Genomic DNA, 122,423 nt, shown 5'->3' with positions numbered 1-122,423 from the left:
GGAGAATAGACCACCGTACGCATATTTCATACGACGTGTCTTGAAAAAATGACGTCTTCCGCCTCGAAAAAAGAACATCATACTGTTTTTACCGCCGGAGCTTGATTTAAAAAGAGACTCGTGTACAAACTCACGAAATTGACCAAAACCGGCGTTAGACTTGAAGAAGGAGAAGGAGGAGGAGAAGGAGAAAAATTACCGTTTTAACAAATATTTCCTTCTGGAAAGGAAATATTTAAAAACTCCGATAAGGTCTATTAGTACTAGAATACCATGTTATTCCGCGTTATATATGGTCAAAAAAAGAATTGAAGAACAATCAATCGTTTTTTTTTTGTTTTTTTTTCGAAACTTATAAAAACATTCGAAACTATAAAAAACATTTGATTGACACTCTTATCTAGATTTGCTTAAAACTTTTGTGCGATATGTTGTTAACCAATCAAAATGCTCTGAAGATATCGTACGATACTTTTCAACCAATAGAAATTCTTGTTTACATCAGGGCGATTACAAAAAAGCGGGGTTATTACGGATTTATGGCCACGCTCGTCCCTTACAAATCTAACCTAAATGTAATCAACCATATAATTATGCAAGGAAGCAAAATCTCTCTCTCGTGTCTCCTCCTTTGCTTGAAAATTCTTGTTTTCTCCAAAAAATCATGTGAATTTTTTTATAGATGTTTATATAAAAACGTGTTTTGATATGAATAGCCTTTCCAATGAGACATCAGATTTGACTGTTTCATTCGATACATATGATACAATATACAATCTATTCACGCTGACAGTTTCAAACAAATTTATCCGGCTAAAGTAACGGAATAAGACATCCGAAACCTTCTACGCAGCATGTATTTGATGAGTTACCGATGAAAACTGTTTTGCTCTTTCGTTTACACGTTTACAAACCTTTATTTAACCCTTTAAGTGCCACGGTCATTTTTTTTAAGTTTAAAAAAAATCGCTTGTTCAAACTTTACCTACATAGCCCATGTCTGATATATACGACATTAGCACTTAAAGGGTTAAAACGATCGTACATACTAAGCTCGCATAAAATGTCTTTGAAATGATGAGAAACTACCCTGAAGAGATTTCTGCCTAACCCCTAGACAAGCTCTCAAGTTTAAATTAAAGTTTTCGATGTTTTTCATCCTTGTGTTAGACTTGAAAGAATCAACACTAATCCCCCGTTCCGTCCTCGTGTTCACTTTTTAAACTCAAGGATTTTTGAGATGCCAAAAAGACGCACACGTATACTGATTTGAGCTGGGTTTGATACACACAGAGTGAGGATGCCGAGGCCGCGTGACTGGCGTTTTTCGTGTTCGATATATGATGCAAAAAAAAGTGCGTAGAGTAGCCAGTTTCGCGGTAAAACCCGGAAAAGAGGCCTACCCGCGGAACTTTGAAGTCCGGAATATCGTCGAACAGGGATAAGATAATTTACAGACCTTGATTTTGTATATCTTTTTAAGTTTTTTCTTAATGAAGAGGCTAAGTATATCGATTCCTTATTTACTTTAGATCATAATGAAATGATACATAAACATATTTCAATCAAGGAATCGTTTTGAGAAATGTGTTGAAAGTAAACATAAGCCATATTCAAATTTAGCAAGTACGGTCAGTAAATTCTACAATTATTTGTTATTGCAAAGATGGCGGACGTTTCACTCTGGGGAAATATAATTATCAAATGTGAATTCGGTAAGAATAATTTCACTTCTAGATCATGTTTTGAGTATATATACCTCGATGCAATAGTTATGGTTAAGGTGAATGATTTGGATCATATATAGTGGTAAAAATGTTTCCAATCAGGTAAATTATGGTATAATGTATAATCTCTTCCACATAAGAGAAAGAGAGGAGAAATTGTTTTTCTCTCTTCTTATATGTGTAGCATTGCCAGTCAAGAACAAGTGTCCTTCGGTCAATCCCTCCTAACTAGGAGAGTTGTATCCTAATTTGGAGATTTAGGTATCCTAGATAGGAGAGCAGACACCTTGACCTGAATTTTTGAGGTTATATACTGCTTCGATATATATCCGCGTTTGGAAAACTATATACGCAAACCTTTTCTTCTACAAGATTTGCACCACCGACCAAAATTTCAAGTAATTTCTCTGGCGGGTTCCTCAAAAATTAACATCCTTAATAAACTGTTGTCCAGAGCCTAAAACTTTGCGAACATGAACTACCGTAGAGTCGTTTAATCTCGACATACGTCTTGCAATCTCGACATAGCTGTAGGCTGGTCTTCGAAATAAAAAATCAAACATAAACAAATACATACCAAAGTTATCAATCAATCACTAAAATGTACTCTCTCTCTATCACGTCACAGATTGTTAATATAATATGAGAAATGTGAAGTGTTATTACTTATACTTATATTTGAAAAGAAAACTTTAACGATGTAGTAATCGCTAAAAACTAATTAGCATGCTTTCAACGAAGATGTCTAAATCACAACAACACAGAACACAACATTTTGCACGCGAGGAATTTTTTAGTAGACATTTTTACCGTGAACCGAAAATAATAAAAAGAACCCGGTTTCCTTTTGAATTTAATGTGACCGCCATACTGGCCATCACGGCGTGCGGCCTGTTAGCGCCTAGAGCGTGTTTTTTATATAAGGAAGGGGAAACCAGGCTAAGCGCGCGAATTATTTTTATCACGTGACTTGAAGCGTAATAAAGTTGTAAAATTTTAATGATGGACACGAGAAAGTTACGAGGAAGTTTGCATGCGTTTCGTGTGTTGTGTAAAACTGCTTATAATTTGGCTTTCTTTTTAATTGAAAGGATTGCAATGTTTACTGAACTTCTAGTTTGATGGATGAACTTGTTCGATAAGAATGATACCAAGAATTTCATTCAAGGTTTGTTTTGATTATTTTACAGATCCGGTGTCGAGATTGCAAGACGTATGTCGAGATTAAACGACTCTACGGTACACTACAGTTTAAAGATTTGTTTTTCTTTCTTACGGAACAGCCCGGCTACGCCAGTCTGGAAAGAAGAGAATATTTACGCCAGAGATTTCTTGATGAAGCCTTTGTGTAAGCCTATGAAATCCAAAGTCTGCGCCGGAGATATCCGGCGTACATGCCTTACTTTCCAGATTGGCGGCTACGGTCCGATTTTTTCAGGACGAAAAAAGTATTCGGGTATGCTAGTTAGCACAATTGTTTGAGTGGTGTTATGGGCTATAGTTTTGCATTCGGGAGGTCGTCAGTAGTCCGACACTTTCTAGTCCGACAGTATAAATGTCCGACGTTGGGTTTGACGAATGCGTCAGTATTCCGACAACAATTTTGTTCGACAACGAGTAAAAAAAAAAACATATAGAAAACGTAATATGAATCGCGGAAGAGGAGGCACATTTTTTTCTAAAAATCCAAAGTTCCGATTTTGAGGTTAGGCCCCTAAACCCGACTTTTCTTAAATTCTGGTAAGCTTGTTAGGATTAGGCTTTCAAGAGTCAAGAAATTGGATTTATAGTCAACTCAGGTAATCATTACGCACTTTTCAGAGAAAGGTTGATTTCGTGGCTAATTCTTGCGATTAAGGGCTAGTTGAGCTCTTTTTAGATAGCTAAAGCATTTTCCAACCTTTTTCATTCATATAACCTATCTTCGATAAGCAAAAATTCATTAAACAACATTTTTCAACTGCGTAATAATTAGGTGCAAAATCTGCAATTATTCCGCATTTTTCCCTATCAATTCCGCGCATGCTAATTCTTGCGATTAAAGGCTAGTTGCCCGCTAGTTGAGCTCTTTTTAGATAGCTAAAGCATTTTCCAACCTTTTTCATTCATATAAGCTATCTCGGCTATCTTCGATATGCCAAAATTCATTATTAAGCAACATTTTTCAACTGCGTAATGATTAGGTGCCTAATCTGCAATTATTCCGCATTTTTCCCTCTATCGATTCTGTGGATCGGAAAACTGTTAAGAAAACCAATTGGCTATTAAACTGGGTTGAAAAGATATTACTTGAAACAATGTATTGGCGACTTTAAAGCTTGAATGGTAACTTGAAAAGGTGCGTAATGATTGGGCTACCCTGGTAAATTTTACGCACCTAATTGATCCGCGGCTCTTGTTATTTATCACGGAATATTCAAGAAAAAACATTTGGTGGGATAAAACGTACTTGAATAGGCTGCTTCTTAGCAACAACCATTTGCGCGCTACCTTGTACCCAGATCTCCTCAGTTCAAAAGTTACTTTGATCCTTCTAAAATATAAAAATGGTATCGCTACAGCGCATTTTCTTTGAAGCAAATTTTGGCGAGCGGGAAGTCAAAACAGAAACAAATTATTGGTACAAAAGGTAGGGAAATGTTTTGGCTTTCATAATAATTTTACTTCAAGGTTAGAAACCAAGTATATCATGAAATATTGGTGATTCAAAAAGTGCGTAAGAATTAGGAGTGCGTAACGATTACCCGAGTTGACTATAGCTGTTTTTACGACTCTTCTTTAGTGATTTGCAACCCTGATTGTTCCTTTATTTCTAATTATGTCAAAATTCCGCCAAAATCAACTTTTATTAATATTATCTCAGTGAAAAACCCTTATTCAACATTTGACACTCAAAAATCTTTCGTTTTCGGACAAAAGTGACGTCGGAAAAAAAGACTTCCAAATTTTAAATTTATTTTATAGATTCGGACTATTTTACTGTCGGACTAGAAAGTGTCGGACTAGTGACATGCACCCTTGCATTCCGCCAGCCTAACTCGATGAAATTCAGTACACAATCTCATATGCTTATTATTTACATTATGGAAGTGGTAAGATGGCGCGGATGTCTCTGGTTGGTGAAAAATACAGTTTTTTGGTTTTTAGTATCCTATAGGATGTTGACTGCTATTTTGGATACTTTTTTGTATCCAATTTAAGATACTCTCCCAAGTAGGAGAGATTGCCAAAGATATATCTTTAATTTGCACGTGTTCTTGTTCTTGACTGATTGCAGCTAGCTATTCATTTTTGTATAATAAAGGGTATTATAGTATTGATAAAGGGGATTTTTCATTCGATTGTCTTATCCCAATTTTCCAATACACCTTATCGGAAATTCCACCTCCTCTCGTTGTTGCTACGCAACACTTTTTGGGAGGTAAACAAAGCTCGATATTGTGGTTTTCAGGCTAAAAGCCTTACAAAACACCCAAAATATTGATGCCAAAAGAGCCTCCTAATCAACAGAAGAACCACCGACAGTGAGGCTGGAACTTCGATTTTTGAGGATTACGATTTTACCAGTTTTTTAGCGATTTTTGCCTCGCTAGCCCAAATCTCGCAACCTCTTTACCTTAAGGAAGATCGAAATTAGAGTTTTTCAGCGTTCCGAAAAAAACGCATAGCAGAAATTTTTTCATCTTTAAAATACAGGATCGATTCTCAACAACAAAATACATCTTTTGGTCTTTGGGTTTGTTTCTGACATTTTTTCTTCAAAGAATATCGATCACTTTCCTTTTCCCCTTGAGCGCGCGAGAAAAAAATGACTAGCTCGTTTTCGTGCGGGCGAATAAAGATGACGCGGCAATCTTGCACTGAGGGTGCTACTTAGTTTCCGCCCTATTTTGCGCTCACGATAGAATGGTCCAAACACGGGGGTAGTCCAAATGATAAACTATGTCGTTCTGTAAGTGTTTATTTTCTGAGAGATACAAATAGTATATTTGAATATTATCAACTTATTAATTAAAGTATTTTTGAGCGCAAATTTAAATATACGGTTAAATAAAAAAGGAATGATAACAGTTCTGTTTATTCCTCAAACCCCCGGGAAAAGTTTTTTTGCTGACTTAGCTATTTTACAAATCTCTGAAAAGAACTCCCATAGGAATTCCGATACCTAACCCGATTGGTTAATTTCGGAACGGCTTCAAGAAAGTCATAATGGCAGATAATTTTAAAAGTTTCTGAGGGAATGTGTGTAATTTATCAATGTTGATGGCTTGTTGATTCTTTAAAGAAAAAAGATAACAGGTATAGCTTTTTCTAATCCTGGAATATCGAGGTTCCAGCTACACTGACCAGAGGAATGTAAAGAGATGGAAAAACAGCTTTTCTGATTACTCAAAGTTCAACGATCATTTCTATTGAAAATTCCATTGTAAAAACGTTGATTAGGTCATTAAATGAAAGTCCAGAAAAGACGGCTCGCCATACAAATCAGACGGTTTCTACATGATTTGACGATAAAAATGAAAATTAGTTTTTCCTTTTTTGCCGATTACTAGTTCAATTTTTAAGAATAAGGAGCAATATTTTTACCAATGTATAGCAAAAGAAATTCTTAACGCAATGATATTAAATTGGTTCTTGTAAAACTGTCAGAAGTCGAGTAAAATCAAGCAAGATGAAGTTATAATTTTCTCGAGCTCTAGCTTTCCATATTATGGTGCGGTCATGATGCGGTTATATCAGTAGAATCGCTAGGAAATACTGACCAAGAAGATATAGGTACCTTTTCGTATAGGAGAGGTGTACCCAAAATATAAGCCCTAAAAGTTTGCGCATAATCAGGCTTGAAACAAAAGAATTTTGTCACAACACGCTAATTGTGCAGATTTTTTAATAGCGACAACAAAAGAAATCTATTTACTCGACATAAACTCCCTTAAGGGCAAGAGACCTGGTATATGACGAGCCGTTTTTCCATTGTTTTCAAGAAGCTGTTTTTCCATCTCTTTACATTCCTCTGCACTGACCGAAGTTGTTGTTTTTCTCTTTCTAATAGCTTCTGCTAGCATCTTGAAAGCTTTGTTTTGTTTGTGTTTTTCAAATTCAGTGTATTTTTAGGAACATAAACAAGCCAGATATAAGCAAAAATGTTTACCTCCCAATTTCAACGGATCCATTTTAGCGCGATTGTTTTTATGGAATTTCCAATGCGAATAAGGTGTATTAAAGCACAGATTTTAAACTATGTATGTACCGTCAACTGCTCTAACTTGGGACGATTAGTCAAAACATGGGACTGGTTGATATCTGGCCTGTATTTTCACTTTTCTTTGAAAATCAACGATGATACTGTAAACTCCACACATTTCCTCATCAGAAACTTTTAGAATTATCTGTCATTATGACTTTCTTGAAGCCGTTTCGAAATTAACCAATCGGGTTGTATCTTGAAAAATATAAATGTATATTGAAAAAAATTTGATTGATGCTTTGATTGTATACGATTATGAAAATCGCGGTACAGTGCAGCAGGAACTTCAACATTTGAGTATAAAAGATTTTATCAGCTTTTTAGCAATTTTTGTCTCGCTAACCCACATCCCGCAACCTCTTTAGCTTTTTAAAGCTTCCTTAATTAAAAGGAAGATCGAAATTATAGTTTTTTAGGGTTCTGAAAATAACGCATTGCCAAAATTTTTTCATCTTCATAAAGATAAATTTTCAACTACAAATACATCTTTTGGTCAATGGGTTTTTTTCTGACGTTCTTCTTTCGAAGAATATTGATCACATTTGTTTTCTCCTTTAGTGATTTTAGCTCGTGTTCTTGCGCGGGCAAATATAGATGAGGCAGTAATCATGGCTTTAATATTATTTACTTATTCATTTTAGGCATATTATGTGATAGCATAAATTTAAGTATATGGCAGCCATATCAACTTTTCAGACAAAGGACTTTCGTCGATTTTATACTTAACCACAAATCATTCATGTCTATAGCTTTTTTGGGTTTTCTTTGGAATCGATCCTCTTCCTCTTATCTCTGCCATTATGCGTTTAAAATAATTCCATTCTAATTTGCCGGAACCCAATTTCAACGTCATTGTAACACGCCCGGAAAAGTACTATATATTATATACCAAGTTAAAATTCTGAAAATGATTGTTCGTGTTTGTAATAAGGAACTACGTAGATATAATACTACCCATATTAATTCAGTCCCGAATCTAGCCACTTCTTAAGCGCATTCAGGATCTTCCCGAATGCAACCTTTTCGTTGAAACGAACATTTTTGTGTATGAATGATGATTTTAGGTTGTTGGCCAAACAAAGGAAAAATGTGTCGGTTTCTTATGCATCTTATGTTTCAGGAGCTCTTAGCAAAAGACAAGTTGGAGGGCCCATCCCAGAGGATCGTGTTCTTGAGGAGATTGATTCACTTGACATCGCCATCCGACTATCTGGAGACAAGAAACTTAGTCTTTCCAATACTGTTGAATCTAGGCTGGTTCTGAAGAAATGTACCAAGCATGAGCTCCTTCTCTCAGAGGTTCTCTTTCCTTTGTATGCAAGGTTGTCATCATATTGACCTTTCTACTTCTTTAGCTAAGCTCCATCACCACTCTCTTCATAAATCAGTTCGAGAATATCATATTATGTGGTCTACTTTTCTCTGCTCCTAGTTGGAAAATCTCTTATGCTGAGCCTTGCTGTGTCTTCCGATCCCTAGCTTTGTCTACTGATGCGTTCTTCTTTGGTTTTGGTTCCTTTTTTCAGGGATATTGGTTCTCTGCTCCCTGGCCTCCCCACCTGCAAACGGTACTTGAGACAGTTGACCGCACCTTCAACGCCAAACACCTACAGATTCGACAGCTACTTTCACTGAAGCTTCTTTGTGTTTTTTATGCTGTTTATTTAGCTAAGCACTAGCTATCGCTCAAGACTATCAAAGTGTATCAAGACTATCAAAGTGTATATATTCAAAGTCCTTTGTCAAAATAATATGCTCGCTCAATTTTCTTGCTTACAGTATCAGACTTTGACTTCTTATTTCATACTCTTTGTGGAATTCAGCCATCTCAAGGTAACTCATCTCGGCCACCCAGGTCCCCTATCACAATTCACACCTTCATTAATATCCTGGATCTCAACCGCTTGGGATTTTCACCCTATACCGACAAAGCCATGTTTCAAGCTGCCTCTCTCCTTGCATTCATCGAGTCACTTACAGTAGGATATATTAAAAATCTCTAGACAGTTATTTAATAATGAATTTCCACTATAAAATTCTAGCATTTCTGTCCGGTATCCAGGATTTAGATGTTTCTTGATGGATGCTTGACATCTAATGTCAAATTTTGATAATGATATTAAACTTAATCATGCAAATTTTGTAAATCAGGTTTGTTTTGATTTAACTATTTTAATGAACAGGCAGGTCCTTCATTTGAAGGCTTTGAATGTTAGCCTCACTGATGCAAGTTACCCGGTCTCACGGTACACCTTTCCTGTTGTTCCCAAAACAGATGCGCATACATTATTTTGTTCCTCTCTACTGTTTGGTCTCTGGAGGTAAACAAACCTGTTTCGTCTGTGTTTCGAACAAGATCCTCTCAAATTTTAGTATGTTCTTTCTATTAATGATATTATACCACCCTGAAGTTTTTTTTGCCAAAAGACATCACTATCAGAAGTCAGTATAGCCCTAACTGTTCATATAAAATTTATGGGAAACACATTATTTTGACTTATTGTACCCAATGTTGCACGCAAGCACTTAGGCTAAAGTCCAGCAAAAGTAGGACAAATATCTGTTTTTTGAAGTTTGTAAAAAAACGCTACAGAAGATCTTTCAAATTCAGTAAATACTGTAGAGCAGTAAGAAATACAGCTTTTCAATTTTTCTTTTTTTCGCAAAAATTCCAGAAATGAATGTAATGATAATTGAATACTATCCTCCATTGGATATGCGCACCACTAAGGTAAAGCTAAAATTACTTTGCATACTTTTTTCTTGAGAAAATGATTTATAATTATAGATTAAAATTTTTCACCCATGTGAGAGCTCGCGGGCGTTCAGTGAGCATTCTCAGCTCAATCCTCTTATTCTTAAGCTGTGGCAAAACATTTGGATGGAAGTTGTTGGAATGTTTACAAGGTTCTTGACATAAAATCCTTTGTTTGATCGTCAATGATGACAATGCTGTTATTAGCTTTGTTAGATCTGACAAATTGATGTTTGTGAATGCGCTTTATTGTTTTGATTCCCATTGAAGAATCATATTCTAGTTTTCATGTTATTAGATGCTGTTTTAGGGCTTTAGAGCTAGCCTGGAAGTTATGTAGATAAGCTGAAAACCCACATTCCCTAACAGGCCATTTTTCATGCCCTTTTTTAGCGTCCAATCATCAGGCGCTGCGCCTCCTGAAATCACTAAAATTTTGTTAAAAACAGCCTTTTTACTGTAGCAGAAAAACTCATAAAAAGACCCCTTTTTAGCCATTAACGGACACTGTCCTGCCTTTCTAAAATATGGCCTGCCTAACCCCTCCTCTCAGGCAAAAACGCATTCGTTTATCTCCCAAACAATTACACATAAGGGGTTTTACATTTTCTAGGCATTCTATGCTTCAAATTTTGTGTTTACTACTCTTGAAACTGTTATTCTTGTAACTACCAATTTTAAGATTTTTTTTTATCTAATGAACCAAATTTGATAAACTACCCATCAAAGTTTATTTTTCAAATAAGAATGGGTTTGAGACTTTGAGAAAGTTCACTTGAAAGAGAGACACTTCTTTGTGGCACACCGGTTAGAACTTTCTTTTGTACCATAAGTGAGAAGTAACTTTCAACATTTTTGTAGACCACAAAGTTTTCTGGTCCTCAATTTATAATACTCAAGTTTTTAATTATGTGAGGTCTAAAAATCACTCTTTCTGTCTTCTTCTGTATTTTCACACGTGCAAAATAATGATCAAAACATATACAAAAAATTTCTATGATGCTTTAGCTGTTGTCAATGACAGCTTCGTTATACATAATAAATAGGAAGTAGTTTTGTACAAGGAACATTGCTTTTTTTCGTGACTCAAAACATAGTTTGGCTGCAACTTTTGTGTCTTTGTTATCTTTGTTGCATCACAATAGACAATATTGGCTTTCCGAATTCTCCCCGAATGATTACCCATGATGCATTGCCCAAAAAAATTCACGGACAATATTGACTTACTGAATTTTTTTGCGCAATGCATCATGGGTAATCATTCGGGGAGAATTTCGTTAAGCCGATATCGTCTATTAAATGCTTTTTTATTTTTTTTATTATTTTTAGTTTATATGTATCATTGAAAGACATCAGATATAGTCGACCTGTGACAGTACTAAGCAGTGTACCTTCATACAATGTTTATGGGAAATGCATTTTTTGACACACAAGCACCTTGATCCTGTAAGGCAGGACAAAAATCTGTTTTTTGAAGTTTACACAAAATGGCAACATCAATTACTTTTCAAATTTAGTATTTGAAGCAAACAGTCAGAAATAATAATATAACTTTTCTGTGTTTCCAATTTTTTTCAAATGTTCCAGTCCTCTAATTGCACATGTTATTTCAAAGTTATCAAATTTTTTAAATGGTAGCACTAAGAAGTGTCGGATTATTTCAATGTTGTTTGGTTGTCAAATGATGACATTGCCATTATTAATTTTCATAGTTTTGTCAATTATTGGCAACTGCTATGTCACAAAAAATGGACGGGTTGCAAGCAATCTCAAACAATTTGAATTGAAATTATACTGTCCCAATATCTTGAAATCATTAACCGGACCTATCCAGATTATATACCTGAAGTTCCTGGTGACATTTTAGGATTGGTTTGAGCTGCTAGGAGCGCAATGGTCATATTTATTCAAAACAAATAACAAGGGTTTGTTCGCAAACTTTGTAACAAAAGCATAATGTCTTTTGATCAATTTAGGTTTTTGTATAAAAATATGCTTAAGGTCCTACAAGGGGTGGAAAAATTCCATTTAGAATGTTCTGACACCACTCAAGAATTTCTGTTATATAGCAATGGCCATGTGATCTAAGACGTCAGTGCCATAAACCAGGGGTCCAGGGTTTGAAATCCTTGTCTACAATGTTTTTTTCCGCTCATTGATATGTGAGCCTTATCTTAGAACGGGTACTGTCTAAAAGTCCTAACTGGGCCGTCCACCATTATGCACCTGTCCACCAGATCTATATAGCTGTATATCTATATCCAGATCTGTATATGTTTTTGTTCATTCAGTGCAAAATCTTTTATAATAATGTCATGTAGAAGCTAAAGTTGAAATTTCTTTCAAAATGTCAACTCGCTGGCCCTTTTTTTAAGTTCAGTTTAAATAATCATTTTCACTGCACAGTGTCTTATATATATATTGCTCTTTTCTTTTCTCCTTTTTCTTTTTTTTTTCTTTTTTCTTCTTTTTATATTATAACAAAAAATTTTCTCTTTGTAAGATTTAGGCAAAGAACCTGTCAAAAGCCATAAATAATAAATTGTAAACTTTACACTCTTTTTGCAAGGGAAAAGATAAAATATCTTGAATTTATGACACTTTATTTCAGAAATTTCCTTTCAGATGCCATTTTGTACTTTCAAGAGTAAATAATAATAGATGAATTCATTAATTGTCAATTTTTTTCAGTTAATAAAAAATTTTAATTCCATAATACATTCAATTTTCATCTATAGAAATAGACCATTTAGCAATCTTATTCTCTAAAAACAGTTTATATGAAAAGAAATAACCAGGAAGATTTTTCAGCTAAATTTCAAAGTAATCTCCCATTCAAATTATGAGAAGATTTAAATCAGGAACTCTTCCGTCTTTGGAAAGTAATTCTCAGAATAAAAGAAGATTAGTTTTTATTAGAATTTTATTAAGGTTAATAGCTATGAACTGTATACTCAAGTTTTTGGTTTATTTTTAAAGCTAATTTTAAAGCAGATCTAGGATTAAAAACATTAAAATCTTTCCTCAGGAAGTACCCAATTTTGAGTCCCCAATTTTTGGAAAGTGTTTTTTCAAGTTTTGTGATGTACTTTATTAATCTTTTATTAAGAGTTTTTCTTTTTTTCCATTCATGGATAGGCCCTCTTTTTCAGCTATGCTTTTACTCTCTCTTGTTTTGCTTAAAATCCAATTGCTTTTTAAAACTCTCTGATGTGGGATCAATAATTTCATGTTTTGATAATATTTTTTTGATCAAGCTTTCTGCATCACAATTCAGTAAAACAAAGAGAGAAATTGATTTAAGTTGTTTTTGTTATCTTTGGTAGACTTTGGGGTTTTTCAATTATTTTTATTTTGCTTTTTGTTCATTTACGTACAATAATTAACTGTAATATGTGCTTTTAACTTGATTGACAGTTCTTTTGCCAAACACTAAGATTTTAAAATTTATCTATATCTTCACAAACCTGTTCTCAAACTGTTGGGTGGGTCATTCTTAACAGTGTGCTTCCAATAGTTTTCAAAATGTTACAAATCTATTTGTTTAGAATAAAAAGAATAAAATAAAAAGACATCATTGTTGCTTTAATAAATTATTTATCAAATTTTAATGGCTGCATAATAAGTATATATTAGATGCATGTACCAGTACAAAATGAAGGTTAGTAAGGTATCAATTTCTTTTCGTTTTGCTCGGTCAAGGTCCATAGACTCTTCAGAAAAGCATGGGGAAAATTTGTATTGTCAATCAAACACAGAGCAGTTTGTTTTGGTACCAATTTTACCCAAAAAGATATAGCTAAAGGCTAGAGGTCAATATGTGGGATTTGAAGCCACAATGTGATGAGTGTATGTGGACCATATAAATAGTTTTTTGGTATGGTAAGGGCTATGACATACTTTCAACTAATTTCGTTAGTATACAAGAAAGCTTAAATTATTTACTAGTACTCCAAACCATATTGAAAACTATATTTTTGTATTCCTCCTATAAAGACAAGTGCATGCTGAAAATCTGAGCTCAAAAGATTTTTCTATCAATTTTATGACACGGTTAAATCCCTTATAAAAATTAAAACATGCAGCCCGGCCTCGTTTCCATGTAATTCTATTGTTTATTAAGAAATTTCAAATCAAAATAACTCAAGAACCGGAAGTATTTTTTTCATATTTCTTTTTTTTATTTGTTTAGTTTTGCGGTACATACAATTTTATGAAACTAAAAAGAAACATCCAAACATTAAAACAAAAAAATGACAATTCGGGAAGAAGGGTGTATACTTACTATCTAATGTTTTAATACCTACTACCTTGACAATGTTCTCTTTAGCGTTTAAAATGTAAAACTCTTTGTCACTATTCATGTCACAACATACAACAATTGGCAAGTATTTCGCAAGGGACCAGTTGTGTAACAGTCCACTATACATAACTTGAAATAGATATGTATTTTTTCTATTTTGATCTTGGTAATCCTTTTCACTTTTCAAGAAAAACTATTATTTGTGACCATACTGTTATCATGCATAATTCATACAATTTTTTGTATTCCTTTACTTTCAAGGATGTGATACTGTCCTCTAATTCTCTTTGCTAATTTTTGTACTTTCTTCATTTCATTGTTAGTTCTTAGTCAAGTTACAACCTTACGATTCAATACTGAGGCAAAAGTTTTGTTGAGATATATATGTGAAGAAATTCATAGAATTTCGGTCCAACTATCTTCTTTCAGGAGATTTGGGTGGCAGAGCAGTATATGCATTTCGTCCTTATTAGGGCTCGTCAGCACTGCATACTGCATACTATATATACTGTACCGTAGTCGACTTTACAAGATGTTACTTTGTAATTTTCTGTAAAGGGGCTAATGCTTTGATTGATACCTGCTTTTGTTTGGGAAGGCACAGAAAACCATTATTACCTTTTGGTAATAATTTTTTGTTGTTGTCGCTTAGCAACTTTAGAAGTCAGTGTTTGCTGATTTTTGTGGGTGTTTTCATCCAAAAAAATAGGTAACGCTTAGTTTATCAATGAATTTATAGATTTATGCTGCTAATTTTTTAGTTCTTATATCCAGCTGATTGTTTTGTCAAGCTAAACAATTTATTATTCAATAATTCACGCTTATTTTAATAAGAACACGCTAAATTTTTGCTGAAACCTAAGAACAAATTCTTAATTTCGAGAAAAATCGTAGACTCAGATTTTAGAAATGACTTTGAAAATACTCTTTTAACCCCCTCCCCTCCACCTTTTAACTCAACGAGAATAGAGTAAGTATAAAAAGCTAATCAGATAGTTTGAGCTATTTTTGCTTGCAGAAACCTTATACGGTCCTCAATGAAAAAGTATTTCTTAAAAATCCAGATATCACATTTTTAATGGGGTAGTTCACGGTTCTTACATTGAAATTCTATTGTTTTGCTGTCAAAAACTCATAACTGAAATACCTTGATTTGAAATAGCTAGGCAAAAGGATTTTCAGGTTTTCCTTGGGACTATAGGAGGAATCTGCATGCCAAATATCTCAAACCATCCGGGGGGGGGGGGGTTAGAATTTTACTGAATTTAAAAGAAGGGGAGTGGGCTTGTGAAAATATCAAATTATATATTTTATATGGATTACTCGGGCAAAAAGAGGGGGTGATGTTTTAGGGGGCGATGTTTTAGGGGGCTTGGAAGATTTGGAAATTTGAAAAAGTTTTTTTCCCTCTTATTTTTAAATTTCTCCAAAAATAATTTTCCGTTCATTTTTTTCTGTTGAAAAGTAATTTCTGTCCTCAGATTCATGTTATATATTCTTCATTTTGATAACCTTTAGAATATACTACGAGAGTGTAAGAGCAAGGTCAAAGTTTTAATTTTTAAGAGGGGGGTTGAACTAAAAGAGGGGGTTGCCATTTTTAAGGGGGCCTTTATACCCTTATGCACACTATGTAAATTATAGTATAAGCTGGTATAAGTAAGTGTGTATTCAGGTTATGTCTAAAAGCCTGTAAATATAATACCAGTCGAACCCTAGAATTACCTTGAATTTCAAATAGATCGCATTTTTACCTTGGGTTTTTAATTTCTAAGACCAGGTGTCTTTAAAGGACCTCATTATTACGTCCAAGTTTCTTCCATACAATAAATAAGTTCTTGTAATTATTATCTTTTCTTTCGACAGATTTCTATCAAGGCCGCTAGAAATGACATGTTATGGATAGCAACAGTCGACCACAGTACGCAGCTTATCCTTCATCGACACTACTACTGACCAAAGATAATTTCAATAACGCAAATACTGCCGCAACTGCCGTCGGAGCGAATCCCGTCGCTTCAACACAAAAAGTATACACAGTATCTAATTATAACAATTCTACATCAGCCGCTCAACCATTGCATCAGCAAAGATCGCCCCCTATACCGCCTCAAAATTACAACATCCAATACCAGCCACAAACGGCTACCTACCATCAATCCCATCAACCCTATATCCAACACCAACAACAGCCACAGATTCGTGGAGGACATTTAGTAGATAACAGAAAAGCGAGCTCATTACCTCCTATAAGAGAAGAATATATTGACCGTTATCCTCAAAGTCAATCACCTCAACAGTACTTGCATCAGCAACAACAACAGCAAAAACCAATTGTGCAACAGACTTTCCATTACCAACAGCGACATTCACCACAATCGCCACAACCTTACCAAAACAACTTTGACCACCAAAGAATACAATCACCAAGACATCACGCAACATCTCCAGGACCTGTCCTTGCAAATCATCCTCAGCAACCAATACAACAAGTCGTAATGAACTCTCGAGGATACACAACCGTACCACAAAACATACCAGAACCTTCAATTGTACAACCTGGTGCAAACAACATGGCTCAACAACAACAACTTCAGCAACAGTCACCACACCTCAATCCATCATCCTCCCCCTATTCAACTTCTCCAGCTCAATCCAGAGGATCATACCCGAACTCTCCAGCGACAGGAAATCTTCAATACATCCAACAAACTAAAAATGATGCAAATTTAGTTCAACAAGCAAACGACGTTCTAGCTTTATTGGATGAAAAGGTACCGGGAGGTGACCCTTCACAGCCTATCTATCAACAGCAGCTCTCGCAAGGAGGTCAGCTCCCACCCGGTTACCCCACACAAGGGGATTACTCTCAGAGTCCACCTAATCTTTTATACTATCCATACCATAAAGACTTTTTAAATTCTTCAACTGAGAATTCAAACACGACGTATTCAGTAAAATTAGCAAGCGGTGTAGTTCACCAATATCCAACACCAGACTATAACGCTGGATCACCACAGCAACAGGCCCAACAACCGCAGGTTCAAATACCACTTCCGGACTATCCAACATCAAACGGTTATATAGAAACGAGTAAACAAAATAACGCTAATCTTCAACAAAACCCGGCGTACAATCCACCACAAACACAACAACCGGTCGTCAATAATAACCAAATTTATCAACAACAACAACAACAACCTCAAAACACACAGACTGTTGCCGGTCAACAGTTGCCGCGATACGATGAGGTACAACAACAAGGAATGGATCGATATCTTAACCCAACGTCTCCAAACCAATACAACCAGCCACAACAACAGCAAACACCTCAAGGAAACAAGCAACCATCCTTACCGACATCACCTCAAACTCACGGAGCCATTTACAACACTGGTAACATCCCTGTATCAGACTACAACAGTTATCGCACCAATAATTTAGACTCGCCTCAAGGTAGTCCGATGCCTGCCCCGAACAACCAAGTGTCACCAAATGCTTTTAAACCACCCACCGGGACACCGCCTTTGCAACGTAAAACGCAGCCTGCAAGGCAAATTTCAAATGAACTTTATGCTAATATTGGATCACCATCTAACCAGCTTTTGTTAGGTGACATGTCTCTCAACAGTCCACGACCGCGATCAGAAACTGTAGATATGGAGGCTCCTAATCTTCCATCTAGAAGCTCGAACACAGCTAGTGACCAGCAGCCTTCCATACCTACCACAACAGTCTACTACGAGATGCCTCCTCCGTCGATGCCACCTCCTTCCATCCCGCCACCAACAATCCGCTCCTCTACATCTACCAGCCAAGCAACCATCCAGGCCAATGCATCACCTCAAATGTCAGCTGAGAGGCGCTTGAGATCAGGGACAGTAGAGATGGTTGACGCTGGAACACGCCCAGGGAGCACACCCCAGATGAGTACGGCAGCATCACAGAGGTACTTGCCTACTGCCCAACTGTCAATGCCACAACGGAGTCGCGCGGGTACAGTCGAGATGGCTGATGGTACAACACCTGCAGGTTTGAGTTTACCAGAGAGAAGGATTAGATCAGGTACAGTTGAAATGACTGAAGTTGGTGGTGGACAACAGCCTCAATTATTGATAGAACAAGGTGCTAATCAACCTTCCCAAACAAATTATCAAACCTACCATGTACCTAACTCACAACAGCTTCAGCAAATAGACACGACTAAGCAAGTGAATAACGGTCAGAAAGGTAGCATCCAACAACAGCAACAAGCTACAGTCAAAGCCTCGCCACCTCCATACTCAACTCAATCCACAGCCACATTACAAAGCCAAGTTTCGTCTCCTCAATCGCCAGTGTACGCTACAGTCAGTACCCCAAATGTTTCAACACAGCAGGCGGCTCCCTCCACATCTATACCTCCCCAGTCGCACGCTACCTCCAACAAGCAACTACCTCCAAATCAACAGTATGTCACCCCGAATAAGGCCACCTACCCTCAGCAACAGCAACAGCAGCAGCAACACACAACCCCGCTTCAGCATCAACCTTTACCGTACAACCAGCAACAAGGGCCACCGGCAAGTCATACAACAAGCAACCAACAACAACAGCAACAACAGCCTCATACTAATGGTACTACAGTAACGGATGACAGAGGATACACACAGCAGATAAGCCAAGATGGAAGAGGTATGCCACATGTTTTCTTTTCTTAAATATAATTGAATGTTCTGCAACTGCTCGTCAACTAAAATCGAGGACCCTAAACTCTCCTTGATACTTGGAAATAAGAGACAGGTTCAGACTGGTTTAGAAGATGAGAAAATAAAGACGGGTATTGTGATGGGAACTCAGATAAGCAAATAATCAAAATTGTTCTACCCAAAATGCTTTTCTGTACAATGATTACTTAATAATAATATTAGTGCTTTGATCTGAGGATCACGAGTTAGGTCGTATCTTTTTTTATCCTTTCACATTGGCTAATTTATCCACTTTAGGCACACCAGTTATGTATTATAAACAAGACGGGCGCTCAAGTTTACCGCCCTCTAATACCGCCCAACCGCAACAATCTCCTAATCTCTCATCATCCGGAATGCCCAGTCCTGCATCTCAACTCAGTGTTGAAAACTTGAAATTAAGTCCTCAATTACAGAAAAATGGTACGACGACTGTACAACAACAACAGCAGCAACAACAACCAAAGAAGGATTATGACCCTAATCAGCAGCAGCAACAGCCTAATCTATACGCGACCGATCAGGAACAAAAGATTATGCAACAACAATATTTACAACGCGTTCGTCAAGCACAGCTTCAAGAACAGTTGAGACAGCTGCAATCCGAATACGAAAACAGTCTACAAGTCGAACATGACATAGCGTTTGAATTCCTACGCGAGCAAGAGCTGAAAGATGATACGTACAGACAACCGGGCAACACGTCTGCAACATCAAACACACCAGCCCAACAGAACACACAAAAGATCCCTCAACAACCAAACAACAATTACAACCAACAACACCCATCATCAACACCTCCATTACAACATTCAAACTATCGTCAACAACCTCAAAACGCCCATCAGCAATACATTCCACCCAACGCCCAACAGCAGCAACAATCACCAAGGAATTATCCGCCGCCCCACCCATCGCAATACCAACAAAACATACCGCCCCAGATGGTTGGTAACCATCCGTCACATCATCAACAGCATAGAATGCAGCAGCAGCAACAATACAAAGGGGAGGTACCTGTCTTCCCTGTAACCGGAATCCCCATCAACCAACCTATGTACCCCTCCCAACGTATGCCCTACCAACAGCAGATGATGAATCAGAAAGGTTCCCAACCCATTGTAATCATGCCTGGAGGAGGTGGTATCTCGAATCCTGGCCAGTTTCTACCCACCTCAGGAGGACCACATCTTACGGGACATCACCCAGTTTCGCAAAGAAGTAAACCACCTCAAAGTTCAGGAGGGTCCTCTTCAGGAATTAAACAACAAACACCGTTCCAAAAACTACGAAAAATTGCGGAAGAGATTTCATCATTTGTTGATGACGTCGTCAAGTTTACAGGAAAGAAAGGTAAATTAAGGCCGGTCTCCACTTTCGCGCGACATGAGCGAAAACTTTTTGACGTTTTTGTAAGGTCAATGGTCGGTTGAAAAATGAAGCAACTCCATTAGTCAAAATCGACGTAACGGATGAAAAAAGTAGAACTTCCTTCAACTTTTTTTTTGTTCGCGTGGAACTTTTTTATGACATAATCTTTTCTTCAGGCAAAAAAGGTTGAGAAAAAAAATGTCGCCCATTTCGCGCGAAAGTGGAGACCGGCCTTTAACTATCACTTATTCAAACTAGTTTCTGGTCCCTAAATTGCTTGCTTTGAATAACAAACGCCTTTTTTTGACATTTAAAATGGACATTTTAGATTTTTGGACATAAATTTTGTGCCAATGAAATAAACCAAAAAGTAAGTTTCCTCTTCACGGTTCCGAAACAATTTTTGAAAGATCTCTTTTTTACTGCCTACAATATGGAATCAAAAAGAGAAACTTCCGATATATTAAATTTTATGTACTGAAATACCCGAGAAAGACTAGCATTAAAGGTTTTGTTTTGATTGAAAGGTCTGATGATGCTGATGTAGTAAAAACAAGTGCGACAAGATTAGAAAAGGTTTTGAAAAATGAAATTACACTGAATAAAATAACATTCCTCAAACACATCTCGAAACAACTTTTGATCTTTCACTTGTTTGCAGAATATCGCTGCATAAAAAAGTAGGTTTAATTTATATGACGCAGCATGAAGACATTGCCTAAAATAAGCTCCTTTTATTCCCGTAGAAAACCTTTAACAGCTAGCTTCATAACAGGAAATTCGGAAATTATACCGGGTGCACCAAAAAAAAGTATACAACTTTGTCGAGATATTATGAGCTTCATGATTTAAATTTTTTGTTCATTCTTTTTTTATTGTATAGAGGATGCTCTAACTTGAATTTTGAGTTATCATACATTAAGTTTGAAAAAGTAGTTCAAAAGTCATTTCCAAAAAACTGACTTTTTTTCCATGACGAAATTTCAAAAAATCATTAAAAACAGCAATCACGCTATAAATAAGACAAAATGACAAAAACACAATTTCATTGTTTCTTTTATTTCTTTTTCTCTTGTCTTATATTTTGCCAACGGTTTGTCCATCTTATTTGCACGTCATGAAAATGTCCAACCCCAGTAAACTCAATGCAGACCCAAGTTCTTTGAGCAACTAGTCGAGGAATGGTGATCTATTTTTTTCAAATTTTTTTTTCACATAGCACACACATAACATCAAAACCTCTCTTGGAGATTTCCAAAAAAATCTTTCAGCCTTTCCAAAAATATTATCCTACGTGGGAATAGCTTATTTTACCATATTCTTAAATTCCCAACGAGCTTTGATGAACACAATTGCATTTTTTTGGTATTTTAATGTGTAAAGAAGGTATAAGTGTCTAGAGAAAAGTTTGCTCGCTGTTTTTAATGATTTTTTGAAATTTCGACATGGAAAAAAAGTCAGTTTTTTGGAAATAACTTTCGAACTACTTTTTCAAATTTTATTGTATGATAGCTCAAAATCTAAGTTAGAGCATCCTCTATGCATTAAAAAAGAATGAACAACAAATTTAAATCCTGAAGCTCACAATATCTCGACAAAGTTGTATACTTTTTTTTGGTGCACCCGGTATTCCGGACTTTTTACGGTGTTTTCGTATCTCGTCATAATTTGGTAATATACCTTCTCTTTTTCAACAGGTGATCACGAATACAAATACCTCGAAGAAATGCTGTCGCAGCAAGTTTTACTCTTGGACAAAGTTGCAGCCAGCGGAAGCGACGAGTTGCGAAACGCAAGGAAAGCTCTGGTCAAGGAGGTACAAGAACTGTTGGAAATTCTGGAACGCAGAGCGACCTCAAAGAATTAAAGATTTTAAATGGGTAATAAAAAGGTAATTACAATATTCATTTTACTTTTGAAAGTCAATACCATTGAATGACGGAAGAGCATGAAATGTCTAGCAAAAAAGGATACCTTAAGTGGATGAATTTTTTGGGACTTATTTTTCGCGTATCGGCCCTTTTTTCAACACTATAATTTCGGTCTTTTCCTAGGGGTTTTAGTAAACTATATCGTTTTTGGCAAAAATCTTAGTTTCAAAATTTTCGTGAGCATTAAATTTCGAGGATTTTTTAAAAACTTGCGAAAATCGCGAAATGTAAATTTATCAACTGAAGGTACTACGATAAGTCCCTTAATCCAACGCATAAGGAGAAAATGGCCGTTTACAGCTAATTCTGTTCGTTAAAGTTCGTTTAACATTAAATTGATAAATACTTTTTTTATTATTCTAGATAAGTCGAGAGTCGGAAGTCTATGTCTTCTTTTTCCATCCATCCAAATAGTTGTCCTTTTCTAAAGCATTTATCTGAGTGTTGGGTTAGTGAGGAATGGGGCCGTCCATTCATTTCATCCAACCATCCCTCGGTTGAAGAAAATTTCGAATTCAAATTGTTTGGTTCGGACCTTTATTTCATACATAAAACTCGATTTTTATTAAGAAACTTTTTCTTTTCCTTGATGCGTATAAGAAGCGTAATACTCAAGTAAAAAAGGGCTATGAAAATTTTTTCTCTACGTACATACATTTGCCCCTCCCCCCGTACGCAAGCATACTCTTTTGAGAAGACCCCCCCCCCCCCTCCCCCTTAGTGCGTACCTACTATGTGGATGGCCCTAATGTATTACCAGAAAAATTGGTCGATATGAAACATACTATTCTTCTTTTTCGTTCAGGAAATATTTACCGTGACTTCCACGAAAGGTCTTCTTTCAACACAGCTTTTCAAACGGTGTGGTTCTTTTCGTACACATGAGTTTGTAAATGCTGACAATGCTTTTTTGGAGTGCTTTCGAAAATGATCCGTTGCGGTATATATCCAAGACTATTCTGAATGATATGATGGTATGAGGTACGTAATCTTAACGTCATGGACGTAATTTGGACGTCATTTCGATGTATTATACCGACCGGCTTATAATCTTTATCATCCACTTGCTAGGTCGGAATAAGGGAATGAACTTGATATGCTAATTCACACTCAGCTCACAGACAGAAACTCAAGAAATTATAATTTAACTGTTGTTTTGTTTTCTTTGTTTCATTTTAATAACAAACTTTTAAATACGTATTGCTTAGAAAACTATTTTGGTGCATGGTGATAGATTTTGGAATAACATTTCAAGTGTATACACCACTGACCTTTATATATCCCTGGACCAAGCAATATCTGCCATCATTGATTGAAGTTTTTTTGATTTGGTACCCGAGAAGAAGCCATTGCAATGTTAAAAATCAACGTCTAACGCCGCTACATCATCAAAAGAATTTGAGGAAAAGTAGACCTAGCGCTGTCGATGCATTTACACCACCATCGAGTAGTGCCGCCATTAGGGTACCACTTTTCAAAATACTCCGATCAAAGATTTTGCTTGGCTGGGATTGAGAAGCTTTGTCCAGGGTATATAAAGGTCAGTGTATACACAAACTTCTTTTGAAAAAAATTATCAGATTTTGGGCTGTAATATTATTAGAAACTGTCTGAAACCGACAATCTTCATGCTGGGCCTTAAGTGGTTTTTCTAAAAACAGTACCCTTAAAATGAAGAGCTAAAAACATCTGAATTGTCTTTTGACAGCCAAGTTTTTATATTTTGGGTACCATTTTTTTTTCAAAAAGAGGTTTATCTTATCATTTGTCTTCTGTGTTATACTAGCTGGCACACAACGTTGTTTCAACGTTTATCTAACGTTCACAACGTCCATTTAAGTTAGATTAACGTTGAAACAACGTTGTGTGCCAGATATGTTCTACTACGTAGTGAACTTGTAAATACGATACAATTATGTTAGACAAGGTGCCTTTTTAGGGTATTTACAAAGTGGATTTTTTATGCACAAACAAAGTTATACTCAAAGGTGACACTACAGCAACGGCTGAAATCACGAAGAAATTTTTCGATGATACTTAATTTTGATGATACTTTCCATTGGACACAATGTGAAGTTTCTGAAAATTATGCTGAAACAATTTCAGGCGAAAAATGATGATAGAATGATGTCTTTTTTAGTATTTTCGAAGGGACAGTTATAAATGCCGCTTGGTAGTTTCCATCCACTATCATTGGGGTAGTGATTTTTTTGCAACCTTCGTTATTTTATTTTATTCGTATTTTTTGTTAGTGAAAAGGAAAGGATTTTTTATTTTACCCTCGATGGTAGTGGATGAAATATATCACCATGCATAGTCAGCATATAACACCCTCTTCTCACAGACCCAGCAGAATCTTTTCAGCTAGTGGGGATAAAATTGAAACTCAATGGAGATTGATATTCCCATATTGTTTATGACTGGGGATTTCAATTCTTTTGTTTTCCACTCAGAAAATTCATTGGATATGAAATAAGCATCATATTCTGCTAAGGATTTGTTTATTTGATTATTTTCAGTGGGGACAAAAATTGGAGGATAATTTTCCACCGGGGACGATATTTTGGACAATTTTTCCAGTTGGTCTTTGAGAAGGGGGTGTCATATAGCAGTACACCATTAGGCATCGAAGTCGATCTATACATATATAAAACTGCTTACGGATCTTGTAGAAACCCTGCAGAACAATGCAAGATATTTATTTGAACCATCAACAATATAGTCAATTCGTTTTAAAATTATTCTTCAAACTTTTAACGTCGAAGCAAGCGCTCCAAATTGATGGACTATACAGTATTACTCTCGGGTACCTAATAGCCGGGGGGAGCGCTAATTAATTTTTCGAAAATTTTCCACCCAGGACATTCTTATTCCAACCCTCTTATTAAATTTTGAGATTTTTTCCAACCCCCCCCCCCCCCCCCCGCTTATTCCAAACTCCCCGGCTATTAGGTACCAGAGAGTATGTAATTTTAGAAAGAAAACATTCCATTGTCAAATATAGAACAATTAATAGATCTTATCGGGGTTTTTTGATTTTTCTAAAAAAGCGATGCATTGTGGGATTGTTTCGGGGGTATTACATTAGAAATCTCTTAGGAATTCCTCGAGAGAATTCTATTGTAATACCCCCGAAACAATCCCACAATTCATCGCTGTTTTAGAAAAATCAAAAACTTCGATAAGGTCTATTGACGTTACCCGCGCTATTTTGTTTTGATGATTAGATTTTAACCACTGCAATGTTTTTTTGCAAGCTCAGCATTATTTTCTTAGCGATTCAGACCTCACTTTTAGGGTTTCAATCTAGCTTTAAGTGAATTAATACGTTATTTTTTTGCTGTTTACTTACCACTTATATTTATTTGATAAAACTGTGAAATTTTTTTATACATTTTACTTTTTAAAAGAATGGTGAATGAATGTCAAAAATTTTTATTTTAATGGGACAAAATTTGATTTTGGAGGAATCGAATAATTCGCTAATCCTGAATTAATTTAATCCTAAGAACTCTGTTTTGTGTTCTTCGATAAATTAGATTTGACAACCATCTGTTTGAAAATGTTATATTCGCGTTCTGAAGAATTTTATCTCATTAAAATATTTTATTTTTGTTTGTAAACTTTTAGAATTAATCTTAATTATTATAATATTGTTGTTTTTTTGAGTTAGTGTTTGTTTATTTTTTGAATGCTTATTTTTTTGATTCCATTTTTGTGTCTATTTTATTGTGATTTTCTTTGTTTTTGGAAAATGCCTTTTCTAGGACAAAACCTGCGAAAACTTGTGTTTCTCTTTTATTGGGCTCTTCCAGAAAAAAATCGAATATGGGGGGTGGAGGATAGAATATTTTTTGGAAATTTACCCCTGGACATTGTGAATTTTGACCACCGGACAGCGGATCTCACCCCCGGACAAGCATTAGTTGACCCCCGGACATTCAAAATCATCCCTAATCAGAGCAAGTTTGCCGCTAAAACAAGACAAATTTTGCAGATTTTTAAATACCACGGACAAAAAATATCCAAAATATCCTCCACCCCTATGTACAAAAACTTTCTGGAAGAGCCCATTATTCAAAAAATCTCATCAACCTGAGGCCTTAGGGGTGGTTATTGACCCGCGATCCTGAAAGGTACAGTTTCAGGCTCCCCAAAATGCACTGTAAGGGTGTAAAAAAAATGAGATAAATTAAGTGTTTTGGACCACATTTTGGAAAATTTGACCAAATTTGCCCTTATAATTGACAAAACTTTTCACAAAAATGTCTCGTAAGCGTTGATTTTCGCCCAAATTTATTAGAATTTAGCTACATGTTCACTGCATTGTAACCTCAAATGTTTCTACTGTTGCGAGAAGGAGTCTGCTAAATTGCGTGGGTTGCGTGGGTGCGTGGGTCAATATTTTTGCGTGGGTTAATATTTTTGCGTGGGTCATTTTTTTGCGTGGGTGCGTGGGTCAAAATATTTTTTGCGTGGGTCAAATTTTTTGCGTGGGTCAAATTTTTTGCGTGGGTCATTTTTTTTGCGTGGGTCATTATTTTTTTGCGTGGGTCAATTTTTTTTGCGTGGGTCAAATTTTTTGCGTGGGTCAAAATTTTTGCGTGGTTCATTATTTTTTGCGTGGGTCATATTTTGTGCGTGGGTCATATTTTTTGCGTGGGTCATTATTTTTTGCATAGGTCAAAGTTTTTGAGTGGGTCACTATTTTTTTGGTGATTTTTTAGCTAAATCGATTTTTTTACCAAATTAAAACTTTCGAGTTAGCTAAGACGTTTTTTTTTGTCAAATTAAAATTTTCAAGTTATCTTATACAAAAATGTGTTGTGTATATATCTACGAAAACTAAACAAAAGCACACAGTTTTTATGTAGTAACACCTTGTGGTTTATTTTACATAGCTGCACTTATTTACTATAACATTATACAGAATCAACACACACCCGTCTAATTTTTGTAGACACGTAGACACACTTCAGGATCACACTTTTGAATTTTAGCATGCTATATTTCAGGATTCCAGTGTCATGGAAATAAACACTATAACTTTAATTTTTTCCTCCCTTTTCTATTGCTTTGAAAAAAAGTACAGCGTCTTAATTTCGTCCAATTTTTTAAATTGGCCTTTAATGTACTTAAATCAAGGAAATTACAAGTGGGGTGGACGAAATAATTGACAACCATTAAATTGTTTAGTAATCGGTCGCCTAATGAATATAACTTTTGTAGAAAAATTCTCAGATTTTGTCGCCATTTGCTTTTTTCTTTAACACTCAAAGGGGAAACCCAAAAGATTAAAGCGTGCTATAAGAAGCTTTAAAGCTTCTAAAAATATTCTATAAAGCTTCCTCTTATAAAAAGACAGCTACAGCTATGCAAAATAAACAAAATAAACCAAAACGTGTTATGTAAAACACATCCAACATTTTGGATGTGACCAGTTCGAATTTCAAGGGAAGGCATTTTTTCGAATTACAAAGAGAATTTTGACCCACGCAAAAATTTTGACCCACGCAAAAAATAATGACCCACGCACAAAATATGACCCACGCACAAAATATGACCCACGCAAAAAATAATGACCCACGCAAAAATTTTGACCCACGCAAAAAATTTGACCCACGCAAAAAATTTGACCCACGCAAAAAATATTTTGACCCACGCACCCACGCAAAAAAATGACCCACGCAAAAATATCGACCCACGCACCCACGCACCCACGCAACCCACACAATTTAGCAGACTCTGCGAGAAGTCCATTCGCTTTAAGTGTGTACTTATCCTTATTAATATTAGGATAGCTATTTTCCAACTAATGCTTGATTTTTAACATATTAATTACTCATGAATTCGAGCTTTTTGTGTCTTTTTCTCTATTTCGCATTTTTGTCAAGATTAGTAGTTTTTGCTGCCTTTTTAGGATATTTTATAGGTGCCATTATAGGTGATATTATACTTTTAAATTTATTTTTTCGCCGACCGACCGACCGACCCTTTCTTTTGGGTAAATTGGCCCGTAAAACAACAAATTAAATTGGCCTCGCCTTACACAAAAGTATTTGTTTTTACAGAAATTCAGAAAATTACAAAACTCTATTTCTATCAAAATTAAAGAATTCGTATTTTGGATGTTCATTTTCAATGCCTCAATTTCTGGCTTTTTGTTGTCTTTGGGCTATTGACCATATTGTCCGTGGCCGTTTCCGTTTCCGCCACCATTACCGTTTTTATCCTTTCTGTTTTCACATCTGTTTCCTTTCCGTTTTTCCGCCGCCATTTCCATTCATTACCATTTCCGTTGATCCTTTTTCCGATTCCATCGCCAATTTAATTTCCTTTTCCATTAACCAGACTTAAAAATTAAAGATATTTCACCTTAAAGGAAGAAATTTTGGCGGAAAGAAAATTTGGCGGATTTGGCGGATTTGACTGAAATCCGCCAAATTAAGTTCCCGCCAAAATTTCTTTTTTCCGCAATCCGCCAAATTAAATTCCCGCCAAATTAAACATTTTGAAAATATGATCTCTTTTAAGGTGTTTTTGCTATTTTTTCGCTGTTTTGACGCCATCTTAAGGTTAAATTTTTAAGCGACCGCCAAATTAAATTCCCGCCAAATTTAGTTTTTTCGTCCATCCGCCAAATTAAATTCCCTCTGAAAAAACTTTTTTGGCCATCCGCCAAATTAAATTCCCGCCAAAATTTCTTCCTTTAAGGTATCATATTGATACCTATAGCTAATTCCTAAGTTAATTCTATCTCTAAATGGACAATCACCCCGCTATGGCATAAGTGATAAATCAACTGAAATGCCCAATATTATTTGTTCTCGTTATAAGTAAGTCTGCGACTACAGTCGGAGGTAACCCGAAGCTCCTCTTTCGATAGCTATCTACCCAAAGGTAGGGGAGGGCGCCACTCTTTCTCCCTGGATTTCTCCCCTTACCCTTGATTCTTCTCTTAATTACTGAGCATCAAGTAGAGAGGCATCGAGTACCATTTTTAGAATCTTTGGTATGACCCAGTTGGGGGTTGAACCCACAACCTTGCGAACGGATGCTCTACCAACAGCACTACGGTTCTCATTATAATTGAGTAACCAGCAGAACTTCTTTTCTTACCTTCTTTCGTTTTGATCCAGGACCCAAAAAAATGTAAACAACTTTCAATGTTCCACCATACGGGTTGACAATATTACAAAAAGGGTAATACTAAAAGAAAATTCGTTGAAGGAAAATAATTTATCTGTAAAATACAAACAAATGTGGCTGACTTGTCAACTAAACGGGTGACGAACCTGAGAGGTTCAATCACAATTTTGTCTCAGTTGGACCTGAATTTGGTTAAAACTTTAGACACACCCCAGTAAAAATTAACCATATTATTTTCACCCCACTCAATTTTTTGGTCATGTTAAGATATTTAGGAGGAAAATGGGTACTTTCACGAGTAACAGGTATAGGGTAAAAAAATATGTCCGGGCCGCGGGGGTTTGCAAAGGTGACGGGTGCATACATATGTGTCTGAGTCAAAAATAGAAAAATCGACCCTTAAAAAGAGTAAATATTTTGACATTTTTGGGACCCTTAAAGATATTTTTTTCTAAAATGTTAGCCGAAATTTTCAAATTTTGATCCAGATTTTCGGAAATCGTTACCCTTTGTGAGTGAATTTTTCGGGATTGTGTTTTGTAACCCTTAGCGAAATTTTGAGATCTTAATAGAGGACCCTTGTCGCTAGTCCTGTACCAATTTTTCCTCTAATAGACACTGAATAGAAAAATCAGTCTCTCGTAAAGGTCTTTTTGTAGTGAAAATTCGGGGGAAAAGTATATATTGAACAACAACTAAAAATTAACTTTGAACTTATGTAAATATTCGTGCTACCATGGAAATATTTCTAAAGCCTAATTTGGGAATTCGAGTTAATCTAATTTTTAAAAAAATGTCAAAATCAAATTTACAAGATCATCATCGTGAGCAGAGGAATGTAAAGAGATGGAAAAACAGCTTTTCTGATTACTCAAAGTTCAACGATCACTTTTAATGAAAATTCTATTGTAAAAACGTTGATTAGGTCATTAAATGAAAGTCCAGAAAAGACGGCTCGCCATACAAATCGGACGGTTTCTACATGATTTGACGATAAAAATGAAAATTAGTTTTTCCTTTTTTGCCAATTACTAGTTCAATTTTTAAGAATAAGGAGCAATATTTTTACCGCTGTATAGCAAAAAAAATTCTTAACGCAATGATATCAAATTGGTTCTTGTAAAACTGTCAGAAGTCGAGTAAAATCAAGATAAAGTTATAATTTTCTCGAGCTCTAGCTTTCCATATTATGGTGCGGTCATGATGCGGTTATATCAGTAGAATCGTTAGGAAATTCTGAGCAAGACGTTATAGGTTCCTTTATTCGTATAGGAGAGGTGTACCCAAAATATAAGCCCTGAAAGTTCGCGCATAATCAGGCTTGAAACAAAAGAATTTTGTCACAGCACGCTAATTATGCAGATTTTTTAATGCGACAACAAAAGAAACCTGTTAACTCGACATAAACTCCCTTAAGGGCAAGAGACCTGGTATATGACGAGCCGTTTTTCCATTGTTTTAAAGAAGCTGTTTTTCCATCTCTTTACATTCCTCTGTCGTGAGTAAGCAAAAAAACTTAAAAAAACTTAAGTGACAGCTCGCACGTTTGAATAAATGAAAAAGCGAGAGATGGAGAAAGACTTCCCGTTTTGTGTTGGCATTCAGTGGATATTATGAAAGAACAATTTCCTTTCAAGAAGATAATTGATAATCCATTTTTAAGCTCATTTTATCCATCATTTTGATAAATCAAAGTGGTATTTCTTTGGCAGTGTGCACCAAGAAAAGGTTTTTACTGTGTGGTGGTTTTTTCTTTTTTACCCTTTTATGATTAGGGTATTTTTCCCACCGTGGTCCCACCAGGGAAATTTTCTCTTGTATAAGGACAGTGTTATAAGAACACCAGCATGAAATTTTGAGAACCCCTTGAGAACAAATTAAAATTAAACTGGGCCTTGGTTGAATTTTTAGGGATTCTAGAAAAAAAGCTGTTTTAGATGTTAGTTTTAATCATATTTGACTTTAAGTATAGCTCAAGATCATTTTAGCCAGAAAGCCTTGAGTCAGCCGAAATTCACTGGTTCTAATGTAACGTGTACCTGAGGGGAGGTGGGCACACGATTTCGAAACAACGGTATGTGCCGCGCAAAATCTGCTTTTCAAAACGGTACCCTTACAGTGCAGTTCAATATGGCTGAAAAGGTACCCTTTCAGTGCATCTTCTCTTGATTTACCAAACCCTTATAGAGCACTGTATTTCTCAGCTGTAAATTTATTTGTATAAAAAAGAAGCTTGGGAAATTTTCAGTTTTAAAGAAAAAGTTCTCAGTTGTAATTATCAGACAATAGAAACTTTTTGAAACAAAGGAGAAGTGAAAGCCTTTCTTTTTATCAATTATTTTGAATTTGTTTTAAAATTTGAACCCTTGTAGTGTAATCTCACAGAGCCACGCCCTTACAGTGCATTTTGGGATGCTGAAAACCCCACCCTTAAGCGCGGCACATGACGTAGGCCAGATCATATGGGTGTCCCCCCCCCTTTCCGTGATTGCTTCCGTGATTGTTCGTAACGATTTTCACGGGCGTTTAGCACCTCAATTAAAAAGGTGAAAACTTGTTTTAAAGACAAAATGTCTGGTCATCTTTGTAACAATATACTGCCTTATTCTACGAATTGCCAAACAGACTTTAACCAAAATCGAGAAAACAGCTCAAAAAGACGTAAAAAGTATCCAACGAATCAAAAAAACAAAACGTAAAGACACTGTCATGATTTTTCTACTAGTTTTCTTGTTCTGTCTATGTTATACTTTGCGAAAATTTCCTTTCCTTCTAAGGTACGTTAGTTCATCATCTTAGATCTTTCAGTTGTTGACGTTCCTTCAATTTGATCCAAAGATCTTGGTTTTGTGACCTCAGACGTAGCTTTCTTCGTCTCTTCAATATTCTTCTTGTAAGTCGAGGGTATTCTAATCTAAACCAGAACGGAAACTCTTGTCTTATATTTGAAAAAAGGTTAGTTTTGATCAGCAGAACACTCAAGACCAAAGGAATACATATCATTACAAGGATAGCATAATCCACACCCCTTAAACATCCTGTATCAAAAGGTGTTTGTAAAATCCTTCAATTGTCAACCAAGAGAAGCAAGATCTCCTCAATTTCTTGGTGATATATTGATATAAAGCACCACCCACTCTTAATATAGATACAATAGTTAAACAAATGGCAAAGCGTGTTCATTATAAAAATATCACCTAACTTCTTTATTTTTACAGTTCTATACATTACTTTTATTGTCGTCAAAATGTGAATACAGCTTATGATTACATCTTCAATGATCAGTGGGGTGTATGATGTTAAATATTTTTCAATATAAAAATATTCCAAAATCAATTCAGGACCATCCTCAGATAAAAAGCCAATAATGCTTACGAAATATTTCAGACTATCGAGCTTTATCAGATCGAATTCACTATCCAATGTAAACAATAAGCTACAAAATATTGCCCAAATAACTATTTTGACCAAGCATCCAATGATAGCAAAGGCATAGATTGTAATTTGACCAATATTGAACTTATTGAACTGCAAAATTTACCAATATCTCAAGTTTGATCTCATTTTATCTTGAGTCTCTTCCATTTGTTTTTGTGTCTATTCTGGTTTCTTTTAAGCGCATTTTTCAGTATTTTCATAGTGAAAACCAGGTTTTCTGCATAATTTATGATAATTTATTTTGTATTTTCTAGTTTATATCAATTTTAGTTTGATAGCCAACTTGGTTCATCATATTTACATTTCCTAGCTATTTTTCATAATTTTAGTATTTATGGCCAACTTGGTTTAGATTTTCTATAAATATGGCAGCTTGTCCACTTTTCTTCAGAGTTCAGTTGACATGTAGCACTCAGAGAGTCAACACCTCAAGACTTAGTCATTTTCTCAACATAAACTTCAAATAATGTAAAGTCAATCAATGATAGTCTTCAAATCATTTTGACATTTTGGATTCTCCTTCACAGTTCTTTCACTCTGGCAAGCTGGTAAGCATTATTTATTATTTACTATTCAATATATTTCCTCTTGTTTACTTTAATGTATCCTCTCTTGTATGTATGATACCCTAGTCTCATATACTCTAGACTTTGTTTGATATAGACTTAGTCTTAGAATTTATTCATTTTTGTTTTTTCATATAAACTAATTTTGGATCTTTGTATCTATTTAGTTTGAATCCTTGATTACAAATATACGTCAGTACGAGAATCCTCAGTGGTGAACTCCATGCAACATAGATAGCATTGTTAACATGAGTGTTCCGATAAATCGCACCGTCTAGAAAGTCTCCTTTTTCCAATCGGTAGAAAATGTACATATCCAAAGTTAAGTCGATTGCATCCCAAAAATATTTAAACAAAGTCAAAAAACGACGGAGAAGTAACCTTTGAGCTCAAATAATCTACCGACTTCATTACTGTATCGCAAAGATCGGAAAAGTTTTTTGCTTTTCTCGAAATAAACAGTGTCTTCCAAGCAGCAGCAAGAATCCCTTGAATAATTATCATTAAATAATTCTTTAACTCCTTTGAGGTATTCATATCGTGTCGTCACTGATCTCTCTTGTTGGATAGATTTTAACCAATTTTTATTCCGTTTTCTTTCTCTTCTGCGGGTGACAGGGTTGTCCCATTTTATTGTGTGTCTAAGATCTATGGCATACTTTATTTCCCATGCCATATAGCTTCTTTCATAAATATGTTTCACCGTCTTCAATACCAATAAGGAGGCCCCCCCAGCGGTTGGCGTGATGGCGTGATGGAGGGTTTTTCGTGGCGTGATGGCGTGAAATTTTGAAAAAAACGGCGTGATGGCGTGAAAATGAAGTGCCGGCGTGATCGTGAAATCGAGTTTTTTTAGGCGTGATGGCGTGAAATTTGCAGTTCAGCGTGATCGTGAAAATTATATTTATTGGTTGAATCGTATTTCTATGTCCATTTTAGCCAATTTAGAGGGTTTAAATTTCAAAATTTTCTTGGTCGGCCCCAACTATGGTGGGGCCTCCTATAAATTAGATTTCATTTTAAAACATAAAAGAAACGGTGCAAACAGTTCTATTCATCTGCCATTTATCCTTGTAACTTCCGATTGTTTTTAGCAGTTGCCTAGCTAGCAAAATAAAGTCGAATGCTATGACATCGCGCCGAATGGGGTTTCCTAATTTTGACGTTCGAATCATAAACGTCAAAAAGACGGGGGTAAAACGTTCGAAATCACGTCAGAAATGGCGCGCGGGTCATATTTAACGATTTAACCCACTGTAATATCACTTTTTTAGGTGTTTATAATCACTTTTAATTATGAAATGTATATATCGCAACACCAATTTGGTGCGATGAGAGGTTCGAAAATTGAAAATTTTCCCCGTCAGCGCAAACCATGGTTGCGCTTCCTCCGTAACTAACATTTCCCTCTCTTTCTTAGATGCTTATTCTTAGATGCATCCAAGACATCAGGTCCTTTATTTCAGGAAAATATACATTCGTAGCAAAGCCATAAACAGAAAAAAACAGCAGGTTTATTATGAGGTGTAATTTTAAGCAGATTGATCAAAGGAATCCTGTGATGTTTAAACCATATTTTGGAAAAAAGAGAGTAAATGAGGTCGATTTTAGCCATACTAAATTGAAAATTTCTCCTGTCGGCGCAAACCATGGTTGCGCCTCCTCGTTCCCCTTTTGAAAATTATTCACGCTAATTCACAATTAATGCCCCCCTCAAGTTGCTTGTACTTTTAAAAGATTTCCATTATTTTTACATTAATTATTTTTCAAATTGAATTGAAATGGATCTTAAAATAGCACTTTGAACCCTTCAAAATTCTAAAATTTTCTCCGTTACCCAACGGGGCTTTGTTAATTTACTCAAACCGGTGCCCTTTGATGTGACCAGTTAGTTGTCCAACAATTTTTAATATGCATAAGTTAAGATTACGTCATTTTTCCTAACGAAAACACCCGAAAAAACTGGAATTTACCCCTGTGTATTACTAGAAATAGAGGTCAAATTTCTTCCAGATTTTTCGGGTGTTTCTGATAGGAAAAATGATATAATCTTGACTTACTTACGCGTATGAGAATGCCGATGAAAAACTGATCGACGACCAAACACACAGTTTATATAACAAAAATTATGAGCATGAAAACTAAATTTTCTAGGCGTAATGGCGTGAAATCGAAAAAAATCGGCGTGATCGTGAAAATCTAATTTTTCTGGCGTGATGGCGTGAAATCGAAAAAAAATCGGCGTGATGGCCTGAATTTTGGGTCCGCTGGGGGGGCCTCAATAAGGTTCCATCATGATTGAATCGAGGTGTCCACTTTTCTGTTAACCCACAAAATGTTTTATTGCCAACAGCAATCGGAAGGTCGTGACAGAAAATGTCTCTCAATGGCGTGGTTGGCGTGGTGTTGTTCATTTTGTCTTTCTTCGAAACTTCTGTTTTACATCTCTTCTTTTCTCATCTGATGAAAAAATTTGTTATGATTTATTATTTGTTTTTTCCGTACATAAACTGTCCCTGATTAATCTTCGTCAATCATTTTTTGTTTCAGAGGATGTAATTGCGGTCAAGGTAATGAGAATTTTTTTATTCGTTGATTTTATTTGATTTTCTTGAAAGACAAAATTCCTGCAAAAGAGTAAATTTCACTTCCTAAAAGGCCAAATGAGCGACATATTCTATGTCAACCGTTTTAGCCTGAAGAAAAGATTACGTCAATTTTGGCCAATGAAATCGCTTCTTTTTTCGATCGGCCAATGACGTGCCTTAAAATTAGAAATTTGTCGCTCACGCGCGAAAGTGGACAGCGGCCTAAACGAAGATTTGCGAAGATACGTTCAGTAGATAATAAAAGTTTCAACTTCTTACTTCTTACTTACTAACACCTAGTCTCGAGCAAGACCACTTATTAACTTGAGCGTCTCAGAAAACCTCAACAGAAGAAAAAAGTTAAACGTAGAGAAAGAACCCACTTAGAAGTTTGTTTACTTTTCGAGTGTTTGAATTAACTCTCTTTTACGCGGCTTGTTGTGCGCACTTTTGTAATAATTGCGCCAATTCGTAATATCTGCGCTATAATTTGTATTAATTTTTGCGCCAATTTGTAATACCTGCGCAATAATAACCGCTATTTTGTAATAACCGCTATTTTGTAATAACCGTTGCGCGTAAAAGGGGTTACGGTGCAAACGATGGACAAATTTATTTTTTTTATAAGAACTTCCCTTATAAGAATCAAGTCAATAACTCTCGAATGAAGGCGATTTTCCTTTCAGTAATTAGTTACCACAAAGTAAACAAGGGATGGTAAGCCACTTGCATCAGATGACTTGACCTCAATGTGGTAAGGCATGTGGCCGTGCTTCTTATCTGGTGCTTTGAAACAGCTTCAGCAAGGCAGAAAAGTCTTCTTTTATCTTTGATGTCAAATAAATTATTTTCAAAGCTAGAACTACTGAGGACATTTCATAGTCTGAAATTTTGATGGCGTCTCTAAATCATAGCGTCGGTGGTGTAAAGGTTAGCATTGTTGCCTTCCAAGCAATAGATCTGGGTTCGATTAAAAGTGAGAATAAAAAGAATTCGCAGACCTCGGATGATACATCCTGGACCGCATTACACGCTGACGATCATTAAAAATAAGCAGTTCTTGTACTTTTCTATTACAACTTCCAAGGGGTGATCTTCTTGTATTATCTGATTGATCAAGTACTAAAGTATCTAAGAATAAGAAACCACGCCTAACTTACAACGTTCTAAGTGTCATGAAAGTGTCTTGATCGACGAAACAAAAGCATCGAAATGAATCAAAATCTAAATCCAACTATATAAAAATGCTTGATCCAAATAAAGTCACAGGACGTGAAAAGCGTATGCAAGTTTTTTTTATAAGAAAAAAATATATAAGAACATAAGGCTTCGATGGCCAAAATCTTAAGAACCATTTTAAGGCATTTTATGGACTCTAAAATATTCAATTTCTTTGGAAATTTGACCAAATTAAACACAAAATGGTGAAATTAAAAACATATCTTAAGAACATTTTTTGGTTTAAAAAACTCAAAAAGTTGAGAACATCTGAAAGTTTCGAAAATTTTCGATGTTCTTTGAATTTCGCCACTCTCCCCACAAAAGAGCACATGTCAATAATGTTGTTAATATAATTCTGTGTTTATTAACTTAAATGCATGGTAAATAGCTTAAATATATTACCATCGAGATGTAGTGTTGTTTTAGAACATGCTGCTGCTAGGTTAACGAAAACATGGTATATTTTAGTTCCTCATTTTAATGGGATGATATTGGGCTATTCCAGAAAAGATTTGTACCCCTATGTTGAGGAAATCTATTTTTAAAAAGGTGACCCATCTGGATTATTTTCCGACTTTTCAGGACCCCCTTGGATTTTTCTCTCTCATTTTTTTTACCACCATGGATTTTCGACCTTGTTATACTGACCACCCTGGAATTTCAACCCGATTTTACTGACTACCCTGAATTTTATCATTCAAAAAATTAGACCACCCTGGATTTTTTATTTTCCAGACCACCCTGGTCACACCTCCTCAACATAGGGAGTACAGAATATTTCTGGAATAGCCCGTTTCAGTCATTTCATGAAATGGTGTTCTCACAAGCCCGATGGGACCACCTCCCACTGAAAAATTTAGCCGAACTATCTCCCCCAGTGGAAAATTGAACTCCAATTATTGTCCTCACTGATACTGTCCTTATTTTGTAAAAAAGGCCGATGAAACTAATTTTGTGACATTTCAAAACTTAAAACTCGGATTAGCTCGGTTTAGTTCCGTTACAACAAATCTTTAGGATTTTTGTTTACTATTTCAAAGGAAAATTTGTTCGATTTTTTGTCAAAGTTACAAAAGTGCGCAGCCACTTGATTACAAAAGTGCGCAGCTTGAAATTTACAAAAGTGCGCAGAAAAATTACAAATCTGCGCAAAAATTACAAAACTGCGCAAAAATTACAAAACTGCGCATAACATTTGGCATTAGATAAATTAAGATATTCAATCGATTTGGAAAAAGTACTGGATAATCATAGTTCAACAATCAACATGCTCAATAATAACATGGAGGTATAAAGAAACGGGATGTAACCAAGCTTGCCCTACGATTAAAAAAGATACGATGTATATATGCTCAAAATGTCATATATCGTGCATTTTCAATGAGCTATTTTATTCATAGGTGAGATCTTATTGGCTCATTGAAGATGAAATTTAGATGCAACGAGATTCATTGTTTCTGACATTCCTGAAGGAAAATATTTGGACTAAAATAAAGGTCTGTAAATTTGCAAATCCTTCATCAAATGGTCAGATTTTTCGATCAATGTTTTCTTTAAGATGAACTCTATTGCTTGAAACTTGTTTCGTGGACGAAGTTTTATTTAACTTTCGTATATTAGAGGGCTAGAAATCTTCAATGCTGATAGTAAGAATGTTCAGAGCAATCTTGATTTCTACTAAAAGTTCGTTTTTTTTTCGGAGGAGCCTAGTATTTTCTTTTCATATATTTCATAAAAGAAATCAAAACGACCAATTACCGAAAAATTAGACTCATGTACCTCCATGGTAATAAGAACGCGCAAAATCGTGAAAATATAATATATAAACTACAGAATTAAGTTCTTACTAAAACTTATCCCGTTAAAGAAGACAAAGGCGCTTGTATAAACTTTCTATAAGCTTTCATAAACGCGTGTACCTCGATTATTGGAAGCCTTACTACAACAGCCGAACTGCGATCCAGGAAAGCAGCAGGATAAAATACGTCGTAGGAACGTCGTTGATATACGTCAAGAATTACGTCAGCAGAGAGCAAGCCGACTGTATCATGATGAATCTTTGATTCATATTCTTTCTTTCACTTATCAGAATTCTTTTCTTTGGTGTCCGAAAATTAAAACTTGTCCGAATATTACAGCTTGACCAAAAATCATAACCTGTTCGACAGTTCTTGCCTCCCCTCATTGTTTTTTGAACCATGATCTTAATCCTAACATTGGGCTCTTCAAGAAAATGTCCGTACATGGGGGGGGGGTGAGGATATATTGTCCGGGGGTAGCGAAAAATCATCAATTTGAGTTGTCCGATGGAGTCAACTGATGCTTGTCCGGGGGGTAAAACCCGCGTTGTCCGATGGGCCAAAAATTACTTGGTCCGGGGGGTAGATCACTGAAAATTGTTTTATCCTCCACCCCCCCCACCCCATATTTTTTTCTGGAAAAGCGCATTTACCTTTAAAACCAAGTTCATTGAGCCGGTTTTTCATATCCCTGTAAAGAAGGTCACCTTTTACCAAAATTAACACACGTATGCTTTCTTTGTGGTTCAAAAATGTAGGACACGCTTGCGTGGTTTGATTAATTTAGGATAGTCAGAGACGTTGTAGAGACGTGAAAAAAATGTAATATGAACTACATTGCTTTTAAGAGTACTTTTATGTGAAATATTAGATAGAGATATTATTTATCATATCAGTAAGTATTCGACAAATCGAGTCGAGAATTTCATAAAATTTAAAGTAACATATTTACGTCATCTTTAAGTCTGCTTTTCTACGTGATCATGACGTGCCCCTGAAGGGTCAACCCTGAAATAGCAAAAAAAAAAGGAACTTGGCCCTTTCAACCTAGCTCTGAATCTGAGCATGAACCGGTAAAGTAACCATAGATACCCAAAGAAGAGACATTTTCAGCATTAATTGGTATTAAAATGTGTACTGATGGTATTCAAATACCTAATTTGAGGTATTTAGGACATTGGGGTATATATTTACTTAATGATATAATTTAGAAATTGGATTAAGAAATATTAGTCAAACATCGCTCAATGAAGTGCATTTTTCTTATTAAATATTTCCCGTTTTCCAAAAGGGAAATATTTGTTAAAACGGGCTTTCTCCATTTCCAGTGTCAAAACGCCTTCCGTTCTAGCGCCTAAAGAAAGTCTACTTTATAAGAACCAAATCAATAACTCTTGATTGAAGGCAATATATCTTTCGGAAATTAGTTATTAGAAATTTAACAAATGATGGCAAAAAAGATGAGCATATTTATCTTTATTATAAGCATTTTCCTTATAAGAATCAAATCAATAACTCTTGATTGAAGGCAATATGCCTTTCGGTAATTAGTTCTTACAAAGTAAACAAAGGATGGCGAAAAAGATGAGCATATTTGTTTTTATTATAAGCATCTACTTTATAAGAATCAAATCAATAACTCTTGATCGAAGGCAATATATCTTTCGGTTATTAGTTATTAAAAAGTAAACAAAGGATGGATAAAAAGATGAGCATATTTATTTTTATTATAAGCATCTACTTTATAAGAATCAAATCAATAACTCTTGATTGAAGGCAATATATCTTTCGGTAATTAGTTATTAAAAAGTAAACAAAGGATGGCGAAAAAGATGAGCATATTTATCTTTATTATAAGTGTCTACTTTATAAGAATCAAATAAATTTCAGAATTTTTGGCGTTTTCACTGTGATAACATGTGAGCGAAATTCTATTTTTGAGATGCGAGCGACCGTCTATCCCATGGCATCTCAAAAGTAAAGTTGAAACCAAGCTTTCTTCCTCCAACTTAAATTTTATCGATAAAACGAATTTTAAATCTACACATGCGTAATTTTGCTTACTTAGGGATATTTCGATAGGAAGCTCTGCGGGGCATTCTTTGCGACAGCTACTTGCTAGTATATGTCAATGATGACCTTCATTTTTAAGGAAATATTTAGTCGCATTTTTGCGAATCTTGTTTATTTAAAGAAGTCAATATTAAAACATTCTAATGTACGGGTATGTCGTGGACGCAGTGAGAAATACAAAAAAAACAATAACAAAAGAAATTATTACGAACGGTCGAGACGTTGTCTTCTTTTAATTTGGCTCGACTATCGGTGAATTTTTCCGGCTAAGATAAGAAAATTCATAATTCACCAGTCTCAATCAATGCTTCATTCGCCGTGCCAATGCACCTTTTTATCTTAATTACTCTAAGGTCCCGAAAAGACGGGGATGTATTTCTTAATCGATTCTCTCCTAGATGTAAACCCACCTAAGGTTTCTAAGCCTCAGGTTCCTTGAAGATTCCAATTTGTTGTAAAAATTCTTCATGATTCTCTTGGGAATCTGAATATCTAAAAAATTGAACAGGTGTGATAGTCGTGCACGTTGTCGTACTCTCGATAACATCTGTATCATGAAAAAGCGCTGCGATTGGTGTATTCGTTCTATTGTTTAAAACACGTGATAATGACTCACTGGATCCATCTGATGATGACAAATAATTAAAGCGACCACGTGGTAACGATTCACTAGATCCAAGTGTGGAAGTCGAAGAATAATACGCTCCAAAAGGTGTACTGTGATGACGTGGTCTGTATAATGACTCACTTGAGCCAACGTCCGTTGAGTTTTGTGAATTTTGTAAATTAAATGGGACGCTATAAGCTCTAGACATAAGTTCATCGTTTCTTTCGGTACCCGGTAAAGTTGTGTCATCCCCGCCATACGATAATGTTGACTCGTAGGGCGGTGGATGTGGAGGCGATTGTATGTTGGTAGAGTTAAACGAATATCCACTATGCTCTTGTTCTGTAAATTCTTGATAAGGCGGTGGAGGTGGTTCGATATTTTTGACTGGGCGCGCTTGAGATTTCTTCAAAACATGATCAATCGCTATGATTGAAATGATCACTAAAATAGAAAGTCCTATGGCAGACAGCCACAACACGACATAGCTCTTGATTCCATTACGCTTATCAAGTTGTTGTGGGCTTTCTGCTTCAAACTGTTCTTGACGAGGAGTCGGACCAAAGCTACGACGTACTCCGCTTGTAGGACAGTCTTTTTCATCATTACCGGCCTCACAATCTGCAACACCGTTACATCGTTTGGTACAGTCTATATACGTCTCATCATAACACATAAAAAACTCTTTATCTGCTATACTAAAACATTCACCATTTGTTGTAGGTAATACGGCTTCATAAAATGCTCTGAAATGTAGATAGGGCCTAACACTATCGTTTGAGTCAGCAATCCAGTTGATAACACCTTGGTTGCTTGGAATTAGTAAGGCTTCTGGTGGAACCGAATCTTCCCCGTACGAATCCCATATTATTGAATTTTCTTTTTGAGATGTAACTTGCACATGCTCTTCGAGCAAGCCAGCAGTATGATGTCTTTGGTTCCAGTCTTTAATATGCAACAATATGATTTTACTTTCTGGAACATTAATTCTCCATTGGCAAGAATATTTCTCATTATGCCAGTATGTTGGTGTTTCGAAGTTCCCTGAATAACCTTCAAGATCTCCACCGCAGCTATCGACCATCCGATAGAACATTTTAATATTAGGTAATTGGTTATGTTCTCCTTCGTAGAGATTCGGTCGTACTCTATAAACAATCGACATTGTATTTCTAACAGACCTTAGCTTACTAAAAGGTGGATTTTCTTCACAGAAATCTCCTAGAGAGTAACCCCCATCAAAATCACCATCACGTACGTAAATATTGTTGTAAATACAGGAGCCTGGTGCGAGTTCAAAGTCCAAGAATTCTAAAGTGATCACATGATCATCATCAGCCTCGATAGTCCATAAACATTCGTGAGGTCTTTTGGTTTCGTGTATATAAAATGGAATGTTTATGTATCCGTGTGATCGAGTCAAAACACCCCCACATCCTTCTCGCTCGAACATGGCGTAAAACAACCGTTGTTTTGAACCATGCCTTCCAGTCATATTGATCAAATCGGATATGTCTGACGAAGAAGTTCTTAATGTTATGTCCAACGCATCTGAAGTCAAAAATATAAGATCGTTTGGTGGTTTTTGGGATGTGTACAGTTGAGTCTCTTCATTTTTATAGTTGTAAATTTCTAACTCATCACCAGGCCCAAAGAAAAACTGTCGAATCATCAAGACAATGCGGGAACCATCTTGCATTTCAATCCGCCATTTTGTAGTTGTGTTGCCAGGAAATGGAACAGGATATCCTGGGCTTGTTAAAACTCCGAAACTTTGATTCACAAATTTATAGTTATGTCCTTTTCCATTTGTTCGAATATTAGCCCTTTGGTAAATTTCGTGAGTATTTTTTATATCAAAATAACTTTGTATTTTAAATGAATCTGGGGCTAAAGTAACTGAATATGCGATATCCAGACATGCAAATAAAGCTAATATGGTGAAAGTTGAATGCATTTTTGATCTGCTGAGAGAGTTTTCAAAAATTCAAAAAGCAATCCATTATGGGTGGTCCAAACTGACAACTTCTCAATGTTAATAATGTTTTTGGGAATAAATTAGCGTCTTTAACAGTCGGGTTAACAGTATAAGTAAAAAACTTGAAAACAACCTAAACCAGTAGTTTTCAGTCTTTGAGAATCCACAAACAAATTCAAAACGAATCCATTTTCCGTTGCCATACTAATCCATTGCAAAGCTGTTATTTTCCTGCTTGAGCTCAGCTCTTTTTTCTGCAAAAAAAATTATTCAATTTTTCTTAACTTGTTTTTATAGTTTACAGTGTTGAGCTCGAACATTCTTTTTGATTGTTTAAACAAACAATAAATGCCGAAAATGAGTAGCCTTTGATTCGAATGTTCGAATGTGTGGCATTTCGATACTAACTTTCTGAATACACGTTTTATTATAAGAACATCCAAAAATTTTGAAGCCTTTTAGGATGTTCTTAACTTTTTCAGTTTTAAGCCTAAAAATGTTCCTATTTTATCATTTTATGAGTATTTTTGTTCATTTCGCTAAGAAATCAGGTGCTTTAGAGTCAACAAAGCCATAAAATGTTCTTAACTTGTTATTGATATTTTGGCCACCGAAAATTTTTGCTCTTTAAAAAAACATGTATTAGAAAGATTTTAAACTTCAAGAGCCTACTTACCAAGTAGAAAATTTGTTTTCCTATCCTGTACCGAACGCTCGAAAGAGGACACATCTTTGCCTACTCGGGTGAGTTAACCATTTTCGTCCTAGTGGGGGGGGGCTGTTTATGTTCGAGGGTGAAAGCCTTGTTAGCCATTGTTGGAATACAATAGTTATTTATAAGAACAAAGGAAATTTTCGGTTTTTGCTCACTTTGAGAATGATAAGTGACGTCATCAAAAATATTTTTCTTTAAAGTTACCTTGTATGACAAGGATCATGTGTGTCAAATTTTATTCAAAAAGAGCGACTTGATCAAAAGTTAAGGGTTGGTACAGGAAAAGCCCCCCCCCCCCTATTCTGAACCGCCCCTAAAAGCCTAGTGTGAATAGGGTTAAGGCAAATCGAAAACCTATTTCCTGAATTTCCAACTGCTTCCCATTGTTACTTAACTTTTGCATATAGCTCAAAAGAAACGTATTAACGAGATAATTACGGAAAGTGCTGGTTCAAAAGTTTAAATCAAGTCGATTTCAAGTTATTGGCCAAAAGTGATTTTGACGTTATGAAATTCATCAAAAAATTACGTAAGATTCAATGACTTCAATTTTGAAAAACGGCGATAGCTATAATGAAGACGTTGATTATCGAATGAAAAGAAATTTGAACTTTTTGATGACGCCATCATTTTTTGACGTATTTCAAGTATTAACGACAGTAAAATAATTTTAGAAATTTCTTAACCCTTGAAGTACCAATGACGATTATACTAGACATAGGCTATATAGGAGGATTAAGGCAGGGTCAAAATGCTTGCAACGTTACAAATCATTTCAATTGGATTGGGTTTTGAGCCCAAAATGAGCTTCTAGATATAATTTCCGATCAGCCTGTAAAAAAGTGCCGTGGTCGAAGGCTAGAGAAAAATCGTCCATCGTCGTCTATCTATCTTTACTTAACCTCACTAATTGCTCTGCAAGTAGTACAAATTTTGGTCTGACTATATTTTTTTGCCCACCCTGTACATTTTTAAAATATTGATAAAACTTTAAGGGAATGTTCTAAATAGGTCACTGGTTTCCCTTTCAAAAATTGAAAACTTATAATATGAGTAATTTACTGCAATGACTTCACAAAATTATGAAACTTTTCTGTTTTTGTTTCACCCAATACGTTACTCTTTCTATAGTTTAACTGACATATTGGTGGGAAAATTTTAAAAGTTCTTAGAAGACTCTCCAGTGGTGCATATGATGAATTGAAGCAGTGAAAATTATTGTATCAGTTTCATGTCTTATTCGAACAATCCTCAATTGAAAAAAAAAAAAAAAAAAGTCCTCTTCAAAATTTGACGTCATTTTAGTCCTTGGTGTCGTAAATTTTCAAACGGTTGAACGGTGGGCACTGTCGGATGGTTTTCCATGTGATTTTTGGCGATTGTTTTTTTCGTTAACCTCCAAACTTCTTTTGACAATTTTGTCTGGTTTTCGTAACAATGGTTTGCGAAAGAAGACTTGTGGTTTGCAAAATGTTTCTTGAAAGTAGGTTCAGCAAGTCTGATATATAAAACAACCAAACCACGGTAACATGCGAGGAAGGACCAGGTTACGGCGACAAGTACGCTTCTGATTTTGGTTAGTTAAGCACTTTTTTGATGACACCCCTGTCTCACAGCCCCGGTGAAACATTTTCCCACAGTGGGGATAAAATTGAAGACCCAATGGGGATAAAAATTCTATTGTTCCAAGGTGGGGATGGTTTTTGAGTGCAATTCTTAAGCATTGAATTTTAAATGGGGATGAAATCAAGGTCAATTCCCTAGTGGGATGAAATTGTAGGGTATTCTTCCCACCAGGGACGAGATTTTGACCAAATTTTCCAGTGGTGCTGGGGTCCCAGCGGGTCGGAGACACAGGGGTGTCTTATAATGTGCAACTAGCATTAAAGAGTCCCGGGTGCGAATAAAAAGAGGGGTTAGGAAATCTTTATCAAAATCTATTATGTTAAAATCTAATTTTTGTATATTCCACCTCCATAACAAAGAAGGTTTAAAATTATAAGAATTTACGACACAACTTTGACATCCAAACCTAAGATCTCACACAAATCACATTCAGTTTGTTTCGACATAATTTCGGCCAACTAACACTATACTAATAATCCTATAATCTCTGTTATCACAACTCCTGATGTACACGACCGGCTATCATCCAGATGACTTGTATCATTTTGGGGTCCGTACTACTATGATGCTAGTCTCATCTTGATGATATTATTAAATAAGCGCTGTTCAGAGCAATTCAGCTTGTGATAGCTGAAAATATATTCAAAAATGAATAAAGTGGGGGGGAGGGTCCGAAATTCTTTCGAAAATTAATAACCGGGTGGGGACGGTTATTTCGGACTTAGAGTAACATTAAAGAGTGTTCTGTAATCAAATTGGAGCCTATAAAACGTGCTTAGTAACCTCAAGGAGAAAATAAAATTATTCATCCAGCTAATTTTCTAAAGTAGATTTCCGTTTTACCATGTGTCCTGAGGGCCCCGAAAAAAATTTATTGGAGACATCGCGGTGTCCGTAAAAGACTTTTTGAGTCTGAACATTCTTCAAAAATACTAGCCCTATATTATAAAATGAAATTACTAAAATATTCTTTTGAATTTTCAAAAAGTTAATTTATCATTACTCAATATTAAAAGTATTTTAATATTATTTTACTTCAATAAATTTTTTTTTAGCTTTCCAAGAGTGAATCATTAAAAATTGATCACAATTTTTTTTAGACGCGTGAGAATTTTATATATTTTTAATAAAAAGGGCAACTTTAACTTTTCATTAATCATACTGTGAAGTTCTAGGGTAAGTTTATGGGTAAATAGAAATCATGAGAAAGTTCTGACAAGTTGAACACGTTTCGAATATGAGTTCCTTCGAAATATTACAAGAAAACTATCGACAACTTATCTACAAAATATTGACCGGGTTCTCAAAGACACCCCCTTCTCATGCATAGACTCGGCGGCATTTTATCAGCCAGTGGGGGTAAAAGAATGGACCAAATCAAAATCGATGGGATCGATATTCGCATGTTTTATCATGGATTGTTATAAATTCCGTTGTTTTCATGCTAGACAATCCAGTGGAGATGGAAAAATAGCACAATATTTTGCAATGAGGATTTTCTTATCTGATTACTTCAGAGGGGAAAAAATTAGAGTATAATTTTCAAATGGGGAGGAAATTTCGCTCAATTTTTCCAGTGGGAATGGTTCCCAGTGATTCTGTGAAAGGGGTGTAGAAAATCTAGGGTCTTTATGGGAAAGTATCGTTCGAGTTTTCAAAGGACTGGAACGAATTTAAGTAATTAAGAAGAGCAATCCTATAGGTTCAAATAAAGTATACAATAGAATTTAAATGACGTCACACAACAACATATGGTAAAGAATATAAATTTAAAATCGTTTAAATGTCGCTTTATTTGGGTGTGAAAACGAAAATCTGTTCGGCTGTTTTAACACTAAAACAGGGAAAGAATTCTTTTATCTAAAGCCAACACGGAAACTTCCATATATGGAAAAAACTATTTTAACGAGTGAAATGTCGTTTTTGATTAGTCGGAAAACCGAAAATCTGTTCGTAGATTTTAACGAGAAAAGTAAATACAATACTATGGAAAGAAAAGTTAAGCCTAGGGTTTTAAAAATAATACACTCTTGTTAATTCCTCATTTTCTTTAAAATCAAAATCTGCTCACATAACGAGAAAACCAAACAATTTTCTAGACAACATATTTTAGATATTTAAAGTGAAATATTTTTACCTTAATTCGAGCCTTAATTCTCCAAATATTGTAGAATTGAATGTTAAATTTACAAACCTCGCCTTAGACTCTTCTGAGATAATACGTGAGTAAATTGCGTTAACAAAGATATTTAAATTCCCCTTCTTTTGCACCACTGACGAGCCCCCCCCCCCCCCCAGTGGTAATTCTGATCACGAAAAAATTTTTGTCTTCAATCACGATCACGAAAATCAGCAAAAAAAATGGGTAATCAAGCATCCCTTTGAAAAAGTCCAAATCACGTATCACGGCTCAAAAGATTTTCAAATCACGATCACTTTTTGACCTCTCATCACGCAATCACAGAAAAAGAATTCCAAATCACGTAATCACGCTACAAAAAAGTCCCTATCACGTCATCATGCAAACCGCTTGGGGGCCTCAATAACCTGACGAACTAACTGACTTCATGCCTTCTAATAACCGTATATTACTCATCATATCGAGTAACACATTCGTATTATACGGGAAAAAAAATAGAAAAAAGCATTAACTTTATTGATTTTTAACCTGACTAATTCATGCAAAGGGGAATCTATTTGAAAAAACTTCTAGTACTTTAAAACTTAAACAAATTTTATTTTTAATGGAAAACGCTAAATTCTTTTTACGTTTTAACCTTTTAATATTTACTTTTTCACTTTAAAACTTATGAAACACGTGTGTAGAACTTTGCTTTATAAAGAGTTTCATTGAGTACAAAAATTGGGCAAAAAGGGAGACAAGAGTCTAGATAACTAATAAACTATTAAAAATATGTTTTAAATCAAGGGGAATTCTTTAGATTTGTACCGCTGGTCATAGAACTATAAAAAAGTCAGTTTTAGACCCTTTAAAACCGCTGGTCAGAGGGAAATTTTAGTTAGACTTAAAGTAGATACAGAAGAGAAGTGGAGTGAACAATTGAAACCTTCAAAGTACCTAAGCTATGGTAGGTTTTATTTTGCATTTTCAGCCTAACTTCATTAAAGATTTTCAACGGGAATAAAAGGAGCTTATTTTAGGCAGTGTCTTCATGCTGAGTCAGACAGATGAAAGCTACTTTTTTACCTGGGGGGGGGGGGTAGTTAGGCAAATTTCAACTTTTTACCCCCAGAAAGGTCGAAATTTGGTCAAAATTTGTCAAATTTATCACAATAAAAATCGTAAAATTCACAAAATAACAATAACGAATTTTTAAGTGGATGGCTTCAAAAGATCCTTGAGCTTTTAGACAGCCCAAGAATTGTTTCCACGAAGGGCCACTACGAACAGAACAAGAATAGTAACAAAAAGGAGCAGGAATGTAGGATAAATAAATGAAGAAATAGGCGAAAAACAATTGCTTTTTAGAGCTGCTCTGGAAAGAAACTATCGATTTTGCATCACGGCAATCCCTGGGTAGATTATTCCTATAAGCTTGCAAGGGTTTTTGCTAAATATCTGTTTCTGTTTTGCCGTATTGCTAAATTATAGACAAGGTTGCTAAATTATTCTGAGCAGCTAATGTAGTGTAGTGGTCGTGAATGTTTCTAGCAAGATTTACACGCTCACAAATATATTGGAGAGCAAGATTGTTGACAGATAAAGTCATCAGTTTATAACTCTTTTTCAGATTCCCGATTTTGGTACTGTGATGGATCTCATGGCAGATAGCAATGTAAAAAAAACCGAAAGCAAAGTCACGTGTAGATGTACGATAACAAATAAAAAGACTAGGGCGAGCAAAATGGTTGATCTCAATAACAACTCGTTCCTAAATGAACAATCAGCAAAAGACCTACAATTGGATGTGTATTTTACGGAATGCAGTAACTGTCAGACGGAATCAAATATATATTTTACCGAATGTAATAGCTGTCAGAAAGAAATAAAAACAGAGGCTCGAAAAAAGGTTCATAAAACGTCGAACCAATCTCGTAAAACTAAAACTTGTATTATTCGAAGCGAAAAACAAGTGTTACGGAACGAAAGAGAAAGAAGTCGAAAAGCTAGACTGAATACCGCATTTAAAGTTCTCCGCGGCTCACTACCGGTGACAACAACAGACTCAAAGAATATCCACGATGGTAAATATACTCAGTTAGAGGTATTGAAATTAGCATCAAAGTATATTTCTCAGCTAACTGAGATCTTAGAGCAGACTGACAATAAAACAGAATTTATGTAAAATATTTTTTAAACCTCAATCTTACAAACCTGGTGGGACCATTTTTTTCAACTGGAAAAATCGACAGAAAATTGTGGTCTTGACGATTGACGGGTCACATGAAACATTGGTCCGGGACATGCTGTTCTGTATTTTAAAACATTTTGTTTGAACTTTCCCAGTTGGCACACGACGTTGTTTCAACGTTTTTCTAACGTTCACAACGTCCATATAACGTTAGATGAACGTTGAAACAACGTTGTGTACCAGCTGGGTTAGCTTCGTTTTAGTGGATACCTTATCTAAAGTAAGATCCCGTAAATAGGGTTAATTGTGGATTATTTCAATTTTAATTTTAATTTTAATGACTCCTTAATTTATTATTGCAGTAAATGAGCAAAAAAATTTCACAGACTCGAAAAGTCCTTTTAATATCACTACACAAATTTATTCCAAAATCAACTTTAGTCATTATAAAAAGCAAAAGTTTGCTTGGTTTGCCTTATTTTTTTATGAAAGACTGGAAAACACTTGTTCTCTTGATGCCTACTATTTTAAAGGAGGTTGATACTAATTTCTGTCAATGATAAATAGTGAGTTTATGTATTTGCACTTTTGGTGACGGTAAAGTGACGAGCAGGTGAATATCACCCTGTTTTGATAAATTCAAGAAAGGATAGACCTAACCGTTAAGAAAAACATAGCGCGTTAATGTATGTGTGTTTTTCTGCACTGGACTGGTTAGCATTTGAATTGTGCTTTCAGAAAAACTGGAAAATTCAAGGATTCAGTGAAATTTCGTGGAAAATTTGTAAAATATAAGCATCCAAAGGACTTTTACTTTTTTTCAGAGCTGAAGTACAAATATTCACCTGTGTCACAGACCTGCTGGACCCCAGCCCCACTGGAGAATTTGGCCAAACTTTCGTAGAAATACCCCAAAAGTTTAACCCCATTTGGAAATTCACAAATTACATCCCCATTCGAAATTCATTGTAGTAAAAATTGAACTCCAAAACCATTTCCACTGAATTTTTTAGAAACTTTAGAAATTCTTATCCCCATTGGGATTTCGATATAGAATTTTATCGCGTCCGGCTGTGGGAAAACTTTCCTCCATGGCTGTAATGCAGGGGTGTACGAATACTCGGGATGAGCTGGAGTTTTTACAAGATGCTTAACTGATTGGTTATTTTTAAACAATAGGGATGACGCGTTCTTTAGGAAAAGTAATAAAATCGTTTTTCTTGACATTTAACGACCAACAGAGTCATCAAAGAACTTGTAAAAACTCCACTTGACCTGAATACTCGCTTTGTTTCAAACTTGGTGAATTTTGTGACAATGAAAAATGGGTTCAGAAACATTGCTTGAAAATATGCTGTAAAGACCGATATACTAAGTAAATAAAAATCGGAATAATCGTATATGTTCATGTCAAGATGCCCCATTTTGATATTCACCTTGAGGTTTGGGATCCCCAAATTTTCTTTAAAAATAACAAAACAAAAAAAAATGAGCCGAAAACATAAACCTGAAAATAGAGACAGTCTAGGATCATTGCATTCAAGAAATAAAATCAAATGATTGAACATATTTTGCTTGTAGATTCGTTCTATCATACCAAACAAAATCTCCTGTCAACAGAATTATTCAAACAGTTAATCGAAAAGAATAGTAAAAAGAAAAGGAGATATCACCTTGCTAAACTCTAGTTTGATGATTTATTGAAAAATTTCCCTGGTGATGCGCACTCAAGGTAAATGAACTACTACGATTATTTTTTTTGAGCAAAGTTGGCTCCTGTTGGTCGATGATATTTGTCTCCGTTAGGTTGTTCGAGAAGGAGACATTCTTCATTGTTGGTGACTGGTTGGGTGTTGACAGTTTCCTGAGGTACCTTCTTGACAGTGAAGCCGTTTTTTAAATTACCCCGGACGCGATATAGTAATGAAAATGCTAAAAAAATGCTGTACAATTAATGGTGAAATTTATAAATTTTATAACGAAATATTAGTCAAAACATTGCTCAATGAAGGCACGCATGTCTATCATGAAGTGCAACACTTTAAAACACGCATGCATTCTCTTTATTCATTTGAAGAAGTCAATATTAAAACATAATGTACATGTCGTGACTCACTGAGAAATATATTTCGGAGAGAAGGCAATAATAAAAGAAATCATTACGGTTGAGACATTGTCTTCTTATGCTTTTGCTCGACAATCGGTTTCACAATTTCAATGTTTCGTTCGCCGTACCAATGGACCTTTTTATTAAATATTTCCCGTTTTCCAAAAGGGAAATATTTGTTAAAACGGGCTTTCTCCATAATAATAACAAGAAAGCCTAAGCAGTGTAAAGGTTTTCCGCGATAAGGTAAGTATACCTTTTACTAATTGAGAAAGAAAAATTTAAGTTGGAGGTATTTATTATATGTGGTTTTTTCTTACGTATGCGCACAATAGAAAGTCAGATAATTCGATTTTAGCCTGGACGCGTCAATTGATAATTGCGCGCATAGGCCCCGACAAAGTCAAATTGTTTCGACCAGTTGCGTTTTAAAGGCCTATACCACTGCGCGCTGAGCCAATAATTTCCAGTGTCAAAACGCCTTCCGTACGCCCTGACTGACGCCCGTTTTCGCGCCTAAAGAAAGTCTACTTTATAAGAATCAAATCAATATCTCTTGATTGAAGGCAATATGCCTTTCGGTAATTAGTTCTTACAAAGTAAACAAAGGATGGCGAAAAAGATGAGCATATTTATTTTTATTATAAGCATCTACTTTATAAGAATCAAATCAATATCTCTTGATTGAAGGCAATATATCTTTCGGTAATTAGTTATTAGAAAGTAAACAAAGGATGGCGAAAAAGATAAGCATATTTATTTTTATTAGAAGCATCTACTTTATAAGAATACAATGTATAGCAATGTGCCCGGCTATTACCATAATGGCTTTATGGCAACTCCTGAACTTGGGCACAGGATGTACGGTTACACATTTTGTGGATTGCATTGTGGAGTCACAAGAGTGCTCAAACTGCGAGCAGCGAGCAATGCATAATGCAAATAGTGAGCGTCTTTATAAGAATGAAATCAATAACTCTTGATTGAAGGCAACATGCCTTTCGGTAATTAGTTCTTTCAAAGTAAACAAAGGATGGCGAAAATGATGAGCATATTTATTTTTATTATAAGCATCTACTTTATAAGAATCAAATCAATAACTATTGATTGAAGGCAATATCCCTTTCGGTAATTAGTAATAGTAATGATATGACATTGAGGGAAATTAGGGATTAATACCCCGAGTTTCATTTTGATTTACTTTGAAATAGCACGAACGAAGTGAGGGCTATTTCAAAGTATTTCAAATGATACGAAGGGTATTAATCCTAATTTCACAAAATGCCATATCATTCCTGGTTAATTATATGACTGATTTTATTATTTTTCATAGGGTTTATCAAATTATTTCATAATAACATTTTTAAATTGAAACAGATAAATATCTTATAAATATATTGCCAAATAATAAACTACAATTATATATTTTCCAAACATTCAAACTTTAAATAATTTTTATTGCGAAGAAGATCCATAAAAATTATATTTTCGTTTCCTTTGACTTTGCTATATAGAGTAGTTTATTGTTACCGAACAGTTATTGAATACATTGCCAGAATTAGATGGGTTTGGGGATTGAAGGGGTAACGAGGGCAGCAGTTGTGATTGGATAGGGTCTTCGTTATTTGAACAAGTGCTTGAAACGGCAAGTGCGTTCGACATTTTCTGAAATTCTCTTTGATCACCTGGATCATAGCTAGAAAGTCCTTTCGTGGATGTATGCCCAGTGACTTTAATAATAGATGACTCAGCAATTCCTGCAGCTTTCAATTTCTTTACAAGTATTTTCAGTTGGTGAGATTCTTTCCTGAATGCTCTAAACTTGTATCTTTGATGATCGATTTCATGAAGCCTGCAATTTTATTTCTGCCTAGTGGTACTTGCTTATACCATTGTCCAGAGTCTATGTAATCATCTTTCGGTGATAAATAAAATCGTCCAGTAGTTTTCAAAGCAGCTGGTCTTTTGGACACGTACTTTTCAAACAAGGTAATAGGGCATCGTGACCTGTCTGATGGAAATTCGAACATTTTTGGGTTGGTTACACGTTGATTCGGGCGAAGTCCTCCTTCACGTGTTTTCGTGGGATTTTCTAAAAACTCAATGTAAACGGCTCCAGTGGATTCATCGATCTTTCTGACAAAATTTTCTATTGTCATGGTAGAATGTTCCTGTTGTCCTCTCTGACCAAAATGTTGGACATTCAAAAACCACATGGTATGGACAAGTGACGAAGGAGAAGAATCACCAAGTTTACCAGCTTCCCATAACATTTTCTCTTCCTCAATAATCATAGGTTCACTTTTGTTTGGCTTTTTACCTTTCCCTTGTTCTCTTAAAGCTTTGGCTTTACCTTCCAAAACACGTCTACTGTTTACGAATTCAAGATCTGACATGATCGACTTTGGATAGTTTTGTTCAACTAAATGACGATGCAAAGCTGCCTGCATTACTCTGAGTGAGTCTGGTTCGTATTCGGTGCCATCTTTCTTTCGAATCTCGGCATAAAACCTTTCCAACACATTGTTCAAATTATACGGTTCGTATTCATTTATGCTCTCTTTAAGTCCACGAAATTTTGCCCAATTTTTGAACGCGTTTAACCAAGTGTTCGTGCTTTTATTTGTATTTTGGTTTTTGGAGTTTTGCCATAGAGAAAGAATGACATCATCGTCCAGTAGCTCAAATCTGTCGTTTTCATCGAGGCCCGGAATCTTCGAGTTAGAAAACTTCGAGTTAGCAATTTTCGAGTTAGCAATTTTCGAGTTAGCTAAATCATGACGTCATAAAAGTGCAAATTATGACGTCACTCGACTCTAACTCGATTTTTAATTTTCAAAAAAGGATTTTCAAGTTATAATTAACTCGAATTTTATTTTTCGAAAAAACCTTTTCGATTTCGCTAACTCGAATTTCTTTTTCACAAAACCTTTTTTCGAGTTAGCTAACTCGGAACTTATTTTTGGTTCACAAGTTTTCGAGTTAGCTATCTATGATTTTTTTAGAAAAAGTTAACTTGAATTTTTTTTTTGTATGGTAGTAGGTTAATCCAAAAAATTCAAATGGTTTTATTCAAAATTCGAATCACCAAAATACAAATATGAACAAAAGGAAAGAAAACAATCAAAAACACTCCAATCTCTTCAAAGGAATTGAAGGTAAGTACCTGAAAAAGATAAACACAAAGTATCGAAAAGTGAAATGCTAAAGCTGAAGAAAGTTATTGGTTTGTTTTAACATCTTACAAAGGAACAACAACACTCCCTTTTGAATTTGTAGAATCATAAAGAAGTAATGTTAGAAATATTCAATATAACTCTCAAATGTATTATATATACATAACTAACATACCTTGAAATAATCTGCAACATATCTGTAGAACTGACAAAACCATTATCTGGAGCAAAAGCAAAGAACACCCAGTGTGGTAAAGAATCATACACTCATTGCAAGTCGAAATTCAAACATCAAAATGTCACCCTCGCGAGCCAGGGCCGATAAACGATTCTGCGACTTAAAGAGGCCAGTACCGTATAATTGGAGGAATCGTCAACGCGTCCATCAGAATCATCAATAGCGTAAGGGGGTTAGATAAGCCATGGAGTCGAGGGTGTCAAAATGTAGTTTTATGAAGCAAAATTTTGTTGGTGCACACATCAGGGCACTTAAATTAAATAAAACTGATTTCTCATCTTTTACAAAATCTTTACTCCACATTAAACAAGAATAAAACAAAAGGAGGAAGAAAGACAAACAAACTTCCTTCAGCCTACTTTTTTTTCGAAATTTTTTAGAATTTTCTACTACCATACAAAAAAATCCAAGATAGCTAACTCGAAAACTTGTGAACAAAAAATAAATTCCGAGTTAGCTAACTCGAAAAAAGATTTTGTGAGAAAGAAATTCGAGTTAGCTAACTCGAAAAGGTTTTTTCGAAAAATAAAATTCGAGTTAATCCTAACTCGAAAATTCTTTTTTGAAAATGAAAAATCGAGTTAGAGTCGAGTGACGTCATAATTTGCACTTTATGACGTCATAATTTAGCTAACTCGAAAATTGCTAACTCGAAGTTTTCTAACTCGAAGATTCCGGGCCTCGTTTTCATCCTGCATTTTTCTTGTAATTTTCTTCTTACAACGACAACCGCATCAAAATTGTGTTTGTTTATACAAATTCGTTCACCTTGGAGATCGAATGTTGCTAAAATTTAAATCGAATGTTTTGGAAATTCGAACACTTGTACGGCGCATGAAATCACGTTGGGAGAAAATAGTTTTGAGCAAAGTCATTTCTTCTAAAAATGAAGCATAAAACCTAAATTTCTCCTAAATGGTGCGTCACAGTTTTCGTAAGGAGAAAATAAGTATTCATCGTGTAAACTACGTCTTTTTTGTGGCGCGGAATATTACAAATGAAGCGGCGGGGTATTACAAAATCAAGCGGGGTATTACGAAATAATACCCCGCTGAAGGATAAGGGCACGCAACCTAAATAAAATCAGTCATATAATTAGTCCTTTTAAAGTAAACAAAGGATGGTGAAAAAGATGCAGGGTCGGATACAGGAGGTAGGCTATCTTATTCATGGAGAGTAATTAGTTTCCATATAAGGTAATACGATAATAAAGTGCACTCTCCTCCATTGGATATAGCCTCCCTCTGTATCCGAGCCTGAGATGAGCATATTTATCTTTATTATAAGCATTTTCTTTATAAGAATCAAATCAATAACTCTTGATTGAAGGCAATATATCTTTCGGTAATTAAGTCTTACAGTTACAAAGTAAACAAAGTATGGCAAAAATATGAGCATATTTACTTTTATTATAAGTGTCTACTTTATAAGAATCAAATAAATTTCAGAATTTTTGGCGTTTTCACTGTGATAACATGTGAGCGATAACTCTTTTTGAGATGTGAGCGACCATCTATCCCATGTCATCTCAAAAGTAAAGTTGAAACCAAGCTTTCTTCCTCCAACTTAAATTTTATTGATAAAACAAATTTAAAATCTACACATGCGTAATTTTGCTTACTTAGGGATATTTCGATAGGAAGCTCTGCGGGGCATTCTTAGCGACAGCTACTTGCTCCGGGTACTACCCTTGTTGACCGACGGGGGTACTCCGCTGAGGTTCGAAAAATGAACCCTACGTGGGACTCGAAATTTGCGAAAAAAGTGACCCTGAATGGGACTGAAATTCCAAAATGTTCTCAAATTTTCTACTTTTTCTCCAAATTTTCCAAAAATAAGCACCCTACGAGGCACTGATTTTTCTATTTTGGTGTTTTTGCGACCCTAACTGGAACTCGTGGAGGTTAAAAAAGGTACCCTGACCAGCAGAGCATCCCCGTAATCCATTTTGCCCTAGTACCCCCCGGGTACTTGCTTGTATATGTCAATAATGACCTTCATTTTTAAGGAAATATTTAGTCGTATTTTTGCGAATCTTGTTTTAGTTACTCAAAGGTCCCGACTAACCAGGGGGGGGGGTTAGGTCCGAAATTTTTTCAAAATAAGATTTAAATTGGGGGGGTTTCAATAAGCGGGGGGAACTGAAAATGTTTAAATTTTTGCTTTTATCTAATATTTTGAACTTTTAAGGGGTATAAAACCTATGGATAGAATGGAAATCAAACATGTGAAATAATAATTTGCATTTGCAGGTATTTAAAAACACTTTGAACATCTTTCAACTAACGTAGGAAGAAGAAAATCGTATGTTCCCTGCCGTCGCTTGCTGAAGAAACTTGAAAGATATTGAATATCAAGTAACTGTCTACGACGGATAGAGTCTTTCTTGACAGACAGAAAACAACTCGTAAAGGTCGATCAAGCTCGATCAAGTACAAACTCCGTTGTAAGTGGTATTCCTCAAGGAAGTGTCCTTTGACCACTTCTCTTTTTTATCTATATCAATGACCTCCCGGAAAACGTCATCTCATCTATTTTCCTATTTGCCGATGATACGAAAATAGTCAAAAAGATCAACTCAATCGAGGCTTCTTTGACAATCCAACAGGACATCAATGAACTTGAAAATTGCTCGAGAAAAACGCTTTTAAAATTCCATCCAGATAAATGCCATACTTACTCTCGGGAAATTCGAAAACATCATCCATGCACACCCATACTCGTTAGATGGAAACCAACTTGAACACGTTTCCCTTGAAAAGGATCTAGGTGTGCTGATCGACTCCGATATTACCTTTGAAGAGCACATATCAAAACAGGTCAAGAAAGCAAACTCAATTCTCGGTGTGATCAGAGGAGGTTTTGAGGAATTATGTCCCAGGACATTTTACACACTGTATACCACCTTTGTTCGACCTCATCTGGAATATGCTCAATCTGTATGGTCGCCTAGATTGCGTAAGCACGTCAACCTACTTGAAGGGATACAAAGGCGTGCAACAAGAATGGTCCGTCGTCTACGAAATTTAACATACGAACAGCGCCTGCAAAAACTGGACTTGAAAAGACCACTTGAATTTTTAGGAGACTATTTGGCGACATGGTTCAAATATACAAACACCTTCACTTCTATGACAAAAATACCATCGTCAAAAAGTTTTCTCATCGAACTCGTCCCCATCGTAAAAACGATTACAAATTGATCCCTAATGTCTCAGATGATGGATTAACCCTATTCAACCTAGGCTTTTAGGGGTGGTTCAGAACTAGGGGGGCTTATCCTGTACCACCCCTTAACTTTTGAGCTAGTGGGTCTTTTTGGATGAAATTTGGCACACAAGATCCTTGTCACATAAGGTAACTTTTGATAAAAAGAATTATTTTATGACGTCCCTCGTAATGCGCAAAGTGAGCAAAAACCGAAAATTTCCTTTGTTCTTATAAATAGCTATTGTATTTTAACAAAAGCTTTAGAAAAAAGTTGCCTGAGTTTAAATTGCTTATTTTATCCTAAATATGCAATAAATTGCGGTTTAAATGATATATTTGACATAAAAAATAAACTTGTATTGGGAAAAGGGCAATTTTTGTGACACATTACTGTCATCATGCAGGTATCAAATTTTTTTTATTTTGAAGTTAAATAAAAGTTAAGAATTTACAGAAAATTTTATGGCAACAGCTCTATTATTTCAGGAGCTATTACCAATAATTTGACTAGGCCGAATAGGGTTAAGGGGTGTGCAAACGAAATCATTTTATCACAGATGCATACCGGCGTGGAACCAGCTCCAAAAAAATGTTGTTAATGCTAAGTCAATCAAAGCATTTAAAAAAGAGCTGACTCAGGCATGGATAAAGCACCCGTTACGTTACAATTCAAGATCACTTTTGTAATTATTATGTAGATAGATCGGTTTAGAGGCCCTAGTGTGCCTGGACTGTATATCCTTTAATAAAATAAAAGAAATATATAAATAAAGAAATAAAGAAATTTTATTTCCCCTTCTTATCCAAAATATTTCAAACTAGCCGGTACCCGGCGTCGCACGCCGGTTAAGCTGTAGCTGAATGCACTAAAAGTCCTTTGGATGTTGAATCTGGCTTAAAAAAACGATCAAATGAATAAAAAGATATCTTCAAAGTTTGACTCTAACCCTCCCCCGGAGTTCTTTTCTCGCTTCGCTCGCATTAAATACGCCGTCCAGTTTTCGACAATTTGAAAAAATGTCATGGTAAAGAGGAGTGAAATGTAGAAATGACAATTCTTTAGGAAAAAGCGGGAAAGCCACAAAGAATGGTGCAACTTTGTTTTTATCAGATTTGAATAGATAAATAAGTCAATTCTAAATTGCTTTTTTTAAACCCTTATCATAACTTTTCGAATTTAAACATGTAAAATGACGTACACAGTTTTTAACAGTATCAACCACTTGAATGTTATTATATGAAGAAAGAGATGGACTAATTTCTTATAAGTCATGGTTGATAGTAAAACCTGAAATGTATCAAACGGCACTCGACACATTCGAAGGTACGTCTATAAAGATCACAGCAAAGGGGCATAAACATCTCGGTGCTTCTGTTGGGGAAAAAAGCTACAAGAAGGAATTCGTGTCAAATAAAGTCGAAACCTGGGTTAAAGAAATCAAAACTTTGTCAGACATTGCAATAACTCAACCCCAAGCTGCGTATGTCGCCTTCGTTATTGGCTACCGGAAAAAATTCAACTATATCATCCGAACTCTAGACAATATATCAGAATTGCTTCGACCCATCGAAAATGTCATCCGTTTTCACCTAATACCAGCCATATGTGATGGCAGACAGTGCTCCGATATTGAAAGGAAGATCCTCTCGTTTCCGATCAAGATGGGAGGCCTTGGAATCATCAACATCGAGGATGATACCCTGAGTATCAGAGGTTAAGTTTTCAAAAAATATATTAACCTCTGAAGACAGATAATAGAAATTTTATCGCGCATGTGTCAATCTAATCACTGTACAAAAAATCAAAGATGAAGAGCAAATATTACCATATTAATGTCTAGCAGACTGTATCAGTATGCAGTTTACTATTTACGAATTCCCCAGAAACCTCCAAGTGTAATTGAAATGAGTTTATTTTGAAAGAAATCTTTTATATGATGCCCAAATGTATAACAGTAATTACTAAACTTTTAATTATGGAAATGTCACTTTAATTGAATCAAAATAATGGACAGACTTTATGTAATTGCTTGCAGTATTCTTTTGAATTCTATTGTTCCGCGCAATTGTTTGGTTTGTCAAATGCCTAATGATGCCAGCGTGTTGGCATTTCGTTGGCATTTGAAATGCCATTTTGAGCAAAGGAATCCCCTTTTCTGGCATTTCAAATCAAACAAAGGAACCAAAACAAAGAGAAAAAATGACATTTTTGATTTTTGAAAGTATTTGCACGTTTTTTATTCAGTTCTTTCTATAGATTGTAAAATTTGCAAAATTTGCCATAGCCTAGCTCTACGGCAAAAAGTTTCAGTCTTAATGACTGCAGTTTTTGAGAAATTCCATGCTTTTCATTGTTTGATCTGTCAAAGTTGAGCTTGAGGGAATCACCTTTTCAGTAATGACTCTAAAAAGACGATTCCTTAAATGCCATGACAGAAAATACAATGGAAAAGCTATTAAAATCGAATCCCTCATGAGCAAATGCCAAATTACAAATGCCATTCGGTCTAAACGCAGCCATTGAATAACTCAATTTATTTAATACCAATTCCGAGGAAAATTAATTTGGACCTTTTCTCAGCTCTCTTAAAAAAGTCCAAGTTCAAAGGCATTTCAAATTTGAAGAAAAGCTATGACTTTTTCAGCCATTTTGGATGAATAAAATAATTGCTAAAAACGGGATTCCCATGTTTTTATGACAGATGATTTGAATTCCATTGTTCTCAAGTCAGAAAAATCAGCGAGGACTAAAAAAATTAGCACAATATTTTGTAATAGTGAGCCCAGACGGCACACAACGTCAAAACAACGTCCATGTGACATTCATAACTTCCAAATAACGTTATTTGAATGTTAAAACAACGCTGTGTGCCAGCTGGGAGGGTTCGTTTGTTTGAATAATTTCAGTGAGGACAAAAATTGGAGTTTAATTTACCACTGGGGAATATAGTTTGGCTAATTTTTGAAACTAATAAACTAAAAAAATACCACGTTTTAGTTAACCTAGCAGCAGCATGTTCTAAAACAACACAACATCTCAATGGTCATATTTAACACGCATTTAAGTTAAACACAAAATTATATTAACAACATTATTGACATGTGCTCTTTTGTGGGGAGAGTGTCGACATTCAAGAATTTTTCATAATTAATAAGAACATCGAAAATGTTCGAAGCCTTCAGATGTTCTCAACCTTTTTGATTTTTCAGCCTAAAAATGCTTTTAAGATGTTCACTTTGTGTTTAATTTGGTCAATTTTTCGACGAAATTGAATAATTTGGCCTTAAAATGGTTCTTAAGCTTTTAGCCATCGAAGCCTTTGTGTTCTTATATAGTTTTTTTTCTTATAAAAAAACTTGCGTGCGCTTTTCACGTCCTGTGACTTTATTTGGATCAAGCATTTTTATATGGTTGGATTTAGATTTTAATTCATTTCGATGCTTTTGTTTCATCAATCAAGACACGTTCATGACACTTAACAAGAACATTGTAAATTTAGACGTGCTTTCTTATTGGGTTAAAAGGTACTTTTAGGTTTTTCTGGTAGTAATTGTATTTAATAATAGATACTTTAGTACTCTATTAATCAGATAATACACGTTCTTTTTTTATTAAGAAAATCCAAAATTTTTGAAACCTTGGGAAAGTTTTTTAAAAAAGTTGAAATATATATCCTGAAAAACCCAGCCGTTCCTTCAACCCAAAAAGAAACTATTCTTGAATACCAATCTTTACTTTTCTGTAATTATAATAGTATCAAAAAATGATGATCAAATTTGCGTTGCTCACCTTCTTTGTTTCGTCCAGCTTTGCCGATACACTTGGTAAGTAATTGCTTTTTTTATCATCATCATATGAATGGTGTTTTCCCAATTCATCATAAATATTGTTAACCTTTTGGGAGAAATATTATTCTGAAATATTCTTACGGTATTGTTAGCTTTGGATCCAATCTCAGCCAAAATCTAACATGTAATACCTAGGTCAGGCAAAAATTTGCCATACTGGGGAATAATTAGCAATTTAATTGTAAAATACTTTAAAAATGGCATTTTTAGGTTCGGTTACCAAATTCTGTGATGTTGTTATTCTAACCATATTCTTAATTCTTTAGCCAATCTCATCATAAACATTCTTATAAAGTATATTCCTATGAAAAACGTGTATTTGCTTACTCATCAATTTCAATTTACATCCCTTTTCACACTGAATTGAAAGGGATGTGGAGCAAGATTGGTTAAAAAGAAGGAAAGAAAAACAGCTTTATTCAGCACGAAATCAAACACAATATAACAATAGGAGACAACGACCTGAAACAAAACTATAATATAAAGCGGGAACACTTATGTATAAAAACAAAACCTTAGTTTATCGTTACTTATGAGGACGATAACCTATGATAATTCCATCCTCAACGAAAAAATGGCAATTTGCAGCAAGATTTTAGCTTGTCTCAAAAGTTGAAAAATAGTTGTCGGCCAACTTTTAGTGGACCGCTATGAGAAGGCACACTGTAAAAGTGGGATGGGGGAACCAGGGAACCCTAAGTGGGAACCCTAAGTGGGAGCCCCAAGTGAGATCCCTAAGTGGAAACCCTAAGTGGGAACCCTAAGAGGAAACCCTAAGCGAAAACCTTAAATGGGAACCCGAAATGGGAAACTTTAGTGGGAACAATAACATACATACAATATAAAATCTTTTTTCATTCCTCAGATTGTGGAGGATCAGCTGGAAGTGTGAAAATCGCTGGATGTTACAAAAAACCAGCTGGTTTATTTAACAAAATACTGATCAGAAGACCAATCTACCAAGAAGGATCCATTAAAAAGTAAGTTTAGTCAGTTCAAAATTGAGCAATGGAACATTCTGCTTACAAAAGTAGTCAACTCATCCTCAACTCATGAATTTAAAGAGAACCTTAGTGCCTGGAAAGCTAAAAAGTTTGAATATGATTGAACCCAGCAGGCACACAACGTTGTTTTAACGTCCATCTAACGTCCACAACGTCCATATAACGTTAGATGGACGTTAAAACAACGTTGTGTGCCTGCTGGGAAAGTATCACTATTGTTGCATACCTGTCTATATCATAACAATGTAATAATTAACCCAAAATGTATCAGTTATCTGGCAACCAGATTCCAAAATTTTCATCCGACAGCTAAAGCTCTAAAGGTCGGGAAAATTTTCAACATCTGGAAGGTTTAGATTACGGAATTTTGCAAGACCGCGTCAAGGATTTTGCAGTGGGAGGTCTAGTAACCCTCCCCTTCATTTCGGAGATTGGCAGGTCTAACTGAAATATATTTAGCTTTACGGGCAAGGGTAATTGAACCTTACTGGGTATGCGGCACATCAAAGGCCGACCATCATTTCGCTCCGATGGAAAATTAGCCCGCTTATTTAGAGCTTTAGCGTGGGCGGCCGCCAATCTGTCATCCCGGAATATCAAATAATTTATAAAGGTTCATGTGTCTGCACGGTTGCCTACGAATTTGTCAATGTTATTGTTATGTTATGAATTCATTTTTAGTCCAATGCTACCTTAATTCTATTTAAATAGAAATTAATAGATAGATAGAAAAAGGCCTATAGACCTCTCCATAAAAGAACTCTACTAACCTCTTATCCCCCACTAGATTGCCATTTAGAACTGTTGAGCCAGTACTCTACTGTGTTGAGCTGAAAACAATTTGAGACCTCCATTTATTAAAGAGCCTCCCCATTCGTCTTCGCTGTTTAGGACCTTCAGTTTATATAACTTGTGAAAATTGTGGCTTCAACAATTTTCAACGGTTCGCTTTTAAGTTAAATTAAAATCATTTATTTTTCATGCGAATGTATTTTAGTTTGGCTTGTGATTGTATTGCTAAAGCAAAGAAAGAAGGTTCTAAAGCAATCGCACTCGGTGATTACGAAGAGTGTCGTGGAACTACTGACACTGCAAAACTCTCATCCTTTTTGAAAGACAACTCACAAGTTAGCAATAAATGTTTCAACGCAAATTACCAATCATGCACAAAGGGGTCACACTGTATGGGAGAAGCGGGCATTGTTTATATTTATTCCACTGCAGGTTAGTATTGACTGATGCTCCTATCGTCTACACAAGGTCATTTATTTTGCGGACCCGCATTTTCTAGCTCATTGACGTCCTCGAGCAGTGGCGGAGGCGTGAGATGGAACGCTGTACTTACTCTAAAGCTCCCAGTAACTTTCCGCTGAGATAAGATTACTCAATCTAAAGCTCTAGTATAGACATTCGGCTTTCTGACTTGTCATACCAACTGTTAGAGTAGACAGAAATTGGGCACAAAGATGGCAGTTAAGATCTTTGCTTGGAAAAGATTGAGAGAAGTCATTGCATTGACGTCTATTAAAACACCCAACTTCTTTGAAAATGGACTAAAATTCTCACAAAATGGTGAAAATAAGAACATAAAAACACTTTAAGGCTTAAAATAAAAAGTTAAGAACATCTGAAGACTTCAAAAATTTCAGATTTCCTATTACAAGTGTGTATGTATTCCCAGCTTCCATAAATTTATTTTGCATCAAGGCTGACAGATTACCCTTGAATGAAATCATTTTTAAAAGATTTATCATTTTCTCATATTTTCTCAGTTGATGGCGGTTGGGGAGATTGGTCAAGCTACGGAGGCTGCAGTAAAACCTGCGGAGGTGGTAAAAAAATTCGAACACGAAAATGTGACAGGCCAAAACCACAAAATGGCGGAGCTAACTGTGTAGGAATCTCATCACAGGCTACATCATGTAACACAAAAACATGTGCAGGTATAGCCTCAATCCTCAGTTGTCGCAGTAATATATTAGACTAATACCTCGAATAGATTTTGTATCGTAAATTATAAATTGATTTTTTACTTATAGATCCATTATGGAAGCAAACGTTCGAATCTGTGGGTGCGATCCTTTACATAAATCCCCAGGGGGGTACTAGGTTTGCGAGGTGACGGGTATGTCCGAGCCGAAAATCGAAAATCGACCCTTTGAACGACAAAATTTTGGTGATTTTGGGACCCTTTGAGAGACTTTTTCCAAAATTTTGGTCCATTTTTTCCAAATTTTGGTTTGATTGTCACCAAATTTTGGTCAAAATATTTTGAATTCGTGACCCTTTGAGAGAGAAATTTTTGATTTTCGTGATTTTGGGACCCTTTCAGAGACTAACTTTTGAATTTGTACCCCTTTGAGAGACTTTTGAGGAATAAGAAAAGGTACCCTTATGGCTCGCACATACCCGGCACGCATTTTGCCTAAGTACCCCCCCCCCCCCCGGACATAAATCGCATGTTTGCTTCCATTATGACTGAAATTACGTAATTTAACAAAACATGGAAAATCTCTCTCTGTCAGCCTCTGTATGGAAAGGGCGCAAAACTGCAAACTGAATTGAAAATTTGCTGCTTTCTTATCATACATTTGATCATGAATGGGATAACGACTTTATCTTACACATCCTGTCTCACAGCCCTGCAAATGAGGATAAAAAATTGCTACTGAAATTCCAATCGGGATGAAAATTCTATTGTTTCAAGGTTTGAAAATCTAGCGGGGATTGTTATAATCAGTAGTCACTATGACATAAACCATAAGTAGTATAAGAAAGCCGCGGCTGGAATGATAACATCTGAATTTCTGTTGTTCTATCTCTGTCGTTTTTGATGACCATTTGTTGAGCAAGAAATCAGTAATGTAGCATCTTTAATGGTAAATTTTGTTGGTTTGTCGTTAATACTTACTTCTCAGTGCGTTTTATACATTAATGGTATGTCCTTGCATAATACACTTGCATTATAAAATCATTGTAAAGGAAAGATCAACAATAAGAAATTTAAACGAGCACAAAATGGCTGGGCTAAAAGAACTCAAAAATTAGTAAAGTGCCTTCGAATGCCTTCACAATTTTTCAGTGAAATCTTTTTAGAAATCAATGAAAAAGTTCACCAAGACAATACTGTGAAAATTTCAAGCCAGCACCTTCAAAATTTATCATTCAAACTGACAGGAAAGTTGTCATCTTGAATATAGTTCTTATAATTTTAATTTTGGCGAAAAACTATCGTTTCCACAAAATACCCCTAAAATATGTCCAAAATTAGTTCAATTGGGTACAGATTCAAAGATATCTAGCAACAAAAAAACTTTTTGTGAAGGAAAATAAAAGAAAAATTTCAAAAACTATCTACCAATAATAAACTGAGCACTTCATGTTCTTATGAAGGTCGGAGACAGACATAGAACAGCAATTAACTGAAAAGACAATGCGGTACATATTCCAGCCGCGGCTTTCTTATACTATGCATAAACTAAATAGGGATTTTATTTTTTTTCTATAAATCGTTTTGGACAGTTTTAAGATTGTTCGAATCTAGAGTGTTTTTCGATTTTTTGTAGAACTGTTTTGGGATACACGTTTTTTTTTTAAGAAACACGTTTTTTAGAAACATGAGGCTCAGAATGCCTAAAAACTAAGAAACATCTAAGAAACATGCCGAGGCTGAGAATGAGAAAATAACATTTTTTAATTTGGTTTTTTCAACCTTCTAATTCAGTCTTCCATTAGGCTGATTATGTCAAAAAGTTTAGAAACATGTAAGAAACATTTTAGGCTCAAAAGGCCGATTTCTTAAGAAAAATTGAGGCTGCTTGGTAAAGCTAGTTTCTTTAAAAAACATGTAGGTCAAACCTTTCGATGTTTTGTAGAATTGTTTTGAGATAGATCAAGCCTACGCTAAACAATTTGTCAACTCATCTTCATCAATAACAAAGTCCTCAAATTATTTTGCTTTTAAGTTAATGGTAACTGGGGACGATGGTCAAGCTACGGAGGCTGCAGTAAAACTTGCGGAGGCGGCTCTAGAACTCGAACAAGAAGATGTGATAGCCCAAAACCTCAAAATGGCGGAGCTAGCTGTAAAGGAAGTTCCACACAATCTGGGAGATGTAATATACAGAAATGTTTACGTGAGTCCTGCATTACATCATTTTTCATAAGAGCTCGGGTAAGTTATGGCATGTCTCGATGTCTCGAAAACTGAAAATTACCATAATTTTTAGATCGCATTAGTCGGTACAAAACGGACCAAACAAGAATAAAGCGTACTATGATGAAGTTTCCAACCTGGTGTGTAACCTAATATTGTTTTTTTTCGCTGATTTTTGATTATGACGTCACAAAAACTGGAAATTTAATTTCTCAAGAATTGTTTATCCAATTGTCGTCAAACTTTCACCAAAGATGTATCTCACTAAAGTCGATTATTGAAAAAGAAAATTTTTCGAAATTTTGATGACATCAGCAGAAATTAGTAAAAACGAAAAGTCCTATTTTTTGCTGACGTAATCAGAATTTAGACAGAAAATTAGGTTACACATCAGGTTAGAAACTACATCATAGTACTCTTCATGTTCAGTCATTATATTGGTCGTTTTCTGCCGGCTAATGCGATCTAAAAATTATGGTAATTTTAAGACATGTCATAACTTACCCGAGAACAATTTTATAAAGAGCACGAGGCTGAAAATTGGACAAACCTAAGAACAAATTAAGAATATCTGAGCCTCAGATTTCAGACAGCACTGGTTTAAGAGATTTTAACTGATTTTAAGCCCATTTAAGTTTCTATAATGAAACTATTGAGAATATCATAAGGACGTTTGAGCCTAAATATTTCAGAAAATGAAGAAGATGAGGGACAAAATTTACTGGTTCTTATTAAAAAGCGTGTAACGTCTTTTTTATTTTGATTTCATGAGCTATTAACATTAGTTACACCCCCCGAACAGAAACAGCCCCCCCCCCGAATAGGATTAAGTGCTTTTTTAAGGTAGGAAATACACGCTTTCTTAGCAAGGCTATATAGAAGAACATGATTGGCCAAAATAATAAGAACAAATTAAGAAAATTTTAAGCTTTTCATGCTCTAAAGCACCTGATTTCTTAGGAATATGGACAAGAATATTGACAAAAATAGTGAAAATAAAGAGATACAAGGCTTTAAACTAAAAAAGTTTAGAACAACTGAAAGTTTCAAAATTTTTGAATGCTCTTTTTCATAAACAAATTTGGATATTTCGAATCTATAATAAAGGATATTCTCTGAGTTGCATAAGTTTGCATGTGGGGGGGGTAGATTTCGGTTTTCACGGATACTCCGTAGAATTAAGCCGTTTAAAATCCACGCGATACAGTAATATTATTGTTATATAATAATACAATAATCGCAAGAGGATATTATCAGTTTGTATAAAACGATAACTTCCCTTCCATTATTTTTTGGGATATGTCTCAATTAGTCGTCTAGCATCGTAAATTTGACTTACCCAGCTGGCACACAACGTTGTTAACGTTCATCTAACGTTATATGGACGTTGTGAACTTTAGATGAACGTTGAAACAACGTTGTCTGCCAGCTGGGGTACACATCAAGAAAAACATGTTTGTATTATTTTAGCTAATGAAGCCTGCACTTGGGCATACACAAATTGGAATGATGACGGAAAAGGCGGCGCTGTTTATTTGGACAGGCACGACGTTCGATGCAACAACGGTCAATATATCAAATATATGAAATTAGAAAGAAAAAAGGCAGGCTGGTTCAATTATCAAATACGTTATAAGTATATATGTTGTCAAAATATGGCTTCATGTTCAAGTGTTACTCATTCGACTTTGGATACCTATAATGGTGGTTTTCAAGGAAACGCTGTCTACTTCGATCGCCAAACAGTCAGTTGTGGCAGAAATGGTTAGTATGAGAAATATATTAGCATGACAGACATATATAAATGCCGGACTCCACTTTCGTGCGAAATGGGCGACAGTTTTTTTCTTAACCTTTTTTGCCTGAAGAAAAGATTACGTCATAAAAAAGTTTTGCGCAAACAAAAAAAGTTGAAGGAAGTTCTACTTTTTTCATCCGTTACGTCAATTTTGACCAATGGGATTGCTTCATTTTTCAACCGACCAATGACCTTACAAAAACGTCAAAAAGTTTTCGCTCATGTCGCTCGAAAGTGGAGACCGACCTTAAAAGAAATTGAAGCACAGATGATAATAATAATCGAAGAAGTGAACGTTTCATTGATAAAAATTTCCTTTAAAAATCAAATTAAAGAGCATCGACTGTATTTGTATGATCTGTTAACAAAGTGGATAGAGCGATAGAATTCTTATCGTCCGTCTCCACAGGTTGAATTTCAGAGAAAACCTATCGTACTCATGGTTTCTCTAGAACGTTAATTTCTCTATATAAAGATTTCAGTTTTAAGTCGTCATTGTGAAAATTCCGGTAGCCTTTATTACTGTTATAATTAAGATTAACTTTGTAAAGCTTTTTAAATATTCCAATACCACAGCTTTGCAACGGGTCAAACTTGTGAGACATGGCAACAATATTCGATATGATTTTACATGCTGCAAAAAAACTGATTCTACACTAACCACATCATGTTATGCGTCAAATACAGGTATAGATCCCAGATGGCACACAACGTTGTTTTAACGTTTAAACAACGTTATTTGGACGTTATGGATGTCACATGGACGTTGAAACAACGTTGTGTGCCAGCTGGGATAACACAGTAAATGATCGGTTATTCGCAGGTAGATATAAGGAATGGGTTTGGAAAATTTTGAAGAACCTTTTTGTAGGAAATATGAAACTCGGAAATTTTAAGAATTCGTTATTTATGTCTTCGTATCGCGTAGATTATCGATTTTATATTATCCATTTGCAGGAAATTCTAGCCCTTTTTGAGAAATTAAGTCCCTGCAACATGATCTAAAATCTGAAATTAGGTCAAAGTTCCCAACAAATAGAAAGAAATGGGGGGGGGGCAAAAGAGACCAACTTATTCATTTAGGCTACACCTAAATTATTAGTAACAATCAAATTTAGCAAAAAGAGCATAGCTACTTGCTTCAAAAAATCAATCAATCGAAAGAGTTCAGTAAGGGAAAATTTTCGTTGCTTTGATTAGCTGAAAATTTCAAATTTCAATGATACTCTAGGCGATGGTGAAAAATCACTTACTACGATTGATTGATTGATTTGTATACGAGAAAAAGTTTCTAAAAGATGTAGAGCCCCTGTTTAGCGCCTCTGTAAAAGCCCTGGAGACACCCATAATTTACATCATGGACCAATTTAATAATTTGACAAAAGATAACACAATAATCACAAAGTTTCCGCTTTTAAAGTGATTTCCAGTATTTTTGAAAAATATCTGATACTATCAAGCCATGTCACTCATGAAAATATCTTTCAATAAGGCCACTCAGCTGGCACACAACGTTCTTTCAACGTCAATTTAACATTTAACGTTAGATGAACGTTGAAACAACGTTGTGTGTCAGCAGGACAAGCCTAGGGCGTCAGTCGAGACATGATAATCAGAAGTGATTATATTTTCATTATTTTTTTCTTTGTCATCTTGAAACATCCCAGATCCGCTGGGACCCAAGCCTCCCTTAAAGACTTGGCAAAATTTCTTCTCCAGTAGAAAAATACCCTGGAAGTTCAGTCCCATTTGGATATTCAATTCGATTTCATCCCACTCGAAATTTAATGTTTAAGAATTGCACTCCAAAATCATCTGCACTGGATTTTTTAACCTTTCAACAATAGAATTTCTATCCCAATTTGGATTTTGATAGAAATTTTTATACGCACTGATGAAAAAAATCTATCGGGGCTGTGAAACAGGGGTGTCTTAAATGTTCTTTCAATTTTAGGTTTCAACGATGATGGTCGTGGCAATGCAGCTTACCTTGATCGACACGCTATAAGCTGCAGTAACAATTACTATCTTACATATTTTCACTTGAAACGGAATTCTGCTCACAACAAATATCGTTATGATTACCAATGTTGTAAAATTAATCCACCATCACCAAGAAACTAAAGAATTTCTGAAGAGAAATTAGGGATAAAAATAGAAGTCAGGAAAATAAATAAAACATAATTTTATTAGGAAAATATATAATAAATCATTTCCCTAGCGAAAGTATTTTTCAGTATTTGTTGTTCGCATATATGTAATTGAAATGCGACTAATTGTGAAGATTCGAAATCTGCGGATTTGATAGTTGTACAATTCATAACTGGGTATATCTGGGAGGCAATTACGAGGCAGGTAGATCAGCTCAAAATTACATATATCTGCGCGTGTGGTTTGATTGGGCGTGATTGTTTTGACTAAAACTGCAAAAACATTTCAAATTTGTTTCGTTTTATTAGGTCACCTACTACATAGCCATCCTAAACATTTAATAATTTTATTTATCAAAAATGTATTCGTTTATTTTATAACTATTTTAAATATATGATAACAATAGTTGACAGTTGGAATATTTGCAGTCCTCTTTTTAAGCAGCTTTGACAATTATTGGAAAACGAATGAATTGTTTAGATGGAGGCTCAACAAAAGCTAAAAACTAAAAAATAAAAGCAGTTCAACCATGGACGTGGGAAAACGGTACAACAATGCTGGACAAAAAGTTGTAGACAAATGAAATTTCAGTGAAAAATGATGAGAAATAGAGCAAAATGACTCTTCAATGTGTCTAAAAGGGGGATGAAATCAAGAAAAACACTTTTGAAGTCGTTGCATTGCTTTTGAATTGCTTTTGAGGGAACCACAATAAAAAAATCAGCGTTTTGATACTGGTGTAAGCTAGTTAATCAAGCCCTTGTGGTTTGCCCTTGTGGTTAGACTGCAGTGGGTGACTTTGAAAGACTTTGGATGGGTTTGGAAAGCACCCAGAACTTGTTTTTGATCGATATTGAAGTATTTTGCAAATATTGCAGAAGTCTACAAACCTTTTGTCCAGCATTGAAGCAAACTACGGGTAGAATCAGTACCTCATTTTATTAAACTTTAGCCAATACTTTTTTCCTATAGCCAATAAGATCGCCTTCAGCCTCACTCATTAACTACAACTTTTATTTTTATTAGAACAACCAAAAATTTTGAAGCCTTCCGGTGTTCTTAACTCTTTTTAGAGAAATATTCTTACCTCGGATATACAAAGTTTCTAAATTTTGGTGGAAAAGAAAAAGTCTGGTACAGTTTGAATGAGTGAACCCTTGTTGACAGAACCTGAAAACTTTGAAAACCCAGGCCGACATGCATAATAAACTAACCATTTAACCTCTTTATGAAACTCCAAAAACTATTTCAAAACTACTAAAAATGACATCAAAACATCAGCAACATTTATAAAAGCTCCTCAGCCATACATCAGCCATTTTATTTACAAATGACCTATCTGTATATTTTCATTTTCATTTGTTTTCCTTTTTTTCTGCCGAGTCAGCTTTTTCCATGAATTATGTGCGCGTATGGAAAAATATAAAAAAACCTGCGAAAATGTGTTCAATCAGATTCACTCGCATATGTATGCAGGCTAAAATCTCCCTTCAATTGAGTTAGACCTAGTTGAACCAGACCGTAAACCAGAGACAAGATATAAAAAAACTAGACTGTTAAATAGTTTACGGTCTTAATATCCAGGCTAATAATAACCTAGTGACAAAAGCTGAAAGCTTTATTCGTAAGAGTCCGAGAGACCTATGGAGAAATATGAAAATAAGGGGAGAAAAAAAGGACAAAAGAGCCGTGTAAATAATACCATGAAGGCATAAAAAAGGGTTTGTTTACATGGCAACTGTGTGCTATTTGATTCCTTTCGAATTTTCCTTTCATACTTTTTTGCCCCCGCAGGAGCGCAGCGACGAGGAGGCACTCATAGCTTCACGCATATATATTGGACTGGAATCTCGAATCTTTGCGTTTTTGTTTGTAATTTGATTTCCGGCCAATTCAGTGTTCCGCAAAAATATGGCGGTAAATTATACAGCGGTAAATGTTATACACATTTTCATATTACGCTATATGCTATTACCATTATTATATATTACATTTCATTAGTTTTGATTTAGCATTGAAAAGCTGAAACGAGTGTTATAAATGCAAATTATAGAAAAAGTATATAATTACACCATAACACGAATTACAATATTACTTTTGCAAATCAAAACAAACAAAATGGCAGACTGGTTATGATGATTAGCTGATTCTTTCGTCTTTGACTGGCAAAAGTGTTTTGTATGGCTAATTTTGTTTCTTGTCTTTAAAACTGAATAAATACTGTAATTTAGTCAGAAGTTCATTTCAGCAATGATTTCAATTCTTTTTCTGGAATCTTTAAAGAAGTTTGCTCAAGTTTTCAAATGTACATTTTGTTGATATTTTTGTTCAAACTGTAATTTATCTTTGTCTGTTATTTTACTAATAACTACCTTTATTGTTTATAGAACTTCTTGAGCTTTAAAGACCATTATATGGTCGTAACTCAGGAATGTCTTTCTTAACTTGGTAAAATAAGATACCGGCAAAGTACAAAAAAGTAGAATGTATGCATATGAAAACCTTGGAAAACAAACTTTTTTTTTTGGTCTTCAAAATAGATTTACCTCATTAGAGTGTTTTCACTGTTTGTTCAGTGTGGTAAATCTATTTGGAAAACCTGAAAAAAGTTTGTATAGGCGCACATTCAACTTTTTCAGTTGTGATAGCCTACGTAATAACTTGCGCTCCAGTAGTTTGGTAAAATAGCTCCAATTCTGGCTTTCCAAGTTAGGAGGGACCTTCCCGAAGGCATTTAACGGTGGTTAGACTAGGCACACAGACAGTCATACAGAAACACCATGAAGTGAAAGTATATAGCTATAAACTCAAAAAGTCTAGCTTCCTGAAGGCATGTCTCTTCATTGTCTGCGCTGCGATCATCTTAATCCCTTAATGGATTCAATCCTTTCAGCTTGGAGAAAAGATTTCATCATGAAAAAGTACTATGCACTTTTAAAAAAATTAGGTGCATTTCAAGATTTCTTGACTGTACGTCTGAATGGACCACAATGGTATTCCTTTATTTTTCTTTTGACCAACAACATAAAAGATTTTGCTTGAGAAGTGCAATCACAGCGTAGGCGAGTGGAGTCCGGGCCTTAGCTAGGATTGGTTTCTATTTCGCCCTATTTAAGATAGCGCAGAACTTTTTGATCAATTTTATCCGCAGTACCCTCTTGACTATTGTTTATTAGGCAAAGTAGCAATAGAGAATCAATCAATCAATCAATAATTAAATCAATCAATCAATAATTAAATCAATCAATAATCAAATCAATTAATTATTCCTGATTATTTGTTATGTTTCAATCTTTAAAGGGACATAACAGTACTTGCGAAATTTGTAAACAAACTGTATGCAGCAGATACAAAATCAAAACAAATGTCACATGTCAAAATAAAAAATCAAACCAAATATGGCTAATTTTGATTGTTCAATTGTTTTACAAGTTTGTTTTGGACACGTGATTTTAATTGTTCTCTTTAATGACACGTGGTTTGTGCAATGTTTACATTTTACTACTGTAATGTCCCTTTAAAGCATTAAAAGCTTTATAAATCTTTAAAGCATTAAAAGCTTTATAAGTGCATGACATGACCTTTCAGTGGGGGCATTTAGTGAAAGCTATGACTAGTATAAGAACTTTTTTAGTTTAAACCATATTTGAAAGCAACGTACACGTTTTTTTTTTTATAAGAACGTCAAAAATTTTCGAAGCCTTCAGATGTTCTTAGTTTTTTGGATTTGAAGCCTAAAAATGTTCTTAAAATGTTCTTATTTTCAGCATTTTTTTAGCATTTTGATGTAATTTCTTAAGAAAATGCATGTTTTTAAGTCTCCAAAGCCTTAGTATGTTCTTAGAATATTCTTAAATTTTTGGGCCTCGAAGCCTTATGTTCTTACATAGTTTGTTCTTATAAAAAAAAAGGTGTACTTAATGCATGCCTCGCTTTTTTGAGTCTGAAATTGGCTTGAAAAATTTAGATTTGAGTTTAATATTTTCATAACAAATAGTAAAATTTGCTTTATGCTTCCCGTAGCTCTAAGTGAAACTGTAAGGCTTGTCAGAAAAGTGAAAACAGCATGATCATGTTCTTAAAGAAAAAAGGTTAAAATTTAACGCAAACGTTAAAGGGTCTGAGGAGCCTTTCAACACCGTTTTTTTGATAGTGCTTTTAAAAATTTGAAAATTGAGATGTGGTTTAAATTATTTGTAAGGTGATCGTTACGAATGAAAAATATAGGACACCCCCTTCTCACAGACCCTGTAGGACTTTTTCAGCCAGTCGGGATAAAAATATTGGACTGAAACTTGATGGGAATTGATATTCTCATATTTTTTATGGCTGGGGATTTCAATTCTTTTGTTTTCAAGTCATAAAATTCAATGGGGATGGGAAAAAAACAAGAAAAAAGCATCATACTTTGCAGGAAGGATTGGTTTATTTGATCATTTTCTTCAGCGGGAACAAAAATTGGAGGTTAATCTACCACAGGGGACGACATTTTGAACAATTTTTCAATGGGAAGGGTTCCAAGTGGGGCTGTGATAAGAGGGTGTTATAGGGTATGAAATTTTGTATGAAGAAATGAAAGATTGTTCGGTTTTGGTATGTTTTTATGAAATGCCAAAGAATTTTTCTTTGTGGATCTGAAACTGGAATGATACCAAGACTGTGTTTTATAATGCTGCCTTACTTACGCGTTACGGTTAATAATTATCATTACGTGTTTTTTTTATAAGAACATCAAAAACTTTTTCGGGTTCTTCGGTTCAACTTTTTGATTTCTAAGCCTAAAAATGTTCTTGGCATGTTCTTATTTTCACCATTTTGTGAACATTTTTGACCATTTTCCTAAGGAACTTGGTATATTAGAGCCCGTAAAGCCTTATAATGCTCTTAATATTTTGGCCTTCGAAGTCTTATGTTCTTATATAGTTTGTTTTTATAAAAACGTGTATTCCTGCACACTTCCTCCTCCAATTTCTAAAAGTTTTTTTTCCGAAAGAACTTCAGGTTAAAATTATATGTTATACGAGAAAATTTACCCAATTTCATGGTTTTACAAAAATCGTGAGGAAATTCATCCTGAAATAAATTTTCTATTTATCCAAATTTGAAGAATTCATACCTAAAGAGTTAAGATTTCTTAAATCTATTTCAACAAATAAAGGTTGTGTAGAACCCTCCCCTTTAGGGTTTTATGAGAAATAATGTGTTTCAAACTAATAAAGTAAATGGCGTGAAAAATCGTTATATGTGTATCTTACTCATTAACAAATGGTTACTTAAAGTAAACCAAGGCTACTTTACTTTAAAATGTCAATATTTTCATGGTTGATTTATTGACTGATTGATTGAAATCAATAGACATTCGCCTCGTCGTTGGCTGTAAGGGAAGTAGCTTCACCTATTTTGAGCAGTTTTGCCTTTTGAAGAATCGCCATATGAATCACAAGATGAACACCTATATTGTAATACACGTTTTTTTTTATAAGAACAAACTATATAAGAGCATAAGGCTTCGAGGCCCAAAAATTTAAGAACATTCTAAGAACATTCTAAGGCTTTGGAGACTTAAAAACATGCATTTTCATAAGAAATTACATCAAAATGCTCAAAAAATGCTGAAAATAAGAACATTTTAAGAACATTTTTAGGCTTCAAATCCAAAAAACTAAGACATCCGAAGGCTTCGAAAATTTTTGACGTTCTTATAAAAAAAAAACGTGTAGCCGTTTGTGTCTGAAGCATTTAGTTTAAAGCCCGAAGGTCTAGACTAAAAATCTCTAACCTTTCTCGGGCAGTAAAAAGTGAATTCTTAAAAATTGCGCCGTATTTTCGTTGACGATAGATTGAATCTAGCAATTCCTTTGTTTACGATTGATATTTTTTTCGAAATTTAGCGGTAAATTTTAGTTTCAATCTGTCATTTGTGTAAAAACCAGGCGAGCCGCTCAAGGCCGCGCAACTTTGGTAGGATTTGTTGGCTTCAAATCCTACCAAGGAGATTCGTTTCTAGCCTTTTGGGCTTATACATTGGTCTGAAGCCTTTTTTGCAGCGCTTTCGTTTTCACTTGCGATTTTAGCTTGTCGTGTACACTTTTTTTTTTATAAGAACCAGTAAATTTTTGTTGAGGCTCGGCTGTTCTTATTTTTTTGGCACTTCGAGCCTCAAATTGTTCTTATCCTGTTCTTATTTTTAGGGCAAATTTGGGGGTATTTTTGGGTTTGAACCCTAATTTCATTAATTTGGCTCTTATTTTACCTAAAACTCAGCAACTCCAGGCTCAGGATTGTTCTTAAATTGTTCTTATTTTTTGGCATTTTTGAGCCTCGTTGTTCTTATAAAATTGTTCTTATAAAAAAAAAGTGTAGGTGATCTTTTCCCGGGGGTTATGTTTTATTTTTTTCCTAACAGTTTTCAACCATTCTCATTTAAAGTTGTTTAACCAGTACACCCTGATTAGTACCCAGGAATAAGTTGGAAAAGAACAATAAAAAATTGAAATCGATAGCATTCTTCTCAGTCCAACTTTTGAGCGATTGTTATATTTTCAGAAGTTCTAAATTATTCAATTTTTTACTGTGTTAAATCGTTAAATCAAAATAATTCTTTACATAATTATTTTGTGCTCCCTCGTTCCACTAGCATTGAAACTTATGGAAGCCGACAAGGGTCAACGAGCGATTTCTTCCGAAACCTGTCGAGATTTCTTTCAAGCTGTCGAGATTTCTTTCAAACTGTCGAGATTTCTTTCAAACTGTCGCGTTCACAAAAACTGTCGCGTTCCCAAAAAACTGTCGCGTTCCTAAAAACTGTCGCGTTCCCAAAAACTGTCGCGTTCCCAAAACTGTCGCGTTCCAAAAACTGTTCCCAAAAAACTGTCGCGTTCCCAACAACTGTCGCGCTCCCAAAAACTGTCGCGTTCCCAAGAATTCTCGCGTTCCCAAAAACTATTCAGGGAATCCTCTTTTGTAGCCTCGTGGCGCGAATTCATATCAGTCCTTTTTTCTTCTTTCTCATTTGACGATGTTTTGTCACTTGTGTGGCCATGATGTTCGTGGTATTTTTTGTGGAAACTGTGGCACAAAAAAAACGAAATAAGGATGTAAATAATCTTGGAACAGAAAGAGAAATAATCGAACACTACTTCAAGAGAGGCTTTCAATATGAATCGATTCTATTATTCCTAAGATATAACCATAGATTGACCATGAGTTTAAGTACATTAAAACGAAGATTGAGACATTATGGTTTGTGTAAGGCTGGTGGTGAGGTCGACGATGATCAACTTCGACAGATCATTAGTAATGAAATTGAGGGACCAGGAGCTCAGCTTGGTTACCGTGGAATGTGGAACAAAGTGAGAACAACTTACAATATTTCAACTCCAAGAGACACCGTGATGAGGCTTTTAAAGGAAATCGACCCTGAAGGTACGGAACAAAGAAAGGCTAGAAAGTTAAAAAGGCGAGTTTATCAATCGAATGGTCCTAATCATGCATGGCATATAGACGGTTATGATAAATTGAAGCCTTACGGGCTCCCCATTCATGGTTGTGTTGATGGGTTTTCAAGAAAGATTTTATGGCTCAAGGTTTGCAAGTCAAACAACAACCCAAATTTAATGGCTAGCTTTTTAAATATTTCCTTTCCAGAAGGAAATATTTGTTAAAACGGTAATTTTTCTTCTCCTTCTCCTTCTCCAAGTCTAACGCTCGGTTTTGGTCAATTTCGTGAGTTTGTACATGAGTCTCTTTTTAAATCAAGCTCCGGCGGTAAAAACAGTATGATGTTCTTTTTTCGAGGCGGAAGACGTCATTTTTTCAAGACACGTCGTAGGAAATATGCGTACGGTGGTCTATTCTCCTTGCCGATCGGAAAACGTAGCCCGGTTCGAAAGCGTATTGTTGATCGGACCATACTGCTTTATAACAGTCATAACAAAGATGGAGGCAAAAAATAGACAACAAATGTAGCCTGGATCTCCATGCTAAAATTCCATCCTTCTTCCAAATGAGAACATATTTTCAGAAGTTTGGAATTTGAACATATTTGAACAAATTGTACATATCGTTTTATTTTGGTGGAAAATAAATAAGATATGTGCGTTGAGGTGGGAAATCCCAACTACAACAAATGTTGCTCTTTCGCTATTTTTCTTTGGTTTTTATGCTTTCATGAGTTGAATTGGATCATGTTTTTTGTACGATTGTCTGGATTTGATGTTTCGTTTACATACTCTTGGTGTGAGAGATACAATCTCTTATTTTGATGGTCTTGGAAAAAACAGGACATTTTGTCAACTTTCACAACAAGCTAACTTCAATTTTGCCTGTATATTTACCTAAAGTGATTGTGGATAAATCTGACCATGTTATACCTGAAAAAAAAGTTTGAACTCACTTTTATGGTATGCACCACCCAATGCGCAATGGTCAGATGGCGATGGTTGGTGATGAACTATGATTTAGCTAGCTTTGAGCTAAAAATTTAAACATGGAGCAAAATTGACTGGTTAATGATTGAATTTCCCTTGGTGTTTTTATCTAAAACAATGAATTAACTGGTTAGTGACAGTTAGTGAAAACTCTCTTTGTGGGGAAAATTCTGTTGCGGTTCACAGAACTGTAATTTCAAACTTTTTAAGCTGATATAACCGGAACACCTTGGCCAATATGAAGAATGTTAACTCTTAAAATTTTGATTGTATTGAATATGGAATTTTAAACAATTGGAATCATTGTCTTGAACTTGATTTTCTTCCCCATGCATTTATAATGTGGAAAACTTTGGTCGTGGAGATTTTTTTCCACGTGCGTTTTAAACGTGGAAACTTTTGTTGTGAATTTGGAGATTTTCTTCCCCGTGCATTTAAAACGTGGAAAACTTTGGTTGTGAATTTGTAGATTGTTTTCCACGTGCGTTTTAAAGGCAAAAGGTTGAAACTTTTGTTATAAATTTGGAGATTTTCTTACGTGTGCAATTAAACGATGGAAAACTTTTGTTATGAATTTATTTTCTTCAATGCGCGTTTGAAAACGTGGAAAACTTTATAAATTTGGAGATTTCTTACACGTGCATTTAAAAGATGGAAAACATTTGTTATGAATATATATTTTCTTCAATGTACTCTAAAACTTGACATTTTCTTCCACATACAGACATATGCATTTAAAAAATGAAGAAAACTTTAGTGTCAATTGACAATTTTTTCAAGTGATTTCCTGGCCTGGCGACAACTTTTTTCCTTTTTGTCATTCTTTCATTTCAGATATTTCCCCTTTTTGGCTAATATTTCTGACAATAAGCGCTTAAAATAAAATTATATAATTATGCACCATCCCAAGGCCTTTTGATGTGTTCAATAACACAACACTCTACTCAGCGGGTGCGACGCCGGGTGACGGCTAGTATAATACTAAAATCCAACTAAAGTCCACCTACTCTCGGGTACCTAATACCCGGGGGGATTGGAATTATGCATATTGTAATAATTATGCATGGTTTTATCACTTTTTTTCTGCTGGACTACATAATTATTCAACAGGGTGGCCTCTTTGAAAAAAGGTCAATTTTTTAAAAGGAGGCTAATACAGCAGAATTGGGACAAAAAAGGGAACTTTCAAAAACATTTTCCCAAAAATTAATAAGCGGGGGGGGGCTGGAATAAGAATGTCCTGGGTGGAAAACCCGGGGGGGGGGGGGTACCAGGGTGAATGAGGGGTATGTGCGAACGGGACCTCCAAAAACCGACCCTTACAGAGACCAAATTTTAGTGAAAAAGTGACCCTTAGAGAGACTTTTTCGAAAAATTTTCTCTGATTTTCAAAACTTCCCTACCCTTAGTGAGACTTTATTGTAATTTTTTCTCTCAAAATCAAATTTTTTTTCTAAAAATCGTGATTTCTCTCACCCTTAGAGAGACTACTTTGAAATTTCCTGATTTTTGCAACCCTTAGAGGAGAGACTTTGAAAGGTGAAAACCCGACCCTTACCGTCTGCACATACCCAGCACCTATTTTTGCCTAAGTACCCCCCCCCGGGGTGGAAAAGTACCCCCCCCCCCCCCCCGGGCTATTAGGTACCCGAGAGTAACGAAAATTAAAGGTTGTCTAGCCAATTTGGTTTCTGCATTGTTATTCTCAGTCGAGTTCAGCTTGGATATACTCCGTAATCCGTAGGTTTGAACCTTCGTCATCTTAGGAATAATCCTGCATATACTTGCAATTACATAAACGAATTTTGAAATTCTTGGGGACTTGTGTTGCTTGATGTTATCTGAGATAAAGCACTATGAAATCTTTTGAGGACATCAATAATTATTTTATCATTTGTAAAGGAAATATTTATCCGCATCTTTGCGGCTCTTGTTTGTTAACTCAATTAAAGAATTCAAAGTGGCTCCAAGGGTGGTACTGAACTGGCGCTTCCCACAATATTCTCCCGCGCAGGTGATTCCCAATTCTGCGTTTATCATCATTCCCGCGGTTATTTTGGGAATCACCCTAAACAATTTCTGTCTTGTCTCTGGCTGGGAACATGACAGATTTTGAGAACGCGACACCTTTTGGGAACGCGACACTTTTTGGGGACGCGACAGCTTGAAAGAAATCCCGACAGCTTGAAAGAAATCCCGACAGCTTGAAAGAAATCCCGACAGCTTGAAAGAAATCCCGACAGCTTGAAAGAAATCTCGACAGCTTTCGGAAGAAATCGCACGCTGACCCTTCTCGGCTTCCATAGAAACTGGTACATGATTTCACTTTTGCCTAGAAATTTACTTGTGGTTTTTGAGGAAATTACCAGACGACTCTATGAAGTTTGATACTTTTATAAATTCTATAATTGCATCATTAATTGATAGATGTCATTAAAGATTTCCCATTTGAATTGCCTTTAAATTAAAAAGTTTTCTTCCGTGTTTGTGAGAATAAGAAAAACAATTGAATTAGAGGAAAATAGTTTACCGTACATAGTTATAATGTTTTGCTCTATTTAAATTTTACTAATATTTAAGATTCTATTGAAATTTCATCATTAAAATTATCCAAGGTGCCAGTACCCAATGTTTCTATTCAGAAATTTTGTCGGAATTAAAATTTCAAATTCGCTTTCCTTTAGCACTCACTTGTTACAAATATTTTGGATTGTGAGAAAGATCGTCTGTGACGACATCTGGGACCGCTAGTTTTAATATAAAGGGTCAGTGGTAAAAAGCAGTAGCTTGGTGACAGGGGGTCAGGGGGAATTGCTTCCCTAGTGGTCGTTTTCTTTTTGAGGGGGGGGGGGGGGCGCCGATATACAAAGAATGGAAATACTAATTTCATCGCACCGTTGCTTTTTTACACCTTAGAATAAGCAGTAGTTTGGCCGAAATTTGTTCGATCCATCACACTACTGGTAAAAAGATAGTGATTTTGATTTGAAGAAACCAATAATTTTCATTTAATAGGAAAAGAAACAATTCTCCCAAAATTGCTTGTATTACTTTTTGAGTTAAGTTCCAATGATGAACATGGGGAGAACCTTGCGTTCTCGCAGGTACTGAAGATATGAGTACCATTACCACACCACATTCAATGTCCAGCATGATGAACATAGACTACATATTAAAGATGGCCTTTTTAGAATATCGTATACGAAGGTTTTAAATTCTTCCTTACAATTTTGTATTACACGAGCCTCCAAAGTGATTGGCGTTATTGCCTGGGGTGGCGGCTTGATAAGGATTAAATGGAGGTACTGAGGTGATTCAGGGTACCTCCCTCATACAACCTTCAACCCCTCCAATGAATTTTGAAGATTCTCAATACTGGGCATAATGGGGTTACTGCAGAGCCCACGCCACCGGGGGCCACTTTTTGCAAATTAAAAATTTTTGATTGCGCCACTTTAGACTCTATATTCATTGCCCCCACTTTCAATTTCATGGTATAAAAAAAGTTGAAAGGTTTATAAGACAAACAATTTTTTCTAAGGCTAGAAAACGTGATAAAATATCATGGAAACATGAATAAATGGTGTCACTACAATAAGAAAATATTTCAAATTGTAGTCGAAACATTCACTTATATGTACTCAAAAACACATGTAAAACCTCAAACACTTTGCAAAATATTACCATAGAAATTCCATATTTTGTCAAAAAGCACGTTTTAGGTATACACGACGAGTGCTGGAAATCAACGTCTAGTAGGTTTTGAAGAAAAAAATATCAAATTTTATGTAATTATCCGGCACTTGGTGAAATTCCTCATAAAGATAACTCGAAGAATGTTTGAAAACACATTTCAGACATCGATCACTCATCGTTTTAAATTAGAAAAGTCTTAACAAAGTGATAACTCCATCGGTAAAAATTCGTTGGCATAAAAAAATTAGTCGTCAGCCAAGCGATTGTTTTCTGTCAACAAGGTACAGATGTACCGTGAATAGCACAGATCAAAATCATATATTGACGCTGTGCCGAACGAATGTGAACGAATCGAGATTCTATACAGCGTGCGATCAACAAGACAAAAGTAACCATGACGATCTTGGATGAAGTTCAAAGTTGATATTTTTATTCCCGTCGTTGAAAACAAAACTTAAAAAAATCATCAATGCTTTGCAAAAAGAATCAGTGATAGAGAATCATAACATAAAGTCCCGGGGAGGGGGGGTACTTAGGCAAAATGGGTGTCAGGTATGTGCGAGCCATAAGGGTACCTTTGCTCATTCCTCAAAAGTCTCTCAAAGGGGTACAAATTCAAAAGTTAGTCTCTGAAAGGGTCCCAAAATCACGAAAATCAAAAATTTCTCTCTCAAAGGGTCACGATTTCCAAAAATTTTGACCAAAAATTAGTGAAAATCAAACCAAGATTAGGAAAAAATGGACCAAAATTTAGGAAAAAGTCTCTCAAAAGGTCCCAAAATCACCAAAATCTTGTCTCTCAAAGGGTCGATTTTCGATTTTCGGCTCGGACATACCCGTCACCTCGCAAACCTAGTACCCCCCCCCCCGGGCATAAAGTCTGTCTATCATTTCGATTCAATTAAAGTGACATTTCCATAATTAAAAGTTTAGTAATTACTGTTACATTTGGGGATCATGTAAAAGATTTCTTTCGATATAAATTCATTTCAATTACACTTGGAGGTTTCTGGGGAATTCGTAAATAGTAAACTGAATTAATAGGGTAATATTTGCTCTTCATCTTTGATTTTTTCTACAGTGATTAGATTGACACATGCGCGATAAAATTTCTATTATTGGTCTTCAGAGGTTAATATATTCTTTGAAAACTTAATCTCTGATACTCAGGGTCAATGAAGTATATGCCCGAAGGGCTAGAAGTCAATCTCCTTGGTATAATTTGAAGCCAAGAAATCCTACCAAAGTTGCGCGGCCTTGAGCGGCTCGCCTGGTTTTTACACAAATGACAGATTGAAACTAAAATTTACCGCTAAATTTCGAAAAAAATATCAATCGTAAACAAAGGAATTGCTAGATTCAATCTGTCGTCAAAAATGCGGCGCATTTTTTAAGGCTTCACTTTTTCTTGCCTGGGAAAGGTTAGAGATTGAACTCTAGCCCTTCGGGCTTTAAACTCAATGCTCAGGGTAGTACAGATGTGCTAGAGGAAAACAAGAAGGAATGAATAAGTAAAAAGATAGAATTTCTAAGGATATTTCTATTGCAGTGAGAGTGAAACTTTAACAATTAGTCTATTTCATAGGATTCATTGTCGAATCTGAGCAAATTTTCCTACGAGAAAGACGTTGAAAAATATAAAATCCACCAGCAAAAAGAATTGTCGGTACAAGAAGTTCGTCAACCGTGCGATTTTGCGTCACTTTTTACCGACGAATTCTGCCTCCCTCCAGCCACCACGCTATTGAGACCTATGCAAATACATTCTCCATAGCGAAAGAAGAAGAAAACAAAAGTTTTAACTATCTTATGGCCAGTTACGAGGCATGTTTTATTGCGCGTGCAGCCCGCATCTCGTCAGTAAAATGTGTGCGCGATCTGTTCAATTTGTTCCTATATGGCTAAGCATTATTTTTAATTCAGTGTGTTTTAGTGATTCATGCATGACTACATGATACCACCAATTCTCGTGTTTCTTCAGATCGCTCCACTTTTGGCGCTAAATCATCACATTGCTCCTTTCGTAAAATTAGCACTTTAGAAGAAGTCGGTGTAGTGCTTATTTTACGCTAATTTTTAACCCACTTTTCTTTGAGATTTTTTGACTTTTTGGGGTTCTTTTGGACCCTTGGGGTATAGGCCACCCTTTGACAGCAAAAGTTTCGAAACTCGCAGATTGACCGTTGCCTTTTATTAGGGGTAAAGGGACACTGTGACGTCACTGGATTCCCGAAAAACTTCAAAATGTAATATCTCGAGTTCGAAAAGAAGTTAAGACCACGTTAAACGAGGAATTTCATGGAGAATACAATTAAGGGGAGCTATGAAGCTACTTCTTGCCATTAAACTGGCAATTTTTTTCATTATTTTGGGCCTGATGACGTCACAGAAATAGAAAAAATGTCTCGAGTCTGGGGATAAGACGAATAATAATGAAAGATTTACTGTTGTTAATTTTGTATGCGATTTTTAACTGCTTTGTCTCTCTCTTTGCTATGCAAACAGAGTGATAGAACGTGAGAGTTCTGGAGTATGTGCAACCCTTTTGGAAAAAACTCTTGTATATTGCTCGTTCCGACATTTTAAATTTTCCGGGGGTTTTGTTGTTTGGAATTGCTTCAACGGATCAACGGATAGCACGCTGGGCTTCTGCTCAGAAACTCTTTCATTTGGTGGGTTCGAAACACTTTAAAATAGTCGGAAAACATAGTAAATAAGTTAGAAAAGTCACCAGGGGGTCAGAAAAGAGCCTCAGGCAGAAATACAAAGTCGATGTCGGAACGAGCAATAGACAAGAGTTCTTTCCTTTTATAATTGATTCCTGATATGTGAAATTTGTTGTATACATTATGTCTTATCCTTAAACATAGACAGTGTCAACTTCAAGCAAAATTCGCGTGTCACACTTTCATGGCGGCAGACAAAATAACTTGATACATTTTAGGGTGATGAAGTAAGATACAATAACAATAAAAAAATCGTTTGCAACGAATTATACAAAATTTAGCTTAAAGCTTAAAGCTTTAAAGGTTATGTTTTTAAATAAGATTGATATCGTTTGCTTACTCATCAAACTTTTTCACATTAGATCGACACGGATGTGTCCAAACCCCCCGACCTTATTAGGACCCCCCCCCCCCCCCCCGGTTTATTAATTTTTAAAAATATTTTCAGCTGTCAAAGAGGAGGCCCCTAGTTTGGCTCTAAATAGCCTGATTTTAGCTTATATTTAACTTAATTTTGGGTTTGCAGAAGTACAATTTCCACCCCCCCCCCACCGGCAGGTCACAGCAACCTCTAGATTTACAGTGATGTGACTTTAAGCTAACACAATTGACTCTCGATAATTCGAACCGATCACCTATAAGGTGTATTAGGTCTTCAAATAGTTTCTTTAGAGCACTCTACATGTAAAGTCTGTCTCGTATTAGTTCTACAATCTTGATCTTCATCTTCTAATCTTTATCGAAATATTCCACTTCCCAATATCTTTTCAACGAGCACAAAACTGATATTTAATTCGAATTCTATCAAAAAGTAAAGCTTTTTTGTCTCCGCTGCGAAAAATATATTGAGACAGAATTTAGTATGAACGAGCAAATATGATATGATTCTGCATTCTGTATATTTTGCCAAGGCCAGGGAAAATGCAACAGTTGGCAATTCTTTGTTCCGAAGAAAATTCTGTTTAGACCCAAAAGTGAAAGGAAGTAACATACCCACATATCATTGACAGTATATTTTAATGATAAGTTTGACTCATAGATATGATATTGGGGTCTACACGCTTTTTTTATATGAATGGGTGTAAAACCATTTCAACATGGATATTCTTAACTTTTTTTGGGAAAATCATCATAAAATATTCTTACAGCACATTCTTAGGTTAAGATCCCAATTCAGACTAGATTTAACATTTAGTCCATACGTCTCAGGCATAAAATAGCATTTTTGTGAAAGGGACGAGCCTTACATGGGGCTAATTGACATTTTATAATTAAAAATGCTCTAAAAATGGCATTCTTAGTTCGAGTAGTAAAATTCCATGATGGTAGTATTCTTAATTTTTTGGCCACTTTGGACATTCTTATAAAGTGTATTCTTATAAAAAATAGCCTGTACATATACATATGAAGATTAGCTGAGTGGTCATTTGAAGGGTGATATCAGATTTAAGATTTTCTCAGGGATTGAAGAAAACCTTCTATAAGGAAAAATTTTCCTAGAAGTATCAGATATTTGTCGATCGATAAATAGGGTATGTGCCACTGGAAAACATTTTTTTTTGTTATGAAGATAATTTAACTTTGTTGTGAATAATGTTACGGTGCCACTAAAGATAGATGAGTGAAGGTAGAAGAGTCTATCACCATATTTCCCTAACATCCTGCCCCCGGGGGGGGGGGTACTTAGGCAAAATGGGTGCCGGCCATGTGCGAGCCATAAGGCTACCTTTTCTCATTCCTCAAAAGTCTCTCAAAGGGGTATAAATTCAAAGGTTAGTCTCTGAAAGGGTCCCAAAATCACGAAAATCAAAAATTTCTCTCTCAAAGGGTCACGATTTCCAAATATTTTGACCAAAATTTGGCGAATATCAAACCAAAATTTGGAAAAAATGGATCAAAATTTAGGAAAAGTCTCTCAAAGGGTCCCAAAATCACCAAAATTTTGTCTCTCAAAAGGGTCGATTTTCGATTTTCGGCTCGGACATACCCGTCACCTCGCAAACCTAGTACCCCCCCCCCCGGGATCCTGCCTGGTAATGTTTGGGATTCGAAGTATCGATTGAAGTCAAATAAGCTTAGTAAAGCTCAAATTGCAGATGCAGAACGATAAACTCGGTGTAAACTACCCAGCTGGCACACAACGTTATTTCAAGGTTCATCTAACGTTGTGTGGACGTTGTGAACGTTAGAAAAACGTCAAAACAACGTTTTATGTCTGCTGGGTAAGGATAGAACCTGTCAGAGAAATTTCTTACAACTTTGTTGGTTTGTTTTGGGGTCCTTGAAATTGGGACCACACACTACCCACTTTTGGCAAAATTCTTCCACGACCCCACTGCCGGAGTAATATTGAAGTTTTAAAAAATTGTGATAAGAGAAAGATTATAACAAGCAAAACAACAGTCGATGATAAAGAGCCTATAGATCTATTCAACTGGTGCATTAAATTGTTATTTCACTTCTTCCTTTCCCAATAGAATTATATTCCAAACTATAAGCGGCTTTCTAGAGGGTTAATACTTTGATATGAAGGGTGTGTATTTTTATAGAAAGGGCGCGATTAAAAAGTAGATTATCATTTATTTGTATGTTTTCAACCTTCTTTCAGAGAACCGGTAGAACCCCCTTCCAATTGGGCTCTTTCAGAAAAAAATTGAATATGTTGGGTGGAGGATATAACTTTTTTTGGAAATTTACCCCGCCGGACATTGTAACTTTTGACCTCCCCGGACAACGGATTTAACCCCCCGGACAAGCATCAGCTGACCCCCAGACATAATTACCCCTAAAAGAGAGCTTTTTTGCCCCCAAACGAGGCAAATTTTGTAGATTTTCACTACCCCTGGACAAAATATCCAATATATCCTCCACCCCCCATGTACAAAAATTTTCTGGAAAAGCCCATTGGAATAACCTGAGTAACTTTTCAATCGTAAAGCCCACTGTCACGTCTAACTTGAATTTAGCCCAGAGTCCATTTAAAGCTTTTTGATAGACTGGATGGCGCGATTAAGTGGCCCGGTAGTATATGGTAATATGCTTTTGCTTAGGCGCAGATTTTAGTTGTTTTTGGAAGGTAAAAGCAGTATGAAGCAATGTTTTTATTTGAGTATAAAGGATTGCAAATCTGTATTGATGTTTGTTTTTTGATGTTTTTTTCTTCTTTTTGATTGTATCTTTCAACTCCAAGTACTTTTTTATTTGTTTTTTGGATTTAAAAAAATTGTTTTTTTCAAAATGGCAGCCTCGTCAAATACTAAGTCTACTTCACTGGATTCAGCGTCATGAGAAATTATCAAAAAGCAAAGTTCAGCTAGAAGTAGACTCTAGTCTAACTTGGATTGGGAACGACTAAAAAAAGTATCTTAGATGCATTATATAATTTTCAGTTTGCTGTATATTGGTAATATTATCAAGATAAATGATTTGGTTCTATTTTGGAAAAACAAATCAAAAAAGCATGGAAATTCAAAGAAACAAATCAAATCAGGCGTCATCATAATACTTGTCTTCTAAACAGTCTATAAATCAAATGAATTTGTTTAGCTATTCTAAGTTTTTCATAAATTGACTGCTTGAAATCCAATACGATTACTGAAAAGCTTCAAGTTTCATGTATCAAGATTCATGTATCAACCCAGCTGGCACACAACGTTGTTTCAACGTCCATCTAACGTTAAATGGACGTTAACGTTGTGTGTCAGCTGGGAAGATTCATGTATGAATATTGTCACCAAAGTGGAATGAAACTGCCAGTAGCAGAATAAAAAAGTGTTTTTTCTTCCTGACTGGCATATATCAAAGATATTAATATTTGCTAATCCAAGGTTGTTTGAGTTCACTAATAATGCCCATAGGTTTAAGGTACGAGAATTGTCTCAAAGTGAGTGTCTGTTGTGTGTGTGAGAGATTGGAAGGATTGCGTTTCTTATACATTTAGGGCCTCGAAAATCTCAGGTTGCCTGGAGGATATTAAGGTAAATTGACCTACCGAAGTGCAGCTTTTAGGCCTTAAGCTTTTTTCACATGCATGTAAAATCGTATCTTTACGTAGAGTTTTAATTGATTAAGAGGGTCTTACGTGACTTTTTCTTCTGTTCAAAACTTTTTGAACGTAGGCAAACTCTACTTAAGGCCTTAAAGCACTACGTAAGCTTAGGGAAGTTCCCCATTCTCTAAGGTCTTAAGTAAGATTTTACGTACATGTAAAAAAAGCTTCAGGCTTCCCAAAGTACACTTAAGGATAGATTTTGCGTCCAAATTTACTCAAATTCTTCTAGATTTTTACTGCGCGACCTCCCCATTTTGCAACCTGTTGCAAAAAAACAACATGTATGATAGAGAGAGAACTTACTGTTGTGGCCGAACTCAAAACGGGCTTAAAATCGACTAATGCTGAATTTTCACTGGTGTTCGCGTAAGTCTAAAAGAGACTTAATGACTGAGTTTTTTAGATGATTGGCGTTTGACCATTTCTTTAGACTAATCTCATAATAGATCATCCACTCTGCACATATCACGGTCTGCTTTAAACTGATATGGCGAATGCGACTATCTGACCTTGTTGTTCAACCAAAACATTCAAACCTGCGTTGCCGTTTGCTTGAAAACGAAAGTGAAAGCGACTGGGTTCTGATGTTTATTTTTATAACTGGCGCTTGATTTTGTTGTGATTATTCAGCAAATCAAAACACTCAAAATCTCATTTAATAATCATCCCAAAACTGGATGAAAAAGATCAAAGCGGTGCACCAGCCTGGGCGTAGCCTGGGCGGTATTTCTCCCGGAGCCATAGTCTTTAAAGTAAATGCGTGCCGTGCATGGAGTATCAGAATCTGCTCGGAGATTACCTAACAACAAGCTTATTGACTGGGCTTTTAAAATCATTTTACTACTGACCATTTTAGGCCTTTTAAGTGACGATGACATATAACTGTGAAAGTAATAAAGTGCGCGAGGGGCGTCTTTAATCAAGTGGAAAAAGGTGTTTTTGACAAACCATTGAAGGCTCCTCTCGAATATGCGCGTGTTTCATAATAGTTGTACGAATATAGAACTAAGTCACGCATATTGTCTCCTCAAACAAAAACATATTTTAGGGGCAACAAATGACTATATGAGATGCTACCATTAGCATACACAACATTTTTAAACTATAGGAAGAATAACTTCCTTCGCCACCCGCACCTCGCTAACAGAAATTTCGAGAAATTGCTTTGCTTGCCTCTTCTTAAAATGTCCAAAATATTGTCCCCTCTAATTTTTGTCCCCACTGAAAAGGGATGAACTGGAGTTTTTACAAGATACTTCACTAATTGGTCATTTGAAGTGATAGAGATGACGCGTTCTTTAGAAAAAGTAACAAAATTGTTTTATTACTGGTTAAAGACCAACCAAATCAAATAAGAGCTTGTAAAAACTCCAGCTTGTCCCACTGAAAATAGTCAAATAAACCAATCCTCATTGTAAAATATTATGCTATTTTTTCCATCCCCACTGAATTTTCTGACTTTTAAACAAAAGAATTGAAATCATCAGCCAGTCAATCCCCATTGAGTTTCAGTCCGTTATTTTTATCCCCACTGGCTGAAAAAATCCTACTCGGTCTGTGAGAAGGGGGTATTAAAGATAATAAAGACTTATACCCGCTTTTCATGAGTGCATAGCATTTTTCAATTCCCTGTTTGGTCTTTTTCTTATAGGTTCGTTTAAAAAAGGAAGAGCGGTCAGATATAAACGAGTCATGAAGACTTTTTTTAGAAGCAAGCTTCAAAACACTAAAAAATCAAAAAATTATCGTTTATGAAAATCAACCCTGTCTGATTAACTTTTCAAAATGTACTGAATTTTCGACCTGGAAAGATATTTTCATGATCCTAACCCTGCCGGCACATAACGTCAAAAAAACGTTCATTTGACATTACTTGAACGTTAATACAACGTTGAGTGCCAGCTGGTAACGAATGGCACGATCCGCGATACTCCATATTTTCTTGATACACTACCCCCTGAACAAAAAGCATCGACATCAAGTCTAACACCTTGTTAAACACATACTAAGTAGATAAATTTGGCTCGTTCTCAAAATCTAAATGTAACAAAATAATCATAACTGTGGTGTAGTGAAACATCCTTTTAAGGAAATTGGAACATTAACAGTGATTCTCCTACATTGTGTTTTAACAAGTTGCTAAATTTCTCTCATCCATGTAAGGTTTGTAAGAAGATATGGGGAAATTTTTAGGACGAAATTCTTGACATTTCTTGCAAATAATTTTGAGTTGTAAGGAAACGAAAGACAGATAAAAAAGCAATGACATTATCAATGTTGGTATATGGGAATTTCTTTCTCTTTTTGGCTAAGATCTACTTAGTCAAATGTGTAAAAAGGCAAAGATGCGTCGAAATTAGCAATCAGAGGAACCTCATCTTTCGGTGCTGGGAGGGGGGGGGGGAACTGAACCCCCGGCCACCACTATCAGCGAGCCTTGACTGTATACATGAAACTAAAATAAAGCTTCACCTTGTCATTGCATTTTATGATTTTTGAAGGAAAAACTTTTCAATTAGATCTATCAATCCCTGTAGAATTTAATCCACGGCTTAACCTCTGTTTTAAGATTCTAACCTGGAAGTTATCGAATTCAGACAATTTGGATTAAACGCACTTTTTCTTTCGTCTAAGAAGAGAAAGAAGGTTGAGAACTATATACAAGAACACGTTTGACTGACATGATTCAAAGCTTAGTAGAGTCTCATAATTGCGGTTTTCTAAGTTATGCGATATCTACTAATAAAAACACTTGGGAGAAGCATGATTTCAAGGTCTTCCTTATATAATCAAGGGTTGACATTTTCACTCCAACGTAGAGATGTGTGTTAGATGTTGAAAGATGTTTGATGATTTATCAAGCAATGAAATTTGAACGGCTCAAAGAGTGAGAGTGTAGATTTACCCTATAATCCTATAAGGATAAAACATAGTTAACAGTACACCATCATGGGGGCTTTCTTGAAAAGGTGTTAGTGACGCGTTTATAAGGTTCGATAGATACAGTTAAAAGCGAAGTTGACCAAAAGGGAAGACTTAGATCCTTAAGTAATGTGTCTTCGAATGAATGGATTGTTTTAGCGTGTTTGCTCTCTATAGCAAAGTCGGTTGATTTTTAGTTGGTCTAGATTGATCTGATTGACATAAATGGGGACAGTATCAGAATTTTTACCGTTCTTCATTTTCCGGGGCAAAAAATCCTGGTTGCTCAAATTCGTTTTCGTTTTCGTTTTCCTCTATCCTCATAATGATACACGTTTTTTTTTTATAAGGAACCTTAACTTTGCTCTGAGCCTGGAGTTCCTTATCTTTACAGAGAATTTCAGTCTCAAAGTTCCTTATCGAGTTCCTTACTACATAGGAAATTTTGAACTTTTTGCCCCTTGAAAGATCAAAATTTGGTCAAATTAGTCCCAATAAGGTACATTATTTTCAAATCCACTTATTCTCAGCCTGAGCAGTTCCTTAACAATTCCTTATTTTTTGAACCATTTTCAGCCTCAAGTTCCTTATAAGCGTGTTCCTTATAAAAAAACAAACGTGTAGGTACCAAAAATCGATACACGTTTCTTCTTTTAAAAGCATAACGTTCATAAGCATATGCAGGCTCAGTTTTTGGTACCTAAACAATGACCCTATTGTTTAAGAACAATAGAATGCTAAGCATAATGCGAGCCTGATATTGAACGGACACTTGCGTATAAAAAAAACATGTATTACTCCCGTATTTTTCGAGGATAATTGTGTGGGATGCAGCTATCCTCGGGGCAATTGTTCTAAGGGGCAATTGTAAAGGACATTTGTCCGATTTGACGGACTTTATTCATTTTAATTGTTTTAGTTTTTTTTGGTTTAATTTCTTTAAAATTACAATTTTATATACATTATTATTATTATTATTACTATTATTATTATTGTTAAGGACCATATAGTGCCCACACGAACATCTGCGCATTGGACTGAGTTTGATTGCAAACTATAGACTGAAGTAAGATACGATGCAAACTCACGACTTTTGCATTACTAGTGTAAATAAACCTCTTACTTTTCAGTCATCAGTTTAACAGTTCGCTATCAAACTAAGGTTTATGCGCAAATAGTTATGACGCAAAAGTTAGCGAAGTCATCCATAGTCTTTACCTATCTTTTTGTGAAGTAACAAGGTGTCATCGTTTTAAAACTCTTAACCTTGGAGGGGGTTTATCTAAAGAATCCTGCATTACTAAAAATAGACAAAAAGAACGACAAATTTCATAACAAACTAAGGTTAATGCACAGTAGATATAGTAGTTGACACGAAAGTTAGCGAAGTCATCCATAGTCTTTACAACCCCGACCGAAAGTGACTGTACCACCCCTAGCGATTCATTCCCCTTTGTTTATCACGGGAATTAACTACATGTCAGGCACGACCATGTGGTCTAAAAGAACGACAAATTACGCATGCATGTTACAATGCAGGATTCTTTAGAGGAACAGACTGTTGTGTATCTGCAAAAGTATGTTTCAGTAGGTATGTATTACAGTTAATTTAATTAGAGGTATAGCAGTGTCTCCTTGTGGTCATGCAAATGAAACGTACACGCTTCCCAGACAGCACACAACGTCAAAAAAACGTCCATGTGACATTCATAACGTCCAAATAACGTTAGATGAACGTTAAAACAACGTTGTATGCCAACTGGGTTACTTATGATAACCTTTTGGTCACTTAATCAAATTTACAAGTTGGTTATCGCTAATCAAAGGTTTATTTTAGGGGTAAATGAGTTCACATCTATTTAGTTTCATGATTAATAGAGTTTTATGTTGCATACCACAATTAGATTTTCATGTAGCTTATCTGACTTCCTTTACTCAAGTATTATACGTTAGTATGACGAAATTTTTGTGGCTCCGTTTTTTTAATAGTGATTAGAAGTAAATGAGAAATTGATACGGATGCACGTCAATCACTTGAGGTAAGTAACAAGCATCAATCTCGTACCCAGAACCACTTTCATCACTTTTTGAATTTTTGTTTTGAGTTGGGAGTTAGTTCATCTAATGTTTCCAAATAGAGACTTATACGTATGCGTAATTCATCGTTCTTTAAACCACTAGTTGTTAAATAGCGTAAAGTACAAAACTAATGAATATGTAGTCAGACCAGGGTTTGGGACGGCGAAATTTGTCGTTCTTTTTAGATGGTCTGGAAACATTAGATAAACAGTCTCTTGGTACAACCTATCGTTAGCGCTTTTCATAGTCAAAAAAGCAAACTAAGGGACTAAGTTCAAGTTTGCCTTTAAGTTTTAGGTAAACAAGAGACAAGTGGAAGTAGGACAATGCATGATGCAATTCATATATGGTACCCGTAAAAAATTGTACGGTCATACAACGTGATTTGAAAATTCCCAGTTGGCACACAACGTTGTTTCAACATTTATCTAACGTTCACAACGTCCATATAACGTTAGATGAACGTTGAAACAACGTTGTTTGTGTCTTGGTCCAACTGGAAAGGATTGTAAGAAGAAAATGAAATTATATTGTATGGCTAAGTTATTTTTCGCAATAATCTTTTTTGGTAAATATAAGGGGGTAGCCTTAAGAACTAATATTGAAATAATATATTTAAGGTTTATCTGAAATTTTAATCTTGGAAATATAGTCGGGCCTATAGTTAAGTAATAATGATGAATCAGTGATACATCGGTTGGTTGAAAATGCAAAAATTATTGCACGAAATTTCTGATTTTTGTAAGCCTGTGAGAAAAGACGATATAGAGCCGTACATCAACTAGATCGACTTTTTTTTTTTTGTATCGACTTCGCTTACCGCCCTCGATATCCTCCGATACATAAACTCGCTAATAGGAAGGGATTCCCCGGAGATGAAAAAGTTTAGCCATACTACGGAACTTTCAAATAAAAATCCTTTCTTGTTTTTTTTGTTACGTAGGTTACTCTTTTTTTTGTGCGTCCGCGCCTTGTGTTTGATTAAGACAAAATCTTTCTGTCAACTTCTCGGCAATTTACCATTCAAAAGAATTTGATTGAAATATTAGTGTTTGTAGGAACATGGATTAAGTCAAAGTTTGTAATATTCATTAAAATACATTGAATATTAGGATGATACGATTTTATGAATTTTGATGATGATGATGATGATGATGATTGCTAGTAAATAGTAACAAAATCGAACAGTTTTCCAACTAATAAGCTTTTGTAAGCATAAGAGTTAAGTCTAAACCCAAAGCGCTTAGACCCCTATAATGGGTCAAGGTTTGGGTACTGTTACGGTAAAGAAAGATGTAGTTAAGGAGTCTGGTGGACTAAAGTATTTTTCGGATTCGAAATCACGTTTCAAGTAACATTAACCGACCTTATAAAGGAAAATTTCCATCTTTTGCCAGTTCTTATAAAAAGAACTTTGATTCTAGTGGAGCCTTTAGAAGTGTAATAAGTCGAAGTTCAAAAGACTAAAAGACAAGTTTATATTTCTTTGATTGTCAGCTTCAAAATGTTATGGTACAAGTGATTGTTTTTTTGGAGCTGATGCCAATATATTATCGCACCTGATTGTAGCGTGTATGTTAAAAACACACTTTTCAAAAGTCGCTCAACTCACTATCACTGATGGTGACTTCACTATGGGTAAAATAATGGGAAGGCCAAGATTTGGGTGTTTTTATATTACTGTACATGAAAAAACTAGGATCTTTAGACCTGACAAATCGTACGCTGCTGTTTTGTATCTGAAATTGAGGGGATTTAAGATATTGGAACTTTTGTTTCTAAATGTAGCAATTAGATTGAATATCCAATCTGTAAATGATTTTTTTATTTTGAAAGCCTTTAAATGTTCTTAACTTGCTCTTAATATTTTGGCTATTGTAGAATTATATTTTATATAGTTTCTTATAAGAAAAACGTGTATATCACAGTCGACTTCTTTCCACATGTCAAACAAATTTTTCTTCGTTTTATTGACTCTGTTTGTAATTTTTAGCTAACCACAACAAACTGCCGCAAAACCATTTACTATGTTTACAGGTACAAGTGTACTTAAACATCCGGTATTCTTAAAGAAAGCGCACTTCCGCTAGTGGTGAGCTCTCTCTTAGGTAATGGGCGGCTTCATTTTTAAAACGAAGTCATTTGAGTAGTTCTTGCTTGCGAGAAAATCTAATTTGGATTATTTTATATTATATAATATTATATTTTTCTACTTTTTTGAATATTTAAGTTAACTTCCTGGATGGCATTAAAACGTTAAAACAACGTCCATTTAACGTCAAAACGCTCAAAACTTCAAGAAACATTAGGAAAAAGGTAAATGGGTAAGTATTGTGATGCTTTTGGTCAGCCACTGTTTTTTCTTAACTTTGATCTGCGAAAATTTGAACTTTCAAATCAAATTTGTTCTGTTTAAACGTATTTTCATGAGAGCATCCAAAAATTTTTTGAGCCCACGGATCGTTCTTAGCTTTTTGAGTTTTAAGCCTAAAAACGATCCTAACATTCTCTTATTTTCACGATATTCTGCAATTCTTGGCCATTTTTATTAGAAATAGGATGTTATAGAGTCTGCACTAAAGCCTTAAAATATTACTTAAATTGTTCTTTATATTTTTGCCTTCTTAGCCATTTGCTCTTATAAAGTTTGTTCTCATAAAAAACGTTTCGAATAAGAACCATATCATTCAGTTTGCAAAAATATTAAACGTTGATAGTGAAGTTAAGACGTTGCAACGTTGTATGAAAGAGGACCTCGGAAGTTATTTGAAAATGAGAAGGAAATATTTGAGTCATGATTCTAAAAAATAATGTCAATTTCACAAGAATGTGCTAGAAAACGGGAATTTTATTCAAATAATTCTTTGGGGCTAGCTTAAGTTTTCATGAATTTTCACTTATTTATAAGAATAATTGTATAAGATCAGTAAAATTAAAGGTTTACATGTTCTTTTTTTATATAAGGAACCTTAACTTTGCTCTGAGCCTGGAGTTCCATATTTTTACAGAAAATTTCAGCCTCAAAGTTCCTTTTGAGTTCCTTATTTACATAGCCAGTTCAAGTGAAAACTCTTACTTTTACTGTTCCTTAACTTGTTTTCTTATTCTTAGCCTGAGCAGTTCCTTAACAATTCCTTATTTTTTGGACTACTTTCAGCCTCGAGTTCCTTATAAACGTGTTCCTTATAAAAAAAAACGTGTACTAGATTCTAAATTTATCTGTTGCTAAAATACTAAACCTAAAAGACCTGAAATTCTGATATCTGAGTCATATCATAGAGGATTTCGACATTTTTTCCGCAAAGTTTGAGCTAAAATACTTGGGAAGCAAAATCTCACACTGGCACAAGAAAAAAGTTTTCTACATAAAATAAAGCTTCAGAACAGTTTCTTTAAAAAGGCTTCTTGAGAATTCCATGAAAATTTTATAACTATTTACATTTTAGTATTTGCATGGCAAGTTACCCCCTCCGAATTTTGAACAGTTTAGTTAAAAAATTTACTAAAATTATTTGTCCTGAAATTTAAAAAGAAATTGTATAAAATTTTAAAGTTCGATTACTGTAAACTGCTGTGTTTTAGTTATAGAATTGTACAAAATTAAGTACAAACTTTCAACCTTTTTCTAAAGAAAATCTGTCAGAAAAAACAGTTTACTCTCAGTTAGGTTCAATATGTAATAATAACGTTGGGGAAAATCAACTTCTTAAAAAAGTCCTAAAATATGATCACTGTTAAAAAAAAGGAAAAAAGGGAAATTTTAAGGTGTTAGAAATATTTTTTGATGGTAACTTTAAAATTTAATTGTAATGAATCTTAAATGAGTCAGTGGAAGTACAAGTTGATGAAAAAATGTTTGATTTCCACTTTTTTTGTGCTGAGATATTTTCCGGTTTGATGGATTGTTGTAAATAGACATACAGTCAACCTTCTCTATTTTGAACCTCTATAATTCGAATATTTTTTTATTCGAAATAAAATATTTCAGGTGTAAAATTCTCGTTTATAAGGAACTCGAGGCTGAAAATGGTCCAAAAATAAGGAATTGTTTAAGAACTGCTCAGACTGAGAATAAGAAAACAAGTTTTAAGGAACAGTAAGAGATGGTTATCCAAACTTAGCAGCTATGTAAATAAGGAACTCGATAAGGAATTTTGAGGCTGAAATTCTCTGTAAAAATAAGGAACTCCAGGCTCAGAGCAAAGTTAAGGTTCCGGGTAACATTTTAAATAATGACCATTCTCGCATTAAAAAAAGCTTAATGTAAAAAAACATGGTGTTTAACTCGAATTAATCATGTTAAAATGTCATTAATGGAAAAGTTTTGTAATTTTGATGGCGCTTGCTAAATTAGCTTGAATAATGTGTACAAAAATTTGTTTGCAAGCTTTCCAATAGTGAAGGAACGAAATAAGATTTTTTGGCAATTTCATATTGGAAAAAAGTTTGGAGAGAATGTAAGTTATCTTAAAAGGAATTTTATGTAGCAAGAATTTCATCGATTGATTGTTTGCTTATTTGGGCTCGTTGTAAAGATTCTGAAATGAAATACTGGATAGGTAAAGATACAATTTTCCTGAGACCTGATATGAGCACTTTTTCATTGAAGCTTTTTAAGGTTTTTTGATTGTGGTTTGATTGGTTCGGCTTCATCCAAGATCTTGGATGATTGCCAGGGTTACTTTAAGCTCACAGAGTGAGTGCTAAACAGACGTCATACCTTAAAGGGAACTAATTTTTGTGGTTACTAATTTTCGTCTTTTTGGGTATCTACCGCGAAAGTACAGTAGTCGTGCGAAGTACAATTTTTGAAGGAAAATCAGAAAACCCCTAGGGAAGTGAAAGAATTTGAACAAAAACCGGGTGTCAACCGCGGAAATTTGTTCAGCTAAAAACGCCAGTTTTATACCCTTGCGCTACAAAAATTAGTTCCGGGAAAATTAGTTCTCGCAAATCTAGTTCCCTTAAGGTAGTGTTTATCTATACAGTGTATTACTGATAACTTCCTGTCGAGATAAACCTCGAAATAGAACTGTCCCTCTCGAGGGTACAACCAAAGATCTTTTTCTCGTGCGCAAACAAGAGACAAAAAAGTAGAACTCCTCGGTATCATTGCAATGCCAATTGCAATATCCTCAAAAGTAATGCAAAATTCAATTTGTGTAAAGAAATCGTTATATCCGCCGGTAATTGTTGATCACTGATAAGTGATACAAATTTTCTCAGAGAGTTGCAAAGAAAGATTTTTACAGTTACACGTTTTTTTTTATAAGAACGTCAAAAATTTTCGAAGCCTTCGGGTGTTCTTAGTTTTTTGGATTTGAAGCCTAAAAATGTTCTTAAAATGTTCTTATTTTCAGCATTTTTTGAGCATTTTGATGTAATTTCTTAAGAAAATGCATGTTTTTAAGTCTCCAAAGCCTTAGCATGTTCTTTGAATATTCTTAAGTTTTTGGGCCTCGAAGCCTTATGTTCTTATATAGTTTGTTCTTATAAAAAAAATTGAGTATTTCGGTTGCAAGAATCAAGGAATTGTGATCGGGTTCTTCCAATTAAACTATATTAAAAACCACTTCCTACTTTTAGCTCGCAAAGAGACAAACTACCTCAAAGGGCATTTTACCTCCGACTTGTGGGCTACTTGGACATTAAATTAAGGCAAAAAAAGCTTCCAAAGCGCTTTTATAACCATTGAAAAGTATTCAAAGAAAGATTATTTTACAAATACCTGCGAAATTAAAACTTTTTATTCTTATAAAGAAACGGGAAATGCAATTAAGCTTCATTAAACTTTCCAATTAACTTGAGGTTAAGGACCTCCCTTCCTAAATAGGTTTGTATAACAAAACAGCTGCCACCAGTTAAATGCCGGTAGACAATTGTGTACATAGCTTTATCGGCAAAACCTGTTATTTGAGGCTTTTTGTTTCCTGAGGTTTTATTTATACAGGGCCTTCTATGTCATGTTCTTCAAGGAAAAGTATGTTCCACCATTTTAGATGTTACTATTTAATTGCTGGGAAAATGGCTTGTTTTGCTTTGCAAGTTGGAAAGTGAGAATTATTTTTTTGTGGATTCAGGCAATGCCTTCCAAGCTGACACGGAAAGTTGTTTCAACGTTCATCTAACGTTATATGGACGTTATGAGCATTAGATAAACGTTGAAACAACTTTGCGTGTCAGCTGGGTTAGTCAATGCTTTACTAATCGCAAGCTCTATCAGAATCAGTCAAAAACGAGCAAAGGGACTGAATGTGAGATTAGGAGGGGGAGTGATGAGTACTTCAATACTGTAATATATCTTCCTTTTGTTAGAAAGGTAAGTTTATGATGCAAACTTTACTCATCTAATTTTGCATAAAATTTTTGTGGTCAAAGTTTTGCTTACTTACTTACTTACTTTGACAAATCAATTGAAATCATTTAGCTTTCCCAAGCCCCGCCTTTGGTAAAAAGCTTGGGTAGAAGATAAGAAACCCATGGTTGATCTTGTGAAATATTGGTCGCGCGGTATACATCAAAGGGATTGAGAACTTAGATTGAAAAGATACAATTAAGATCTGAAAGCAACAAAAAAAACTACGGTGAAAGACCGTTAAAACACGTTTCGTTAAATGTGTGAAAAAGTTGTTTCATTGAGTTCCCCATATTATTCATGGTTTTTGATGGTAAGGGATTTTCTTAAAATTGATTTTGTGAGATTTTTTGGGATATGGGAAATTTGATTGTCAGTTATGTAAGGTTTAATTTTTCCTCGACATTTTTTCACTTCATACCCAGAGGATCTCGAGCTCAATCTTTGCAGATTTCCCATAGTTACAATCATGGTCGAGATATATTGAGATTTTAGTGTATTTTCACGTTTTTCAGAATTTAAAATTCGGGCGAGAATTACTATTTTAGCACTTGCACTTTTTTTCATTGAATAATTCGATTTGGAAGAGGTTCGGGCTTCTGGGCTATATTCCAAGCCTTATTGGAGCAAATTTGAGCTTTTAATCCTGAAATCTTAAGGTTGTAAGTCTTAAGTCTCATGTTAAAACTAGAGTTAAAAATCTACTTTCTAACTGTAGTTAAACGCGCTAAGAAATTTGTGGTTTTAAAAATCTCGCAGGGAAATCGTCTTTGTCTCCCTTATGTCCATGATTGTAAAGAAGATTTTCCAGTAAAAGACAGTAAATAAAAGTATCAAGCTTTAGATAGAGGGTGGTAACTTTATTTCAGTTTAGCTAAACAATTCAGTCAGTTTGTTTAGCCTAGTTTTTAGTACTGGTTACTGCTACTGGCAAAAATGATAAGACACCGCCGTATAGCCTCATTTTAGAGATTTTAGAGATTTTTTAGGGTAACAAAAATGTACTGAAAGTAAATATTATTTTTTCGTTATTTCTATAAATTTAACTGATCAGTTGGTTCATAACTGTTATAGCTCTTTTAATATATCCGAAATTTACAAATATTTACGACTTCAGCGTATTAATACCCAATCATTTGATTCAAGATAATTCAAAAGCTTTTCCATTTCTCTACAGAAAATACATACAGATTAATTTTAATCCTTCATTTACCATGGCGGCCTCTTTGATCTTAATCCGTTATATGCGAAGGATTGATATGTCACTAGAAACAACTTGAAAAATATTTTGGTAGATTTGAATTAGTGGCTAGAATATCTGAAGATCCCATGGATAGATTGTCACGAGTCTTCAAAGTCATTTTAGAAGAGAGGTTATAGTATAACTTATACTTAAAGGAACTCGGAAGCAGTTCAACTATATCCAGGTAAGTACCCAGCCAGCTAATAACGTCAAAACAACGTCAATGTGACATTCATAACGTTCAAATAACGTTACGTGAACGTAAAAAAAACGTTGTGTGCCGCTGGGTAAGGTTTTATCCATCCCACTTTTGAGAATAGCCTATCCCAAAATTAAGGGAACGAGATCGAGTTTTACAAGCTTTTGTTTAATTTGGTTGATCGTTAAACAGTAACAAAACAAACAAAGAAAAATCATCACAATCTAAGAAAAATTCGGGAACGTGTTTAGCTTTCGAAGTTCGAAGTGCATTTACACCCAGCAGAGTTTGCACTTTCTTCGATACTCTATCACCACTAGCTGTAAAACCTGCATATCTCTTTGTGCACGCGATTACTATCCCTGTAGCCTTCCTCTTCAATTTTTGAAACTCTGGTTTATAAGGCATTGTTAACTGAAGGTACCAGCAAATTTGTTCGAAAAAGAAGACATGCAAGCTGTAAAGGCTTGAATTATGCAGACACTACTGTTTTATCATTACTCAGTTTAAAGAAAGTCATAGACTATATACCACGGTTCGTTTTTTAACGCGATTAATTCTGTTTGTTGTTCTCTAGAAGAGACTTAATCCTTGAATGGGATTAAGATTAGTGAAAAAACTGACGAAGGAGTGCTTGTATTCAAAACTTTTTTCCATGTAAGACGACATATTTAGTTCTTCACCGGGGAGATTTTAGGTATTAAAGATTAGGGTTAAGATGTAAATTAGGGTGATACCAATTAAGGCCCTTTGTTTACTAATGACTGAGTATAACTAAATTAAAAGGAACAACACTGTGAAGAGTTTATGTTTGAAATTGATATCAAACGGAAGGTGTAATTCAGGCCTATTGGTGTTTTTAACGGCTATTTTGATTGGAATGCTAGCTCATTTTAGATGAACTTTGCCTAACGTTTTTTATAAGAACATCCAACATTTTTTAATCCTTCGGATGTTCTTAACTTTTTGTGTTTTACCCTAACAATGTTTTTAGCATGTTCTTATTTTCACCATTTTGTTGGTATTTTTGTCCATTTTCTTTAGAAATTTGGTTTTTGAGTCTGCAAAAAACGTTCTTAACTTGTTCTTAATATTTTACCCATCGAAATCGTATGCTCTTATATAGTTTGTTCTTATAAAAGAATAGGCAGTTACATCCTTTATTTATTTTGAAAATTTAGCCTTTTTTTGGTTTTTACTCCTTTACGGGAGTAGAAAATGGTATTTGGAACTGTTTTAATTTTTTTGAATAATGAATACTGTCAAATTTAGATTTTGAAATAAATGATTGATAAATTGCTCTGAAAACGAGAAAAGTACAAAAATACAGTTAATAATTAGTATATCTTATCGAGAATTGCCTCGAGGAATTCCTAAGAGATTTCTATTGTAATACACTCGAAACAATCCCACGATGCATCGCTTTTTTAGAAAAATCAAAAACTCCGATAAGGTTTATTACAGGGTGTCTTGCATTTGATTATATTATAGTACTTATGGGGTTATTACAAATTTACTTGCAGTTTTACGGCAGTTTTCGATCACCATCGGAAAGCGAGGGAAAGAGAGTTTTGTTCAAAGATGATTGTTCATGCTAATTTTCATAATTTTCATTTCAGTAAAAAAAAAAAAAAAAAAAAATTGAAAAATGAAGATGAAATTTAGTTTTGTTTGATTGGTGCTTCGAATCGATGTTTATGGTGAGTGATGGTCTGGAATTCTTTAGATTTAATCAGAATTTAAGTCAGGGTAAAAGTAACGGACTGAAACTCGATGGAGGTTGACATATCCATTTTTTTTCTGGTAAGTACAATAGTACGATATTTTGTAGTGAGGACTTTTTTATCTGATTATTTTCAGTGGGGATAAAAATTAGAGTATAACTGTCCACTTGGGATGATATTTTGGTCAATCTTTCCAGTGTGAAGGGTTCTCACCGGGGATGTTTTATTTTGTTTATGTAGGGTTTAAGTGTGAGGGTTTCAGGGCACTTCAAAGCACACCCCTGTCTTAGTGAGCTGTTTAACTCTTTCAGGACGGCCTAAGCTAATTTCGTTCCATTTGGAACTATACTATTCGGCTGCCGTAACTTTTTGTGAGGACCTAATTTAAAAATTTGGGACGCTGAAAAGATACTGTCGAAAAAACTCGCATTAAATGGGTAAGATTTATTATTCATTTCTAAAAGTTTGACTAAATACAGTCCTGCATACGGTCAATTCTAAAGGTAAATAGATTTTTCCGGCAAAATGTTAACAAGTTCTTATTAAAATAGGACAATGTCATAACAAAGACACATTGACTATGACATACTCACCCTAAACCCTTACTGCAAAATAGTCAAATTTCAAGCCAAAATGTTATATACTTCAAATGTAAAGAAAAGTAAAAATATTTTATTGACTCGGTAATCTCAGTGATATAGCATATCGTGTTTTTTATTGAGAACTAATGAAAATTTTTAACTTTGATCATCTTTGATTGATAAAATGGGGCATGAGAAAAACGGTTTCTGACTAAAATTGCTACCACATGTGGGGTTGATTCCTTTATTTTATTTTTGGGACTTGGTGCAAGTTTTAGATTGTTCTTAGACTCATCAAATACACTTTTCTCGAAATTTACAGAAAATCATTTCCCAGCTGGCACACAACGTTGTTTCAACGCGTTCATCTAACGTTATCTGGACGTTGTGAACGTTAAATAAACGTTGAAACAACGTTGTGTGCCACCTGGGTTTGAGCCTCTTTTTGAAAAAGAATAATTATTTGAAAAGACATTTACACCGAAAACCGTTTTAAAATTCGATACAGAAGCACAAATACGTCAAATATGAAGTTGCTTCCAGTATCTTTGCATGCAACAATTCTTTTAAAACGAGGCCAGATTTCTTTGTTGTATTTTGAGACAAGTGTATATGGTATGAAGTCAACAACAGTATTCACATTTTTTGAAATTTGAGTAGTATAAATTGTCGACTCTCTCTAACTCAATCTTCAGGGAACCAAGAAATTTCTTTGAATTAATAGAGAAAGAATCGATTTACAGAGAAAATTTAACACTACCTTTCCAGCTTAAAGGAAAAAATATTTTAATTCAAATTAGAGAAATGATCGAATTAAAGAAGTTCGAAATAGAGAGAGTTTACTGTATGTGGTTGAAAGGTGTATATTTTTGGAAAATTTCTTATTCTAACCCAACTGGCACACAACGTTGTTTCAACGTTTATTTAACGTTCACAACGTCCAGATAACGTTAGATGAACGTTGAAACAACGTTGTGTGCCAGCTGGGAAGGTACCCTCACGTAAAGAGTGCAAACAAGTTTAAGAGCTTTGGTTGATTAACATTTTTTGCATGGATGTAAGCTTTGAGGCCATTTTGTCTGAATCATTTTGGGATGGAAGAAAAACGTTTCTTAGAAATCCTGACGAAGTTGGAATTCAAAGTATTTATCAGAAAGATTTTCATTATTAATGGCGCCGAAGCATTATCAAGCTTTGGTTATGTGCCTTGGGAAAACGTTATATTTGGCTATCAGTTAAATAAGCTTTTAGATTACATAGATTTATAAAGGATAAGACCGTCTGGCTTTTAAAGATCTTGTGTCGTAAACAAGTTTCCTAGTATTGAAATAATATGATGCAATTCAAATCATTTCAATTCGGTCCTCAAAATGGGGTGGTTGTGAAAAGTTAAATTTCACCAAGCATTATCTTTAGTTGTATTTCCGTAAACTAAAAATGTCTTACTGGTTATTAAAAAAACAGTATATTGTCCCTAATTCGAAACTCCAGGATGTCTCCTTAACTCGAACAAGTTTATATTGGTTTCTTCCGACAGCAATGCCTTGTAAACCTTACTCTGTTTCTCGAAACTTCCTTAATTCGAAAAAATTCGTGTTCTCCATGCGTGTTCGAGTTATGGAGGCCACTGACCTTTATACATCCCTGGACCAAGTTATTCAATGCCGGCCAAGCAAAATATTATGATCGGAGTTTTTTTTAATTGGTACCCGCGGAAAGAGGGCTTTAGATCTAGTTTTGCTTGTACACTAATGATATAGCGCCGTTTGTCGTTCGGCAAAGTTTCAAACACTGCAAAGGCTTCTTTGCAGGTACCAACTTTCAAAAAAACTTCGATCAAAAATGGTGGATATAGCTTGGTCCAAGGATATATAAAGGTCAGTGATGGAGACTATTTCACGTGACTTCATTACTGGTTTTATGAATCAATTTTACGCCTTTTACTAAAACGTCAAAATAGTATGACGTTTTGATTTCGTTGGTTAAGACTTCCGAAAATACTCAATATGCGGATCTTCAAATTCTCAGGCAGGCACTTTAATAAACATCGCAAAATTATTTTTCTATAGTCTGTGTGAATCATGTTGTTACGTAAACTATAACTATTAACGGTCTAGAAAAACATTTCCGTAAGCGGAACCTACGCTCACAGTATATACTTCAAATCGTTAAATAAGTCTTTCAAAACCTCAGGTGTGAAACCTTTTAGTACATACCCCATGTCAGACGGTTAAAGATTTCACTGTGTTACAGGAAAAATTCAATCTAGCTCAGGAACCTAGTCATACTGTCTCCACACTTATACAATAGGCTTTTGCAATCCAGGGGTGCTTCATTTTGTTACAAAATTTGATAATATCTCTTTATAGGCATAATGGTTAATCTCTTGGTAGTACTGTGAAATCTAATCTTTTAGACACAGTGTTGTGATGCAATAAAAATCTATTTCTTGTTATTTCATATCATTTTACACGTCACGCAACTACAATCATGGTCGAAACATATTGAGATTTTAGTGCATTTTAACATTTTTCAGAATTCAAAGTTCGGGCGAGAATAGCTATTTTAGCACTTCCATTTTCTTTCAATGAATATTTCGATTTTGGAGGGGTTCGTTGGCTTCTGGGCTATATTCCAAGCCTTATTGGAGCAAATTTGGGCTTTTAAATCCTGAGATCCTAAGGTCTTAAGTCTCATGTTAAAACTCAAAATTAAATCTATACTTTCCAACTGTAGTTTAACGCACTTAAAAATCATTTGTGGTGTTTAAAATTTCGCAGTGAAAACCCCTTTGTCTCAAATGTTTTGTCCATGATTGTGGCTTTATTTGGCAGTACACTTGCGATTCTCTTAGGCCAGACTCAATGGAGCCGGAAAAATGTGATAACACCCTTCGTAAGGTGGGCGTTACAATATTCACTAATTGCCACCGCAGGACTAAAGTGAGATTGACTGAAAAAAAAGTTTTGTTTTAAAACCCTTTCCACAATACTGTCTGTCTGTCCAACAATTTATTCATGCTACATTCTACATTCATGCAGACCATTGACTTCCAAGCCTGAAGGGCTAGACTTGAGACTCCTGGATGAGAAATTAAACCACTTATTCCCATCCAGAATGCCCGCGCTTTGTTTTCACACAAACGCTGGATTGAAACTAAAATCTATAGCTAGATTTCAAAAGATGCAGTCCTCAAAAACAAAATAACCGCTAGATACAATCCGTCGTCATGATTACAGCGCGTTCTAGGCGCGTTTTGGATGGGAAATAAGTGGCTCTATTTTTTCTTGTCTGGGAAAGGTTAAGGATTCTACTCTAAAGGGCTTTAAACTCGATGATGTATAATTTCCACTGACCTTTATATATCCCTGGACCAAGCTATATCCGCCATCTTTGATCCAAGTTTTTTTTTGAAAGTTGGTACCCGCAAAGAAGCCATTGTAGTGTTTGAAACTTTGCCTAACGACAAACGGTGCTACATCATTAGTGTACAAGCGAAACTAGATCTAGCGCTCTCTCCGCGGGTACAAATTTCAAAAAACTCCGATCATAATACTTTGCTTGGCCGGCATTGAGTAATTTGGTCCAGGGATATATAAAGGTCAGTAAGAATGTCCCTTACTGTGGATAACATGAATATCAAGCACACAGCTTGCATGTGAGATTAGATTAATACATTTATTCCAGAAAGCGAGCTACAAACAAACAAAATTCTTAACGAAGTTTTCTTAGTTGAAAACTTAGTATTTAATCAGCTTAAGGAGCTTAAGGAGCTTTAAGATTGAACATTGCCACGTCAGAAACAAAGCTGGATATCTTCAACCCCTCAGATGTATATATAGGTATAAAAAATGGATCAAAGTTTTCTGTATAATTTAATGGGTTAATGCTAATTAAGGAAACTTTGACACCTCTTGGTTCCTTCTACTATTATGGCAAGCCAATTCTGACTACCTACTACTTGACCAGAGTAGATTGAAAAAACACTGAGTATTTTACTTTATTCCTATTACACACTTTCAAAATTTGAAATTCCCTGCTTGAAAGACAGCATGACATGAAAGGTATTATTAGTATAAAATGCCTCAATATTGAAATGGTAGAAAATCTCCTTATATCGAAAGTAAATAAACTGAATGAGCTGGGAATAAGCCGAGAGGCACATTTTCAAAGCTTCTGAAACCCAGAAAAAACTTATTCAAAAGTAAAAGTCACGCGACAAATTGTACAAATCAAACAAGTTTTGTTGGGTATTCTTAAATAGTTTGTCCTCTGTCCTGAACTTTCAAAGTTAAAAAATAAAATAGATTTGCATGACCTAATGGGGGAATAATGTCGGGAAAAGTGACGAAAATTTCTAGGGAGTGACGAAATTTTTCCCCGACGAAATATTTCCCTGACATTTTATCACCCGACCAAAACATGTACCCGATTTTTTTATCCCCGACCAAAACATTTACCCGAAATTTTAAACCGCAACCAAAATTCAAATCTAAATTTTTCACACCTTTATTAACCGAAATTAGTGCTTTAAACGTCGAATTACAAGATCCATTTTCAAGCTAGTGAAGAAAACCATTTCTTTTGGACAGTTTAGTAGGGTGAAAGTGACGAATTTAAAATTTTGGTCGGGGGCAAGTGACGAAAATGCTACTAGGTGACGAAATTTTTCCCCGACGAAAAAATATCCCGACTAAATAAAACTCCGACATTTTTTTCCCCGATAAGGTAGACCTATCATTTCATTCCTGTTACGTCACGTCTGACTAGTTTTGAGCTGAGCAGGAAATTAAGAGCGCCGTAATACCTGAATCACTCGACAATACCTATAGAGGTATTTCAATCGGTCAAAGACTCTAATTTAATTGTGACCAAAATTCAGAAATAATGATTGTATGCACATTTTTTCTTCAAAAGGCAGTAATACCTCGTATTACGTTAAAAAGAAAACTGAATTGGACATTTCAAAATTAGGTTTACATAATTGCAGACGGAAAGTAAATATCTCACCGTATCAATTAACTTATAAGTGGGATCTTGCTGATAAAGCTTGATTGGCGGCTTGGCTTTAGAATAAGGATCTGATGCCGAGTTTTTTGTAAACATAAACATTCTATATCACTTTTAGATTTCAAAACCTTCAAGACTCTTAAACTAAATGATAATTATATTGTTTACAGCTTAACCTGTAGGAGTAATCTAGGACTTAGACCCAGGGAAATTTCAAAACGGAAAGACTTGTAAGCTACATCAATAATATTAACCGAGATAAATTAACAATAAGCAAATGAGTAAGGTTAAATGAAGCGACTGCAATGCCGGAAAAGCAAAGTTGTATCAAGCAATAGCTATTAAAAATCTCTTATAATTGGTTTTTGCCTGCGGTATTCTAATTTACACTCAAAAGGCTTGACCTCTAACATATCTAAAATAAATTCAGGATTTGAAAAAAAAACTATCCAAAATAAGAGTGTCAGATTAATTCAAAATTTAAAGAATTTTATTTCTATTGTAGAAATATTTCTCTAAAGTCATGAATATATTTAAATGCTGATTTGTGAGATTCACGAAATCAAAATGAAAATTTTAAAAGGTTAAAACAAGAGCGAACATTACTGCTCATTGGCAAATGTTTGAATAATCATTGGAGAGTTGATTGCGTACAATTCAACTTGCCTGGTTCTTAGGACTTCTAGGTGTGCATAAAACATCCCAGCTGGCACACAACGTTGTTTCAACGTTTATCTGACGTTCACAACGTCCATATAAAGTTAGATGAACGTTGAAACAACGTTGTGTGCCAGCTGGGATGGCTACGTATCTCCAACGGTTATCTTTTCTCTCTAGACAGGCAAGTTGGAGAAAGGAGGTCCGAAATTTCCACATGAGTCAATTATGCTTGTATATGAGTTTCTTTTTCAGGTACTTCCATGTATTTCTACTGGGTAAGACAATGAGGTAAAGTTGCTATTAGGAGTCACCATTTTAGCAATAGCATGGAGGGAACCCTAATACAAACTATATAAGAACATAAGGCTTCGATGGCCAAAATGCTACGAACAAGTTAAGAACATTTTAAGACTTTGGGGACTCGAAAACACCCGATTTTTCAGGAAAATGGGTAAAAATGGTCTCAAAATGGTCTCAAAATGGAGAAATTAAGAACATGTTAAGAACATTTTTCGGCTTAAAACTTAAAAAGTTAAGAACATCCGAACTCTTCAAAATTTTTGGATGTTCTTATAAAGAAAATGTGTATGATGGCTTTGTATTTCGATTTTTAAATGGTTAGAGAATGTTTATCAAATGTTTATATCGCGAATGTTTATCACAATGTGAATTACACGAAGTCTAGTACAAACAAAAAAAAAATAAACAATCGAGATTGACAATAAAAATAATAGGACTGTCTAAGTATTGACGTATTGACATTTGAATGAAATCTCCGCCCCGGTAGTCTGTATTCCGTCAAGACTTCCTTCAGCACGAGAACAAGTTAAATATAAGTTAATCCAGAGGATATTATTTTCTTGATGGTAGTAGCAACGCCTCACCAGACGGAAATCATTTTTTTTTTTATACGAACATCCAAAATTATTAAAGCCCTCGGATGTTCTTAACTTGTTCTTAATAATTTGTCCATCGAAGCCTTATGTTTTTATATAGTTTATTCTTGTATAATAAATGTGCAATTTTATCTCACATATCTCACATATCCCCGGGATCCGGGGAGGGGGGGTACTAGGTTTGCGACATGATGGTTATGTTTCGAGTCAAACTTCGAAAACCGACCCTTAGAAAGACTGAATTTCGAAAATTTTGTCCATTTTTTTGACGTTTTGTCCAATCTTAGAGAGACTATTTCAACAAAATTTCAGTCAAAATTTACTTTAGTGCGTTAATTTAATATTGAAATTATGAATCAACCAAGAAAAGTTTTAGGATTTTGCCACATATCAAAACTAACACTGGAAAGAAAGAATACACGTTTTTTTTTTATTAGAACCTAGTTTATAAGAACATAAAGGCTAAAATTCGTCGAAAAATTAAGAACATCTTAAGAACATGCCCAGCCTCAGTTTGGAAAAAAATAACAAGAAACTACAATTGTTTCCTCTTTTTAAGCAGTTTTAACCGAATTTAGGGGTGGATCTTCAAAAGTCGAGAGTCAAATCTTGTGCAAATTTTGCCAAATTTAAGTGCTCTTTATTTTGTATCATATTGTCGATTTAGAGTAGTCTGAAAAATTAAGAACGCATTTAAGAACATTTTAGGCTGAAAATTGCTAAAGAAATAAGCACATCCAGGCTCAGCCAAATTTTAGGTGTTCTAATAAAAAAAAAAACGTGTAGGTGCATATAAACTGTTGTCCGAAAATTAGACTAAAAATAGTTATCGAAAGATTGATGTTATCTCGTCTTATGTGTAAACGTTTGTATGACGTTTATGTAAATACCAATACGATGATATTTTTCGGAGAATTTGAAAAACAATTTTGTTTAGACAAATCCCACATTACCCCACATAAGATTTGGGCAAAATATTTTCGTCATTTTTGTTCCACGTCCTCAATTTCAAATTAGAAAGAGATTAGTTTGGACTAGTCTTAACAATGGCTGGTCAAGATTGTTTCTATGGTTGCATTTAAACTATTTAAAAAATTAAACTTCAAAATGAACATTGCCTGGGTGCCAATTGTTTCGTTTATAACTTAACCCGGGGGGTACTAGGTTTGCGAGGTGACGTGTATGTCCGAGCCGAAAATCGAAAATCGACCCTTTGAGAGACAAAATTTTGGTGATTTTGGGACCCTTTGAGAGACTTTTTCCTAAATTTCGGTCCATTTTTTCCAAATTTTGGTTTGATTTTTGTCAAAATTTTTGGAAATCGTGACCCTTTGAGAGAGAAATTTTTGATTTTCGTGATTTTGCTGATTTTGGGACCCTTTCAGAGAATAACTTTTGAATTTGTACCCCTTTGAGAGACTTTTGAGGAATGAGAAAAGGTATCCTTATGGCTCGCACATACCCGGAACCCATTTTGCCTAAGTACCCTCCCCCCCCGGGTAACTTAACCAAACGCTTAATCGCAAACAATCTTATATGGCGCCCAAATGCAGAAATTGTTATCCGATACGCTAAAGCTCTGAAGGTCGGAAAATTTTGAATAACATCATGAAGGTTTGGATTACGGAATTTTGCAGGACAATGTAAAAGATTTTGCAGCGGGAGGTCTGGTAACCATCAGTCCTCGTTTTCGAGGACTTTTATATTTTTATAGTATGAATAGATGATTACTATGTGTCATAAAAATATGCTCTCCTTCACAAATTCTGCGCCCCTTTTGTCTACGCTACTGGCTTTTGTAAATTTGTAAAAATTGTAAATTTTTGATCAGGGCTATTGTTATGTTAGTATCTGTCATTAGTGTTGTTGCATCATTAACCCTTTGCATGATTAATTCCCACGTGGTAGCTAAAATTCTTCAGGTTAACCAGATTATTCCAATTTTTTGTTAATTTTAATCTTAACTTTATCTAGATTTTGATTCTCGGAAAATACGTGTTGATTTTTCAATAAAAAATGCAACTCATTGAACTTAAGGAAGTTTAAATTTTTTATAAATAGCATTTGCATTTAGGGCAATTTTACAGTTTGGGTGGAATACCACAGGAGGTGCTACAAGCGTTTTGGGTCAAATAACATTTTCACTTGTTTGATATCTCATATATAACTCATATAATCGAATAAGAAATATTTCTCTTGTGTTATATCCATTTGATTTTAATTTTAATTGAATATTATTTATATGTAGAAAATAAGAGTATGATTTTATAAAGAGAGGAGGGGTTGCTTGTAAAGTTTCGCCCCTGGAAGCATTTTATAGCCTAAACATGAATTTTCCGATAGAAAATTTACAATTTTAGGAGAAAACTCTGTTTGTTTCTACTGAGAGCTATGGTTACTCCTCTTAAAATAAAAAATCCTTTGGCTTTGGATTATTTTTGGAAGTACATATTACAAGGTATGTGGTGTTTATTTTTATTTGCAAATCTGACTTGCGATTCAAGAAAGTGCTCTATTTTTGATATGCATAGGTCATTTTTCTAGCGGAAACACCCGAAAAAATCCGGGATTTGACCCCTCTCTGTTACTAAAACACGGAGGTCAAAATCCGGGTTTTTTCGAGTGCTTCTTTTAAAAGAAATGACGTTATCATGACTTGCGCAGAGCGGTATATCAGTCAAGAATAGAGACAAATTTATTTTCCGATACTCGGAGTTTTGTGCCGTTTCAGACAGTCTTCAGCGGTGTGTATTTTTATATAATCGGATTTAGAAAGTGTTTAAGATGTAATAATTTCCGGGTTTCTGATATCAAAAGGAAGTAACTTGTTGAACGCGATTTGTGAGGCTAATTAAATATTTTATTTTTACATAAGTGTTCCCATTTCATATCAGACACATAGTTCATATCAGGACAGTGTCCGCCATATTGTTATATTACGCTGATATAAGCAAAAAAATGTTTTTCTTTTCCTCTTTCTGACCAATCTTGCTCCACCTTTGTGTCAATCCAATGTGGAAAAGCTTGTAAATTGAAAATTAATGAGTAAGCATAGGATATCACTCTTATTTAAAAGCAAAACCTTGAATATTGAAATAGTTTTTAGTATATTTTATAATACAACCAAGTCATAATGCAATCCTCGGCCAAACTTGAACCCATACCCTTAGACCTCCATCCCTAGGTGTCCGAGTTTTGTCTTTTAATAGTTTTTGCTATAAAAAGTTAAATTTTGGCACAACAGCACGCGTCTCCGTCAACCGCTATTTTCAATGCAATATTGAGTCTAGTGAATTTCAGTTGTTTTTAATACAGTTTGCCGCGTGTTTTTCTCCTTTCCTTTTTATTCCAAAGGAATAATTTAATTGAGTTGTAAATGAGTGCCAAACCATGATCTAATTTTAAAACTCATACGCTAATTTAAGATGGAATTTCCTTTTTAATCAATTTTATATTAAAAACTTCGATCTTATTGTGCTTGAATTGTCGCTGCCCTTTATTTCCGCTGTGAACTAGAAAAACACCACAAGTAAAGTTGCTAGGGGTAACAAAACGAATTTATAGGATATACCTTTTCGACCGTAGTCGCGCGGTCAGGCGCGTTCCAATTAATTATTTAATTCCCCCCCTAAACTCGAGCCAATCCTTTTTTGACACATTTTTCTATTGTCTAGGTGCGAAAAAAGGACTAGAACGGTTTCAGTGGGATAAAACGGACAAAAAAAGCCCGCGCGGCAATTGGCGGCTACGGTTGAATTGGTGTATTGTATAGGATTTCGTTTGAGTCTGGGACTTAAAATAATATTTTCCTAATTGTGACAAGTTAAGGATTTTGATGATTTCAAAATAACAATTTTTCAAAAGATTTAAGTTCAATTATTTTTCACTAACAAGCATTATTCTTAATTGACCATTATCTTAAATACTAATTATTCTAACGTGTATTTTAAACTATTCAATCAGTCACAGCAAGGAGGGTATCGTTTACTATGTGTGTTCATTGATATCATTTTAATTAACGTGGATTTAAATATAGCTTAATCTAGAAGGGGCTAGATTAATCATTTAAATAGAGATAATGATATAATTAATCTGGGTATTTAGTGATGCTCAGTTTGTTATTTTTCATTCGACGTGGTTTAAAATGTGAGCTTTTTTAAGGGGATGACGTTTTATTTACTATTTTAATTTATTTATTGATTGATGAATTGATCGATTGATTGATATAAAATTGTTGTACACCTACTAGTTAACCCTCCCAGCTGGCACACAACGTTTATCTAACGTTCACAACGTCCATATAACGTTAGATGAACGTTAAAACAACGTTGTGTGCCAGCTGGGCTTAAGTAAAAGTAAGTTTGCGACCGCAGTCGAGGGCGGCCCGAAGGCTCCCTTTTCGTATAGCTGTCTACCCGAAGGTAGGGGAGGGCGCCACTCCTTTCCCCGGATTTCTCCACTTACCCTTGATCCGTCTCTTTTTTAATTGCTGAGCATCAAGCAGAGATGCATCAAGTACCATTTTGGGAATCCTTGGTATGACCCGGCTGGGGATTGAACCCACAACCTTGCGCACCGTAGCTAGATGCTCTACCTTCATGCTACGGCTGCTTTAACCCATTGTACCCACTGACCTTTATATACCCTGGACCAAGTTGCTCAATCCCGGCCAAGCAAAATCTTTGATTTGAGTTTTTTGCTGTTTTCAAAGGTTTCCTCAATCGAAGCATAGAAAATCAAATTTTTCAATTTTCAATTGGATACCCTGCTTTTTAGACCAACCCAAATTTTTCTAACTATCCTGAATAAAATCATGTTTTCTTTCTGCGCTAAAACAAAATAATTATAAAAAAAGTGTGTCGCATCGCAACATAATTAGCGTGTGAAAAGGATAATTTATTACACATTATAATTAAAAGATAATTATTCCCTGCTCATTAGATACATTAATCAAACATTGCAACAAAAATGTGGCTAATTATGCATGAACGTCAATAAGACGTTACACGGACATTCGGTCCATCTGACTCGTGAGCTTGAAAAAATAAGAAATTATTCCCATTATATCTAGGATTATCGGATTGGTACACACAAACTTTGTTCACGTTTTTTATAAGAACAACCAAGGACTTTGGAAGTTCAGGCTCGAATTTAAACACCTTGAATACATCTTTTGTAAAGGTAAGTGCTAAATGAAAGTTGCGTTGATATTTGCGAAATTCACATTTAAGACTAATTTTCAGTCAGTAGGATATTTATTCAGCCAAAACAACATTATCTACTGTTTGTGATTTTAAGGAACGGTTCTTATATTAAGGCGAAAGATAATTATCCCGTCAACAAAAAATTATACATTCAAAAAGTATGAAAAATCAGAAATTTACAAAAGTACAAAAATCATGAAATTGCAGAGGAATCATTGTGATAAAATAAAGAGGAAAGTTGTCATAACCAAATTGCTAATACAGCACCTGACCCCGAGAATGTAGGTGAAATTTGAATCAGACCTGAGAGATGTAGATTTGCATTTAAAAAAATATTGAATGTTTTAAACGAAATTTTGAACTCCCAAAATCCTTTCCCAGTGGTTAGTTTCATTACTTTTGATAGATAGGCTAATTTTTTTGGTCCTTGAAGTTGACTCCCATTTTCGTTATAACCCCCAGAATGTAGGTTTGGTTTTATGGCTTTAAATCTAGTAATAGTAAAATGTTGATATTTTTTCGATTGAATTAATTATAACAGGAAATTTTAGAAATATTTTATGCCAAAACAATATTCTAAAGAGCTTTTGTTATTCTGAAAATTGGATTTTTTCGCTTTTTAACCCCAGAATGTAGGTGAAAAGATTCGGTTGCTGAGAGCGAAATTTCAGTATTCATCGGAAATTTTTGTACTCTTAGTGAAATTCATACTTTAGAAATATACTCTGACAAAAAATTAACAAAGATATTAATTTTATCGTGCTACAAATGATGAAAAGTAAAAGAAAGGACGAAAAGAAGAGACAAGAAAGTTGTTTTTATTTTGTAGGTTGAAGATTCTGTGTTAAAATATGTGAATAATGTAACAACACCCCTGCCTCGCAGCCCCGGTGGAACTATTCCCACATCGGGTCAAAACATTTCTACTAAATTCCCGATGGGGATAGAAATTCTATTGTTCCAAACTTAGGCAAATTTTCTGATTGGGCTGGGGTCCCAGCGGGTCTGGGACACGTCGTAAAAGCTTAAAATACCAACATTAATCATCTCTCAGGTTATACTTTCATGTTATGAAAGTACAACAAAAAAGTTTTATATAATTTGACAGACTTTTTATGTCGGGTTATGAAGGCTCCCAAATTGTAGGTCAACTAACCCCAAAAGGTAGGTCAAACATTTTCGTTAAAATATCTAACTTTGAACAATAAATATTGAAATGGACTATTTTCCACATTTCTTTAGTTGATTAGGAATAAGAAAATACCCTATCATCATAACTTAATTCCAATAGATTTCGATTTAGAAAGGATTTATTTAAAAAATCTCTCAATTCGAGTAGTATCCAATCAACTTCGATTCAGATTTTCGCCTGAAAAAATAAATTCAAGTTAAAATTTTATGTCTAGAAATAATCAGTAATATGTAACAGTATGCTCTGAAACAACTTTTTATGAAGTTGAACTATCGTTAGGGCTACCATGCTAAAAAATGAGAAACCTACATTCTCGGGGTTTACTACATTCTCGGGGTCAGGTGCTGTATATAAAATCAAAAATGGCTGACAAAATAAATTACGTATCGGAAAATACCACTCCTAAAGATATATCATGACCATATAGAAAAAAAAGGAGGAAAGGAAAAAATAAGGCTTATAAAATTAATAGTGTAATGTTTAATAAAAACTGTGGAATGCTGAATCAAAGGAGAAATTAATACAACGGGTTTTATTTTGATATTAAAATGACACAGGAGGTATCCTTTGTCAGGTGATAATGAATACCTACCATTTTAAAATGACTTGTTTTTACATAGCGGAATGAAAAGTTCGTAATAATCGATTGATTTTATCCTTGAAAACTTAATGGATGGCTTATTCGCACGACTTTAGTTCACCGTAGACGGTCGCACGAGCTTGACGCGACGTCTTAGAGTAGAGTTCGTGGGTGGCTGACTGGCTTGGCTTAAGTGAATGTATATAATTGTTAGGTTTTTTAGTTGAGGCTTCATTATTGCTTTTACTCTTTACTACCATAGAGTAAGAGATAACGAAATGATTATATTTTATGATTATATTGGAGGGCTTTCATTTACAAAATGGATCAAATATTCGGAAATTTAAATCATGATTTTAGATACGCTTGGTTTTTTATCCCAAATTTTTTGATTGAATCTATTTTTATCTTGAAAAGTTATACTTGGTGGTATAATGTTATGATTTTTTGAAATATGATCAAACCTGGGGTCTAAATTGAAACATTGGTTGCAGTGCCGTAGGAAGCATTTCCATATTGGGGGGGCTGAAGTTTAGTGACACCACGAGGGCCAACCATGGTTTGGCCCGAGGGGAAAAATTTTGAAAATTTGAGCTCTAGATTGCTTGAAAATGCACTCAATTGTGACAATTATGACAAATTAAAAAAGAAAAACTTTGCATTTTGCAAAATAACCATTTTTGAGAAAATTATTGGGGGGGCATAGCCCCCCTTGCCCCCCCAGTTGCTACGGCACTGGGTTGTAATGATCAATTATTTTTCTATGATGCTATAATTTGTCCAAATGTCCTTGGATGGATTGACCCTATGTCATTGAAATTATTTCTTTTGTATCTTTAGAACAAGAATTATACTTAGCACAAATTCACACGAAGAACTGCAACTAAGTAAAACACGACATAAAAAATTCATAAAAATCTGAAAACACCCACGGCACAAAAGCAGAAGCAAGAAGAAAAGCAATCAAAGAAAACAATACAGAAAAAGATTCAAAGATTCTTATTGGTTTAAATTATTGGCATTAATTATTTTGAAGAAGATGCATAAATTATTTATTTTATTGATTTTGATCGCCATCGCTACCTCTTTGGTGGAAGGAAGAAGACCCAGAATACCCAGAAGAAAACGTCAACACCATGGTAAGTTTTTGGTTAAAACATTGTTATTTTTATCAGGGTCATCGAGGCAAATCTTAAAAGGATTTCGGTTAAAACATCCTTAACCGAGGTTGGATAATCGAGATGAATAATGAAATATCGATGCGTTTAATAATTTTTAAACGTTCACCTTGGAAGCGGGCACATAACGTTTTTTCTACGTCTAGTTGACCCCCGTTGGTCTGGCAACTTGGTGATTGCTTGAAATTTTAATTAAATCACAGCGAAGAAACCATAAAATCAGTTAGTTGTAAAAGGATAAAAAAAGAAAACTTGACCCTAAATGAGTGTGGGCATGAAACCGTAAAAATATTGTAAGATTTGTTAATCTTGTTATTTTCTATGGCAAGTTTGTTTGACATACGTGACATCCATATAGATATCTCTATGATATGTACCATATCATAGAGATAACCAGATTCCATAACCAAAGAACCCATTCGATAGTGGCATTTTAATAAGATTGCTAATCGTAACATTAGGGAGAATATTAAATTGAAAAAGTTTGTAATACCTTCTTAAGTAGATATGATAGGATGTCTTTTTAATGCGTTCTGAAATTGATACAAAGATCAGGGTAATCCTGTTAATATCAGTTGTTATTTTATCATTTTATCGCTGAGACAGGATATTTGACCAATAAAAGATCTCGGCTTGACTTGCTGATTTTAGGCTCCACCCATCCAATTTTCTTTCGTTTTGGAAAATGCGAAAATGAGATTAAAAGAGCTCAGGAGCAGGATATGATATAGATAGATACGAGCCCTCCGAATGCATTCGGGATTGGTCCTACCCACTAAGGAGCAGGTATCACGGCGCTGACAGACACTGCGACTTGACAGACGCGAGCTACCAAGCCATGGCGTATACCATGACACTCGAACGACACTGGGAGAGCGGTGTTCACGCGAGGCCGAGCCTTATGGGTGCCACGGGAGGTCAAAATGTCTGTCTAACCTACACTACTCTTGTATCAGAGTAATGAAGCAGGATATGAAACCAATCTTATTAAAAGATTGTGACATTTAATTTGATGCTGTTTTTTTCTTGGATTACTATGATATTTGGACACAATCATAGATAGATTTAATAAAACATCCTTTAATTCTATATTCAATGTGCTTGGCAGGTCGAATTAAAGAAACACTCTCTAATTCGACGTCCTACCATTCGATAATATTGAAAGCCATAGTCAATGAGAAACGCTCAATTATTCGATATGCTCCCTTATTCGATGAAAATGCCTTGAAAATCGAATTATGGAGTAACAACTGTAAAAGGATCAGTCTGTAGCTCCGTGTAAATCCCTGATATGGATTTTCATCTCAGTAGATAGCTGTTTCGATTTATTGTAAAGAAACGTCACAAAGTCTTCAGCGACCATAACAAAATAACAAATCAAATTTAAACAACAATTTCAAATCGGATCACAATGCTCAAAATCGGGATTATCTAAGTCAAGGTACTGTGTATCGTAAAGAAATTTACATTTTTTTTATCAAATCTAGGATTGCGCGCAGTCAAACTAGGAGCAAACAATATCAAAACAGTGTATTGAATATTTTCATAATACTCTTTCAGAATCTGTGCAGAGGGATCATGTTAAACAGTTAACTGGGCATTTTTTTAATTGGTTTTACTTGCTGGTTTTATAAGCCAATCACGTCAAAGAGGCATTTCAAAAATTATTAAAACAACTTCGTAATTGTTTTTGATTATCACGACTTTAAAGGGCAAACATTTATGGTCGGTTATAAATAGTGCATGCCTAATAACCAATGCTAATTTTTAAATACTTTTGCAAATCTAAAACCCACCCATTTTTAAGAGCTTAATGGTCGATTATAGTGAAGCTAAAATCTTGCAGAAAAATAACCCAGCAATTGACATTGACA

The 122,423-nt window shown here is 35.1% G+C and overlaps 4 protein-coding genes and 1 long non-coding RNA gene across 8 annotated transcripts in view; 4 read left to right on the top strand and 1 right to left on the bottom strand.

Moving 5' to 3' along the window:
- The first annotated feature begins 1,480 nt into the window (after positions 1 to 1,480).
- On the top strand, positions 1,481 to 23,577 carry LOC136822652 (uncharacterized). 3 transcript variants are annotated; one of them, XM_067078926.1, is made up of 5 exons: positions 1,481 to 1,715; positions 15,900 to 18,707; positions 19,019 to 20,113; positions 21,829 to 22,022; positions 22,868 to 23,577. In XM_067078926.1, exons 2-4 carry the CDS (start codon positions 15,932 to 15,934, stop codon positions 21,996 to 21,998), a joined length of 4,041 nt encoding a protein of 1,346 aa, XP_066935027.1. In that variant the 5' UTR covers positions 1,481 to 1,715; positions 15,900 to 15,931; the 3' UTR covers positions 21,999 to 22,022; positions 22,868 to 23,577. The 3 variants fall into 3 exon arrangements, with proteins under 3 accessions (XP_066935027.1, XP_066935038.1, XP_066935048.1); XM_067078937.1 differs by lacking the exon at positions 1,481 to 1,715 and adding an exon at positions 1,726 to 1,829; XM_067078947.1 differs by lacking the exon at positions 1,481 to 1,715 and adding an exon at positions 13,287 to 13,391.
- Positions 23,578 to 33,126: 9,549 nt separating this feature from the next.
- On the top strand, positions 33,127 to 33,420 carry LOC136821513 (uncharacterized). The gene is made up of 2 exons (XR_010848755.1): positions 33,127 to 33,197; positions 33,383 to 33,420. It is a non-coding gene; the product is annotated as an uncharacterized lncRNA (long non-coding RNA).
- Positions 33,421 to 54,029: 20,609 nt separating this feature from the next.
- LOC136821751 (zinc finger MYM-type protein 3-like) lies at positions 54,030 to 54,692 on the bottom strand. Its single transcript, XM_067077965.1, has one exon. It carries the CDS (start codon positions 54,690 to 54,692, stop codon positions 54,030 to 54,032), a length of 663 nt encoding a protein of 220 aa, XP_066934066.1.
- Positions 54,693 to 62,316: 7,624 nt separating this feature from the next.
- On the top strand, positions 62,317 to 72,243 carry LOC136822625 (uncharacterized). 2 transcript variants are annotated; one of them, XM_067078896.1, is made up of 9 exons: positions 62,317 to 62,391; positions 62,622 to 62,691; positions 63,581 to 63,695; positions 64,717 to 64,943; positions 65,492 to 65,662; positions 67,685 to 67,855; positions 69,346 to 69,639; positions 70,250 to 70,360; positions 71,628 to 72,243. In XM_067078896.1, exons 2-9 carry the CDS (start codon positions 62,631 to 62,633, stop codon positions 71,795 to 71,797), a joined length of 1,320 nt encoding a protein of 439 aa, XP_066934997.1. In that variant the 5' UTR covers positions 62,317 to 62,391; positions 62,622 to 62,630; the 3' UTR covers positions 71,798 to 72,243. The 2 variants fall into 2 exon arrangements, with proteins under 2 accessions (XP_066934997.1, XP_066935005.1); XM_067078904.1 differs by lacking the exon at positions 65,492 to 65,662 and having other exon boundaries at positions 71,628 to 71,818.
- Positions 72,244 to 120,209: 47,966 nt separating this feature from the next.
- Positions 120,210 to 122,423, top strand: part of LOC136822615 (protocadherin alpha-5-like) — an 8,047-nt gene continuing 5,833 nt past the window's right edge. Inside the window, exon 1 of the mRNA XM_067078886.1 lies at positions 120,210 to 120,510. Coding sequence (XP_066934987.1) covers positions 120,411 to 120,510 — 100 coding nt within the window. The 5' untranslated portion in view covers positions 120,210 to 120,410. The remainder of the gene's footprint in view (positions 120,511 to 122,423) is intronic.

Source organism: Clytia hemisphaerica, unplaced genomic scaffold (assembly GCF_902728285.1).
Source record: "Clytia hemisphaerica strain Z4C2 unplaced genomic scaffold, Clytia hemisphaerica genome assembly, whole genome shotgun sequence".
Taxonomy (NCBI): domain Eukaryota; kingdom Metazoa; phylum Cnidaria; class Hydrozoa; order Leptothecata; family Clytiidae; genus Clytia; species Clytia hemisphaerica.
The sequence above is the reverse complement of the archived record's forward strand: the minus strand, read 5'-3'. Positions and strand labels throughout refer to the sequence as shown.

Bases quoted from the DNA above. Each gene is read 5' to 3' on its own strand.
- LOC136822625 (XM_067078896.1), top strand. From the start codon at position 62,631: ATGATGATCAAATTTGCGTTGCTCACCTTCTTTGTTTCGTCCAGCTTT. The intron at 62,692-63,580 runs GTAAGTAATTGC...TTCATTCCTCAG, and splicing joins CAGCTTTGCCGATACACTTG to ATTGTGGAGGATCAGCTGGA. The intron at 67,856-69,345 runs GTGAGTCCTGCA...GTATTATTTTAG, and splicing joins TAATATACAGAAATGTTTAC to CTAATGAAGCCTGCACTTGG.
- LOC136821751 (XM_067077965.1), bottom strand. From the start codon at position 54,692: ATGCAGGCAGCTTTGCATCGTCATTTAGTTGAACAAAACTATCCAAAG.
- LOC136822652 (XM_067078926.1), top strand. From the start codon at position 15,932: ATGGATAGCAACAGTCGACCACAGTACGCAGCTTATCCTTCATCGACA. The intron at 18,708-19,018 runs GTATGCCACATG...TATCCACTTTAG, and splicing joins GATAAGCCAAGATGGAAGAG to GCACACCAGTTATGTATTAT. The intron at 20,114-21,828 runs GTAAATTAAGGC...CTTTTTCAACAG, and splicing joins CAAGTTTACAGGAAAGAAAG to GTGATCACGAATACAAATAC.